This window comes from Dipodomys spectabilis, unplaced genomic scaffold, assembly GCF_019054845.1.
Source record: "Dipodomys spectabilis isolate Male_0828 unplaced genomic scaffold, ASM1905484v1 ptg000042l, whole genome shotgun sequence".
NCBI lineage: Eukaryota > Metazoa > Chordata > Mammalia > Rodentia > Heteromyidae > Dipodomys > Dipodomys spectabilis.
The window spans coordinates 11,401,844-11,546,022 of record NW_024870719.1 but is presented as its reverse complement, the minus strand read 5'-3'; positions in this window follow the sequence as shown (position 1 = coordinate 11,546,022).

Genomic DNA, 144,179 nt, shown 5'->3' with positions numbered 1-144,179 from the left:
GTATTTTCACAATAAAAAAAAATATAATTACAAAAAAAGAATAAAAATTAACATTATAAAAAAAAAACATGGGGACGATGGGCATCACTTTGACCAACTATTGGTTAAGCTCGAGTCTCATAAACTATTTTGGCCTGGCTGGAGTGGAATTGCTATCTCTGTCTCACTAGAAAGTATGATTATAAGCTTAAACCAATATAACCAATTAAGAACATAGTAATTTTCACATAGTATTTATGTGAAGAGGTTTTAGAAATTTTAGTTTTAAAATATCTGTAGACTAAACATGATGGTTCATGCTCTAGCTCCTCAGAAGTAGAGGATTTAAGGATCATGGTTTGAAACCAGGTACGACAGAAAAGTCTGTGAAACTCTGATCTCCAATGAACCAGCAATAAGCCAGAAGTGAAGTCATGGTTCAGTAGTATATCAGCCTTGAGCAATAAAAGCCAAGTGTAGAGCCTGAGGCTATGAGTTCAAGCCCCAGTACTAGCACTGAAAAAAAATAGCCTAATAAAATAACTTATTTCTTAACAGGTGACTCGTTTTAAAGGTTGGTTTCCCTTATTTGCAATAACTAGTATGTGTCTGAGACAAGCAGAAACGGTCAGATAAGTTGATGCTAGGCGAAATGAACCCCAAGAGAAGGACTCAAATGTTTTTTTCTTTCTTGCTATTGTTTCTAACATATTTATAAGATGATTTCTTTGTTGCTTTGTATGTCCTTCCCCCACAGTATAACCCCTATTTTCACTGTATTTGATGTAGGTATAATTTGTGGAGGGGAAGGTGGACCCATCGCAACAATGGGATGTACAAGACATTATGTCAAAAAACGAACTTTACAAGTTTGGCAAGGTGGGGGGGGGGGGGAGCGGTGGGAAGGGATGGGAAGGGGAAACAAAGAAGAAGGTAACAATGCTTGACAAGAAATATACTTATTACCTTGCCCATGCAATTGTAACCCCTCTGCATGGTATTTTCACAATTTTTAAAAAAAGAGAAAAAAAGATTAGTACAATGAGATAGGCTTTCCTATATTGTCCTAGCAAAGAGCTCCATTCGCTGGTAATGATTCAAGGAATTGGATAACTTCAGAGTGGAAGAAAGGTAATGGTATTTTCCATGTATTTGACTCAACATAGTTTTTCTTCCTACAGCCTTTTTGATAGATGTTTATTGGTTTCCAGTGATTCAAAGACATAAGCTCCTATTTGTAAGCACTAGCTCATTTTATGATCACATAGGTTCATCAACTTTCTTTGAGTTTAAAACCATCCTAGAATTCCAAGGCATAAAACAACAAACATTTAATTAGCTTGCAAGTCTTTAGGGCATCTGCAAGCTGGAAGGCCTTGCTCATGGTTTTTTAACAGCTACTGAAACTGCAAATTAGTTTGCTGATGTGAGATGGACATTCTCAAGTGTCAAGGGTCCCTGTTGTGCTGAACCAGCTAACTGCTCTGCTCCACATAGCCTTTCATTCTCCAAGAGGCAGGATTCAGCCTGTCCACACAGGAGTCACAGGGGCTTAGAGAAAGAGAATGTGCTGAGGCTCTGAGGGCTACGCTTTGGCATATTGTCATTTCTGCCATATTCTATTAGACAAAGCAAGCTTCTGTCTAGTTCAGGTTCAAGCAATGGAGAGAGACATTGTACCTATTTAAGATAGGCAAGTCCTCTCAAGGAAAAGGGTCATGGATAAAGAGAGGGAAATAGTGGAGACATTTCACAATTCACTAGAACACATCTTTCTAATAGCAACCTGAGCTTTTTGCCTCATAATTGCTTTTGGAGAAACTGAGACGCACAGTCTATGTTTTTTCTCCATGAACTTTAGTATGAGGTTAATGTTTTCACAGTATAAATATTTCCACCACTCCACCTGAACTTTTTTGCCATCTCTTGGACCATTCTCTGGAGTCTTTCTCTTCTGTTATGATTTTATTTGCAGAATTAAAACAAGCATTGTATAAGATGGAAACAAAGAGTAAAAAAAGCACTCAATGTCAGTGATGATAAGGACAGTCCCTTTCTAGTAGTATAGTGAAGTTAGGTTTTAGAGGAAGGCTATATACTATCAGCTCAATTCAATTTCAAACCCACTCATCAATTATATATCATTTATCAGAATTTGATGCTTGAACTAAATGCACAAATCAAAGAAAAACAGTGTCTGCCATAAGCAAGCTTGTAGGTAATAGAAAAGGTAGTTCAACAACCATCATTTCAAATGTGACAATGGTTAGTTTAACCATTCTTTTTTTATATATTTTTTTATTTTTGTTGTTTTATTTTTTTATTGTGAAAATACTGTACAGAGGGGTTACAATTACATGGGCAAGATAATGAGTACATTTCTTATCAAGCATTGTTGCCTCCTCCTTTGTTTCCCCTTCCCATCCCTCCTTTGTTTCCCCTTCCCATCCCTTCCCATCCTCCCCCTGCTCCCCGCCACCCAATCCTCCCCGCTCCCCCCCCCAGCACCAAAGATGTAAAGTTCATTTTCAACATAACGACTTGTACATCTCATTGTTGCAATGGGTCCACCTGTATCCCTATTTAAACGATTTGCTTTGTCCCCTTCCCCTCCACAAATTATACCGACATTATGGGAAAAATGAGAATCAAAAATAGAGATAATTTAAAATTATAATCAAAAATTGGTAATTGGGTTAAACTGTCCCAAATCACTAAGAAATGGAAATTTAATCAAATAATCTGCAGAGCTGATAAGTTTTTCCTGAGCATAATTGTAATCCCTTCAAAAACTAATGAATTATTAATATGAAAATTAGAAACAAATAGTATGAAATCTTTATTTCTCTTGTGAGTGGTATAGGTTGTACCCTATTTTACTTTTTAACTTTGTTTTGTATTGCACATTCACTTCAACAACGTTGTAATCGCATGGCTAATACCTGCCATAGGCTCAAAAACTTTATTCCCACTTTCTAATCTACCTTTTAGAAATTGTTTATTATTATCTTTATGTATTTGTACAAAAGAGTTGTCACTTAGCGTTTTATTTCATCCCAAAGTCTGCAATAAAGAATCCTACCAGACTTGGTAAACTATATTTTTCTCGAGGCTGTTATCTGGGAACTTCCTCTTACCCAATAAAATATTTATCTTCTCTCCAATCTACAAACTCTGTTCTTTCCAAGAAAACAACTGGTACTTTTCTAAGGAATACATGGCAAAAAAAAATGGTTGGCAAAGGCTAGCTATGCAAACTAATGTAGTGTACACACATTTTTCCAAGTGTATTTGGGAGATAATGTTCACAATGTATGCATGAATTGAAAGCACAAAATTCAGGGAAGAGCATCATGCCCAGTGAGGCAATGCACTGCTGGCTCAGGTTGTGAGAGACGTGTAGGGCATGACTCACAACTATATCTGCCTTTCAGTGTCTAACAGATATGAAATGTCAGGATTTCACCCCAAGTAGAAAAATATTTTCAATTCTCTTTTACACATGTTTCAAATAAGCTGATAGAAGTGACAGTCAAATATTTGAAATGTTCACAATTCTACTATGATAACACAATTCAAAGATTAGTATTATTTGACAGTAACAAAAAAAGTAACCAAAATTTAGAGCCCACAGGCATTACTGCATTCTTTATTCTGCATTAATCGTTTTGTTTACCATTAATTGTTTTAAATGGGATAGGTTCTCAGAAAATTACAATTCTCATTAAACAACAGGCCAAGTTAGCAAGTTCATTCATTATTGGCTCATCTTCATTCTGTGTACTTGGGCATATTTTACTCCAGTGAAAAGCTTATATAAACAGAAAAGTCACCCCTGTGATATGAACATAGAATCTATAATGAAATTTCTCCCCAATTAAAAGGCAATCCATCCAATTCTATGCCCAGGAGAAAAGATAAGCTATATGCAAACGTGATTACAAGATGGTATCCACATTAAGGCAATGTGAGGTATGCAACCACTTTAATTCTTATATCTTTCTGGAGCTTGCTAGTTTAACTCTAGGTAAATAGCAAAAAACATCTACATTGGTACTCTATATTTCTGAAAAAATAAATCTCTGTCAGGTAACGCCTACTGTAACATAAAATTGCTACAGGTATTTCAATGTTATGCATAAACTATACTATGGGAATTCTAATAATGTGTTAATATGTAACCTATGTACCCTAAGTTCATTTGATATAAATGAGCAATGATTTTTAGTGAATGTATAGCTGTACAACCATCAATATGATTCAATTACAGAAGTATCCACCGTCTTTAGTCTCTTTTGCACATTTGTGGTCATGTCTCATTTCTACACTTAACCTCAACAAAATCTAGTGTCTTCTCTGTCCTATACAGATTGTCCTCATCTAAATATATCAAGTAATATAATAACAATGAAGAGCCTTTGACATCTGGCTCTTCTCATTTTGCATATTATTTTTCAATTCTTTTATTTATTCATTTATTGTTTTGGGGTTTTTTTTGGGGGGTCCTGTCGTGGGGCCTTAACTCTGGGTCTGAGCACCGTCCCTCAGCTCTACAGCTCAAGGCTAGCGCTCTACCACTTGAGCCACAGCGTCACTTCTGGCTTTTTTCTTTTTGCTTATGTGGTGCTGAGGAATCAAACTTAGGGCCTCATGCATGCAAGGCAAGCGCTCTACCACTGAGCCACCTCCCAGCCCAGTTATTCATTTATTGTTATTGTGAAGGTCTGTACAAAGGGGTTACAGTTACATAAGTCAGATAGTAAGTACATTTCTTTTGAACAGTGTCATTCACCCCTTCCTTTTCTTTCTTCCAGTGTTTCTCTCCCCCCACAAGTTATAGAGTTCATTTTCAACATAGTGTCTAGTGAATATCACTGTTACATTTGCTCACACTTTGTCCCACCTTTTCTGTGCTCCTCCCTTAGGCTCCCCGAAACAGATAAATTTACATATATGACAAGAGGTGAAAACAAAAACAGAAACAAAGGAGAAAACCAAAAAACTAAAACAAAAAAGAAAGTAACCAAAAACCTCTTGTTTCCATTTCCTGGAGTTCATTTCAACAGCATTCAATAAGCATCATTTTATATGATCATATACACAAAGCTATTGAGCCTTCATGAACCTCTCCTAAGAGTATTCTTTACTCACTGTGTGAATGTCTAGTCATGTCTCAGTTCCTCATTCCCTCTTTTTCCTATGTGTATTTATAACCATTAGTTAAAAAAGAATAAGCATATAATCACATAAATGCCAGTAAATAAAATATGTTTCAAAGCAGAAAAATAAAAACAAAACAAAAAAACTTGACTGCCCTAGTATATTTCCTTTGTACTAGAAATCAGAAAATTGTTAGTTTAAAAGCGAGAATTGGGCTGGGAAGGTGGCTCAGTGGTAGAGTGCTTGCCTTGCATGCATGAGGCCCTGGGTTCAATTCCTCAGCAACATATAATAGCAGAAAAAGCCAGAAATGGCACTGTGGCTCAAGTGGTAGAGCACTAGCTTTGAGCTGAAGAGCTGAGGGACAGTGCCCAGGCCAAGTTCAGGCCCCACGACTGACCAAAAACAAACAAACAAAAAAACAGAGAGACTTTTACTTAAACATCATAAACCTTTCATGAGTAATTATGAATTGCATAGAGTCACCAGACTGATTTATATTTTCTTTTTCTATTAGCATGCATTTGTTATAGAAAAGGGGTTTTCATTGTGACATTTTCACATATTATACAATGTATTCCAATCAAATTCAACCTTCTATCGATTCTTCTTCTCTCTTCTTAAAACAACTTCAACATGATTTTGTTTTGTTTTGTTTTCCATTGCGGGGAATGGAATATAGCTGTTAACGCATCAGAGTCACTGGTGTGGTCGTACTCCCATACCTGGCAAACTAGTACAATTGAAAGGCTGAATAGTGGATTGAAGATTTCATTCATAGTCCTTACAAGAAATGTTGGAAATTAGACATTGTCTTTTCTGATGAATTAGATGTTGGAGTGGGAATGAGCAGCTGGACAATGTTTACTTCCCAGGTCTCCAAACTTGCGCATTGATGTTTTCAGAACTTAATATCCAAACAAGAGATAAATCCACCAGAAGAAAAACAAAGAAATACAAGTATATGGAATTTTGTGAAAATTCCTGTGGTATTTTTTTCTCTTAAACAACTATAACTCTCAAACACTGGAGGCACCATGGAGACACTTTGTCATAATATCTTACTTTTTATACTACTTAACAGTCGCTTTTTTCTAAGTCATGGACTAAAGATATCCTCAATATTTGGTAGCATGCCACAATATTCACTATCATATGTACATTTAGTTCCGGGTATTATTATGTCATGTTACTGATACTATGTCATTTAAAAGTGCCTATTAAACACAATCTCATTTGAAAATAAATTTTAAAAATGCTCAATGTTCACATTTAGAAATAGAAAATCAAGTGATATAAAACAATGAAAAATAAAATCATATTTCTACAAAAGATGTTGGAAATGGATACTTTAAGGCCAAGAGGAAGAATAGCAATCAGTGATAGTTGCTGGGGTTTAAACATAGGAAGGAGATGACGAGGTTTTAGATACTGTCAAACATCTCCCCAATAAACAGTGTATTAAATGTAACTAGACCAAGGGAACTGAGTTAGGTAAGTAAGACATGGCACAGAGCATGTCTGAGAATAGTAGGTAGGCTAAGGTAGGCCTGGGCACCGTCCTTCAGGCTCTTCAGCTCAAGGCTAGCACTCTACCACTTGAACCACAGTGCCATTTCCCGCTTTTTCTGCTTATGTGGTGCTGAGGATTCAAATCCAGAGCCTCATGCACTCAAGGCAAGGACTCTACCACTAAGCCACCTTCTCAGCCCGCAAAGGGAAATTTTTTTAAAGATAAAGGATTTTTTTTAAGAAAACTGAACAAAGGAGGAAAGGAAAGAAGAAAAAAAGCAAGTACTAAATAACACAAACACAACACGCATAACTTGATCAAAGGTAAAACCGTGATCAGTGATGTCTTTCAGTGTTGGCAGAAAGGTCATGAATGGGATTATGCGGAAAGAATAACAATGATAACATGTCAATATGCTATTCTAGTTTTGAGTCAACCATAGTCTTTTATATACCCTGAAATCTGCTTTGGAAATGCTCATGAGACTATCCTAAGGATGAATTTAAAGGTCTTTTGACCAGATTTTATGTCTCAGAAAGTTGTCATTTAGAATGACTAGTAATTTTTCTTTTAGATTAAAAGAGATTCTTTTCATAAATGTCTAATTTATTATTTAGGAAAGCACAGCAGTTTATGTTATGGATGCAAGAAAGAGTTTTCCCACTTCCCAGTCCCAGAATGGATTATCTTTAGTTTAACAACTACACAATTTAAACCAAGTGATTTTGCATTCATCTGCTTGCCTGGTGACAGTTCTAAGAATATCTGATGATATTTCTCCTAAGCCTGTGACATGATAGAGAGAAGAGTACTGATGGAGGAAAAGACTTTGAAATGTCATTTTGGATCAATGCACAGCATGATTCAAGGTTGTACAGATGGAGGAGTCTGAGAAGCTATTAAATATGTGTGCGTGTCAATATCTTGAAGTGCAATGTGACTCTAAACTGGTCACTCATTTTTTAAGCCAATTGATAGGTTTATCTTAGCTTTTCCCATGAGCTATTTTTATGTTGGCTGACAAGTAGGATTAATTACTATGCCTTCCATCAAATTTAATTTATTTGGTGTAAGCATCTTATCCTGAAGATTGACTGACATTTCCTACACACTGATATAATGAGTATACCCATCAGAACTATTTAAACTCATACAAACATAGAAAAACATTATAACCACACATGACAGATTTTGATACACAATTTTCTGTTAATATATTTATAATGGTTAATGTATTTATAAGCTCTTATATGATTCCAAATTTGTGAAATTTATCTCTTATGAAAATAGTATATTAATGTGTTTGTACATATTTTGTCTTTACAACTCCATTTGTATCTTTTCTGTAAGAAAGTTGAGGCACCGAGATCTCAATAATTAATATATGTTTATTATGAATATAGGGTTTTTTGCGTGAGAAAGTATCCTTCTGACGTTTAACAACTTTTGGTTCAATTCTACTTTAATATTAGGAAGTAGAATTGCTTTCTTATTGTTAATTTGCCTATTCCATCACTAGGTTGAGCATTTCTGAATCACTTTAAGTATATGAATGAGATACAAAATTGGACATTGCTTGAAGCCTTCCTAACCGGTGAATTTTTTCACTCGTTTTTATTGATATCATTTTCCCTAGAAGAAACAGTGTTAGGTTCTTATGAGAATCTGGTTAAAGCATTCTCAGTAACTGATCAATGGCGTTGCTTTGTGTGACTTTCTGTGTTGAAGGCACTCGTGCAGTATGTATTCTTTATTAATTAACACTGGACCACTAGTTTTGATTAAGAGAACTATAATTCACGCCAGATCAGGCTTTTCTAACACACATCCCCCCGCACCGCCCAGGCACAATTCTGCCTTCTAGAATTTAGAAACACTATGGACTAGTGACTTAGGGGGCATTTTATGCACAAAATCCCCAGCAAAAAATCACAAAAAACCCACAAATATATCACTAAATTGGTCATAAAGTACACTTGTGGAGCAGTATAGGAGCTGAAACCCCAAGGCAGAAATACTGACCTTGTTCAATGTCAACTGAGAATATGCAAACCAGATGCTTCAATGCTTTTAAATTGAAAAAATACATATTACCAATATTAATTGTTCAGTGTAGTTTCATTCTGACATTTCCATGCATGTATATGATTTATTTCAATCAAATTCTTCTCCTCTATTTTTTTTCTTATCTCCCTTCTCCTTTACTTAAAATTTTATTGGGTTTCATTATACTATTCTCATATGTACATAGAAAGTATTTCCATCATATTTACCCCTGACCCTTTGCCTTTTATTTTTACATGCTTTGTGTGGTGCACAACAAAAAACCATTCCAATCACTGAGAATGTTAACTTTTTAATTATAAATACACTTTAGCAGGGAGGCAAACTTGTAAGGTCAGAGTCCAGAAATAAGCAGGACTGATCGTGTTTTTCTAAGTTTCTTGGAAAAGCTATTTCATGTTGCTTTACTTTGATGTTATTGTTGAGAACTTTGATATCAGCCTTTTTCTCTTGCTCTAAAAATTGATCTTTTTTTGAGGGCTTGAGAATTCCTTTTCTTTCAAGTTAGACAATTTCCTAAGAATATTCTTCAGGTCTCATTGTTATTTTCCTGTGTGCTAATGTTCTCTTCAGTATGCAGGCCTACATTCTCTTTTATTTCTTGTATTATAATTTTAAAATATAATAGTGGATTCCCAAAGATGTAAAATACAGGTTGAGAGAGAAACTGAGTGTTAGAGCACTTGCTTCTTGTATATAGCACTTTGAGTTTAATCCCAGCGAAACACACACACATACACACACACACACACACACACACACACACACACACACACACCACATTTCAATAATATACTTGGTCATCACTGCACATTCTTTATTCCAACAATATTCTCTCTTATGAGAGAGTATGCTTATTTTTTATATTACCTTAGTGATTTTTAATTTTTTTAAAAAAAATCTTTCAATGGTTGTGTAAGAGTATTACACTTTAGCAGGTTCATTTTTGTGTGTACAGTCCACTTTGATCAGAGTTACTTCTTCCATCTTCCTCCCTTCTCCTCCCAACTTCCCCTTCTTTTCATGCCACATATATTTTATAGTTCCTTTCCCACATATGTGCATTGGATATTACAAGTATATTCATCCACTGTCACTGTCACGCTCCCTTTATTGCTACCTTCACTTAAAACATGTACTAGCTTCTGGTATTCATTTTGTAAAACTACCTTTTCATTGTTTGAAAGGTATTCCTCTACATACTATGATTTAGTCAACTTGATTGTGTATATATGCACATGCCCTGGTATGTGTTTACATGGGAAGTTATATCTTGGGCTTAAGCTTCTCATATGAGAGAAAATCATGTGCCCCTTATCATTCTGGGCCTAGCTAGTTTCACTCATAGAGCTTTATCTTATTTGAAGGGAAATGGATGAATCTGGAAAAAATACCATTCACTACTGATTTTTATTATTTTCCTTGTTTACTGTCTATCTTCGCTGTTCCTCATTGTTATCAAAATATACTATTCCTTTTAATTTTTAATTGTTTTTTCTTTATCATTTGGGATTTCTTTTATTCATTTCTTTCTTTAAGTAGGAAAAATATCATTTTTATCTGATTGACTCTTAAATTTCCCTCTCTTGCATCTACTACTAGTTTCCAAATGGAAATTTCCCCATTCTTTGTAGCCACTTTCTTCCTTCAAAAAAGTCTCTATGAGACAAGCACATGTTCTGTGCCATTTGCTGCCTCTGATCCCTGTGTGACTCAGCAAGAAGTTCCTATCGTAATTTTATACTAAGATTGCATTTCTCTCAATGGATGTGAGGTGATCTCATGCCTGCTTACCGTGTGCTTTTTCGTTTTTGTAAAAAGACTTTTTCCAGAACCCCTTACTACTCCACAAGTGTTTGCAATGGAAACTTGAGAGGTAACTTCTAGAAAGCGTTCTTTAATTTTCTTTGTTTTAATATGTACTTTTTTATTGGAAAGGTACTGTACTGAGGGGTTACAGTTACTTGTAATGGTAATGAATACATTTCCTATTGAGCATTGTTACCTCTTCCTTTGTTTTTCCCCTACCATCCCTTCCATCCCCACCCCTCCAACTCCTTCCTCCGAACTGCCCTGAAGTTGTAAAGTTCATTTTCAACATAGTGTCTTGTACATCTCATTGATACAATGAGTTAATCTGTTTCCAAGATTCAGCATTTTGTTGTTTCCCTTCCCCTCCCCAAATTAAAAATATGTATATACAAAATGCAGGGCACCTTAATCAAATACAGTGAAAACAGGGGTTATACCATGGGGGAAGAACATACAAAAGAAAAGAATCACAAAGTACATTATAAGCACATTAAAAGCAACAGCAACAAAGATAAAAACTCTTATTTCCCAATCATGGGGTTCCTTTCATTACCATTATATTATATGGTCATAGTACATACTTTGGCCTTTTCTGCTTCACCTAGACATATACTACTTATAGCAAGTAAGGAAAACCATGGACTTATGTTTCTTTGGACCTGGCTTACTTCACTTAACATAATTTGTTTCAAGTCATTCTCTTTCCTCAGAAATGGGGTAGGATCACTCTTCCTGATGGAGGCAAAGAATTTCATATATATATATATATATGCATATATATATATAGAGAGAGAGAGGGAGAGAGAGATCACATTTTCTTGATCCATTCATCTACTGAGAGGCATCTTAGTTGGCTCCATATCTTAGCTATGGAGAATAATGCTATTATAAACATAGTGGTGCTGGTAGCTTTAGGATGGCCTTGTTTGTGATTGTTTGGGTAAATCCCAAAAGTGGGATTGCTGGGTTATAGAGGACCTCTATGTGGAGTCTTTTGAGGAACCTCCATACTGCTTTCAAGAGTGGTGGAACAAGTTTACACTCCCACCAACAGTGCAGTAGTGTTCCCTTTTGGCCACATCTCATCCAACATCTGTTGTTATTAGATTTCTTGATTATAGCCATTCTAACTGGGGTGAGGTGTTTTGATTTGCATTTCTTTTATGACCAGAGAAGTTGAGCATTTCTCCATGTGTTTATTGGCCATTCTCATTTCCTCTTCAGAGAAGTCTCTCTTTAAGTCTTTAGCATACTCATTAATCGGGTGCTTGTTTCTTTGAGGATCTGTTGTTGGGCAATTTAATTTTTTGAGTTCTAAGTACATTTTAGGTATGAGACCCTTGTCCATTGTATGGCTAGTGAAGATCTTCTCCCAATCTGTTGGCTTTCTATTGATCTTGCTAGCTATGTTCTTTGCCATGAAGAAGCTCTACAGTTTCACGCAATCCCATTTGTCCAACATTTCTTTGATTTGTTGTGTTTCTGGGTCTTTGTTAAGAAATTTTCAGCCTGTGCCAAGGAGCCCTAGAGTTTCTCCTATTCCTTCCTGTAATGTTTTCAGGGTGTCTGCTTTGACTTTGAGATCTTTAATCCATTTTTAGTTGATTCTGGTACAGGGTGATATAGAAGGACCTAGCTTTAGTTTTCTATGAGTGTTTAACCAATTTTGCCACCACTATTTACTGAAGAACCAATTACTGGTTTTATTGATACTTTCCATGTTTTTTTTCACTCTAATTCATTTAATTCTGATTTAATTTTAATTATTTGTTTTTGTCTATTGGATTGGGGTTTAGCTTGTTGCTCTTTTTCAAGGAGCTTTAGGTGCCTTGTTAAATTGTTGGTTTCAGATCTCTCCAATTTGTTGATACAGGAACTCAGAGCTATAAACATGCCTCTCAGTACTGCCTTTGCAGTGTCCCAGAGGAGCTGGTGATTTGTGTGTTCATTTTTGTTAAATATCATGAACATTTGAATTTCCTTTAATCTCTTCCATGACCCACTGGTGGTTCAAAAATGTGTTATTCAGCCTCCATTAGTTATAGTATTTTCTATGGTGGCTTTTGGTGTTGAATTCTAATTTTATTCCCTTATGGTCTGAGAGAATGCAGGGCATAATTTCAATGTTTCTGAATTTGGACAAGTTTGCTTTGTGACCTAAAATGTGTCCTATTTTGTAGAATGTTCTGTGAGTTGCTGAGAAAAACATTTATTCTGATGCTGCTGGGTGAAATATTCTGTAGATGTCTAGTAAGTCTAGTTTGTCTATGCAGTTGTTGAGATCCAAGGTTTCTCTGTTGAATTTTTGCCAGGTTGATTTATCCAGTGGTAATAGTGGTATGGTAAAGTCCCTAGCAATTAATGTCTTTGTATCTATGTGAGATTTTAGGGAAAGTAGTGTTTCTTGGATAAATTTGGGTGCTCTATTATTTGGTAAGTAGATATTTAGAATTGTAATGTCCTCCTGAAGGTGAGATCCCTTAATTAGTGTGTAATGATCTTCTTTATCTCGTCTCACTAATTTTAATTTGATGTCTCTTTTATCTGATACTGGATTGCAACTCCCACCTGTTTATGGGGGCCATTTACTTGTAGATTTTATTCCAGCCTTTCACTTTCAGAATATGTTTGTTTTGGTGGGTAAGGTGTGTCTCTTGAAGGCAGTATACAGAAGGATCTTGCTTTTTGATCCAAACTAGACAATCTATGTTGCTTAATTGGAGAGTTAATTCCATTCATGTTGAGAGCTTGTTTAGACCCCAGCTTCTCCTCCATCATCTTTCTCCAGACTCAGCATTCTTTAATTTTCTACTGACAAAAATATAAAATCTATATTTTTCTGTGACTGCTATGCTGAAGCCATGGATTTTTATAATTGTTACTATAACAGTTATTTAAAAAATAAATTGAAATTTTTCTTATTCTGATAACTATCTAGTAATGCTTTGACATGATATCCACTCTTTATATTAACATATGATTCACCAATTGTTTTTTGCTTATACTTTCCTCCCTTCCTAGACTGAAGTACATGAGCCATACCATCATTCTGCACAGAACTCTTGTCATTCTCTTCCTTCAGTAAAACCACCATGTGAGTTGCTTCCCAATATTCCTGCAGCAAATTTCAAAAAACTTGCTGGCTTAAAATAACACAACTATACTTTTTTCTTTTACAATTGTATTTAGAAGTAAAACAGCAGTTGCACAATTCTAAAGTCAAGAAGCTGGAAGATCTGGTTCCTTTTGGAGATTTCAAAGGTGGAATCTTGCTTGGAATATAAATTTTAAAATCTGAATTATATTCACAGGCTTCCCTAGAATCCTAGTATATTCTCTATTGAATTCATTCACTGCTCTATAAACCCTTCAAAAGTTTCTAACCATTTTGATTATACACATGTGTATATGCCTCCCTTTGTGTTTTCAAATATGCCTACATTTTATGTCTGACTTTTCCATCTGAGAGAAAACACAAGCATTTAGTCTCTCTGAACCTGAGTTTTTCCAGGTTCACTCATTTTCTGACAACTTAATATTCATTTTTCTGATAGATTATAAATAATGTTTTACTGCTTGTGCCAAACACATTTTCTTGATCCATTCATTGGCTGGGTGGGAATTGAAAGGATGAAGGGAAGAAAAATGAAAAAAAGAAAAGTGGATAAATATAGCTATAATATTCAAAGTGTATACATGAAAATTGAATAGAAAACTTGGGAAGAGAGATGGAGGAGGCAGGGGGAACCAGATAGATTGATATGAGTATAATGATGGAAGGGGAGATTCTAAAAAAATTCATCTTACACAAAAATGGACATGTTAAACTGAACCCCCTTTATACAACTATTTGGAGAAGCCAATGTTTAAAAGTTTCTGACCAAATATTTTCTACTCGGAAGTGACGCTGTAGCTCAAGTGGTAGAGCGCTCGCCTTGAGCTGAAGAGCTGAGGGACAGCGCCCAGGCCCAGAGTTCAAGCCCCATGACCGACCAAAAACAAACAAACAAAACAAATGTTTTCTACTATTTTAACAATTTCCTAAGTAATTATTTTAGTGAAGAAAATAGCTGAGCACTTGTGGCTCATGCATGTAATCCTAGCTACTCAGGTTGAGATCTGAGGAAAATTTTTGCGACTCTTATCTCCAATTAACCAACAAAATCCATAAGTGGAGGTTCAAGTGGTAGAATGCTAGCTTTGAACAAAAAGCTCAGAGACAATGCTCATTCCTCAGTTCAAGTCTTAGGACTTACATAAAAAATAAAAATATAAAAGTCATCTTTTTGACATATTTTAAGGCTATTATGTACAATATCACCCAGAAAGAGTTGTGATGTATGATAATCCTATAGCTACTGAAATATGTTGAGATATTTTGAGCTTTATTGTCACTCATGCTTACTTCTTATACATACATGAATCAATAGTATGTTGACTGCCTCAAGACATACCCACCTATTCCACTGGAAGCCCCACTCTTCTTCCATTTAGTCCTATTGTCTTCCGGAGTCTCCATCCCCTGAACCCAACACAGTTTAACAGAAGAAATCTGTAAGCACATAATCCAATTCCTTCTTATTCCAATTTTATGAGTAGATCTAATTCATGAGTAGTGTACTTCCAACACCTAACATCATAACATTTGTGAAAAAATATTTCAACAAATGACTTTGGGGGAAATCAAATATTCTCATTATAACTATCTCCATTTTAAATTATGAATCAGCTTTCACTCCATTTGAATACATCCTCACCTGAATTTTTTTATTTATTTTTTTGGTCGGTCATGGGGACTGAACTGTAGGCCTGGGATCTGTCCCTCAGCTCTTCAGCTCAAAGCTAGCACCCTACCACTTGAGCCACAGTGCCACTTCTGGCTTTTTTCTGCTTATGTGGTGATGAGGAATTGAACCCAGGGCCTCATACATGCAAGACAAGCATTCTACCACTGAACCAACTTCACAGGCCCCTTAACTGAATTTTAAAGAGCAAGTATATTTTGTATATCTTTTTCATGTTTAAGGATGCCTGTAGTAATATCATGAAAGAAAATTTAGCTGGGTAAAATAACAAGAACATAGAAAGATGTTCCATTATATTCTGGTAGTTCGATTTGAATATATCCAAGATAAATTTAGCTCTTCTTACACTTGCTTTTAATATGAAGCCAATAAACCTATTGTTTATCACTATAACCCAACTTTTTGTGAGGAAACATAATTTGGGAGTCTCTTTTCATTGATTTTTCCTAGAGGAAGGTAAACATTTCCGTCTGAGTAGTCAGATCTTTTTCAGGTTATGACCATATTCTTCAATATAGGATTTCATCATTTTCTCTATTCAATTTTTTCTTCTCATGTTCAATACCTATATATGTATGTATATATACGCACATAAATATGATGGTTTTTCATTGTTATTGTTTAGTGTTTCTCTTTCCTTTCCATTGCAACTAAGAATATTTCTCAAGTTTTATGTCAGCAACAATGCTTTTCATACAATTCTTTCCTCAAGGTCATTACAGTAGATTTTCATTTTGCTGTTGCTTCACTTTTAGCTTTATCTAGCCCTTCCTTGGATCATCCATTTTTCCCATGAATTTTGTGATATTTGTATTTTTATATTTTCTATCTTAATTTCTTTCCAACATGTAGTTGTAATTAATGCTTTGTTGTATATACTAAACAACAACAAATTCTCTAAAATTTACTTAAATGTTGTTTATGAAAAAATGGAAAGGTGGCTTGACCAGGTGAGATCAAGCAAAAAGCTGACAAGTTATCAGGACAAGTTGATATGAATGACACAGGCAAACACACACAGAGCATAAGCCAGAAAAGTTCCATTTGGAGAATAAGCCCTTAACCAGTCCAAAGCTAGGGCTGGATTGGAGTGGTTAAAGGCTCAGTGAAATGCCTTGATCATTTCCTGTAAATAGCAGGTAATAAAGGCAAGAATGTAAATCCCTGTCTAGTTAGAAGGTAGATAGGTATGGACATTAGATGGGCATTAATGTGTATTAATTGGATGGGCACTAAATATTTTCTTTTATCTCCTGGCTCTGGTTTATTTTGAAAAGGCAACTCCACTTTGGATGTGATAACATCTCCTTTTACTATAAGACTACCTTTTGTCTGGGGGTCTAGGTGCTTGGTGCTTAAGGCCTAGGCACTGTCCTTGAGCACTTCTATTCAAGCAGTCTGAGCCACAGCACCATTTCCAGAATTTTACTGGTTCTTTAGAGATGAAAGTCTCTTGAAGCATGCTTCCAGCCTGCCTCTTTGCTGGTTAATTGAGAGATGAAGTCTCAGAGGACTTTCTCTGCCCAAGATGGCTTTGAACCCTGATCCACAGATCGGATAAGGTTTTGTCACAAAAACCCTTTTTATTTCCAATTAAAGCAACAAGGAGATCAAGTAGAAATATGGGGCAAAAATAAAAAAGAATGGAATTATATTTGACACAGAGTAATGAATTCTCCTTTTTTTTTGTCTCAGCAATACTGTGTTTTAGCTAAATTCTAACGTACACACTCATACACACACACATACATGCACAAATCCACACATGCACACACACTGCTATATGTATTCTCTTCTTCTTTTTCCTCTTTTGTCTTAAAGGAGTTACTTCTAATGGGAGTCAGTTTCATTTATATGTGTGTTTATCCAGAAATACGATGTATAGTAGGACTTCATCTTAGATCGTTATCCTTTGCAGTTTTTTCAATCTAATCCTTCTTTGGGATTTATTACCTTGTCCCATTGCCTTGTTCTCTAATATTTTGAACTGAATACATGAAACATATGACATACAAAATGATTTGTTCCCAGGACTCTGTATGTCCTATGTGAGTGATTTACTTCATGAGAATGTTACCTCTAAAAATCATTCTACTTTTGATAGCCCTTTCTACATAAAGTTCTGAATTCTGCATGCTACATACACTGTCTTTTAAAAACAGCACTACAAGTGACAAGGTGTAACAGAAATAGTGCTCAAGCCCAATAAAAGTACAGAAATACCAGTAAAATTATGATCATCCAGTAGGTACCACTTGAAAAAGACTCATCTTACACGTCATTGAATTGAGTGTGTCTTTGAAATTATACCTAAGTTCTCATAGCAATTTTCTTCATTTAGTTATTTGTCATTATGTAATTTTGTCTGTTCAGTGTCTTTTAAGCTTTAACTAGATTCATAAGGCATTTGTGTTATTCCAAATTTAGCAAGAAATGATTTTCAATTTCTCCTAGATACATCAGGGAGAATCTATATGATAAATAGGTAAGAATACAATGACCACATGTCAACCATGTGGAGGAAACCATGACTTAATATCATTTAACTTGCAGGAAAAAAAACTATGACTACCAATTATTGAACTAATCTACACACAGTAAGCACATAGCACAGTATTTTATTGATTAAGAACTTTTTATATTACACTCTACTTACTGTGCTGGGAAAATAAAACTATGCAAACAAACCAATTTTTTTCTTTACTGATTCTATAGTTTAGAGAGACATTAACCACATAATCACACTAATGTAAAATTAAGCAGTAGATTCTTTTAGTGAATGTTTCATAAAGCACCTACATACAAGATACGATATGCCAGGAAGAGTCTTTTGATCTGGAATCTGAAGATGAAATAGATATAATGCTCAAAATAAATATAAACATTGAGAACTGAACAAGCAAAGACCTTGAAAGCCCAAAGCAGGATTCTATGTGCTGACTTATGCAGACTTTATGTTTTATCATAACTTTTCAATGTGGTAAAGTCTTATTTTCTTTATCATTGTAGGTATTTAGTGAGAAGCTAAAAGTGATTGCTCCATGGTTTGGTGAATACATATTTTGAAATCATATTTAAGATTTTAATATCATTTCATATGATATAGCAACATTTAAAACCAGTTGGTTGTCAAAGATATATTGCCTATCCGTCTATTATCCTGAGTATTATTTTGTTATTTTGAACACAAGCAAATATAAGTCTAGAGGTTGTCAGGTAGTATGGTATTAATTCTCCTATTAATTTCTTTTGATAGTGGAAAATTAAATTCATATTAGTAACACTATTTTGTGGGCAAAGTGATTTAGTTACCTAGATATTAGGGAAAGATTTTCCCTAGGCCTTCATATAAACTTAAGTTAAAAACTATGTTTAATTCAACCAACCAAAAGTAAATGAATTTATAGTCTAATCTAAAAAGCTGGTCAACTTGATGGTATATAAATAAGTCCAGAGAAGTCCACATTTGTATTCAGTTGCATGGGAAACAGAGTGTTACACAGGCTTCATTCAGACTTGACTGTGAAAATACTGATTCATTTAACAACCAGAGTGACATTGCCCAAATGTAAATGAATCTTCATTGACTTTGTTATATTTTGAAATGGGCCTTGTTGGATTTCAGCAAAGCCTTAAAATAAGTGATAGTATTTAATGATTTAGAACCCCCAAAAGTATGTATCCTCAGCTATAATGTGACAATGGATGTTTGACTGCATATACTTAGGAGAAAAAGAGCAAAGTTCCACAAAATAATGCCTCATACATAAAGAATGTATTTGCTGTTGGTCACTGCTTTTGTTTTATAAGGCTTAAGAACTCACCTACATGTGTGTGTGTGTGTGTGTGTGTATCTGTTTGTGCTCCCTGTGTGTGTGTGATGTTGGATAATAATAATGACTCCACTATAATGACCACATTATTCATAATAACTAGCTTAGAAAATCACTCTAGAACACAATTAGTAGACAATGGCTGAAGAAAATGTGGTATATAAGCACATTGAAGTACCATTTGGTAATTTTAAAAAGTATAATTGTGCTACTTGCAATGATATGAAGGGAACTAGAGGACCTTCTGTTAAGTAAGAAAAACATCACAGGACCTTACTCAGAAATGAAACTTTAAGAGTAGTTGATTCCATACAAGTTATGGTTATTAGGAACAGGAGAGAATAGAAAGAAGGGCAGAGAGGGAGAGGTGGATGAGTGCCACACTATTATGAACAGAGAAATAAGTTTTAGTGTTCTACAGTACCTGAAGGTGGTTATAACTTATAATAACGTCAGTATATATCTCAAAATAATTGAAAAGAGGCAAGTAAATGTAATTATAAAAAGAAAATGATGTGTGAGGTGATGGGCATACTAATTACCCTGACTTAATTGATACCCAATAGGTGTATTAGTCAAAATACTTCATTTTATCTCATGAATGTGGATGAAATTGTATGTCTAACAAAAAATTTAAAATAACATTAGGAAGATAAATACTCCCCATCTTTGCCTGTATGTCAATTATGTGCTTTCTCAGGAACAATATGTTTTATCTGAAAACAATTTTGTTCTGACAAGTATTTGCTTCATATTTAACTTTATCTGTCATTGGACATTGAAGATAAGAATCTTGTGTTCAGACACATTGTTTTTCTTTTGTAGGCAATCTTTTCCCTTTGATTGCAGTACTTAGTTACCCTTATCTTTGGTGGTCTATAGGGTTACTATAATGTACACCTGTGTGTTTGTATATATCATATTAGTAGTATGCATTCGCACTACTTGTATGTACTTTCTTTGAAAGTTTTTTTTAATTACTAAGTCTCAGAGATCATGTTTTCCTTTAGCTTTGTTTCTACTAGTTCTTCCAATAGCATTCCTCATGCTTTCTATTTCCTACTCTCAAAATTTCTATCAGATTTACAGTGGGTTCTTCCTTTCAGTCCTCATGGTTCTCATCATCCACTTTCAGTATTTCCATTTCTTTAAGCTTCTGGTACTTTTATGCTCTAGGTATACATTTTGTCTAGTTGATCCAATGTCTGTGTGCATTGGCAAACTCATACTAAAAGAATTAACTAAGGTACCTTTCCATGGTGCTCCCTGACTTGTCCAAGCCTGATGTCAATATCTCTTGTGCAAAGCATTTCTTACCTGCATGCTTCAGCACACATGAAATTGTTTATAGGAAATGTCTCAATTTGTGCTTCCTAATCATGAGTTTACCTCACTTGTAAATATTCTAGTGTTAAATGAGTTGATTATTGTCTTCTTTTATTTTATTTTATTGGTTGCTCATGGGACTTGAACTCTAGGCCTAGGCACTGTTCCTGAGCTCTTCAGCTCAATATTTAATAACTTTGAGCACATTTATTTTAGTGTTCCTGAGGATTGAAATTATGCTTTCTTTGAGTAAATTCCTGGTTTCATGTTTCAACTATGGGTTTGACTTCAGAAGAGAACTATCAGTGGGAATTAAATTTGATTCAAAAGGCTATCTCTCCCAGATGTGGAATGTTTAATTTGATCAAATTTAGAAGTGTTTTTCTATCCTGCAATCAAGTTTTGTACCAATTCTCAGCTTAAATGTTGCTGAACAGTGGGTATATTAAAGACTACTTCAAACCTGCAAGAAGTTAGGTCTAGAATTGTGGATTAAGATTGTGTATTAGGAGAGTTCCGGGAAGATGGTGGAGGAGAAGCTGGAATCTAAACAAGCTCTCGCATAGAAAGCAGTTTTAGAGTTCCAGTGAACAGTCCTAAGCCAGAGAATCACACCAAGTGTGCCATCACAGGACAGAGAGTTAGGCCAGAGAGGGAAAATCCAGGCAACGAGACACATCTGAGCTCTTGCCAACAGCCTCCGCAGTGGCGGCAGCAGCCGCGGTGGCTGTGGCGGCCACGACAGCGGCCATACCTGAGCCACAGAGAGTCCAGGACGAAGGAGCCAGACACAGCAGGCAAGCGGATTCTACTCAACACCAGCAAGAACTGACAAGGAGCAGACATCTTCATCCTACAGTTCGCAGACCAAAGACGACCCAGGAACCAAGACTCGGCATGAGTAGAAGCCTGACGTCCTCACTCCTTCTCAGGGAGCAGAGGAGGGAAGGCCACCCCTCCCCCCCCAGTACTGGAGATCCCCATCTTGGATATCGACAAAGCTCAGCGGAGCTGCTAGCTCCAACTCAAGCTTTGGAATAAAATGAGTCATTTAGCAGGTCATAAGAACTTAAAGGTGGCGTGACCTGCCGGACTCAGATCAACCCAGGGAAAAGTCACCCAGCTCGGGCGCCAGCCCTAGGAGTGGCTTTCTTCACTGGGTAATCAGAGCCAGAGGCTGCCCCTCCCTCTAGCAGCCTCAACTATCAATTGAAATTCAGTAAACAGAAACCCTGAGAATGGCTCCAGGCTGGGCTCTGTGAGCTTTTCACCAACTAGCCCCCGGGAAAAACTACTGTTTGTTGAAAGGCCTCAACTCTACCCAGAACCTAGCCTCATCACTGCATCCTCCTCTTTGGTGATACTCAAAGCAGATCTGCCTCCCATTGAACTAGCCTGGGAGGAGGATAGCAAAATCCTGGGTAAAGCAGAGAATTTTTCTGCCTGTTCGAACAAACTGACTTAAGAAACCAACCAAGCCACAGGACAACAAGCAGACCAGAGACTCCAACAAGGGGCTGGTTACGAACACAAGGGAGATACAGGATTTTTCCCACCCCTCCCAAAAAAATCAAAGAACTTCTTTTTTCTTCTTCTTCTTCTTCTTCTTTTTTTTTTTTGGTACCTTATATAAAAAAATTTTTTTTTCTTTTCTAAAACTTTTTTTAATCTTTAATTTTTGCCTTTTTTGAAAAAAAATTGTTTTCCAGTAACTTTTTTTTCCTCATATAATTTTCATTTTAGGGATATGTGAGTGTGCATTTTCTTTCTTATTCTGTTTTCTTTCTCTTTTTTTTTCTTTTGTAATTATCTTTTTGTTTTTTTGTTTAGCTCTACTGAACGTCTGATCGTTTTTTCTTCCTTTCTTATCCTTTTCACCTTTTCTTCTCTTTCGTTCTTCTTTATGTGACTTAATTCTTGTCCTGCACATCCTCAGATAAACCTGCAGTTGACTATTAGACCCTATCCCCCATTGTGTACACACTTAATCCACAAATTTATTACTCAATTCAAAACCTCTAAGACTTAAATTCCTTAATAGCAGTACTACCTCTTTATACCTACGTAACATTTTAAGCATTTTTATTTTTTAGTTATTCACATCTCCTTTATATCCCCCCCCTTCTCTCAATATATTCACGTTCTTCTCTAAATAGATTGGTTTCGACTCAATATAATATTAATTTTTACTTTTCTATTTTTTCTGGTCTCTTTTTTCCCTTTCCTTTTCCTCTTTTTTTCTCTCCCTCTGCTTTCATCCTACCCAACCTATTTCCTGCTTTGAGATTAGGACTTAGTTAACTCTCCCTGTGCCTCCCCACATCAATCTATTCCTATTTCCCACATCTCTCCCTAACCCTAATAATTTCTGGTTTTCCAAATTCTTCTTTGCAATTCGTAGCCCATTAACATATAGTTGTTTGATGTTGAATAGATGTATCTGTTGAACTAGATTGTATCTGTAGACTATAGACTGTGCAAATTCAGACTTTGATTGATGCTTGCCTTAAGATAGTGTTCTAGCACAAAACTGGTGCTATCTTCATCTCAAATGGGCAGAGTAAGCCGGAAAAATGCAAAAAGAATGGCAAATCCGGGTATCTCAATTCCCAATCTTGATAATCAGGGGACCGAACAGATAATGAATAATCCAGAGGAGAGTTCCCAAATAGTTCTACAAACACTGCTGGAAAACATGATAAATGAAAAGATGGAAAACATACAAAGGACTCTGTATAAGCGTGATAGGGAGAGAGAGGAGGCAATCCAAAAGTTGATACAGGAATATCATAAGCGTGAGGAAGCTACTCAAAAAGTGATACAGGATTTGCGTGAGCAGCTTGAGAATACTCAAAGAGAAAGGCAGGAATGGCGTGAGCAGGCTGAGAACACTCAAAGAGAACTACAGGAATCCCATGAACGGGAGGAAGCTAATCAAAGAGTAATATAGGAATTGAGAGAGCAGGAAGAGAATACACAAAGATCACTAAAGGCATTCATGGAACCCATTAACAAAGAGCTGAAGGAAGTCAGGGAGACCACAAAAGGAATGCTGAATGGAACCCAACAGAAGGAATGGGAGTCCAAGGAAACCATAACCAAACAACTAAGTGATTTGAGAATAAACACTGAACACCAAATTAAGGAAGTAAAGAAATTCATACAAGATCTAAAACAAAGCTTCAACAAAGAATTGGAAGCCATCAAAGCTGACCAATTAGAAGGAAAAGAGATAAAAAAAATAAGTAGAAAGTCTTGACAGCAGGTTAGACCATGCAGAAGATCGAATCTCAGGGATTGAAGACAGCCTAGATATTATAGAAAAGAACATACAACCATCCAAGACAATCCCAAGAAATATGATAGATCTATCCAACACCTGGAAGACACCATCAGAAGGCCTAATCTAAGGATAATGGGTGTAGAGGAGCACCTAGAAACAGAAGTTAATGGTCTAGGAAATTTGTTCAACAGGATCCTAGCAGGGAACTTCCAAAACATGCAAAAAGATAGGCCTATTCAGATACAAGAAGCTTTTAGAACCCCAAATAGACCAGACCAGAATAGGACATCCCACCATCACATTATAATCCACACAGGATCAACTCAGACCAAGGAAAAGATCCTTAAAGCTGTCAAGGAGAAGAGATTAAAAAAAAATTGAAACAATACACCTCCACCAAACCAGCCCAACAAAAAATTCTTAAAGATGTTCTACACATAGAAAACTAACAAGACCACAATAAAGGCAAAGAAACAGCACCCAAATTGAGAATCCAAGAACCATAGGAAGAACCCAGTTTTCGCAACCCCCAAGAAGGTGGAAACATGGAAGGAACTCCCAAATACCTCTCAGTCCTATCTCTTAACATTAACGGACTTAACTCTCCAATTAAGCGACATAGACTGTCTAGTTGGATTAAAAAACAAGACCTTTCTATCTGCTGCCTGCAGGAGTCACATCTTGCCCGTAAAAACAAACACATTTTCAATGTGAAAGGCTGGAGCAAAATCTACCAAGCAAACAGCCCCCATAAACAGGCGGGAGTTGCAATCCTAATATCAGATAAAATAGACTTCAAATTAAAATTCGTGAGAAGAGATACAAAAGGTCGCTACATACTAATTAAAGGATCTCTCCTTCAGGAGGATATTACAATTCTAAATATCTATTCGCCAAAAAATGGAGCACACAAATTTATCAAAGAAACACTACTTTCCCTCAAATTCCATATAGATCCAAAGACATTAATTGTTGGGGATTTTAACACACCACTCTCCCCACTAGATAGATCAACCCGGCAAAAACTCAACAGAGAAATCGCACATCTAAACAGTTGCATAGATCAACTAGATTTAACAGATGTCTTCCGAACATTTCACCCAGCAGCATCAGAATACACGTTTTTCTCAGCAGCACATGGAACATTTTCTAAAATAGACCACATTTTAGGCCACAAAACAAACTTGTCTAAATTCAGAAACATTGAAGTTATACCTTGCATTCTCTCTGACCACAAGGGAATTAAATTAGAACTCAACACCAAAAGCCACCAAAGAAAGTCCGGTATCACATAGAAGCTGAACAACACACTGCTGAATCACGAGTGGGTCGTGGAAAAGATTAGAAAGGAAATTCAAATGTTCATGCTATTCAACAAAAATGATCACACAAATTACCAGCTCCTCTGGGACACAGCAAAGGCAGTACTCAGAGGCAAGTTTATAGCTCTGAGCTCCTACATCAACAAATTGGAGAGATCTGAAACCAACAATTTAATGACACATCTAAACCTCCTTGAAAAAGAGCAGCAAGATAAACCCCAATCCAGTACATGGAAAGAAATAATTAAAATTAAATCAGAATTAAATGAATTAGAATCCAAAAAAACTATAGAAAGAATCAAAAAAACAAAGAGTTGGTTCTTCAAAAAAATTAACAAAATTGACAGACCCTTAGCAAATCTTATTAGAAAAAGAAGAGAACACACCCAAATAAATAAACTCAGAGATGAGAATGGAAACATCACCACAGAAACAACCAAGATTCAGAACATTATAAGGGAATACTTCTCAAAACTTTATCCTAATAAGTTTGAGAACTTGACAGAAATGGATCTTTTCCTAGCAAATATTGACATGCCAAAACTAAACCAAGATGAGTTAAACCAGCTTAACAGGCCCATATCAACCATTAAAATAGAAACAGCAATAAGAGACCTCCCAGCTAAGAAAAGTCCAGGACCAGATGGTTTCACAGCGGAATTTTGCAAAGCCTTCAAAGCAGAGCTCACACCAATACTCCTCCAACTCTTCAATGAAATTGAAAGAGAAAGTTCACTACCGAGCACATTCTATGAAACCAGCATAACCCTCATCCCAAAACCAGGCAGGGACTCATCAAACAAAGAGAACTATAGACGCATTTCTTTGATGAACATTGATGCAAAACTTCTCAACAAAATTTTGGCCAGTCGACTTCAACAATTCATCCAAAAAATCATAAACCACAATCAAACAGGATTCATTTCAGGGATGCAAAGCTGTTTCAATATACACAAATCAATTAAGGAGCAAGAATAAGAACCACATGGTTATCTCAATAGACGCAGAAAAAGCATTCGACAAGATCCAACACCCCTTTATGATGAAGGTTTTGGAAAAATTAGGAATCCATGGAACATTCATCAATACAATAAAGGCTGTATATGACAAACCTACAGCCAGCACTATACTTAATGGTGAAAAACTAAAGCCATTTCCTCTTAACTCAGGAACAAAACAAGGATGTCCACTCTCTCCAATTCTCTTTAATCTAGTATTAGAATGCCTAGCTACAGCAATAAGACAAGATGCAGACATAAAGGGAATCCAAATAGGGAAAGAAGAAATAAAACTCTCTCTCTTTGCAGATGACATTATCTTGTATTTAAAGAATCCCATAGACTCAACTCCGAAAATACTCAAGCTGATTCAAAACTTTGACAAAGTAGCAGGGTATAAAATTAAACCCCCAAAATCAATGGCTTTTCTGTATGCCCACAATGAGAAAAGTGTGGCCGAAATTAGGAAAGCAACTGCATTTGTAATAGCCCCACAAAAAATAAAATACCTAGGAATTAACTTAACCAAAGAAGTGAAGGACCTCTATGAGGAAAACTTTAAAATCTTGAGAAAGGAAGTTAAAACAGAACTTAGAAAATGGCAAAACCTCCTATGCTTCTGGATTTGAACGATTAACATCGTGAAAATGGCAATACTTCTCAAGGCTATCTACAAATTCAACGCAATACCTATCAAAATTCCACCCTCATTCTTCAAGGAAATAGAAGAGGCAATCCATAAATTCATATGGAACCATAAAAGACCCCGAATAGCAAAAACACTCCTCAACGGAAAGAACACTGCTGGAGGAATATCAATAGCAAATTTCAAACTCTATTATAAAGCCATAGTAATCAAAACAGCTTGGTATTGGCATAAGAACAGACCTCAGGACCAATGGAATAGAATTGAAAATCCAGAAATGAACCCACAGACCTATAGCCATATAATCTTCGATAAGGAAGCTAAAACAATAGAATGGAAGACAGACAGCCTCTTTAGTAAACGGTGCTGGCAAAATTGGTTAACTACTCGTAGAAAACTAAACCTAGATCCTTATATATCACCCTGCACCAGAATCAACTACAAAGGGATCAAAGACCTCGAAGTCAAAGCAGACACTCGGAAAACATTGCAGGATGGAATAGGAGAAACCCTAGGTCTCCTTGGCTCCAGCGGAAATTTTCTTAATAGTGACCCGGAAACACAACAAATCAAAGAAAGGTTGTACAAATGGGATTGCATGAAGTTGCAGAGCTTCTGCATGGCAAAGGACATAGCTAGCAAGATCAATAGAAAGCCCACAGATTGGGAGAAGAGCTTCACTAGTCATATAACAGACAAGGGTCTCATATCTAAAATATACTTGGAACTCAAATAATTAAATCCCCCAACAACAAATCCTCAAAGAAACAACTGCCCAATAAATAAGTGGGCTAAAGACTTGAAGAGAAACTTCTCTGAAGAAGAAAGAAGGATGGCCAATAGACACATGAAGAAATGCTCAACATCCCTAGCCATAAAAGAAATGCAAATCAAAACAATATTGATATACCACCTCACCCCAGTTAGAATGGCTATAATCAAGAACTCTAACAACAACAGATGCTGGAGGGGATGTGGACAGAAGGGAACCTTACTTCATTGTTGGTGGGAGTGTAAACTTGTTCAACCACTTTGGAAAGCAGTATGGAGGTTCCTCAAAAGACTTCATATAGACCTCCCCTATGACCCAGCAATCCCACTTTTGGGCATTTACCCAAATGTTTACAAACAAGATCACACTAAAGCTACCAGCACAACTATGTTCATTGCAGCATTATTTACCATAGCTAAGATATGGAACCAACCCAGATACCCCTCAGTAGATGAATGGATCGAGAAAATGTGGTATATATACACAAGGGAATTCTATGCCTCCATCAGAAAGAATGACACTGCCCCATTTGTTAGGAAATGGAAAAACTTGGAAAAAATTATATTAAGTGAAGTAAGCCAGGCCCAAAGAAACATAGGTCCCATGATTTCCCTTATTTGCAATATCTAGTATATGTATGAGTCAAGCGGAAAAGGTCAGATAATGTGATGTTAGGAAAATAAACCCTTAGATATGTATTTTAATGCTTTTTTATTTCATGCATTTGTTTCTGAAGCATTTATAAGATTATCTCTTTGTTGCTTTGTATGTCCCTCCCCCACTGTATAACCCCTGCTTTCACTATATTTGATGTCAGTATAACTTGTGGAGGAGATGGGGAAAAACAAGTCATTTAAGGATACAGGTGGACCTGTTGCAACAATGAGAAGTACAAGGTTATGTCGAAAACGAGCTTTACAACATTGGTGGTGGGGTGGGGAGGATTGGGATTAGGGGGGAAGGGGGGAGGCTGGGAAGGGATGTGAAGTGTAAACAAAGGAGGAGGCTGCAATGCTTGATAAGAAATGTATGCATTATCCTGCCCATGTAATTGTAACCCCTCTGCACAGTATGTTCACAGAAAAATTAAATTAAATTAAAAAAAAAAACATTGTGTATTAGGAATGACTTTTACCCAGAAAAAAGGATCAGAAAAAAGGAAAAAGCAAAAAACTTCTCTTTTTGTTCCAACACCCACAATTTTATGTAGCCCAGAATTTTAACCAGGCTCCCTCAAAGAAGGTCTAATCCATACCTCACTGAAGACAAGTCCTCCTTTCCTTTATCTAACTTAATAAAATCTAGGTGTCAGGATGGTAGAGATTAGGAAGTGTCATTGCAATTCATCCTCTATAGGCCTATGAAATCAAATCTCTTTTTTAGTTTTGGCCCTATTTTGGTCCTTAGAAGCACAATTTCAACTATTCTCTTTATATGTTTTATTTTATCATATTTTATTTACTCTTCTGAAAGTTGAATAGCTTTTACATCCAAGATTATTAAACTTCCATGTTGTTTGATATTGAAAGCCAGTGCTTCTTTTTTACTTTTTAGAAGGAACATTTTTTTTTTCATACAACTGTATGTATGAAAACTTTTACAAAAGAAATTGACTATAGGAGTTATATTTGATGCAAGAGAAACAGCTATTATAAATAATTGCAATTAGATGCACCCTAATAGAGTGCTTTGAGGAGCCCTGGAAAATACAGGCTGTAAAAATGTTGCAGTAAATTTCTCAGGGGAAGGACAAACATGGCTCAAAACAAGAAAGTTAGTGAACATTTCGGTCTAAGATGAATGAATATATTCGAAGAAACACATGAAGTAGTTTGTGGCTTAAGCACATAATAAATCTGGATGAATAATTGGGCATAAAGCAGGAGAAGGTTGTGAGCACAAAGAGATTTCTTTTGTGTTGATGTGTTTAAGTGCAAGATTTCAATGACAGTGATGGCAGCAGTGTGTGGCATGAAATCTACAATATGACACTTATAAGAATGAAATGTAGATTAGGATGGAAGGGATTAGAGGTCATAGCAGGAAACCAAAGTATTAGGAATGAAAATTAGAGAGAAGTACATACTTAAGAAATTATTTAGAGAAAACATTTGTGACTGCATATGTGACCTAACACTGCTTGAAAGAAAAAAAATAGGGAATCGTCCTCAGTTGTCTACTTTGAGTACTAAATGCTTAATTTCTGAGGAAGATAGTGTAGTACACATATATTTAGTGAAAAATAACATATCTAGCTTTAGAAATGTAGATAAGAAATGTGCTAAAATAATGCATACATACAAATACACAGATTTTTTTTCACTCAAACCTAGAGGCTTGGGATTCTGTCGTTTAAATATAGAGATAGGTGTTCCATTTAGCTCCATTCTCTGCATAATTTGGCCTTCAAAACAGAATTAATTATTTTCCTAGTTCTCAGTATAAAAGTATTGAGAAGTTATTTAATCAGAAGTTCTGAGACAAAATCACCTTTCACAACCCAAAACCAGAGATTCTGACTTTACTAGACCAAGTGTGGCCCAGCAATGTTCACTTCAGCATCTTCCGCTCATTGTGCTGCTCTTCCTCCACTGAAAACACCAGAAACACATTGCCCTGAGTCTTTTTTATTTATTTTATTTTTTTATTTTTTATTTTTTGGCAGTTGTAGAGCTTGAACTCTGGGCTTCAGCACTATCCCTCAGCTCTTCAGCTCAAGGCAAGCTTTCTACCACTTGAGCCACAGCACCACTTCCGGTTTTTTAGTGGTTTATTGGAAATAAGAGTCTCATGGACTTTCCTGCCCTGGCTGGCTTTGAACCGTGATCCTGAGATCTCAGCATCCTGAGTAGCTAGGATTACAGGTGTGAGCCACTGGCGCCCGGCCCTTTTATATTTTTTAAGTAAGACCTATATCAACTCTTGGTATATACTTTGATTTCAAAGTCTAAATTATCTATATAGGTTGTTCGAGCAGAAAACACAAACAGAAATCATATCATAGGGTTGAACCAAACGTTGACTAAGAGATATAAACCAATGTGAATATTATACATCAAGTTTTATATAATGTACAAAAATCATCTAAACAATAAGTTCATTGAAATCACTAGTGCATTTTGACCTGTCAACCACTGGTTTTCTGTTCGGAGTCTGGTACAGAAGTATTTGTCATATGTACAGTGGTGAGAGAAAGAGAAAAAGGATGCTCTCTGAAAGAAGTGCCATATATATATATATATATACGTATATATGTATACACATATACACATATATATAGCCATGTCTGTCATATATATATACCCATGTCTGTCATTTTAACAAATGGTGCCCAAATAATGGGCCATTTGCAGGCAAAAATCATGAATCTGGAGATACCCTCATGTCTTCCACAAAAATAACTCAAACTGTGTAATGCAAGACTATAACATTTCTAGGAGAATTGCTAGATGACCTTGAGTTTGATGATGGTTTCTTGCCACATACACAACAGCAGAAAAATGAAAACATGTTGAGTTGGATTTCAGTAAAATTTAAAACTTTGTTCTTTGAAAGATAAATTAAAGAATTAAAAAACAGGCATAGAGAAAAGCTATCTGTTAGTGGACTGGCTTTCAAACTGTACAAAATGCCTCTTAAGACTCAATAATAAGTAAAAAAGGCTCAATCATAACAAAAAAAGCTCAGTTTTAAAAGTGGACAAAGAATATGAATACACTCTTCATCAAAAGATAAAAACAGTAAATAAGCATATAAATGTTTAACGGTATATGTCATTAGGAAATTAGAATTAAACTCAACAATTTTATACCACTCTATTCCTACCATAATAGCTAACACACAGAGAGAAATCTGACAAGAAAAAAGAATAACAAAAACATTTGTTCATTGTTAGTGGAAATGCAAAGTAGAAGAAAATTTTGTCATCTGCTACAGTTACATTTCCCATATGACCTTCCACTTTGAAAAAAATAATAGAACACCTGAATTTTCTTACAAAACCAAATATATTCTTGTCATATAATCCAACAATTATATTCCCTTTGGTCTTCCCAAACAAACTGAAACTTGCATCTTCACCACAACCTGAACACAGTTGTTTATAGCAGTTATTCATAATTGTGAAAACTTGGAAGCAATTAAGAAAGCATTCCACAGACAAATGGATATGGAAACTGTTAAAAAATCAAGATAATGGGCTATTATTCAGTGTTGAAAATAAAAATCAAGCCACAAAATGACATGGAGTAATCTTAACTATATATTGTCTTCTGAAAATGCTACCCACTCCATGATTCCAATTTTTGGCATTCTGTAAGAGGCAAAACCATGAAGACAGGTCAGTAGTTATCGAGATTAGAGGTCAGCACAATTAAATAAGAAAATAAAGGTGGATTTTTAGGGCAGTAAAATTATTATGTATGATACCATAATGATAGAAACAATCTACTACACATTTCCCAATGTCCATAAATACACAATACAAAGACAAATCTCTAATATAATCTATGTACCACTATTTAATAATAAATGTGTTGGGCTGGGAAGGTGGCTAAATGGTAGAGTGCTTGCCTTGCATGCATGCGGCCCTGGGTTTGATTCCTCAGCACCACATAGGCAGAAAAGGCTAGAAGTGGCATTATGGCTGAAGTAGTAGAGCTCTAGCCTTGAGCTGAAGAGCTGAGGGACAGCACCCAGGCCCTGAGTTCGGGCCCACAACCAACAAAAAGAAAAAAAAAACAAAGAAGTGTGCCAATTTTAGATCCTCAGCTGTAAACAAATGCACCACAGCAATGCAAAAATGTTAATAATGGAAAATAAATAGGGAACAGGAGGCTTAGGAGAGTAGATGGAGTCTTTGTACTTTCTATTACTTTTCTATAAAATGTAGAACTACACCCTCAAATAAGTATATTAATTTTGAAAATTGCTATGCATTTTAAAAATGGGAGAATTATACGCAACAGATGGTTCTAAAGCATTGGTTCTTTAAAGATTTTAATATTTTGTCCTTGTAACAAGTATCTGGGGTTGTGTTTTCCAAACAAAAAGTATGACAAGTAAATGAATTGGTAAAAAGCTAACATTGTAAAATCATTAACTAGAAAAGAAGATCACTGCATTATACATATGTTATATACTATAGGACAAACACACACACACACAAACATATACACACAGACTAACCACTCAACATATACATCATAATATCTCCCCAATCATTCTTTTGAACGTATTATCTCATCTAGCTTCACAATTGCCTGGGTCTCTTAAGAAACATCATAACTAAAAGTTACCTGTTTCTCTCATCTAAGTTCTGAAAATATTGAGCCAACACCAAAAGAAAAGGCATAAAAGGCTTAGCATTTCATTTTCATTCCAGATGAAATTTAAAGCTCAAGTCTACAGCTTAAGAAAAAAGCTAATGGGATTTCTGAACTCTTAGTGGATCCCCTGTAGAACAGTATCCCTAAACTGAGAAGGGCATCATCTTTTACAAGAGAGGAACCTTGCAGGAAAAGTGTAAATCACCACATCCTGTCAACTGCCTCATCACAAGTTCTCATCACAAGAGAGGCTGGACATAATAAGCTCATTGTAATATTCCTAAGATTACCAGGCATGTACATTATCCCAACCTCTCTGAAGCAGCACAAGAGACAGAGAGAAAGATTATAACTATTATATTAAGAAGAATCAATTCACATGGGGAGAGATCATCAGGAATGGAGAGTAGGCACTTTCTCTCAATAATTATGCTGTGAGATAGAATTATGCCCATGTATAAACTTTGAACACATGAATTTTGATGTTTTTTCACAAATCTGTGTATCCATGAAGATAGTCAGCATCCTTCATGTGTATTCATGGGAAAGTGATTTCAGTATTGCACATGCCTTACTACAGGGCCAATTTGGAATCCTATGCCTCCATCAGAAAGAATGACATTGCCCCACTTGCTAGGAAATGGAAAGACTTGGGAAAAAATATATTAAGTGAAGTAAGCCAGGCCCAAAGAAATAATAGGTCCCATGGTTTCCCTTATTTGCGATAACTAGTATATCTCTGGGATAAGCAGAAAAGGTCAAAAGCTATGTACATATGACCAGATAAGATGATAAGCAAAATCAACCCCCAGATAGGGACACAAGTGGTTTTTTTCTTTCTTGCTATTGTTCCTAACATATTTATAAGGTACCATATGATTTTTTTTTGTTTCTTTGTATGTTTTCACTGTATTTGATGTCAGTACCCTGCATCTTGTATATACACTTCTCTAACTTGGGGAGGGTAAGGGAAAAAACAAAATGCTTAAATGGTGATACAGGCTGACCGATTGTAACAATGAGATGAACACAACACTATGGTGAAAAAAGAACTTTAAAATTTATGCGATGGGCTGGGAAGTTGGCTCAGTGGTAGAGCACTTGCCTTGCATGCCTGAGGCCCTGGGTTTGATTCTTCAGCACCACATAAGCAAAAAGAAAAAAGCCAGAAGTGGCACTATGGCTCAAGTGGTAGAGCACTAGCCTTGAGCTGAAGAGCTGAGGGACAGTGCCCAGGCCCAGAGTTCAGACTCCATGACCGGACCAAAAACAAAACAAAACAAAACAATTTATGCGAGGCGGGGGAGTGGTTGTGGAGGCAGGATGGAAGGGTAGTAGGGGAAAAACAAAGAAGGAGGTAACAATGCTTGCTAGGAAATATACTCATTACCTTGCTCATGTAACTGTAACCCCTCTGTACAGTATTTTTACAATAAAAAACATTAAAAAAAAGAAGATACTCAAAAAGAAAAAAAGACAATAACAGACTGAATTTGGGTTTCATATTAAAGAATGATAGGATTAATTGTTAAAAAATTTCTCCCAAAGACATGAGGAGAGATGAAATATGAATCTATCTGGCTATCTCTTATCCACTGTATTATGTGTCGGCCTGCTGCTAGAGACTATGGGTTAGAATTCAGAGTTACAGTGAACCGTACATGAGGAGCTTAGTCTAGGTACAAGAAATCGTATTTTTGATTAATTACATGAAAAGCTATCTATAGGCTGGGGGGAAAAATGTAGCTTGGAAATTTCTTTCCCTTTGCCTTGGGATGGAAGTGCTCTGAAATACAGTTTGCTATTGCATATGTCAGAACCACGAGGCAGGAGCCCAGCCTTTCTTCAGTGCACCTTGGGGGCTGTAACTTGAAGGGATCTCAGGCTTTGTAACTAATGTCAGCCATGCTTCCTGAATCTTCCAAGAAAGAATGAAAGGATCTCTGCCGAAAGCACTCAACACCAGACACATGGAAAGTAGGAAGGAATCCAGTGAAGACCCTAGAGTAGGCTAGTAGAGTCCAGCTCCAATCCACCAACTGGGCGGCTACGGAGGAGGAGCTCTGACTCAGCAAACACCACCATTGCAACTGCCAGAAATCAACACCACTGGGTAAGAGCCCCAAAGTTGCAGCTGGAGCTAATGTAAGGTCCATGCCCCATGCCGGCAGCTCCATTGGGATCCTTACAGGCTCCCATCACCTCCCACCACCACCTCCATACATGGTCCCCAGGACACAGCCAACCCCTCGCCCCACTGGCCAACCACCCCCATTGACTGGGTGCTCTGCAGGGACATGCTCCCTCCATGCCACCACTGGTCGCTGACCCCAGACTCCCACCATCACCAAAGCATCGCTCTGCGGGCTCCACTCACCCTGCACAAGCCAGGCTTGCACCTTCACCACTGCTACTAGCGCAGTCCAGAGCTGCCCACCACAGCCACCCCACCCACCACCACTGCTGCAGCCCAGCACCACCACCGCCCATCACAGCCCGCCTTCCCAAGCTCCACTTGGTCCTCCCAGTGCCTTGACTCCCCACTCCCCAAGAGCAAGTCCCTTCAGCTGCTGCAGATGCCAACCCTCCCACCTGGTCCAGCCAACGCCCAGACTCTCCCACTGAGAACCCGCCAACACCATCCTGGGCGCCACAATACACGCTCTGTGGTCCAGGGCACCACCAGCTACAGATCTTGTGAGTAACCCATTTGGGTTTACTCTTTGGGGGTGGCAATTCTCTGGAGGGTCCCAAAGACCTCTGAACTAAGCCCCTGCCCAAAAGGGAGGGATTACATCAGTGCTCACAGATCAAAGTTCTGTTCTAAACCTTCTGTGGCTACCTTGGGAAGCCTGGGAACACAGCTCCATGCCTGTGATAGCAGACTACAAATCCCAATCCCCCTGACTGCCCTGCCATCAGACCTGAGAGTGGATTCTAGGTAGCAGTCACCTTCCCTTGTCAAAAGGCCATCTGGATCCAGCCAAGCTACAAGGAAAGCAGACTTGTAAGGGAAACAAGGTTTTATCAGGAATTTGCTTAGAGGAAAAACTCACTCTTCAGATTATTTTTTAGTTTTTTTTAATGTTTGATTATTGTTTGTATTTCTTTCTTTGTGTTATTTTTTAGTTGTGTTCTTAGGATCTGCTATTTTAACTAAATCTTCTTTTTTTCACTAATATTTAGTTCATTCATCCACTTTTCAATTTCCTAATTTTAACTTTTTTCCTCTCACTCTTTCCTCATCGCTTCTCTCCACATTATACTACTACTCTAGCAGAGCTAACCTGTTTAGTTCTATACACAAAGTAAGGACTTGTATGTGTATAAATATGATAACTGCAGGAACTATCTTAGATTAATCAACTTTCCAATACTCTTTCAATAAAACTTTTTCTAATATCAGCAGTTCTCCCTAATATACACATAAATAATTTCTTTTCTTATTTTTCTCTAGATTTCTAAGCTATTCCTTATATTATCTTTCTTCAAATTCTTTTCTACTTCTTACACAATGAAACTAGGTCTCTATTACCTTCCCACTATACATACCTATCCTCTAAGCTGTTCTTACCCCTCTACTATCATTATACTCAATTTTTCTTCTTAACTTAAACTTATATCTCTCCAATCCTAACCCTTCTCTTCTCCACTTTCTTCAGTCCATTGATCCCTAATGGTTTATATATGATACAACTTGTAGTTGGTTCCATTTTGACTGAGTACAAGGGGCCCATATTGTTAACAGTAAGGTGCAGACTACTTAACAGCCAAGCTCAGATTGTCTCACAACTATACATAATCTTCACACCAGAACCACAACATCCTTCTCCAAGCAAAGAAAAGGAGCGCTAAATAGGGAAACACTTACTCATAATTTTGAAACTGTAAGTTCTATACATCTACATGACACCAGGATGGCTCCTATTGTCGTATTGGAGTGGCTCTTGTCTCTAAATGGATATAATTAACCACAGAAACATGGCCAATCAACTAACCCCAACTCCATCTCCACATAAACAAGCTGTACAGCAGTCCCAGAATGAATTAGAGGATAATGCTCAAGCTATTTTAAAAGCATGGCTGGTAAATCTGCTGAAAGAAAAGTTGGAAACCCTGCACAGGGCTATAAGAGAACATGACAAGGCCAACCAGAAGCTAATAGATGACTTGATGGCCTCCACAAATAAAAAGATAAAGCAACTCCAACAGAGAGAGAAAGAGTCCAATGAAAAGATAGAAGCCTAGCTAAAGGACTGGAAAGACAAGTCTGAAAGCCAACTCCAGGAGGTAAGGCAATCTATTGAAGACTTAAAAGAAAACCTCAATGAAGACCAGGCTATCCTTAAGAAAGACCAGCAAGAAGAAAGGGAGATAAATTGCAAAGTAAAATGCCTTAAAAGCAGAATAGAAGAAGCAGAAGACAGAATCTCTGAGGCAGAAAATAGTTTAGACTCCATAGAGAAACAGCACACAGATATTCATAACAAAAACAAGAAGCATGACAGATCATTATAGGAGCTACAAGATACAATTAGAAAACCTAATTTGGGACTAATAGATATTGAGGAGGGCCTGGAGAGGGAAGCCAATGGATGAAGAAATATAGTCAGCAGAATCCTAGCAGAGAACTTCCCAAATATACAAAAGGACAGGCCCATCCAGATACAAGAAGCTTTTAGAACCCTCAGTAGACCAGACCAAAATATGGCACCACACCACCACATTATAATCTGGACAGGATCAATGGAAACTAAGGAAGTAATTCTTAAAGCCACCAAGAAGAGAGCAATCACCTATAAAGGTAAGCTAATCAGGATACCTCAGGCTTCTCCACAAAGACCATGAAAGCAAGGATAGTCTGGAAAGAGGTATGCCATGCCTTAAAGACAAATAACTACCAAGCAAGAATAATTTACCCAGCTAAGTTCTCATTCATAATGGAAGGACAAATAAAAACCTTCCACAGCAAGGAAAAATTAAAACACAATATTTCTACCAAGCCAGCCTTACCAAAAACCCTCAAATATGTTATACTCATAGAAAACCAACAAGAACAGGATTTTGGCTGTGAAACAACCAGCCAACAGGGAACTACGTAGTCACAGCAAGAACAACCAAGGTCCAGCCCAAATTTTTAAAAAAAAATGGATAAAAAGGAAAGCAGAGACAAACACCTCTTAGTCCTAACTCTTGATATTAATAGACTTAACTCTCCAATTAAGCAACATGGATAGTCTAGCTGAATCAAAAAGCAAGCTCCGTGTATATACTGCCTTCAAGAGACACACCTTGCCCACAAAAATAAACATATTCTGAAAGTGAAAGACTGGAATAAAATCTACCAAGCTAATGGCCCCCATAAACGGGTTGGAGTTGTAATTCTAATATCAGATAAAATAGACCTCAAATTAAAATCCACAAGAAGAGATAAAGAAGGTCATTACATACTAATTTAGGGATCTCTCCTTCAGGGATTTCTCTCACCAAATAATGAAACCCCCAAATTTATCCGAGAAACACAACTTTCCCTATAAGCTCACATAGACTCAAAACGTTCATTGTTGGGGATTTTAACACACCAATATCCCCACTAGATAAATCAACCCAGCAAAAACTCAAGAGAAACCTCATATCTAAACAACTGTGTTCAGGCCCACAACCGACCAAAAAAAAAAGAAAAAGAAAATTAGGAGCTCATAGCAGAATCCAGCAACTGGGAAAATACATCCAACACACCTGATCTCGACAAGAGCATCTGTTGGAGTAAACAGGAGCAGTCTAGGCTGCTCAGTGCCTCTAATGGTGGGACCTGCCAATGATCTACAGCAGACAGCTGAGAGTCCTACGTGGGTCAGACTAGCAGCTGGAGGCCTGCCTCTCCCCTAACAGAACTGAGACTAGGTACAGACTTTCTCAGCCAACCCAGAACCAGCAACCAAGCAAAGAAAGACATGTATTGACCAAAACTAAATTTCAGATTAGTCTCCAATAGCCCCTGAATCCCCATGTGAAAATCACAGAGAAAAATTACAAAGTTTATCAACACCCAAGACAGCATACCCCCAAAAGCAAGCAGCCACCCAGGGGAGAGACTCAGTAGAAGCAAAGCAGAAATGGAAGACAAAAGCTATATCCAAGAGATGCTGGAGGCAATGACTCAAGAATTAAAGTGAGAATTTGAGGTTGGTATAATTTGTGGAGGGGAAGGGAAAAAACAAATCGTTTAAATAGGGATAGAGGTGGATCCATTGCAACAATGAGATGTACAAGTCTTTATGTGGAAAAACGAACTTTACAACTTTGGTGAGGGGGGGAGGAGGATTGGGTGGAGGAGGATGGGGGAAACAAAGGAGGAGGCTGCAATGCTTGATAAGAAATATACTCATTATCTTGCCCATGTAATTGTAACCCCTCTGTACAGTATTTTCACAATAAAAAAAATTAAAATAGAATAAAATAATAAAAAAAGAAATTCAAAGAACACAGAAATGAAATATCAAAAGAGATGTGAGATTTCAAACAGGAGATGCACGCAAAAATAAAGTCAGTATACACCTCACTAAGAGCTGAGATTAGTACTCTGAGAATCAACATCAAATCTATAAATGAATCAATCTCATCTATGGAAACCACAATGGAAGCCATAGTTAACAGAGTGAACGAAATGCAATTTAGAGTGTCAGATACAGAAGACAAAATGCACCAACTGGACAAAGAAGTCACAGATATGGAAAAATAACTTAAATTATACCAAAGGGAAATCCAAGAACAAGCAGACAGTGCCAAGAAATTTAACCTTCATATAATCAGAATGGACGAAGGTGAGGAATATCAAAGCAAGGGAATGCAACACCTATTCAGCAAGATTATCAATGAAAATGTCCCACATCTTAAAAGAGAACATCTTACCTACATAACAGAAGCATATAAAGCACCTAACAAGAAGGATCCCAGGAGAAACACTTCTAGGCAAAATAAAGTAAAAATGATAGATATGAATAATAAAGAAGCAATCTTGCATGCAGCAAAACCAAAGGAGCTATAATACAAGAGGGAAAAAAATTAGAATCACTACAGATGTCTCCAAACAGACACTGAATGCAAGAAAGGCCTGGGAAAGTATGATCCGAGCCCTGAGAACCAATAACAGCCAGCCCAAACTGATATACCTATCAAAGCTAGCATTCACATTCGATGGAGAAACTAAAATTTTTAATAGTAAAGTAAAACTAAATGAATTCATAAACAATAAGACAGCACTACAAAGAATGTTAAGAAGGGGAACACAACCTGAAGAAAGCAGTCAGGAAATGTGATCTCATCAGACAAGTATTACTAGAAGTCTAATTTAATAAATACAGGAGGAAAGGAAAGAAGAAAAACTTAGGAAAACAGCAAATGACAGGAAACCCAATGCATGTCTATATAATAACCATAAATATTACAGACTCAACTCACCAATCAAAAGAAAAAGAACTGCAGATTGGATCAGAAAATAAGACCCATCCATCTGTTGCCTTCAGGAGACCCACCTCTCAGCCAAACATACAAACAAACTCAGAGTGAAGGGTCGGAGAAGGATCTATCAAGCAAATGTCCCCAGTAAGAAAGCGGGAGTAGCTATCCTGATATCTGACAAAATAAACTTTTCATTAAAATCAATACAAAAAGACAAGAAAGGACACTACATATTAATACAGGGAACAATCCAAAAGGAGTATATTACCATTATCAACTTATACTCCCCAAACACTGGAGCATCCAAATATGTTAAGCAAATACTCTCAAACCTACAGAATAAAATAGATCCAAATACAATAATACTAGGAGACTTTAATACACCACTCTCACCAAAGGACAGGTCTACCAACCAGAGGATTGGCAAAGAAGCTACCGAATTAAGTGAGGCCATATCACAAGCAGAACTAACTGACATCTACCGAATATTTCACCCTACAACATCACAGTACACGTTCTTCTCAGCAGCTCATGAAACCTTCTCCAAAATAGACCATATCATAGTTCATACAAGGAACTTAAGCAAATACAAGGGGATTGACATAATTCCTTGTACTCTATCTGACCGCAGTGGAATCAAGCTAGTTCTTAATAACAAACTATACAGTAGAAATTACTCAAATGTATGGAAATTGGACAGCACACTTCTAGCAACACCTGGGTAATAGAAGATATTAAAGAAGAAATTAAAAATTCGTACAATTCAATGAAAATGAAGACACATCACAAAGAAATCTGTGAGACACAGCAAACACAGTCCTAAGGGGCAAATTTATCACCCTTAGTGCCCACCTCAAGAAAATAGAGACAGACCAAGTAAATAATATCATGTTGCAATTAAAAATGCTAGAAAACCATGAAAAATGGAACATAAAGTTACTAGATGGAGCCAGATAACCAAATTAAGAGTGGAAATTAATAGAAAATATGAAAGTTGTAAATAAAATTAATGAAAAACAAAAAGCTTGTTTTTTGAAAAAATAAATAAAATTGATGGACTTTTGGCAAGATTAATTAAGAAAAGAAGAGAGGAAACCCAAATCAACAAGATTAGGGATGTCAAGGGAAAAATCACAACAAATACCTAAGAGATCCAAACAATTATAAAGAACTATTTTCAAAAGTTATACTCTAAAGAAAGAAAACCTAGCAGAAATGGATGCATTCTTAGAGAAATACAAGTTGGCCAAACTGAGCACAGAAGAAATAAACCAATTAAATAAGCCAATATCTTACAAGGAGATACAGGAAGCAATCAGAATTCTTCCAACAAAGAAAAGCCCAGAAAGAGATGAATTCACAATGGAAATCTATAAGACCTTTAAAGAAGAACTAATATTCATACTCAAGCTCTTCAGAGTAATAGAAAAGGAGGAAGCTATCCCAAACTCATTCTACGATGCCAGTATCACACTCATCGCCAAACAAGCAAAGACCCAACAAAAAGAGAACTACAGACTAATCTCCTTGATGAACACAGATGCAAAGATCCTTAACAAAATCCTAGATAAGAAAATCCAGAAACACATAAAAAAAATCATACACTACTACCAAGTAGGCTAGAGATGCAGGGATGGTTTCACATACTTACATCAATAAAAGTAATCCAAACACCAACAGATCTAGGGTCAAGAACCACATGATTATCTCCACAGATGCAGAGAAGGCTTTTGATAAGATACAACTTTCATTCATGTTAAATGCTCTGGAGAAAATAGGAATAGAAGGAACATTCCTTAAAACAATAAAAGCCATACATGACAGACTAATAGCCAATATTCTATTTATTGAGGAAAAACTACAACCAATTCTCCAAAAATCAGGAACAAAGCAAGGATGACCACTGTCTCCATTACTCTTCAATATAGTCCTGGAACCCTTAGCCAGAGCAATAAGGCAAGAAAAAGACATTAAAGGGAAGAAAGAAGTTAAATTATCCCTTTTCACAGATGACATGGACTATACCTTCATGACCCCAAAAACTCTACCCTAGACTCTTAGAACTTATAAACCACTTTGGCAAAGTAGCAGGATACAAAATCAACCCACAAAAATCAGTCACCTTCCTGTACACCAACAATGTACAAGCAGAAAGGAAAATAAAGGAAGCAATTCCATTCACAATAACTGCCCCTGCCCCTAATGCTTAGGAATTAACCTAACCAAAGATGTAAAAGAACTATTTAATGAAAACTATAAAAACCTAAAGAAAGAAATTACAGAGGACACCAGGAATTGGAAAGACCTTCCATGCTCTTGGATAGGCAGACAATATAGTGAAAATGGCTATACTGAAAAAATTAATATACACATTAATGAAATTCCTATTAAAATCCCAGTGACGTACATCACTGAAATACAGAAAACAGTCCAAAAATTCATATGGAACAACAAAAGACCTAGAATAACCAAAACAATTCTAGGCAAAAAAGACAACATGGGAGGGATCTCAATGCCAGACTTCAAACTCTACTATAGAGCCATAATAACAAAGACAGCATGGTACTGGCACAAAAGCAGACCCGAAGACAAATGGAATAGAATAGAAGATCCAGAAATAAAGCCACACACCTACAGTCAGCTGATATTTGACAACGGAGCCAAAGACTTACAGTGGAAGAAGCACAGCCTCTTCAACTACTGGTGCTGGGAAAACTGGGAGGCCACATGCAGAAAACTAAAAGTGGACCCCAGCCTATCACCATGCACTAACATTAGCTCAAAATGGATTAAAGACCTTAAAATCAAACCTGAATCTCTGAAACTACTGCAGGACAGAGTAGAAGAGACACTTGAATTTATAGACACAGGCAGGAACTTCCTGAACAGAGTCCCAGGGTCACAACAAATTGGCGAGGGACTCGACAAATGGGACTACCTTAAAATAAAAAGTTTCTGCAGCTAAAGTCATAGAAACCAATCTAGAAAGACAACCAATCAATGGAAAAAAATATTTTCCAGAAATATCTCAGACAAGGGGTTAATATCCAGTATATACAGGGAACTCAAGAAACGAATCCCTCCCATACCCAACAAACCAATTACTAAATAGGCAAGGGAACTAAAGAGAGACTTCTCAGAAGAAAAGAAAAATAGCAAAGAAAAACATGAGGAAATGTTCACCATCCCTGGTTGTAAAGGAAATGCAAATAAAGATAACCCTGAGATACCACCTTACCCTAGTCAGAATGGCCCACATCCTAAAGTCAGCCAACAACAACTGCTGGAGGAGATGTGGAGAAAAAGGAACTCTATTACACTGCTGGTGGGAATGTACACTTATACATCCACTTTGGAAAGCAGTCTGGAGAGTCCTCAGAAAGCTAAATATTGACCTCCCCTATGGCCCAGCCATACCACTCCTAGGCATCTATCCTGAACAACAGGAATCAGAATTCAAGGACATGTGCACCTCCATGTTTATTGCAGCACTGTTCACAATAGCTAGGATATGGAAACAAACCAGATGCCCCACCACAGATGAATGGATCAAAAAACTGTGGTATCTATACACAATGGAATATTATGCAGCCATTAGGAAGGACAAAATAATGGCATTGGTAGGGAAATGGATGGAACTAGAAGAAATCATGTTGAGTGAGGTAAGCCAAGAGCAAAGAGACAAACGGCACATGGTCTCCCTGATAAGTGGATGTTAAATCCAAAATATAAGGTAATATGACAAAGTTAACAAGACTTGAGAAACAAAGGACCTCCACTCATCTGATTGAATTACTACTAAATAACCCCATGCTGCTGATCACATATATGGTATATATGTGAGGTATATATATGGTATACATATGTCCTCCAGGAGGAGGACACAGAACCAGAGCAAAACAGGGAAAAACATACACCAGCAGGACCTATCACCTGCACTGGACATTGATCAAAATGAACTAAGCAACTCAACCGCAGTGATGGGAGGGAAGGAACGAGTGGGAAAGAGGGAACAGCTGACCCTGTGCAAAAGGAAAGAAATGTACATAGCACCCTATGTGGAAGAAATAACTGTATTGTCAAAGCTCATAGAATTCATAATTTTTTTGGGGGGGGGAGGGTCCGGTCGTGGGGCCTGAACTCTGGGCCTAGGCCTGTCCCTCAGCTCTCAGCTAGCTTCTCAAGGCTAGCTCTCTACCACTTGAGTCACAGCGCCACTTCCGGCTTTTTTCTTTTTGCTTATGTGGTGCTGAGGAATCGAACCAAGGGCCTCAGGCATGCAAGGCAAGCATGCTACTACTGAGCCACCTTCCTAGCCCAGAACTCACAAATTTTATAGACCATGATAAACAATTTGCCCCATGAAAGTTAGAATGTATTTGTGACTTTAACTAAACATTCACTATCCCACAATACTGTGAAATTTGTGAAATTATGTAATCAACCACAATAAAGAAATTGCAAAAAATAAAATAAAATATACTTAGAACTAAAAAAAAAAATTAACTCCCAGAACAACCTCAAAGAATTGACCATGTGATTAATAAGTCAGCTAAAGACTTAGAGAAACTTCTCTGAAGAGGAGATAAGAATGACCAACAGACACAGGGAGAAATGGTCAAATTCTCTGAGTATAAAAGAAATGCAAATCAAAGCAACATTGAGATACCACCTCACCCCAGTTAGAATGGCTACAATCAAGAAATCTAATAACAACAAATGCTGGAAAGGATGTGACCAAAAGAAACCATACTGAATTGTTGGTGCGAATGTAAATTTGTTCAACCTCTCTGGAAAGCAGTATGGAGGTTCCTCAAAAGACTCCACATAGAGCGCCCAGCAATCCCACTTTTGGGCATTTACACAAACGATCACAAACAAGGTCATACAAAAGCTACCAGAACAACTATATTTATCATAGCATTATTCTCCATAGTTAATATATGGAACCAACCCAGATGCCCTCAGTAGATGAGTGGATCAAGAAAAGGTGGTATATATATATACAACGGAATTCTATGTCTCCATCAGAAAGAATGATGCTGCCCCATTTGTTGGGAAATGGAAAGACTGGAAATAATTAGACTAAATGAAGTCAGTCATTTCCAAAGAAACATAGGTCTCATGTTTTCCCTTATTTGCAAGAACTACTATATGTCTAGGATAATCCTACCAGACAAGTAGAAAAGGTCAAAAGCTATGCACATATCACCATATAAGATGGTGGTATGCTGGGTGCCTGTGGCTCACACCTATAATTCTAGCTACTTAGGAAGCTGACATTGGAGGAACGCTGTTCAGAACCATCCAGGGCAGGAAATTTCGTGAGACTCTTATCTCCAATAAACCACTAGAAAACCAGAAGTGGTGTTGTGGCTCAAGCAGTAGAGTGCTTGCCTTGAACTGAAGAGTTGAGGGACAGCACCCAGGCCCAGAGTTCAAGCCCCAAAACCAAATATATGTAGATATAGATATATAGATATAGATATAGATATGGTGCTAAGTGAAATGAACTCTAAGGTAGAGACACAAGAGTTTTTAATCTTTGTTCCTGTTGGTTTTAATGTAATTATAATGTACTATGTTATTTCTCTTGTTTCTTTCATATGCTCTTCTCCTATGGTATAACCCCTGTTTTCACTATATTTGATTCCGGTACCCTCCATCTTGTATATACATTTTTCTAAGGGAAGAGAAGGGAAATAACAAAATGCTGAAACAAGGATCTAGGTTGACCCATTGTAACTATGAGATGTACAAGACAGGACATTAAAAGTGATATTTACAACTTTGAGGTGGGGGCAGGGAGGAGTTGGGGAGGCCGGAAAGGAAGGGATGGCTGGGGAAAAACACAGGAGGGGGTAACAATGCTCTAGAGGAAATGTACTCATTACCTTACTCATGTAACTGTAACCCCTCGGTACAGTATCTTTACAATAAAAATGGTTAACATAGGAAAAAAAAGTAGCCTGCACATATTATTTAGAGCACTTTGCAGCTTTTAACTGAAATGGCATTTACATTAGCATTGGAAAGCATCTAAAACGCATTAAGTTCAGGAAGCCCATTAATATTTGAGGAGGCACAACTATGTCTCTTGAGTATAGAGACAATGAAGTGGAAACGATTATGACTAGAATAATAGCTTGAAAGCATATGCCTGAACCCTTCAAACACTAGGCAGAGAACTTTTTAAAAATTCAGTTGTGTGTACTGAAGAGCCACAGAAAGACTTCAAGCTAAAAAGATGTATGATGTGTGCATCATTTAGTAAAGAAGATCTACTCTACAGCAGGATAAAACTGGAATAGGCAGAGAAAGAAAAAAGTGAGAGAAAATTGTGAAATCAGAGATTCTCCTCAGTCAATGAAAAGTGTGCTAAATATTCTCCATAACATGCAGGCCAATATACAACAAAACAATTAGTACACTGAGAGAAAGGGGCTGAGGCCATTTCATTCATCCTCTCAACAACTTCTGCCCATTGTCCTAATTCTTCTCTTTGGATTTATACAGAACTACCAAACCTTTCATCCTCGCAACTTGATTTGTTTCCCCTGAAAACAAGTATATTCTTTTGCCCCAGAGTAACACTATTAGTGGTTTTTACATTTCCTTATCTGTTTTTTGTTTGCTTATCCGTGACCCAATAGGATATCAATCATCCTTCTTATCATGGGCTTTATGGTAAGATCCACATGGTTCTATTCTCAGCTCTGTCCCTTTCTAGATGTGGAACAGTCTTTCTTGAAGTTTGTACTTGGAAATTAAGCCCTGTGATATTCTGCATGGGCTAGCAAAGAGAAAACTCTGGTTTCTGTGTTCCAAATCTGACAATACTATGACTCTAATTGAATAACGGTATTTGTTAACATTGGCCTCATGTCAACCTTTCTCTATGTGGATCTTATTCTAAAGCAGGGACTATTACCACTTACATCTCATGATGTGTTTCTCTTTAGGTTACAGTGGCCTTTCTTTTTCCTCTGACTACCTTTCTTTATCACAAGAGCAATCCATGATCTCAGAGGGCTAATGTACACTGTGCTACAATCAGTGATTCTGGAACTTGGCTGAATATATGAATAACTTCAAAAACTTTTAAAAATCCCCTATGCTTATAGGCTTTATACTATAAAAATAAAATAAAATCATATACATCTGAAGATGGATCCTGCACATTGGAGCTTTTGAAATTTCAGCTGGGTTATCATCATGAATACTCAGAGTCAATGTCTACTGTCATATGTGCTTTGTTCATGTGCTTCTGTTAAATCTAATTCCCTGTATTCTATACCTTGTAATTGATTTGAAGTTACAAAGGCAGGACCTAATGTGTCACAATTACATTTTATGACAGTGGATTTGGCCCATTATTTCAGCCTGGAAATGACCTTGATGGAACCTGATTCTGTCACCTGGCATATTTTTTTTATAAACCTCTAGTTTCATGGCATCTAAAAATGTCACAAGCTTTCCTCTGATATTTTCATCCAAATCTCAAAGCAAATCACTGAACAGGAAACAGCCTTCAAGCACATCAGCTTGACTTCCTCAGGCACTGGCATCCAAATACAGATTTACATAATTATGCTCGCCTGCAGTTCATTTTTTTTCCATTTTGTTCATAGGAAGGCCATTAATGACCTTTAAAAAAATAACTTGAAGTACAAATATATGATCTGTAGCACATTTCTGTGCTCTATCAACTAATAGTCTTTTCACAGAAATGAATTACTGAACCCCTGTCATGGCCTTTTCTTACTTTTTGAAAGGTGTACAATTAGGAATTAAAACAACCTAAGTGAGAAGTGGGAGGTGGTGATGTTGAAGGAATAGAAAGAAAAGCAGAAACATCATGCTCAGTGTTGTGGGAGTTTGAAATGTGACTGATTGTGTGAAGAAATGAAAGGGAAGAAAGACCCCCCAGTCCTAGAAGCCTCCATTGCTTACCAACTGATAAGTGGCGCTGACACTCAGTACGATGCTTTCAGGATCAGTTTGTGCAGTGTGCTGTGCTTGCCTCACCAGGAACACATGTAAAGGAAAACATCTAACACACAGTGGGAGGCAGTGACAGGTGCCACTCAGATCCCTTTCCAACAGCATGAAGTATGATCCCAACTGCTAGAGCACCAGCAGCACCAGTCCTTTGGAAACTTCATTACACCCCCAATGCCTGGCTTCCTTCAAAGTACACTATCTAATGGCTGGCTAATGAGCTCTGGGTCAATAATGCCTAATCCTCTCAGATTTTCTGTATTCCATCTTCCTAACTCCCTACAAGGTAGCCAAGACTTTCCATGAGACTGCATCACAAGTAGGCCATTTTCTTCCTGTGTCCTGTTTTATGTTCTTCTCATCCTTTCCACAGGTATTGATTATGAAAATACTAACAAACGTCCTTCATATGAATCTTCGCCTCAGGTCTTCCTCCCCGGAAAGGGGAGGACTCTATGTCAAGTAGAGTTTAGGGATGATTTGAAACTCACATAGTAAGATGTAACCACATTGTCTTTTCAAAATATGAAGGAAATTAAGGAGAATTACTTACAGGAAACCTCTCTGTTTGAAATCAGGACATAGGTTTACAAAGACCAAAGGTATCCTGTTCCCTACTCTCCTATTTTTTACCAAGGGGAACAATGACTAACTGCTAGACATTATAGTTACTTATCATAGCTTGGTGATGGTACCCAAAGAAATGTATTAGCCTTAGCTACAGTCCTTTACATGAGAGTTATTTGTCTTCCTCTTAAGTCATTGCCATAAAGACTCAAAATATTTTATTTTGTCATACCGTGTTATAGGGGTTACATAAAGTGGAATCCAAAGCCATCTCTAAGAACTGTGCATTCCCCTTTAAGTAGATGATAATATAATATGTTCTTTTTCTCTTGTTATTTTATCTTTTGTAACAAAGTCTCCTGCAAGTAAATATGCATGGAGCTATCATTAATCCCAAGCAAAAGTAATGGGAATTTGTATGCACCTTGAGAGGATGATTGAAAAAATGAGCACAAAGATGGCAGTGGACACACATCACAGAAGAGCTATGTGTGGGTGCTTGGGGAAAGTTTTACAATGATATGAGACTGGAGACAGGAACAAAGAAGGTTAGGGGTGGTCAGAAGTGGCTCTTGTTTAAAGAAGGCTACAATTCCCAACATTGAAGGATGTGTAAAAGTGGAAGAGGATGGCAGTTAAGTAATGTCAACCTGGGCGCCGATGGCTCACGCCTGTAATCCTAGCTACTCAGGAGGCTAAGATCTGAGGATTGCGGTTCAAAGCCAGCCTGGGCAGGAAAGTCCGAGAAACTCTTATCTCCAATAAAGCACCAGAAAACTGGAAGTGGTGCTGTAGCTCAAGTGGTAGAGTGCTCACCTTGAGCTGAAGAGCTGAGGGACAGCGCTCAGGCCCAGAGTCCAAGCCCCACAACTGACCAAATAATAATAATAATAATAATAAGACATGCCTGCATCCATGCTCACTCTCAGGTGGTGTTTTAGGAAGTGATAGGATTGGGTAGGATCCCAATTTATGACAGGGAAAGAAAAGAGGCAAAAACTTGGGAGAGGGAGAATGAATTCAGCTGTGTCCAGATGCAAGAGAAGCCTTAGCTGACCCTGCAGGAAGTAATGAAAATGAAATGAGCAAGTTGAGAGAAATGACCTTTAGGGCCTCATGTTCATTGGCCATTGAATTTGAGTGCCTGGAATGGGAGCTGTCTGACTAGTGACAGTTTTTCATAAAACAGTCTTTGTTGACATTTGAAGCAAAAAAAATCTTAAGATAGGAAGGAAGGAAGGTAGGAAGGAAGGAAGGAAGGAAGGAAGGAAGGAAGGAAGGAAGGAAGGAAGGAAGGAAGGAAGGAAGGAAGGAAGGAAGGAAGGAAGGAAGGAAGGAAGGAAGGAAACCGTAGATATTCTGTCTCTCTCCCTTTCTCTCTCTCTCTCTCTCTTACTTACTCTGCTCTCACTCATTCCTTCACTCCTGCACATATTACTAAGGCTGAGTGCCATGGTTTACAGGGTCATTCATGATCTGATACTCACCATCTCTATGACTTACTAACCTTTTTGTTATTTTAACCTTTAGGATGAATTCTCTTCTGGAGACCTTTCCACCTCTAGCCCCTTCTACCTTTCCTAGCATTGAAACTAACTCCACTTCCTCTGTATGACTGAGCAAATGTTACAACCTCAGAAGTCCATTGTATTCTAGATTGAAACACACCCACCCTGCTACTTCCTTTTCTCTGACCCTGGGTTTTTTTCTGTAGCAGTTATTATTTTAGTTACTATTTTCTAACTTTGTCATATATTTATCTAAACAGCTAAGAATGGAAATTTTTATGTTACAATGGAAAAGGCAAATATTTACCTTCAGCTGGGCCTTTTCCTAAATATAATACTGGATGTATCCCATATTGTGGCCTTCTAACAAACTTACATTTTTAAAAAGAGAATCATATTAAAGTCATATGTCAAAGATAAATTAGCAAAAGGAGAAATCAACTTACTCCCTAGTGAAGGAAGGAAATTATTTTGTCATCAAATCTAAATAGTTTCCATCTGTAATTACTGACTGCCTTATAGCAACTATAAATTAGCTATGCCTTTCTATTTTAATCTGAGAGCCAAAGTTGTCTTGACTTCATTTCATTATGCTCTATCATGGAAAGTAAAAACACTATTTTGTGCTAAAATTCATCTATTTTTCCCTTCACAAATTTATTGCTTGTCTCCCTTGTTGGAATGTGAATTTTTCTCATTTACCTCTAACCATGCTCACCTGGCATGAGGAAAGAGTCTAATGTAGAAGACATTCAGTATATGCATTGCCAAAATTTGTTGATTTTGATCTCTAGGAACTTTGAAAAATAATATTTATGATAAAGCCAGAAGTGAAAGCAAAAAATGTTTAAGGATAAGGAATGATCAAGCACTGAGATTCTGTAGCAAGATAATTTAGGCAAGCACTGAGATTCTGTAGCAAGATAATTTAGGCAAGCCAGCACTTTTCAAGCAGAGAATAGATTCTGTAATAAAACTGGAGATTGACAGAATGACATTGGTGGGTAGGAGACATCAGGGAGGGACTGTATTGTTCACGTCTTGATTATAGAAACCCAAGTTGACCTAGATTTGACAAAAAGAAATTAACCATTTGACTCATGTAATTCAATTGAAGACAGAAGTGTGCTGTGGGCATTAGAAAGCCAAAACAGTAAGCTGTTTGTCTTCTTTCTTCTGCTTTTTATTCATAAACAGTTTCATTATCTTCTACTATAAACTTTCTATTCATAAACATATTCATATTGTCTTTTACTACAAACTTTCTCCCTGCTAGGGGCTTCTACACTGATCTCCTCTGCTAGAGCTCAAGTATTTATTTCCCCCCAAAATTCATATTGAAATATACTGTCATTTGTCAATCATGACTTCAAATATCTCTTAAAAATTATACATCTACTATGCCTAAGCAAGCTAATGGCAGTACAATGTGTAATCTGTTCTATTGAGCCTTCAATTTTTAATATAAATTAGACTTACCACTAATTCTTGGGAACAAAATTTTCCAAAATACACATAGCGAAGGAAATATGGAGATGACTGAATAAAAACTTTTCCAGAACTACAGACTCCTACAACTCATCAAGATACATATATTTCTTTGATTTCCTTCAATACCCAAAGCTTCTGATCTCTGGTCAAGCAAACTATTATCATTTTCCTTGTTCCATCTTAATTGTTACTAATCAATATTCCCCAAAATTTCAAATTTTATGAAGAATGGAAAACTGTTTCACCTATCTCATCCCTCTAGTAAATCTCTGTGTTTCTATTTCCCAAATGTCTCTGTCTGTATAAAATAGTCTTTGAACAATTACAGTTAATTAAGATAATTTATCACCTAAAAGTTAAAGCTGCCTTATCTGCAAGCATCAGCTTGTTAGGCCAACAAAGAACAACTTTCAGGAAAATAGTCAGCCTTTGTCACCAGGTAGAGCACAAGTGCCCTAGAAAAAGATCTCTTCCTAATTCTTCCAGTTGGGAGGTGTGATGTTTTCAGACTCATTAGATGCAATTAGCTAATTGTGCTTCTCTAGCAGCTTAATTTGCAAGACAACACTACAGATTCAATAATTTACATGTTGGCAGTCTTCTTGCATGTGAATCGTGATACAAATTCTCATAAAAACACCAAGTATGTTAACTGCCAAAAGAGCTCTCTAGCCAAAGCCCCACAGAAATTAAATCTTCTTTAGTATGTGCCACACTATTCAGCAGCAGCAGTCACATAGACTAGATAGGTGTTAGTGTAGCTGTCCTCTATAAATAAGCAATCTGAATACATTGGAAATGTTTAGACTGACACTGAGAAAGAGTATCAGGAGGATGGGGGCGGGGTTGTAAAATGCTGGAGGACATTTCTGAAGGTACTAAATTACTTCTCAAACACAAAGCACACTGAAAATTGGAATGCTTCCTTATCATTATTATGACTATTGTTATTTGTAGATAAAAGAATGCATTAATTAGGAGGAAAAAATACTTACAGGAAATTCCAGAACTTTATAATCTTCCCTTTATAGAAGGCATCATTTTAAGTATATTCAAATATAACAACTCATTCATTTTGTTGATTAATGTGTTCAAGTCACCCCAAAATGGAAGGAGTGACACTGATCAAGAGGCATTGTACTCCTAAGCGGGCATGTTGAGTTGAAACCCATCTATACAACTGTTTAAAGATTTTTTTACAACACACATATATTATGTATGATTTTTATATGTATATAATTAGAACATCTGAAAGACAAAAAATAAGAAAAAGATGATAGATTGTTTTTCTTGAAATAAAGTAAGATATGAATCTAAATACTCATATGACAAAAAGAGAAAAGAAAATAACTCAATCTGATTAATTTCAAAATATATCCTAGTCAACTTACTAGACACTTCAAAAAAAGTTATATCAGATACATGGCAAAAAGGATTATACAGAGGGAAAATTATCAAGCATCAGATATCTACACACTAATATTTGATAATGAACAAAACTATAAGAAATTTATTTTTAGTTTTGGCATTGATACTGGGGCTTGAACTCAAGACTTCATGCTTTCGCTTGGCTTTTCTGCCTAAGGCTGATGCTCTACAACTTGAGCAACAGCTCCACTTGCAGCTATTTGATGGTTAATTGTTAATGTCTCAATGCATTTTTTTTCAGTCTGTTGTCAAATCAGAGTCCACAGATCTCAGTCTCCTGAGCAACTAGAATTACAGGCAGGCACCACCAGCACCAGCCCAAGAAATGACTATGTAAAGTAGGTGAGAGAAACTTAATAAAATAATTAATATCTAATTAATCTAAGAATCTGAATAGAATGAGCAATTTTCTAAGAAATGTAGCTCACAGTACCTGACCCAAAGTAATTCAAATATTAAGAGCCCCCAAAGTATAGTAAATATGTCTGTTTTCAAAGGAAAGTTGAGGTAATTAATTAATGATAGATCACATGCATGGAAAGTAATACTGAAGAGAGTTCTTCATGTAGAAAAAAAATGACTCCAGATGGCAAAACATTCATGCAGGAAAGCAGAAAGCACTGGAAAGAAAATTATGTAGGTCAGTAGAAATGAATATTAATAGTTTAAACAAAATATAATGATTCTAACATAAGTATTTGTTAAACAAAAGCATATGACAACACAGAAAATTAACCAACAAAAATTGGGTGAGCTATCTCTCTATGTCTCTGTCTCGCTCTCTCTCTGAGTATGTGTATATATATATATATATATATATATATATATATATATATATGTATATATATATATCCATATATAGGATGAGATCTATAGATTTTTCTCTCTATATATCTTTCTCTATATAGATCTCTCTATATATATTTGTGTATATATATTTATATAGATCTATATGTAATCTATAGATACCTATCTAAATAGAGATATGTATAGATATAGCTATATCTAGATATAGATAGATAGATAGATAGATAGATAGATAGATAGATAGATAGATAGATAGATAGGTATGCTGGTCCTGGTGCTTGAACTCAGGATCTGGTGCTCTCCCTGACCTTCTTTTTTTTAAGGATAGCTCTCTACCACCTAAGCTACAGCTCCACTTTTGGTTTTTTTGGTGGTTAACTAGAGATGAGTCTCAATGATTTTCCTGCCTGGGCTGGCTTTGAACCATGATCCTCAGATGTTAGTCTTCTGAGTAGCTAGAATTACAGGTATGAGTCATGAGCAACTGACTATAGAATGATATTTTATTAATTGTAATGCCATGAGGGGAAAATTAGTAAACAAACAAAACTCAGAAATCGAGAAGGGAGTATACTTAACCACAAGATGAAAGAAGCCTCTGTTACATTCCACATTTTTCACTCACACAGTTCAACTATGACTATCTCCAGACCAGATTTTTTAAACATTTTTTTTACAAATAAGCTCTTACTTTAAAAAAAAAAAAAGAGGTCTTGAGAAACCAGTATCATTTCAAAAAAGAACAAAAATAGAAAGCAACAGGTAACAATGTTCAGTCATTCTTGCATCATGTCACTCAGCTTTCCCAAAGCATCACAAGGCCACATAGGGTGTAATCATCACAAAAAGCCAGTCTTCCAGGTGCCCTAGCATTCCAAGATGCTTCCTTGGAGACCAACTCTTGTCTGATTTCATGGAAAATAAAGAGTTATACCATAGTAGACCACCTGGAGTATAGGTGGAAGCAAAATGGAGATGGAAGACGTAGTGACTAGTATATAAAATTGGTGGAGCCCCTGTGTTCTACTAGCTCCTGGGCTGCCAGATTTTAAGCAAAGCTCACTCAATGGCTCACCAGCAAAGCAGAGATGATTGCCTTCAGAAACACAGCGAAACGTGGAAATCCCTACATAACTAGTCTCCATGCCCAGCTCATTTTGGAAAAGTACAAGAGCTAACTTTTGTTGTTGTTTCAATTTTTAATGTGTTTGTTATCTTTAAATTGTTGCTCACAAAAGTTGCCATTGACTCAGGAGAAGAGCAAGGAGCAATCTGCAATCATAGATGTAAAGAATTTAGCAATAGTTAAACTATAAATGACAAAACAAGAACTCTACCCTCTTAGGGGCTGAGTCTACAGCCTTGTTCACAAAGAGTGGAATTTCTCAGCAAGAGAAAGCATTCTGTGAGTAGTCTGATGAGAAGCCATTATTATTATTATATTATATTTATTATCAGCTCCACATGATAATAAAAGCTGGACATTGGTCTTGCAAGAAAATAAAGCCCAGACATCCAACCCAGCCAATATTAGAGCAAAGGTAAAATCTCCACCAGTTTAAGAAACCTATAACAAGGTCTGCCTGAAGTTGTCCCCATCTAGATTTTCCAGGATCACAGGTCACACTAAATAATCAAGAGTTATAATGACAAATAACAGCCCTAACAACCAGAAGAAGGTCACATCTCCTCAAAAATACAAACACTGATGTAAAAGCACTATGATTATGAAGTCAGGGAATGATGACAATTCCAAAAGAAATGGTGAATTTCTAATAATAAACCCTAAAGAAATAGAGATCTACAAACTTTCTGACAAAAATGTAATTCTGAAAATTCAAATTAATCCTCTTAAGTGAAGTTGTTACATGAATGGCTAGGCACTATGGATTAAGCTTATGGGAGGCTGAGAATGGAAGATGGTAGTTCCAAGCAGAAGTTTCCAGGAACTCCATCTTGCCCAGTGCTGGGAGTTTCAAGGGTGTGTCATACCAGTGAATTAGGGAACATTGCAGTCTAGGCTGTCAGGAGAGTAAAGACCCCCATCTCAAAACCATGTAAGATGATATTAAGCGAAATGAACTCCAAGACATGGACACGAGAGATTTTTCTTTGTTGTTGCTGTTCTTAATGTACTATGTCATTTCTTGTTTCTTTCATATGTTCTTACCCCTATGGTATATCCCTTGTTGTCACTGTATTTGATTTTGGTACCCTTGGTACTGTATATAGCTTTATCTGAATTAGGGAAGGGAAGGGGAACAACAGAATGGTGAGACAAAGGACAAGGGAGAACCAATGCAACAGTGATATTAAAAACAAATATGTTGGAAATGATCTGTACAATTCAGGGGGGTGTTGGAAGAGGGGAGAGAAAGTAAGAGAAAATGAGAGAAGGGGTAACAAGTTTGACAAGAAATGTACTTATTACCTTACTTATGTAACTATAAAGCTTCTGTACATCACCTTGACCAAAAAAAAAAAAAATGACCAAGACCAAAATGACTGATAACCTTGACAGAACACCTGCCTAAGTAGGGCAATTGATGCCACAAATTTAACTTCTAGTACTATAAAAATTTTCATGTGCATAAAACAATGATTTTTTTTTGTCAGTTGTGGGGCTTGAACTCTGGGCCTGGGCGCTGTCCCTACACTCTTCAGCTCAAAGCTAGCACTCCGCCACTTGAGCTACAGCACCACTTCTGGTTTTCTGGTGGTTTATTGGAGATAGAGTCTCATGAACTTTCCTCCCTGGGCTGGCTTTGAACCGCAATCCTCAGATCTCAGCCTCCTGAGTAGCTAGGATTACAGGCGTAAGCCACCAGCGTCCAGCAACAATAATGTTTTGATATTTATTTGCTCAGTCATCTACAATAATGTATGCAAACAATTGGACCTGGGCAGTGGTACCTGGGAGGAAGACTGAAGTTCATAGCCACTCTGAGCAGACAAGTTTGGCAGGCTCTATTTTCAAAATAATCAAGAAAATGCTGTAGATGTGGTTCAAGTAATAGAGTTTGAGCTGAGCAAGCAGGACAAGATAACTCAAGGTCATGAGTTCAAATTCTGCTATTGGCCACTAATTAAGCAAGGAAATAAATAATCTTTTCAATACAGCTATTTATAATCTGAATGCTACAAAGTGAAAAATGTCTGTTTTCAGTTTGGTGTGATCTAGGATTTTTATATGCTGAGAGCACCAAAGTTTAATTCATCTCCAAGGTGCCAGAAACTAAATATTGCAGTATAATATTTAAGAAATCTTCTGAAAACTAAAAATCTCAATATTTAAGTTAAAACCTGACATCACTTCTTGTCATTTTGAAAGTAACCATAACCAAATCTCTGAATCAATTTTAGTTGTTGAATCCAACCCCTAAAAGTGGTACAGTGTTTAATTAGATCTTGTGTACACGGTTGCACATTTGCATTCATAAAGGCATTAGTCCATTAGGGTAAACTGACATAATACTGTGCAAAAATTGCTAAAAGGTGATGAGGAATAGTCATTTAAAAATTAATTTAAAACAATTTCCAAACTCACCAAGGGAAAACAAAAATCATTAAGCAATATTATTAATATTCACAACAGCTGTTACACAATCACACAGCAAGTCCCAGTGTTCAAACTTACTGCTTAGTATAGCATCTTATATTACTCTGTTATTCGGCAGTTCATCATAAAACCATGTACTGAAAATGACTTTGATTTAAATTTCTTATGTGTTTAATTTTGGGTAGAAGAGATGCTCAATATATATCATATATCATTACACTTAACCTCATTTCTATAAGCATTTTTTGAAATTACTTTTTCCCTATTCATTTGCCTTCTTTAGTCAAGCTTTCCAGTCAGAGAGAAACCACAAGACCATCACAATTATTGTATCTTTAGGTCATCTACACATTTATCTGTGATATTCACAATGTTCAGACATCGTCCACAATACTTTCAATTCTCAACACAGACTGAAATATTTGTATTAAGTTGTAGGGTTGAAAACATACATCTAAGTAAATGACTGGTTTAACTAGCTTTTCCAAGATCTGACAGAACAGAAACATTCTAGAATTTTATATCATAGATGCATGATCATATCAAATCCCCCATGTCTTATGCTCAAGTCCTTGATACTTGTCTTTCTTTTTAAAAAATTTTTATCGTAAAGATGATGTACAGAGGGGTTACAGTTACATGAGTAAGGTAATGAGTACATTTGTTGTCAAGCATTGTTACCTTCAAGAAAATGTGGCATGTGTGTATGTATGTGTGTGTGTGAGTGTAGGAATTCTATGCGTCCATCTGAAAGAATGACACCACCCATTTGTTAGAAACATAGAAATACTTGGAAAAAATTATATTAAGTGAAATATAGACCCCATGGTTTCCCTCATTTGCAATAATTAGCATATGTCTAGGATAATTTTATCAGATGAGCAGAAAAGCTCAAAAGCTATGTACATATGACCATATAAGATGATGCTAAGCGAAATGAACCCCAAGATATGGATACAAGATGTCTTACTTTGTTGTTGTTTTTAATGTACTATGTGATCTTTTTTATTTCCTTTGTTTGTTCTTCCCCCTATGATGTGTGTGTGTGTGTGTGTGTGTGTGTGTGTGTGTGTGTGTGTGTGTGTGTGTGTGTGTGCTTCCCCCTATGGTATATCCCCTATTGTCATTGTACTTGATTATGGTACCCTGTATCTTGTATATACATTTAACTAATGGGGGGGAAGGGAATAACAAAATGCTGAAACAAGGACACAGGATGACCCATTGCAACAATGATACTCACAAAACACTAAGTTGGAAATGAACTTTACAATTTGGGGTGAGGGGGAGAAGTGAGGGAAGGGATAGTGGGAGAACAACAAAGGAGGGGGTACTTGTCTTTCTGAGTCTGCCTTACTTTGTTTTATGTGAAAATAGTTTAGTTCCATCCATTTTCCTAAAAAATAATTGATTTTATATTTCTTTCTCTCCTTCTTTATTCTTTTGTGAGTTGTGGGGCTTGAACTCTGGGCCTGAACGCTTTCCCTCAGCTCTTCAGCTCAAGGTGAGCGCTCTACCACTTGAGCCATAGTGCCACTTCCAGTTTTCTGGTGGTTTATTGGAGATAAGAGTCTCACAGAGTTTCCTGTCCTGGCTGGCTTTGAACCATGATCCTCAGATCTCAGCCTTCTGAGTAACTAGGATTACAGGCGTGAGCCACCAGTGCCCAGCTGTTTTTATTTTCCTTTGTGATCAAATAATGCTCTCTTGTGAATACAGAACCAGATTTTCCTAATTAATTCATCTATTGACTGAAACTTAAGCTGAGGCTATGATTTTGTTATTGTGAAAACTTCCTCAACAAATATGTGTACGCAACTATGCCTAGCATATACTGACTTTGATTCTTTGGAGCATATCTTAAACTGTATCATATGGTACCTCTATTTTTAGGTTTTTTTTAATGAACCTCTATATTGATTTTCTAAGTGACTAGGCTACTTTGCATTTCTGCCAACAATGTTTAAATTAGGGTTTCTTTTGTGCTACCTCCTCACAAATGTGTTTTATTTTGCTCTTTGTGATAGCTATTTTGGTGGATAATAAGAAATTTCAACATACTTTTTATTTGTGATTGCTAAATATCTTGGTCTTTTATATAATTATTGACCATTAGTTGTTCCTTTGAGAACTGTTCGTTCAGTTTATTTGTATATTATTGATTAGATAATATGTTTTGATAGTTAAATGTTTGAGTTATTTATATGTTTTAGATATCAATTTTCTGTTAGAAGAATAACTGGCAAAAATTTCCTCCTGTTGTGTAAATTATTTCTTCACCCTGTTAATTGTTTCCTTTTCTCTGCAGAATTTGTTATAAGATACAATCCTATTTACTCATTTATGTTCCTGAACTATTGCCATCCTATTCAGGATGATGTTGTCTATCTGTACATTTCTTTTTCTATCTCTTTCTTCTAGTAAATTCTGTGTCAGAACTTAAAATTATTGATGCATGTTGAGTTGATATTTTCTTGGAAGAATAAAAGGCCCTAGTTTCAGCCTGGTACCTGTGAACATGCAAGTTTTCTTCTCCATGTCTTTTACATTTTAAAGCCAAAAGCAACAAGACAAAATTAAACCAAGTTTTTAAGCTTTTTAAACTGTTTTATTCAAGTATTTTAATGAGGGAAAAATATATTTTGTAAAATGGACACATAAACCTCATAAAGCTTTCTATATGTATAAATTATGTTTTTTCTTTTTTAATATATATTTTATTGTAAAAATACTGTACAGAGGGGTAACAGTCACATGAGCAAGGTAATGAGTCCATTTCCTCTATTATGTTTATGTGTACATGGATGCTCTTGATTTATACAGTATTACATTGTAGATAATATGATACTTGCATATTGCCAATGAAGAAGAAACTGAGAATGCAAAAATGTCAGAACAAGTGATGCTAATGATGGTTGCCACCAGCTTTACTATAGACTCGTGCATTTTTGCTACATGTCAAATATATTATAGGGCAGGATATTTGGATCTGGCCAAAACATAACTTGACACATCCCAATGAAAGAGCAAAATGTGAGGGATTTTGGTTCCACTATATTTGAGCTATTTTGGATTACTATAAAATAGGACTATCCATTGTCTTAATGGCATATCTATTCTTTAGTTGGGAGAAGCATGGAATTATATTTCTTTTAGCTTATTATTAGTAGAGCTGGCAAACTCAGTACTCAAATTCCTGAGTTATCAAATGCTGGTGCACATATAGACAATTGGAATTTTAACTTGAAAAATTACATTCCTTCTCATGGTATTTAGTATCCAGAGAAGTGCACAAATGGAAGAATATTTAAAAATTATAAATTCTGAAATTTTTCTTGCATCTACATACATTGAAAACAGAGATGGCAAAATCAATCTGAAAGAGAAAGGTCTTAAGATTAGAATGGCAATATAAGATTATCCGGTGATTGTTTTCACTGTATTTGATGTTGGCATAATTTGTGGAGGAGAAGAGAAAAAACAAATTTTTTAAATAGTGATACAGGTTGACCCATTGCACCAATGAGATGTACAAGATCTTATGTTGAAAATGAACTATACATCTTTGACATGGGGGGGGGGGCGGTGAAGGAGGGTAGGAAGAGGATGGGAAGGGATGGGAAGGGGAAACAAAGGAGGAGCCAACAATACTTGATAAGAAATGTACTCATTATCTTGCCCATGTAATTGTAACCCCTCTGTATGGTATATTCACAATAAAAAATAAAATAAGAAAGATTATCCAATCTCCAACAAAAATAAAAGATTTAGGGGCTGTCCAAAGGCAATGGGAAACTATGCCCCAAGTATCTTGATGAAGGTAGAAGGCAATGCATGCCTCTCAGTTATTTGGGCAGATAGGCTTTTAGTGTGGAGAATAATCCATCACCTGGCAGCAGCTATAGCACATATTACAGCACCATCTGGCAGTCATGCCCTCAACTCTGCAAGTACATGATCTGGATATCATCCGGTTTATTACCGTCTGGCAACTATGGCCTTGATCCTGATGTACAGACTCTAGTGTTGAGCAGTGGATGGTCCTTGAAACCATAGCAAGCTACTTTTGCAGTAAGCTTTCAATCTCATTCTGCACAGTGTGGTCACTCCTAATTGTAAGATGCACATGTTTATGATATTGTAATGTTGGCTACACAAGAAACCAAAGGTAGTAGATTTATTTTTAGCAATACAACCTTAATATCCTGAAGTTCCAATTATGTGAATTCATTCATTTATCTGTAGGCTTGTGAAATTTGTTTTGTTCTGTTTTGTTTTGTTATGGAGATTATTCCATTTCCTGTATGTAAGTCTTTCAGAAGTGATGGAAACTGGCATCTAGATAGATATGTCCAGTATAGATTGGTATGCCTCACACCCAGATAAAATGCATGATTATGTAGTTTGCAATTTGCATGCACCATTTTATAATTGTGGTTCCCAACAGAGCTTAAATTTAAATAAGAGCATCTATGAATATATTCTATCAGGTTGTTTCACATAATGAGCAAACCAGTGTATGTCCTGGACCTACTTTTTTTTTTTTTTTGCATTTCCTAAACTTTATTTTTTTTTTTATTTTTTAATAATTTTTTATTGTAAAAATACCATACAGAGGGGTTACACTTACATGGGCAAGGTAATGAGTACATTTCTTTTTTTTTTAATTTAATTTTATTTTTTTGTGGACCTACTTCAATGATGAAGATGATATATGATGTTCACTTCTTATTAGTGCCCATAGCTCCAGTGTTCCTTCTCACTCCAGAATGAGTTACATTCAGGGAATATGAACACTGTAGGTAGGTTGTTACCTAGACTTTGTGTCTTTAATCTGTTTACAGATAATTGTTTACTTTAACTTTCCTTAAGAGTTATAACACAAAAATGAAGTGAGTTTAGTTTTATTTACTAAATAAGTATATAAACTTGAAGTTTTTCACTAAAGCTAAATGGTTTAAAACAATAAAATAAATATAGGCATCATAATAAGAAGTGCCTATAAGTTCTAAACTAACTTAGAAAGTATAAAGTTAAAAAATATAAAAGGGATAAGGAAACATATTAAAATTAGAAAATAGATGTACCATGGGTGTAACTCTAAGCTAGAATACTTGCCTTGGGTGCATGAAGCCCAGGTTTCAAAACCAATGACAGCAAAACATAGATAAGGAGAGAGAGAGAGACAGAGCAGAGACAGCATGCAAGAAGGAGGGAAGAAAGGAGGAAAGACAGGAGGGAGGGAGGAAAGAAGAGAGAGGGAGGACAGAGGAAGGACGGAAAAAAGGGAAGGAAGAAAGGAAATAAGGAAGGAAGGAAGGAAGGAAGGAAGGAAGGAAGGAAGGAAGGAAGGAAGGAAGGAAGGAAGGAAGGAAGGAACAAAAATATAATGCAATAATGAAATTATAAGTCTGAAATAAAATGTAATTATGGCTTTATAGTATAAAGTGTGCTATTGTGATGCCTCCAGTGTTTTGTTTGTTTTGCTCAGGATTACTTTTGCTATTTTAGGACTTCTCTGCTTTGTGAATTTTAAGAATTCTTTTCCTATCTCTGTGATGAATGACATTAGGGTTTTAATGGGACTTCTATTAAATTTATAGATTGCTTTTGGCAATATGGACATTTTCACAATATTGACTCTACTAATCAAGAAACATCTTAACATCTTCAATTTCTTTCTTCATTGATTTATTGCTTTCATTATCATGGTCCTTCACTCCTTGGTTAGGCTTATTCCTTAGTATTGTTTTTGCAGATATTGTGAATAGAATTGTTTTCCTAATTTTCTTCTTATAATGTTCATTGTTGGTGTGAGAGCACTACTAATTTTAGTGTGTTCTGTTACATCGTCAAAAACCTTTCCAGGGACTGGGAAGTTGGCTCAGTGGTAAAGCGCTTGCCTTGCATGCCTGAGGCCCTGGGTTCGATTCTCAGCACCACATAAGCAAAAAGCCGGAAGTGGCGCTGTGGCTCAAGTAGTAGAGCGCTAGCCTTGAGCTGAAGAGCTGAGGGACAGTGCCCAAGCCCAGAGTTCAGGCCCCACGATGGGACCCAAAAAAAAAAAAAAAAAAAAAAAACCTTTCCAGGTCTAGAACTTTTCAGTTGGAAGGATCCTTCAAGTGTAGGATCATCCACAAATAGGAATAGCTATGATAACAAAAACAGCTTAGTACTTGTACAAATATATATATATATATATATATATATATATATAACCAATTAATAAATAACAGAACTCAATTAAACTCAAATAAAGTAGCTAAAGACATTTAGACCAGAAAGGATAAAAATCCAATATACTAGTATCAATCTCAAAAAAGGCAGAAAAGCTTTAAGTGGAATACAAATCATATTAACTATGAAAGCCAAAATAAAAAAATTAGAAACAAGCATAGAGAGGAAAACAATAAACCAAATTTAGTTTTGAAAAATCTAAAAACATTGGATAAGTCTTTGGAGGACACACCAAAAGGCATAAATCACTAAGAGAGAAAACAAGAGAAGTTGTAAAGCTAATGTGAAATGCTGTATAATTTTAGGCCTATAGCGTTAAAATATTGAGTGAAGTAAAGTGTAGTAAAGAAAATAGAAATTTTAAGTATTTAAATTTAAGTTAAATAAAAAAGAAAATATAATCAAGAAGATAGAAAATATCAAATTTTCAATAATGATTATAAATGAATCGAGAAATAGAAACACACCAATAAATAATACTGGTAATTAGAACATCTGGAAAGTCATAACGGTCATCATAGACAAAGTTTTGAAGAAAAATGAAAAATAAAGAAACTCCTAATCCATCTTATGAAGCCAACAGAATTCTGATGTGAATATAATGCAAAAACAAAACGTTCATTTAAAAATATAAAATCTTAGCCGGGCGCTGGTGGCTCACGCCTGTAATCCTAGCTACTCAGGAGGCTGAGATCTGAGGATCGCGGTTCAAAGCCAGCCCGGGCAGGAGAGACAGTGAGACTCCTATCTCCAATAAACCACCAGAAAACCAGAAGTGGTGCTGTAGCTCAAGTGGTAGAGCGCTTGCCTTGAGCTGAAGAGCTGAGGGACAGCACCCAGGCCAAGAGTTCAAGCCCCACGGCCGACAAAAAAAAAATAAAATAAAATCTTCATCTTGCTGAAGAAAATCAATGAGTAGGTATAACTTAAAGAAAACAGTTTTTCTTTTAAGAGTGTACAATGTTCAACACAGAATTACAAAGGGACTGAGCCTGCGAACTTGACCACATCAACAAAAATAAGAGACTATTGTTACAGTATCCCAAGCAGCTTCTAAGCACTTCATTCCTTTAATGACTGTAGCCATCCTTTATGGAGAGCACTATTCTAATTCTGTAACACATTGTTGTTTCCTCTCACTCAATAAATAGCACTGGGACATTATTTTTCATGTCCTTTCTCTAAACCACACTGCTTCCCAACACAGAGTTGAAAGTGATTGAGATTTAACCCAGCAGGGTAGTTTCTTAGTGTGGCCCAAAATTCACATTTGTGAACTGTGGTGAATGTTACTTAGTAAAAGGAAAGAAAGGAGGAGACAGGATGAAAGAATCTCTGAAAATCTCCAGGCAAAAGAATGTTTTTTGTAAATCAGCCCTAGATATTATGAAAGCAACAGAGGCCTTAATTTGCCTCAATTAGAATGAAAACCATGAGGTAAGTAAAAGCAGTTAGTTTGGGGATGGTGTTCCAGCACAATGCTGAACTGCTGTTTCCACTGAAAAATGTCTTGACTCTTCTTTTAAATTAGCACTCTGCAGAGAGCTGTTTGTCCTGGTTCTCGATGTGCAAATGCAGATGCACATTAATTAAATGTGACACTCTAATGGGTTACAATTCAACTTCCAGTCTCTCTGAAAATCAAGATATTTATAAAGTTTTGCCAAGTGCTTCCAAAGATTCCCCAGAGAAAGGCACAGTGGCATATAGATTGTTTCCATTATTAATACCAGTACTTTGGTTGTATATAGCCTTTGTTTCAAACTCCTGAAAGCTCTTACATATCATTTACTTGTGAGATATACACAGTATCTTTCTACAAACAATGTATTTCCTAATTTGTTAAACAGCATTTAGATTAGAAAGCTCCAGGTAACCCAAAACTAATGAGATTGACAACCCCCTCTCCCTTAATTAATCACGTTGATGGCATTGTGTAACATGAAGCAGGTGTCAAAGTTGTTACCACCAAACAGAAAATTTGTCAACATCCCAAAGCACCAACTCATGATCCCAAATATATTCCCACATAGATTTTTGCTTCTTGGTATGGTATGATATGGGTTGAGTTGAGTTAGGTTGGGTTTGTTCTGTAATATTTTGTCTTTTTCCCCCTAGGGAGAATTTACTATGATTGATTTGTTAGCTCCAATATTACATTTATAAATTAGTATCAAATTTAATAAACTAAATTAGTTTAGTTTAGTTTAAATATTAAACTAAAACATTCAATTAAGATACAAGTTAATCTTAAGAAATATTGACTTTCTGGAAGTAACTGCATTGTATATTATGTAAATTATAATTTCGAAAGTACTATTTTTTTGATAAATCTTTTCTGCTATAAATATTGCTTCTCCAGTCTTTTTGCTAAAAAATAAACACTATAAAAGCTGATTTCAAATTAATTTTGAAGCTATCACTATTGATTTATGAAAAACGTTTTAAAGCAGTATTTTAAGTATTTCACAGGAAAATTCAAGTATAAACTAGAAAATTACTTTTCCACCAATATTCTATTGGTAGAAATATTGAACAGCATAGATGAGAGATTAAGAAAAGTGTACCACTAAATGGGAATGGCAGGAAGATGTTTTGTACATTAAATATTTTGCTGCAATAAGGCTATGTAACAATCTCTACTGACTAAAACTCAGTGGCTAAAAATAGTACAAATTTTGTTAGTACCTCATTTATAGAAAAACAATATGCAAAAGATCCTTTAGAAGATTTACCAATAGATATGTATGAAAGACATTAAGAATCCCATACAGATATACTGAAAACAGTAAATCCTGACATATCGTGATACTATTTTCCATTCCCACGGTCACCTTTGACATCTGACAATCTTATAAAGCCCCAAACAGCCATACAAGGGAGTTAAGTAAAATCAGCACATATGTGTGAAATATGCTACCATAACATAACATAAATTTGTAGTGCTTAAAATTGTATAAGATTATGCATGGACTTAGCACAACACCTTATTTTCAAGGTGATGTTTTATCTGGCCTCTTCTCTGGCTAGCAAATGTTTAGATGCTTTTTCTAGAAATAACCCGTTCCTATCATCTAATCTTTATTACTAATACTTTAAATTCTCTCTTTGAAAAATAGAGCTATACTTATTAATTCATGTGTTAAATACAATTATTCAATATATCTTTCTTTAAAACTATGATGTATCATAGATAGCACTGGATATTTGACAAGTAAATTGGAAAACATGAAGTTTATTACCTACAGTGATTGTACTAAAAAAAAGTTAATTTAATATGAGATGCATTAACAACTGTGTTGAAGTACATAACCGGGTTGTCCAGTCTAGTTTGAAGGTTATGAAAGAATATGGATGCTAATGGGATCTTACCTCATAATTTCACACAAAACTGTAATTTTATAAATCAAAATAATCAAAGCAAAAATATTTTAACTTATGAAGCATATTATAGTTATCTGCAACTACCTAAAAGAAGATAATGAAATTTATGTAATATTAAGAGATAAAAGACTATATGCAGTATGCTGTTAGAAATATGCAGCTGATTGGATTTTCTGGTTAGCTGAGCCTTAAGAGATCTTGTAGTAACATCACAGTCGAATTTACATTTTGCTTTAGTATAATCACATATTTGGCTACCAAACCACTTACTACTCTCGTGGGCATAACATTTGTGAGACATGCATTCTAACCATCTTTTCACAATTGGAAAATAAAAACACAATGCAAGTATTTTACATATATTTTACATATAGGGATAATGTAACTTTCTTCAAGGTGCACTCAGGCTCACCACCAATTTTTCTGTTATCTTATGGCTGGCAGTGATTTATTCATAGGGAAGCTTTTACAATAGGGAATCCATTCTTATTACAACTTGTATTAGAGGATTCAGTTTCAGCTGTCAGTCCACCAGGGGAGGCTATTAAAAGTGAATTTGGTACAACAATATTCACAAACAATTTAGTTGCTGATGCCTTTAACATAGATTTTCATTAGCTGCTGATAGAGGTAGAGATGTGAAGTAACACTAACTGAGTACTGATCTAAATTATTATTACTTGTCCTTCAATTAAGAAAAAGAGTCTGCTGCTTTTCTCCATTAATATAGGATGTGTGCATTATTGCAAGAACTCTTCTCCAATAATGAGTGAGAAGGTGATAGATTCATTGGCTAGACACATTGGTGGAGCTACATTGTTACTGCATTTTGTTCCTCAGAGATCCCTCACCATGTTTAGTGAGGTTACATTTATTTTCTTCCTCTTTCATTTCTCCCATCCCCTTTTTTCTTTAAAAATATCCCACTGGAAGTAAAGAGTGGCATGACCCAAAATAAATGTATTTATTGCCTGACTTTTGAAATATTAAATCCTATATACAACACCTTAATAATAACATAAAATCCTACTGACTGTATACAAAGATATTATTGAATTGATTAGTGTTATTTCCCAAAAGGTTTGAAGTGAATTTCAACAAAGTGTATATAAACTATCTAATAAAAATAAAAAGAGTAGCCAGGTACCAGTCGCTCATGCCTGTAATACTAGCTACTCAGAAGGCTGAGATCTGAGAATAGTCTATGGTTTGAAGCCAGCCCCCCAACAGGGAAGTCTGTGAGACTCTTATGTCCAATTAACTGGGGCACTGTGGTTCAAAGTGGTAGAACACTCAAAGTGGTAAAGCTCACAGACAACACCAGGCCCTGAGTTCAAGCCCCACCACCGATGAAAGAAAGAAAGAAAGAAAGAAAGAAAGAAAGAAAGAAAGAAAGAAAGAGAGAAAGAAAGAAAGAGAGAAAGAGAGAAAGAAAGAAAGGGAGAAAGAAAGAGAGAAAGAAAGAAAGAGAGAAAGAAAGAAAGAGAAAGAAAGAAAGAAAGAAAGAGAAAGAAAGAGAGAGAGAGAGAGAGAAAGAAAGAGAGAAAGGAAAGAAAGAAAGAGAAAGAAAGAAAGAGAAAGAGAGAGAGAAAGAGAGGAAGGAAGGAAGGAAGGAAGGAGGGAAGAAAGGAAGGGAGAGAGAGAAAGAGAGAAAGAAAGAGAAGGAAAGAAAGACAGAAAGAATAAGAGAGAAAGAGACAAAGAAATAGAGAAAGGGAAGAGAGAAAGAAAGAAAGAAAGGAAAGAAAGGAAGAAAGAAAGAAAGAAAGGAAGGAAGGAAGGAAGGAAGAAAGGGAGGAGGGAAAGGAAGAAAGAAAGTAGAATACCTTAGTAAGGAAATAAGTAGTTAAGATGAGTGTGATCATGTAGGATAAACATGGAAATCTATCCAGTGTGTCAGTTCAGCCTTCAACAAAAAATTAAATTATTTAGCTGTAACATAAAAGGAAATAATTATGCCAAAGAAAGGAAATATTTATGATGAGACAGAAAATTATATTTAAAAATCTCTCACATACTAATTAATATGGAAATGAAACAATGGACAAAATACTGGAAAATAGCAGCGATATAAGTTATACACAATATAGCTATTTCATGGTTATATTCCTTTATAGGAAATTTACCATTAATTAAAATCATTATTTTTTTCTCTTTAGCCTAGGCTTACTTTATAAACAGTTAATATATTTGTGTAGAAGCACTCTTAATTTTGTTTCTATGGATATAGAGAGAATAATTTGAAAGTAATACATGCATAAAAAGATATTTTGTTATTGTACATGGTAAAATTAAAATGTTTCATTTCCTATTATAAGTCAGTGAATGATACTTAAAAGCAAGCTAATAAAATACAAGCTCTCATTCTATTATAAGGACAATTATATGATAAGTTCTGTCACAGAGTACTTAGGGATGGCTGTGTGCCTGGAAATAAATGCACTTGTAAGGCATAAAATAAGAAAATGATAAAAGAAATAAACCAAAACATTATTTGCAATTTTTATATTGACAGTGAATGCTAACTTTCTTTAACATTCTATGGGAAAAGATGTATTTAATTAATTACATGTTACTTACAACCTGTCTCCCTTTATGTAGGCCTCAATATAGGGTCAATAAAACAACAATTAAATCAAGACTTTTAATAGTAAATTATTTCTGAATATCAATTATGTGTTCAGCACTTTGCTCTATAAAATAGAGTAACATAAAAAATGACAAGGTGACAGCATACAGGCTCCATTTTTAAGGATATATTTAAGGAAAAATTTCACTGCTTGGAATTTTATTTCCTAATACCTAGTAGTCTTATAAATACATAAATGAGTCAGGGTTTAAAAGCTTGGGTTTTTAGCCAGGCATCCATAGCTTATGCTTTTATTTCTAGCTACTCAGGAGGCAAAGATCTGAAAATTGTGAAGCCAGCTGGGGCAAGAAAAGTCCTTGAGATTCTTATCACCAAAAAAAATTTCCCATAAGCCAGCAGTAGAGCTGTGAGTTAAATGGTAGTAGAGCATTAGCCTTGAACATAAAAGTTCAAGGACAGAGCTCTGGCAGTGAGTTCAAGCCCCAGGACTAGCGTGGGGGGAGGGGATGCGCCGAATGGTGGGGATGGGGATGGGAAGCTTGGGTTCTGAGCCGTGGATAAAAGCTTGAGACTGTAAAACGTGCATTCTGGTTCCAGACTTCGGATTTCATTGGCCCTCTGCTGCTTTCTTGTTGGTTACATTAGACAAGTTGCTTGTTTTCTCTGGCCTCGTTTCCTAGAAAGAGTAGCATGTACTTGGTAGTACTGTAGTTCTTACAGGGGCAACAATTAGTGTCTGGCATACAGGAGGTTTGCAATAAATGTTACCCTGTTTCTATGAGGAAGAGAGTCTTGAAAGAGATTGAACTGCATTTGGAAATCTGGATTCGGAGGAAGACGTCACCACAGTGACTGGGAAGGAAAGAGATTGAGGTTCTTGCTACTAACATTTGTGAAGAGAGGCTAAAACGCCTACCATATATGAAAGAGCATCACAAATGACAAATTACCCCCAAATGCCAGGAGCTTTGTAACTGAGAAATATTACCATAGATATGAAGGCTTAAACACAAATGGAAGATCATTAGATACAAATATATTTAAAGAAAAGACCACCTGACATTGTTTCATGATTATAATTGCATTTATGAGTTATAATTAGAATTGCATTCATGAAACACCTTAATTGCAGGAAAATGAACAAAGCATGCCTAGTAACTTAATTACCTGGTATTCAGAGAAAATTATAAAGTGATAGCTTGTTCAATAAAGCCTAATAAAATTAGAAATAAAACAGTAAAACTGGCAAATTATCCTTAGTCATAGTCAAAGTTATAACAAAATGTCTTAAGAAATAAATTAAAAGAAAATTATATTAAGTGAAATAAGCCAGGCCCAAAGAAACATAGGTCCCATGGTTTCCCTTTTTTGCAATAACTAGTATTTGTCTGAGACAAGCAGAAAAGCTCAGATAAGATGATGTTAAGTGAAATGGACCCCATGTTAAGGACACAAGTGTTTTTTCTTCCTTGCTATTGTTATTGTTTCTAACGTATTTATAAGGTACCATGTGAATCTTCTTTATTGTGAAAATACGATACAGAGGGGTTACAATTACATGGGCAAGATAATGAGTACATTCCTTATCAAGCATTATTGCCTCCTCCCTTGTTTCCCCTTCCCATCCCTTCCCATCTGTCCCCCCCCCCCCCACTTCCCAAACTTGTAAAGTTCGTCTTTGACATAACGCCTTGTACATCTCATGGTTGCAATGGGTCCACCTGTGATTTTTTTCTGCTGCTTTGTATGTCCCTCCTCCATGGTATGTCCCCTGTTTTCACTGTATTTGATGTTGATATAATTTGGGGAGGGGAGGGGAAAAAACAAAATATCTAAATAGGGATACAGATTGACCCATTGCAAAAATGAGGTGTACAAGACACTATGTTGAAAAACAAACTTTACAATTTAGGCAGGAAGGGCGGGTTATAGTTGAGGAAGTGGGAGTGATGTGATGGTAGGGGATAAACAAAGGAGGAGGCAACAAAACTGGATAAGAAATGTACTCATTACCTTGCTCATGTAACTGTAACCCCCCTGTACAGTATTTTCACAATAAAAACTTGTTTTAAAAAAGAAATAGATTAAAAGAAGATCCTTTAACATTTTTCAAAATTGTTTAGCTGGTACAAGAGCAATGATTAACAGCCATTTTGATACAGGCATTTTGATAGTCAGCTACTCAAATTGTTTTCTTGTACCACTTTAGTGAGCTTGCATCACATATGGGAGCTTACACCACAAATACCTGCGACATGGCATAGTGTGTCACTGGATTATAAAAGAAAAAACAAAACAAAACAGGCTGGGCACTGTTGGCGCATACCTGTAGTCCTAACTACTCAGGAGGCTAAATTATCAATCCAAGTAAGCAAGACCCAAAGAAACATAGGTTGCATAGTTTCCCTACTTTTTGATATCTAGAATGTGCCTATAACTCTACAAATAAACACACTGGATGGTAAAAGACAAAAAATAATACTTGATCATGAAAAATTATACAGGCCCCTAGACATTCACAAAGTGAAATCAAAGGGGAATAGTCTTAGGAGAGGATCACAAAGGATCACTAGCTATATGCATATGATCATATAAAATGATATTAATCTAAATGATCTCAGAAATTGAGACAAGAGGTTTTTTCCCACTTTCTTGCTGTTTTTGTTTTCTCTATTTTTGTCTTGTTGGTAAGTTGATCTTTTGTGAGGAGGGTTGGGGGAAGGGTAGAATTGGTGGAACAAAGGCTAACCAAATGCACTAGTGATACTCACTAGACACTATGTTTAAAACAACTATACAATTGTGGAGGGGGTTCAGGAGGGAAAATCTAGAGGGAAATAGGGAAAAAATGTCATTGTTCAAAAAGAAATGTGCTCATTACCTGACTTATGTAACTGTAACCCCTCTGTACATCACCTTTACAATAACAATAAAAAAAGAAGTGTTGGTTATTTCTTAACGTAAGAGTAAACTCAAATCACAATGGGAAAATAATAATAAACAAATAATAAAGTTCTTTTTATGAAATGAAGTACATAAATTAATTTGATGAGCAACAAAATATTTTGAAAGACTAATCTCATAAATATTCTTAGATAGTCATGGAAAGTAGAAAATATTTTCCTTAAAAAATACAAATTTTTTATTTGGTCAAATGTCTTTTAATTACATTTGGTTTACTTTTCTCTTACCAAATTAACTATTACTTCTCCAGTTACTGAGACTTCCCAGGCCATTTGGTGGTTGTTTTTTACTTAAAAAACAAGAAAAAAATGTATTTTTTAATTCTCCAAATAGGACAATAAGTGTAAATTAGAGAAAACAGCTATCATTATGAACCTTCTAAGATGTGATATGTACGCTGTTCTTCAAGGAAAGATTTTTTTTTGGGGGGGGTCCAGTTGTGGGGCCTGAACTCTGGGCCTGGGCACTGTCCCTCAGCTCTTCAGCTCAAGGCTAGTGCTCTACTACTTGAGCCACATCGCCACTTCCAGCTTTTTACTTTTTGCTTATGTGGTGCTGAGGAATCGAACCCAGGGCCTCAGGCATGCAACACAAGCGCTCTACCACTGAGCCACCTTCTCAGCCCCAAGGAAAGATTTTTAAAAATATATTTTCAATTCTTTTTTTCTGTTATTTTATTTTATTTTATTTTTAATTGTGAGAATACCATACAGAGGAGTTACAATTACATGGGCAAGATAACTAGTACATTTCTTATCAAGCATTGTTGCCTCCTCTTTTGTTTCCCCTTCCCATCCTCCCCCCTCCCTCCACCCGATCCTGCCCCCACCCCCCCACCAAAGTTGTAAAGTTCGTTTTCGACATAAGGACTTGTATTTCTCATTGTTGCAATGGGTCCACCTGTATCCCTATTTAAACGATTTGTTTTTTCCCTTCCCCTCCACAAATTATACCAACATCATATACAGTGAAAGCAGGGGTTATACTGTGGGGGAGGGACATACAAAGCAACGAAGAAATAATCTTATAAATATTTTAGAAACGATTGCATGAAAAGAAAAACAAAAACAAAAAAACCCATTTGAATACTTACCTTGGGGTTCATTCCCTTAACCTCAACTTATCTGAACTTTGCTGCTTGACTCAGACATATACTAGTTATTACAAATAAGGGAAACCATGGGACCTATGTTTCTTTGGGCCTTCGCTTACTTCATTTAATATAATTTTTCCAAGCCTTTCCCTTTCCTAACAAATGGGGCAATGTCATTCTTTCTGATGGAGGAATAGAATTCCATTGTGTTTTATACCACGTTTTCTTTATCCATTCATCTACTGAGGGGCATCTGGGTTGGTTCCATATCTTAGCTATAGTAAATAAATAATGCTGCAACTAACATAGCGTGCTAGTAGTTTAGTGTGGTCTTGTTTATGAACATTTGGGTAAATGCTCAAAAGTGGGACTGCTGGGTCATAGGACAACTCTATGTGGAGTCTTTTGAGGAACCTCCATACTGCCTTCCAAAGTGGTTGAACAAGTTTACACTCTCACTAATAATGCAGTAAGGTTCCCTTCTGGCCACATCCCCTCCAGCATCTGTTGTTATTAGAGTTCTTGATTTTAGCCATTCTAACTGGGGTGAGGTGGTATCTCAATGTTGCTTTGATTTGCATTTCTTTTATGGCTAGAGAGGTTGAGCATTTCTTCATGTGTTTATTGGCCATCTTTCTTTCCTCTTCAGAGAAGTTTCTCTTTAAGTCTTAAGCCCACTTATTTATTGGGCACTTGTTTCTTCGAGATTTGTTGTTGGGGGATTTAATTTTTTGAGTTCCAGGTATATTTTAGATATGAGACTATTGTCTGTTGTATGACTAGTGAAGATCTTCTCCCAATCCGTGGGCTTTCTATTGATCTTGCTAGCTATGTCCTTCTTCGAAAAAATTAACAAAATTGACAGACCCTTAGCAAATCTTATTAGAAAAAGAAGAGAACACACCCAAATAAATAAACTCAGAGATGAGAATGGAAACATCACCACAGAAACAACCAAGATTCAGAACATTATAAGGGAATACTTCTCAAAACTTTATGCTAGGAAGTGGCGCTGTAGCTCAAGTGGTAGTGTGCTCGCCTTGAGCTGAAGAGCTGAGGGACAGTGCCCAGGCCCAGAGTTCAAACCCCACGACCGACCAAAAAAAAAAAAAACAAAACTTTATGCTAATAAGTTTGAGAACTTGGCAGAAATGGACCTTTTCCTAGCAAATATCTTGCCCATAAAAACAACCACATTTTCAATGTTAAAGGCTGGAACAAAATCTACCAAGCAAACGGCCCCCATAAACAGGCGGGAGTTGCAATCCTAATACCAGATAAAAGAGACTTCAAATTAAAATTCGTGAGAAGAGATAAAGAAGGTCGATACATACTAATTAAAGGATCTCTCCTTCAGGAGGATATTACAATTCTAAATATCTATTCGCCAAACAATGGAGCGCCCAAATTTATCAAAGAAACACTACTTTCCCTCAAAATCCCATATAGATCCAAAGACATTAATTGTTGGGGATTTTAACACACCACTCTCCCCACTAGATAGATCAACCAGGCAAAAACTCAACAGAGAAACCGCAGATCTAAACAGCTGCATAGAGCAACTAGACTTAACAGACATCTACCGAACATTTCACCCAGCAGCATCAGAATACACGTTTTTCTCAGCAGCACATGGAACGTTTTCTAAAATAGACCACATTTTAGGCCACAAAGCAAACGTGTCTAAATTCAGAAACATTGAAGTTATACCTTGCATTCTCTCTGACCACAAGGGAATAAATTTAGAACTCAACACCAAAAGCCACCAAAGAAAGTCCGGTATCACATGGAGGCTGAACAACACACTGCTGAATCATGAGTGGGTCAGGGAAGAGATTAGAAAGGAAATTCAAATGTTCATGCTATTCAACAAAAATGAACACACAAATTACCAGCTCCTCTGGGACACAGCAAAGGCAGTACTCAGAGGCAAGTTTATAGCTCTGAGCTCCTACATCAACAAATTGGAGAGATCTGAAACTAACAATTTAATGACACATCTAAACCTCCTTGAAAAAGAGCAGCAAGATAAACCCCAATCCAGTAGATGGAAAGAAATAATTAAAATTAAATCAGAATTAAATGAATTAGAATCCAAAAAAACTATAGAAAGAATCAAAAAAACAAACAGTTGGTTCTTCGAAAAATTTAACAAAATTGACAGACCCTTAGCAAATCTTATCAGAAAAAGAAGAGAACACACCCAAATTAATAAACACAGAGATGAGAATGTAAACATCACCACAGAAACAACCAAGATTCAGAATATTATAAGGGAATACTTCTAAAAACTTTATGCTAATAAGTTTGAGAACTTGACAGAAATGGACCTCTTCCTAGCAAATATTGACATGCCAAAACTAAACCAAGATGAGTTAAACTATCTTAACAGGCCCATATCAAGCATTGAAATAGAAACAGCAATAAGAGACCTCCCAGCTAAGAAAAGTCCAGGACCAGATGGTTTTGCAACGGAATTTTACAAGGCCTTCAAAGCAGAGCTCACACCAATACGCCTCCAACTCTTCAATGAAATTGAAAGAGAAAGCTCACTACCGAACACATTCTATGAAGCCATCATAACCCTCATCCCAAAACCAGGCAGGGACTCATCAAAGAAAGAGAACTATAGACCCATTTCTTTGATGAATATTGATGCAAAACTTCTCAACAAAATTTTGGCCAATCGACTTCAACAATTCATGCAAAAAATCATCCACCACGATCAAACAGGATTCATTTCAGGGATGCAAAGCTGGTTCAATATACGCAAATCAATTAATATTATTCATCACATCAACAGGAGCAAGAATAAGAATCACATGGTTATCTCAATAGATGCAGAAAAAGCATTCGACAAGATCCAACACCCCTTTATGATGAAGGTTTTGGAAAAAATAGGAATCCATGGAACATTCCTCAATACAATAAAGGCTGTATATGACAAACCTACAGCCAGCATTATATTCAATGGTGAAAAACTAAAGCCATTTCCTCTTAACTCAGGAACAAGGCAAGGATGCCCACTCTCTCCACTTCTCTTCAATCTTGTATTAGAAAGCCTAGCTACAGCAATAAGACAAGATGCAGACATAAAGGGGATCCAAATAGGGAAAGAAGAAATAAAACTCTCCCTCTTTGCAGATGACATGATCTTGTATTTAAAGAATCCCATAGACTCCACTCCCAAATTACTCAAGTTGATTCAAAACTTTGGCAAAGTAGCAGGTTATATAATTAACCCCCAAAAATCAATGGCTTTTCTGTATGCCAACAATGAGAAAAGTGTGGCTGAAATTAGGAAAGCAACTCCATTTGTAATAGCCCCACAAAAAATAAAATATCTAGGAATTAACTTAACTAAAGAAGTGAAGGACCTCTATGATGAAAACTTTAAAATCTTGAAAAAGGAAATCAACACAGAACTTAGAAAATGGCAAAACCTCCCATGCTCCTGGATTGGAAAGATCAACATCGTGAAAATGGCAATACATCCCAAGGCTATCTATAAATTCAACGCAATACCTATCAAAATTCCACCCTCATTCTTCAAGGAAATAGAAGAGGCAATCCAAAAATTCATATGGAACAATAAAACGCTCCTCAACAGAAAGAGCACTGCTGGAGGAATATCAATACCAAATTTCAAACTCTACTATAAAGCCATAGTAATCAAAACAGCTTGGTATTGGCATAAGAACAGACCTCAGGACCAATGGAATAGAATTGAAAATTCAGAAATGAACCCACAGACCTATAGCCATATAATCTTCGATAAGGAAGCTAAAACAATACAATGGAAGAAAGACAGCCTCTTCAGTAAATGGTGCTGGCAAAATTGGTTAACTACATGTAGAAAGCTAAAGCTAGATCCTTATATATCACCCTGCACCAGAGTCAACTCCAAATGGATCAAAGACCTTGAACTCAAAGCAGACACTCTGAAAACATTACAGGATGGAATAGGAGAAACCCTAGGTCTCCTTGGCTCAGTCCGAAATTTTCTGAATAGAGACCCGGAAACACAACAAATCAAAGAAAGGTTGGACAAATGGAATTGCATAAAGTTGCAGAGCTTCTGCAGGGCAAATGACATAGCTAGCAAGATCAATAGAAAGCCCACGGATTGGGAGAAGATCTTTACTAGCCATACAACGGACAAGGGTCTCATATCTAATATATACTTGGAACTCAAAAAATTAAACCCCCCAACAACAAATCCTCAAAGAAACAACTGCCCAATAAATAAGTGGGCGAAAGACTTAAAGAGAAACTTCTCTGAAGAAGAAAGGAGGATGGCCAATAGACACATGAGGAAATGTTCAACATCCCTATCCATAAAAGAAATGCAAATCAAAACAACATTGAGATATCACCTCACTCCAGTTAGAACGGCAAAAATCAAGAACTCTTACAACAACAGATGCTGGAGGGGATGTGGACAGAAAGGAACCTTACTTCATTGTTGGTGGGAATGTAAACTTGTTCAACCACTTTGGAAAGCAGTATGGAGGTTCCTCAAAAGAGTTCACATAGAACTCCCCTATGGCCCAGCAATCCCACTTTTGGGCTTTTACCCAAATGTTTACAAACAAGACCACACTAAAGCTACCAGCACAACTATGTTTATTGCAGCATTATTTACCATAGCTAAGATATGGAACCAACCCAGATGCCCCTCAGTAGATGAATGGATCAAGAAAATGTGGTATATATACACAATGGAATTCTATGCCTCCATCAGAAAGAATGACATTTCCCCATTTGTTAGGAAATAGAAAGGCTTGGAAAAAATTATATTAAGTGAAGTAAGCCAGGCCCAAAGAGACATAGGTCCCATGGTTTCCCTTCTTTGCAATATCTATTATATGTATGAGTCAAGCGGAAAAGGTCAGATAATGTGATGTTAGGAAAATGAATCCTTGAATATGTATTTTAATGTTTTTTTCTTTCATGCATGTGTTTCTAACACATTTATAAGATTATTTCTTTGTTGCTTTGTATGTCCCTCCCCCACAGTGTAACCCCCGCTTTTACTATATTTGATGTCAGTATAACTTGTGGAGGAGATGGGGACAAACAAGTCGTTTAAGGATTCAGGTGGACCTGTTGCAACAATGAGAAGTACAAAATATCATGTCAAACACGAGCTTTACAATGTCGGTGTGGGGGGGTGAGGGGGGAAAGTTTGGGTGGGGGGGGAAGGGGGAGGCTGGGAAGGGAGGTGTAGGGTAAACAAAGGAGGAGGCTGCAATGCTTGATAAAAAATGTATGCATTATCCTGCCCATGTAATTGTAACCCCTCTGTACAGTATGTTCTCAAATAAAATAAAATTAAATTAAAAAAAAAAAAGTTAAGCCAGGCACCTGTTGCTCACACCTATAAACCTAGCTACTCAGGAGGCTGAAATCTGAGGACTGAAGTTCAAAACCTGTCTGGGCAGAAACCACCTTGATAGTCTTATTTCCAATTAACCACCATAAAACCAGAAGTGGTGCTGTGGCTCAAATTGGTAGAGTGTTAGCCTTGAAGTGATGAGCTCAGGAACAGTGTCCAGGCCCAGAGTTCCAGCCCCATGACAGACAAAAAAAAAAAAAAGAGCCATGTGTTAGTGGCTCGCCTGAGGATCACAGTTCAAAACACCTCAGGCAGGAAAACACATGAGACTCTTATCTCTAATTAACTATTAAAATGATGAGAAATGGCACTGTGGCCCAAAGTGGTAGAGTGTTAGCATTGAGCACAAAAATCAGGAACTGGGGCTGGGAAGGTGGCTCAGTGGTAGAGCGCTTGCCTTGCATTCATGAGGCCCTGGATTCAATCCCTCAGCACTACATAAGCAGAAAGAAAAAAGCTGGAAGTGGCACTGTGGCTCAAGTTGTAGAGCACTAGCCTTGAGCTGAAGAGCTGAGGGACAGTGTTCAGGCCCCACGACTGGACCCAAAAAAGAAAAAAAAAAGCTCAGGAACTGTAAACCGTCCCTGAGTTCAAGTCCCAAGACTGGCACCAAAAGACAAAATATATATATTTATGGACTATTTCACAATTGAAGCACATTATTTTTGTCTCTGACCACAGAGAGCTTTCATTATTATAACAGGAACAAAAGCCTTCTTGAAAATAATACTGTACTATGGAATATGATGGATAAATTTATAATATTGTTTACATGATGCCATGAGGGTTATGCTTCAAAAGTTAGTGGCTAATATACTGTTCCTCCCCTGTCTCAAGTTGGAACCACCTCTTTCTGTTCATATTGACTCATTAAAGCACTCTTGCCCATTAACTGATTCAAGGTCAGTGGTAATTTATTTATCTTTGTCCCTAAGTAGCTAAATATTATTAATCATAATAATTATCATTCCCCTTTTAATAATCATCATTCTTCCTTTTAATAATCACATAGAATTAAAAATGTTAAAACAGATTTTTGCAAGTTTATACACATACACACACACACACTCACACCTTGAGTTAAATGTCAGTACTAGTGATCATTCCATGAATGCTTTACAAAAGAAGATGAAAGTAAAATGAAAAAGTCTTTAGAAATAATTTGTTCCCAAAGAAATTATTATGGTACCATTATCTTCTATTTCCTATTTTGCTAATTGAGTGTTTGGAGAAGGTTTTTATGGTAGTTGAAGATTTTCCCTGTTAACAATATCAATTTTCCGCAGGAAATTTTTAATGTTAGTAGTTTCTGCTCCTGCTTAGTCATTCTACCTCTTTTTTGGCTATAGTTCATGGGAATTCTATTCTGATCTCTTTTATATTAAGTATCACATGTGAAGAAAATACTGTATCATTTTTGCCATTCAAATCTATGTAGGACAGATACATGAATGTTTATTATATATACTGCTTGGTCAATTGAAGAATGCAAGGAATGAGCAGAGATATTTGCATATCAAACATGTAGAGAGACTACTTGGGGACCCAAACTGGAGCTGGAATGCCAAACTATAATGAGTTATTTTATTACCCTTGGACAAAAGGCCAATTTACTCTGTCTTGCAGGACTTGCCTAACACAGATTAAGTGATGTATTATTGGAGATATAGTCAGTCTCCCAGATTATCCAGAAAAAAATAAGCCCTTACAGGAAAAAGAGGTCCCATTATATAGGCCAAAAATGCAGATTAAAAAGGAATTTGCAATGTGGAGAGGGGTAAGGACTTAATCTGGGAGGTGTAAAGAAAAAGGTCCTCTCTGAGATGAAGGAGTGCCTACACACATAGCGGCATGACTGCGATCTTACTGGAGTCCACAGGAGAATGCCTCCGAGTTGGGTCTTGCCTTCCAGTGCCTTGCCATCTTAACAATGAAAAAGAAACATTTAAACCCTAGATGGGTTCCATAGTTTCTAATTATCTCCAAGTCTTCAGTAAAAGTGAACAGGCTGCCATCCTTTGGTGTTGATAGTATGGAATAAGGTAGTGAAAGAAGGCCTGTGTCAAGTTTACTTCTTCCCCCAAGGCCTATGTCTTGTACTTAGGGGACCAATTGGAATCATAGTGCTCAGCACGGAAGAGGAGTTGGGCCTCTGCTAAGCAATTAAGCTTAGCAGAAATATGTTTGAAGCAAACTTTTTTTCTAGGAGTTAGAATTGGAGAGCTCTTGAATACCTAAACTTCAAACTCACCGAAATTTCACATCATAGTCTCTAGGACAATTGTTCATTTTCTTTCCATAGCAAAGAAAGGCCTTTGTGAGGTTATAGGAAATTAATTTCTGGTTATTAAACTAATGAAATACCTTCTAAAGATGGTACAATGTTGGGTAGAAACAATGATGTCACGTATGAAGGGGAGGTAGGGACACTATGCTTGTAATTTTTTTTACAATTGCTTCCTTGCAGAGGACTGAAAGTGATCAAGAAGTCGGGTTCTTAACTCAGATAAAATCTGTCATTAACTAGTTGTGTGAGTTGATGCTAATGGCTTTCCAAAACTAGCTTGGAAATCATAATAATGTTATGAGAAATAAATGATATAAAATATACAAAGTTCTTAAATGCTTGGGTCAAATTTTCAGTGCTATCTAATGTCATTATCTCATTTTAATCTTTACTTTGTTATATGTATATGCCATTTGCCATTGTATATGCCATTTCATAATGAGAAATTAATTTACACTGGTCATAAAGAAGGGGCTGTAGATTCTGTAAAAGTTGCTTATTTGGATTTGTGGTGTATGGTATTCAAAACTGTCCAGACAAGATGTAAATTACTAGCAAAACAAATGTCCTTATCTTTTGGCAATAATTATACAATACTTTTTCACCTGAGAAAACTTGAGACATATACATCCAAGCCATTTTTAGAAAAGTTACAGTTAGAACATGAACATGAAAGTTAAGTAAATGGCATAGATGGATCTTGAAGACAGGGAGATTGCCAAGATTTTGTGAACAAGAGACAAATGAGATGTCTCATTCCAGTAGGAGGATGATAAAGAAGCACAACATAATGGGGGCCAAGATGAGAGAATTTGGGGAGAGGAAAGACAATCTGTGTCAAATGTTCCACTGACAGCAAGGAGAACTGATAGAGGTATTCTGTGAATTTGGCAGAAGGCCAAGTTGAAAAATGTTTCCTTATAAAAGAAAAACAGCAACTTGTATAAATGTCCACGTTAGGCTATTTTTCAGGAACTTTGAAAACAAAGAAATAGTATAAGAGAGATCCAAAGCCAGATGAATATGGAACTGAGTTTTACTGAACTACCACAACATCCCAAAATAATACATCTTGGCAACTATCCAGATAGAAGTAAGGAGCAAGCATATGCATGCCAAATCTTATTCAGTATGGGCATATAGCATGGTCTGTACGCATACTAATGCTGATGTGTTATGGCTGGAGGAACAATATTCCTAAGATCATCATCTTTTTTTGCATTTTTAATCACTCTCTTCTTTTTATTGCTATTGTAGAGTTGATATACAGAAGGTTATACTTGCATGAATCAGGTAATGAGTAATGAGTACAATTCTTTTTGAACCATGTCTCTCCTTCTGTTACTCTCTCCCAGTTTTCCCCTTCCCATCCCTGCCCATAAGATACACAGTTCATTCCTGTTCCACCTTTTCTGTGCTTTCCCTTACCCTCCCAAATACAAACAAACTTACAAGGGAAATGGAAAAGAAAACAAAGACAGCAACAATGGCATCTAAAAAACGTATCTTATTTCCTTTCCTTGGGGTTCATTTCATAGAATATTGTTTTGTATGATCATCTGCACATAGCTATTGAGCCTTTGTCCACCACTCCTATGCATATCCTCAGTATGTGAATAACTAGATTCCTATATAATTTATCATGTCCTAAAGAATGTGTGTGTATTCATTTATTTAATTATTCATTGTGTTTGCTTGTCGATTCATAGAAAGACAGTCTCTTCAAGAAACAGTGCTGGCAAAGTTGGTTATCTACATGCAGAAAACTGAAGCTAGATACTCATATATCACCTTGTACCAGAATCAGATCTACATGGATCAAAGACCTCAATGTAAGGCCAGATACTGTGAAAATATTACAAGAAGTGGTAGGGGAAACTCTAGGCCTTCTAGCATGGGACAGAATTACCTACATAAAGATCCAGAATCACAACAAATCAAAGAAAGATTAGGTAAATGGGATTGTATCAAACTGAAGAGCTTCTACATAGCAAAGTACATAGCTAACAAGATAAATAGACCACAGAATAAGAGCAAGTCTTCACTATGCCTCAGACATGGGTCTTATATCTAAAATATACTTAGAGCTAAAAAAATTAAACCCTTAGAAAATAAACCCTCAAAACCTTAACAACCCAGTCAATTAATGCCTAAATTTTAGAGAGACTTCTCATAGGAAGAAAAAGAATGGCCAATAAACATATGAAGAAGTGTTGAACATCTCTGGCCATAAATGAAATGAAATCAAAACGATATTGAGATTTTCGCTCTCTCCATTTAGAATGCCCAATAACAAATCCTGGCAGGGATGTGGCCAAAAAGGAACTCCATTACACTGTTGATAGGAATGCGAAGTCATTCAACCACTCTGGAAAGCAGAGCGGAGTTTCCTTAAAAGACTAAACATAGAGGGGCTGGGAAGGTAGCTCAGTGGTACAGTGCTTGCCTCACATGCATGAGGCCCTGGGTTCAATTCCTCAGCACCACCTAAACAAACAAAAAATCTGGAAGTGGTGCTGTGGCTCAAGTGGCAGAGTGCTAGCCTTGAGCTGAAGAGCTGAGGGACAGTGCCCAGGCCCAGAGTTCAGGCTCATGACTGGACCCCCACCCCCCAAAAAAGACTAAACATAGGGCTTCCCTATGACCCCGCAATTCCACTCCTGGACATTTATCATTCAATGGACCTCAAATCACGGCACACTGAAGGCACCAGCACATTGTAGCATTTTTTTTACCATAGCCAAGATACGGAATCACCCTAGATGTTCCTCAGTGAACAAATGGATCAAGAAAATGTGGTACATATACCCAATGGAATTCTACTCATCCATCAGAAAAAAAAAATATTGTACCATTTACAAGGATATGGAATGACTTGGTTTTCCTCATCTGTGGTAATTACGATGTGCCTATAAATCATCATCTTCTTTACCACTATCATCCCACATATTTGGTATATTGTTGATGTGTTGATGGTACTAAGGTCTGAACTCAGAGCCCCCTTAGGAAGGTGCTCTACCACTTGAGCACCCTAACCCTTTTAGTTTTGACTCTGTGTGTGTGTGTGTGTGTGTGTGTGTGTGTGTGTGAGAGAGAGAGAGAGAGAGAGAGAGAGAAACAAGTCCTTGGGCACTGTCCTGAGATTTTTTTTTGTTCAAGGCTAGTGCTCTACCACTTGAACCACACATCCACAGTCGGCTATTTTTTAGGTGGTTAATTGGAGATGAGTTTCATGGACTTGACTACCCAGTTTGGTTTTGAACCATGATCCTCAGATCTCAGCCTCCTGAGTAGCTAGGATCCTGAGCAGCAAGGACCCTGGCTAGTTTGCGCTATATTTTTTAGATATTTTCTTTGCACCATGCTTGCCTACAACAGCCATCATCTTGATCTCTGCCTTCCAAGTGGCTGGTATTACAGGGATCACTAGGCATCAGCTCACAGAATCAAACTCTCCATTTTAATATCTTCAGTTTAAAAGATGCAAACTGAGAGAGGTTCAGTAATTTACCCAAGGAAAATAGGTAGTGAAAGTCAAATTCTCCATTGGATCTAGGTTTTCTGATCATAGACTAATGATCCTTCAAATAAATCATACGTTATTTAATTTTATTTTAATATTTATTGCTGGTACTAGGGCCTGAACTCAAGGACTTGACTTGTTCTCTCTCTCTTTTTCTTTTTTTACCAGCAATGGCTCATGGTGCTCTACCACATGAGACGCGTCTCTACTTCTGCTTTATGACTGGTTGACTGGAGATAAGTCACAAATTTAGTGGAATTATCTACTTAGGCTGTCTCTGAACAGAGATTCTGAGGTCTCAGCCTCCTGAGTAGATAGAATTATAGGCATGAGCCTATAACATTAGTGTGGCTAATATTTTGTTTTTGATTGGCAAGTGTGTGCATATGGTAGTGTTTTGATAGCTATATTATATAGTTTTAATAAGTTATATTGTTTCTAAATTCTAGCTGTTTTGAAATATATGGAATTGTTTATATTTTAGAAGCTCAATGGTAAAGTAATACAGCACTAGAAGTTGGTACTCCTATCTACTTGTAATTGTTTCCTGTTATCTATTGACAAAGCCTTTCATGTACTTTTGAAAAGACCAAAAGTTTAGCCTTTAAAAAAAGGGTAGGTCATTTTACTGAAGAACTAAGCCTTTTTATTAACTTTGAAGTATTTGTTCTAGTAATTCTACTTTTCTGTACATGTAAGAACATTTATATTGGGCTGGGAAGGTGACTCAGTGGTAGAGCGCTTGCCTTGCATGCCTGAGGCCCTGGGTTCGATTCCTCAGCACCACATAAGCAAAAAGAAAAAAGCCGGAAGTGGTGCTGTGGCTCAAGTGGTAGAGCGCTCGCCTTGAGCTGAAGAGCTGAGGAACAGCGCCCAGGCCCAGAGTTCAGGCCCCACGACCAGACAAAAAAAAAAAAAAAAAAGAACATTTATATTTTATATTTATATTTTAATTAACAATTATGACATTTTATATGATAAAATATTGATTGCTTTTAAACAATATTTTTAGTTGTGAAAATAGAAATGAAGTAGTCAAAATTGATTCTCCTTTTCATAGCAAAGCATGTATTAAATAATTTTGACTTAGCACCCTCTTCCTTGAAAGATTTCTGGGAGTTCTAGGCTGATAGCTGTCCTCTAACTTTCATAAGAGTAAATGCAAGAGTTCCTCTGGAGTAATAGCCCAAAGGTAAACATACAAAGTGGGGAAACCAACACAAAATGTATAACTAGGCATGTGGCCTGAATTTTGTAGCTTGTTTCATAGTCTACCATTACTAGCCAAGTCTCCCACTTTAAGAACAAACAATGTGACAGTCTAGTAAATGTATCAGTGTTTTTCACACCTCTACTTTCCTGAGGTCGCCTCCCAGATTAAGAATTGCTAATGTTTCCCTTCAAAGGACCTTTATGTTTAGTCTAAACCCTTATGTTTAGTCTTAAGAGTGTTATTGAATATAAAACTCTGCCCTTAAAAAAGTCCAAACATCTTTCTTCATGATCTTTTTTACTTTTTAAAAAAATGTCCAACCTCCCTAGCCATAAAAGAAATGCAAATCAAAACAACATTGAGATTCCACCTCACCCCAGTTAGAATGGCTATAATCAAGAACTATAACAACAACAGATGCTGGAGGGGATGTGGGCAGAAGGGAATCTTACTACATTGTTGGTGGGAGTGTAAACTTGTTCAACCACTTTGGAAAGTAGTATGGAAGTTCCTCAAAAGACTCCACATAGAGCTCCCCTATGACCCAGCAACCCCACTTTTGGGCATTTACCCAAATGATCACAAAAAAGGCCATACTAAAGCTACCAGCACAACTATGTTTATTGCAGCATTATTTACCATAGCTAAGATATGGAATCAACCCAGATGCCCCTCAGTAGATGAATGGATCAAGAAAATGTGGTATATATACACAATGGAATTCTATGCCTCCATCAGAAAGAATGGCACTGCCCCATTTGTTAGGAAATGGAAAGACTTGGAAAAAATAATATTAAGTGAAGTAAGCCAGGCCCAAAGAAACATAGGTCCCATGGTTTCCTTTGTTTGCAATAACTAGTATATGTCTGAGGCAAGCAGAAATGGTCAGATAAGTTGATGTTAGGCAAAATGAACCCCAAAATAAGGACTCAAATGGTTTTTCTTTCTTGCTATTGTGTCTAACATATTTATAAGATTTCTTTGTTGCTTTGTATGTCCCTTCCCCACTGTATAACCCCTGTTTTCACTGTTTGATGTTGGTATAATTTGTGGAGGGGAAGGGAAAAAAAAACAAATTGTTAAATATGGATACAGGTGGACCCATCGCAACAATGAGATGTACAAGACATTATGTCCAAAAACTAACTTTACAACTTTGGTGCGGGGAGGGAGGGTGGGGAGGGGGCAGGAGGGGTGGAGATGGGAAAGGATGGGAAGGGGAAACAAAGGAGGAGGCAACAATGCTTGATAAGAAATGCACTCATTACCTTGCTCATGTAATTGTAACCCCTCTGTACAGTATTTTCACAATTTAAAAAAAAGAAAAGAATATCCACAATAAAAAAATGTCCAATTTCATTCACACTTACCTTCTCATGCCAGCCATGCTATAACTATAGACGTGTTCTTTCTATTCTTTCCAATCTTACCCCTGACACAAAATTTCTTACACAAACAAATTACCCTCTCTCACACAATCTATCATTTTGTGTAACCCCTCCTCGCTCTTAACATTCATGTTAAAACTAACCTTCCGTAGTTTTCTAAAACCCCAAGCACAGTCTACAACATTTCTATTTGTACACAATGTGATTTTTTTTCTCATAGGGCTAAACACAAATGCAAGTAGCTATTTCTATTGTTACTGCTGGTGTCAGCCTCACTGACAACCCTTCTTTTCTGTTCTCCACATATGCCAGGTTTCAGGACATGGAACATGATCTTCCACGTTACTAGGAATGTCTTTTTTCAGATATCAACTGCTCCCTTCTCTTCTGTGCTCCCATGTGACACCATGAAGACTTGCCCTGTTCAAACTCCAGACACACCCTTCCCATTTCCACTACAAACCATTCATTTTATTCTTTCATTTTCTACATAGTAGCAACTAGACGTCTAAACTATTATATGTGTAAATGTATTTACATAAACTTTTCACTGACCTTCTTCAACAACTAGAATAGAAGCTCATCAGAACTGAGACTTCTTTGTTCACTATTTTCCTGACACCTATAACAATGCTTTGTATGGAGAACATTGTACACAGTAAAGATGTGAAGCACATGATAAAAGTAATCAGATCTTCTCTTTTATGCCCCTGGTTTGATTGTGTACACAAAATCAACATTAAAAGATACAGTAGATGTGAATGTAAATTTATATTCTATATTCATGCTGAATTCCATTCATCAATGCATCTAAAATGCTAGTCTAAATTGGAAATTTTATTTTCAGCATTATTTTTCAAATCAATGGACTACTATTGAGAAATTCATTATACTTTATAAGCTGGAGGTCCATTGAATCCCATCAGTAAAAACAACACCAAAAATATCTGAAGTTAAACAAAAATTATGCAAATTATCTGAAAGTAAGTTAACTCAGATGAATGTGCTAGGAGAAATAAATTACCAGATAAGTGCCTGAAATCCATGTGCAGCAATTAAAGTTTTGTAATCATTAGGAGAATGCTAGTTTTACAAAAATATAATCTTACAGTCTAGATTAAAGTAATCATATAAAACAATTCTTTTAGTGTCTTTCCTCTGAAGTGACTAAATATTCTCAATTTTTATTAGTCCACGGGGAAAATGGAATGGCTTTAGAAATTACATAGAGTTTTTGTTTTGTTTTGTTTTGTTTTTTGCTGCTCCTGAGGCTTTAACGCTGGACCTGGAAACGGTTCCTGAGTTTATTTTGCTTAAGGCTAGCACTCTACTACTTGAACCACAGCACTCCTTTTGGCTTCTTCTGAGTAGTTTATTGGAGACAAGAGGTTTTTTTCATTTTATTTTTGTGTTTTGTTTGCTTGGTTTTTTTTCAGAATGGTTCCCTTTTTGTCACTGTTTTTGTTTTCTGTACTTTTTGTCTTGTATGTAAGTGTCTGATTTGGGGAGGGGAAGAGGAGGCACAGAAATTGTGGGACAAAGGGGGAACTAATTGAGCAGTGATACTCACTAGATACTGTGTTGAAAATGAACTACACAACTTGTAGGGAGAGGGAGTTAGAGAGGAAAAAACTTGGAGAAAATGAAAGAAATGACACTGTTCCAAAGGCAAAGTACTCATTACCTGAATTATGTAACTGGAAACCCTCTGATATCACCTTTACAATAGCAATTTTCATGTGTTTTTTATGTAAAAATAGTGCACAGAGGGGTTACAGTTACATGAGTAAGGTAATGAGTACATTTCCTATTGAGCACTGTTACCCCTCCCCTCCCCCACAAGGTTGTAATGTTCGTTTTCAACATAATGTCTTGTACATCTCATTGTTACAATGGGTCATCCTGTATCCTTATTTCAGCCTTTTGTTATTTCCCTTCCCCTCCCCAAATTAGAAAAATGCACATACAAGATGCAAGACACTGGAATCAAATACAGTGACAACAGGGGTTGTACCATGGGGGAAGAACATGCAAAGAAACAAAAAAATTCACATAGTACATTATAAGTACATTAAAAAGACCAGCAACAAAGTTAAAACCTCTTATGTCACTATCTTGGTGTTCATTTAGCTTAGCATCAGGTTATCTGGTCATATGTACATAGCTTTTGACCTTTTATACTTGTCTTAGACATGTAATATTTATTGCAGATAAGGGAAGCCATGGGACCTATGTTTCTTTGAGACAGGCTTAGTTCACTTATAATATTTTTCAAGTCTTTCTATTTCCTAACAAATGGGGCTATGTCATTCTTTCTGATGGAGGCATATATATATATATATATATAGAGAGAGAGAGAGAGAGAGAGAGATACCACATTTTCTTGATTCATTCATCTACTGAGGGGCATCTGGATTGGTTCCATATCTTAGCGATGGTGAATAATGCTGCAATAAATATAGTTGTGCTGGTAGCTTTAGTATGGCCTTGTGTGTGATCGTTAAGGTAAATGCCTAAAAGTGGGATTGCTGAGTCATAGGGGAGCTCTGTGCGTAGAAATGTAAGTTGTGCTTATGAAAAAATACTATGTGATATAAAATAATGGTAATCAAGAAACACATTGTAATAGACAACAGAGATATAACACTGAGACTTAGCATAGAAGCACAAGATGTGATTTTTAAAGCCCCCAAAAGTTTTATGTAAAGAAAATACAAGATCAAAAGGAATAAACAAGATTTAAGATATAGTTTGTATAATAAAATTTAAATATGGTAACAATTTACCATTTAGATTTTTATAAATTAAATATTTGTTTTAAAAGTGACATTTCTGGAAATGTTCAATCATTTTCCTCAACTAAATTTTGTTGGACCCAGTAATAAGATGTAACATTCTGTTATTTTTATTCATGACACTTATGAAGATGGACATCAACCAATGAAGGAATTACTAATCCCAGAAAAGAATTAAGTTTTATCTGAGTAGCCAGTACATGGGTCCAACTCAAAGCAATATACAATTTAGAGAGGACAATAAAATTATATTTTGTCTGCATTATACACAGAAGCACAATTTTATTATGCTTTCAATTGCCTTTACACATCATTACCCTGTGGGCTAGAACACTAGACCATGAATTTGAAAGCAATGTATGAGATTTTGCCATACAACTCCCACTAAAAAAAGTCCTTGCTTTGTGCAATCAAACTACAGGGTTCACAGACTCGGGAAATGGAAATGTTTCATTAGGTCATCCTGCCCATTATTTTGAAAAATTATTACACAATATATGGCCTATATTCCCAAATGGTTTACCCAGTTAGACTTTTAACAACTCTACCATTATAACTTTCTCTGCTGACTTCTGAAAACCATTTTATAATGCCCTAAGGATTTTTTATAGCTTACGTGTATATTTTCCATGAAGAACTTAAAATAAGGGGTGAAGTACCAAATGTTCTTGTATTTCCATTTACACTGAATCTCTCCACTGATTTATTCAATGTATTTTCTTCTTTCTGTAAGTCTCACAAGTTCTGCTTTCAATTTAGACCAAAAGCAAAATGGATTAATAACATGAGGAGGTATTTAATATTTCTATTTTAATTATCAATGTATAATATAGTAAATACTTCAACCATTGCAAAAATTAATACAATTACAATGTTGTTTTCTAAATTAAAAATCCACTTGACTTTAAAAAGAAATATATTTAAATAGGTCCTGAAACAAAGACGAATAGAAATGTAAGTACTGAAAATGAAGTTATAAGTTTAGTATGCTTTGACACTAGAATAAAAAAAATTGACACCAGGGAAATTTTTGTTCTAATTTCTCTACACAGTATCACTTAAAAGTAATAAGGCCAAATTTTATTTATACCACTGATCTTTCAGTATTGCAATATCAATTGCAGTGAGGTACATGAAAAACCAGTTAGTACTCTTATTTCAGGCAGATTCACAAATGATTTTGAGATTAGGATTATGGCAAACTCCAAAATGTTAGAAAATAGCAATGAATGACAGGGCATAATAATTCTAAAGTGTATGGTAATTGTATATATTAATTTCTGTATTACTTTATGTAATATTTTATATTATTTCCTTATTGATGTATTGCAAATATGGCTATCATTCTGAATTTCTGTGAAAGGCTTATATTAAAATATTTTAAATGGTATAGAAATAAAATGATTCTATTAAATTTAATGTTTTTCAAGTCTTTAATCCATCAGTGATATCTCAGTAAATTCAAAAATCTCAAAATAGTATAAAAGACAAATATGGACCACAGTTTAAATCAGATAAAATCAGAAAAAAATATTAAGAGTCAAAACCCAAGCATGCATAAAATTACATATGACTTGACTCTTAATAAGGATTGTTAAAATGTAGGGAGAAAACTTATGAAAAGAATCAGTTACATTATAACTACATTAAAAACAACAGCAACATAGATAAACATCATCTTATATGGTCATATTTACATAGCTTTTGACCTTTTCAGTTTGTCCTAGACATATACTACTTACTGCAAATAAGATATCTAGATATAGGTATATATGTATGTATGTATATACATATATATGTTTATATAAATATATACATGCACACATAAATGAATATATGCTCTCCTCTATACTAAATATTTCATTAATAGTTACAGAAGTCGTTATAGTCTTTGTTAATATAATAAAATATCTAGATACTGTATACTTAGCATCCAATTATTTCATACTGTACATACTTCAGAATTATCCTATCTTTCAAGAATCTACTTATGTTCTTAGAACATGGGCCATAGTATTGTATATATAGTACTTGCTGCATCCTACCTGTGTATTAACTAACAACACACAGCTAGGTACGTTCCTCAGATTATGAGATTTCTCAGTTAACACTATACCTGAGAAGAGGACCAAAACTAAGTGAATTCTGATTTCATCAAAAAGATATGGTACAACAATGGATTGTTTTGGTAAATTAGCATGCTATAATGATGATGATGATGATGATGATGATGATGATGAAATAAGAATCAACTTGATATCTTCTCTAAAAGAAGAACATTATACCAGATTCTATCATAAAACATATTAAGTGAAGTAAGCCAGGCCCAAAGAAACATAGGTCCCATGGTTTCCCATAGTTATTGCGATAACTAGCATAAGTCTAGGACAAGCAGAAGGGTCAAAAGCTAAATACATATGACCATATAAAATGACATTAAGTGAAATGAACCCCAAGATAGGAACACAATTGGTTTTTTATTTCTTGCTATTATTTTTAATGTATTTATAAAGTACTATGTGATTTTTTTGTTTCTTTGGTATGTTCTTCCCCCACAATATAACCCCTGCTTTCACTGTATTTGATGTTGGTGCCCTGCATCTTGTATATACATTTTTCTAATTTGGGGAGGGGAAGGGAAATAACAAAATGCTGAAACAAGGATACAGGGTGACCCATTGTAACAATGAGATGTATAAGACACTATGTTGAAAACAAACTTTGCAACTTGTCACGGGGGAAGGAGTTGGGGAGGTGGAAAGGTAAGGGATGGTAGGGAATAAACAAAGGAGGTGGTAACAATGCTGGACAGGAAATATACTCATTACCTTACTCATGTAACTCTAACCCTTCTGTACACTATTTTGCCAATAAAAAAAAACATTTAAAAAAGAAAAACTAGGAAGAAAATAAAAAACATCTACAAGTCTATTAAATATAGTATTAATCCCAATTACATTAATGAAAAGAGATTTAAAGAAAATGGCAGGTTATATAAGAGTTCACAATTTGTAAGTGGTAGAACAATGTTTTAAAGACAGGTATATTTGATACCAATGTCAAAATTCTTCCCATGACAAAAACAGCACTAACCTGTTTTACATTCCTCTCTCTCCCTCTGCCTCTCTTTCTTTTCTTTCTTTTTCTTTCCTGTAATTCTGAGGTTTCAATCCAGGACCTTATGCTTTCTAAGCAGGTGCTCACTTTAACCATAGTGATCATCCATGTTGCTTTTGTTCTCTTTCAAATAGTATCTTGTATTTTTTGCTTATAGCTAGCTAGCTTCAGGTAGTGATCCTCCTATAGTGCCTTCTTCTTAGATGGGATTACAGGCACACACCACCATGCTTAGCTTGTTGGTTGGGATGGGTTTTTGTTGTCTTTTGGCCTACGCTAACCTTTAAACCATTATCTTCTTGATCTCATTCTTGTGAGTACCTGAGATGATAGCTACTCAGGCCTACAGATTTGTTTTCTATCATAAATAAGCATCATAGAACATAATAGCACATTTCCTGCTCAAGTCAGTCATTTATATACCATTCAAAAAATATCTTCTAAGCTCCTCATAAAAATAATGTAGTATTTCATAGATTACAAATGAAACAAATTTATCAAAAGAGCTAAAGCAGTTGTCTTGTTTGAATGTTATCCTGTATTATCAACCCATTAATATTTTACTTCTGGTTAAAAAAATCTTAGTCCTCAATCTATTTTGTCAATTAGCCCTAACTAGATGGTTAAGCCAGGAAGAGATGTTCCAAGGCAATTTCTCCATTGCTTCCAAGGTATACCACTGGAGCCATGCTGCCCACCTTTCTTTCCTTTAGTTGTTAAAGCAAAATAGTATTATTCCCATTAGTATTATTCCTATTATTAATAGGAATTAATAACTAATAATAATCATCTTAATGCCATTTGTAGTAGTAATAATCTCTGGTCACAGGAGAGAAAGATAGGAATTGTTCCCAATAACCAGGTTGTGGATCCCAAAATAGTAAGTACACTAAGCACTTTCCCTGAAATTTCTGAAATTTTCCTATTCTTCCACCCAAAGATAACTTAATTATACAGTTCTTGAAATAAATGTCATGACAGAAACTGCTTTTGAAGACTATTTGCAATCGATGGTCTTACTATATTTATTTAACACCAAATAAAACTAGGATACCACTGTATAACATTCATGGTTGCTAAGAAAAGCTTTCTCCCCAAAGATACACTGGTTGTACAATGTATTCACAATAATTTCTAAACAGTAATGTGTCTTTTTGAATAGCAGAAAGTAAGTGTACATGCCAAAGGTTACCATATTAGCTTTTTTCTGTATGTTACTACTTCATAGAAGCACTAACAAGTTCTTTATAAATTCCATTTATGAAACATAATTGTTTCAAGAATTGATAGCCAAGCTATTCATCAAGTCATTAATGTTGTAATGTTTCTTTGTAAATGTGTGAAATCTTGTCTTTTAATTTAAATACAGTTAATATTGAACTCATATTGTTCAATGCACTAGAAAATAGCTGGTCATCTAGCAGATATCTTATGTGACAATTTCCCAAACATTCTCATCAGGAACCATTCTCATCTATGTAATAGGGGCTTTGGGAAAATCACTTGAAAAAAAGACGTCACTATTTTCTGACATGAATGGCTTTTTGATTCCCTAACATTGAATAGCCTTTTGTGGGTTTTGAATACTGCCATTTAAGACAATGCTTGTAATTACACATAACCATCAGAAGAAAAAAGAACATAAAACCAGATGATGAAAATAGAATGTCAGAGCATTAATCTGTCAACATATTTATGCTCTTACGATTATTCACATTAGGACATTACACGTAAAAATCAAAGTAAAGTTCAGTGAGAACCCTGAAGTCTTTACCTTTGTGCCAAAGCCTTTCAGAAACAACAGAAAATGTATTGCTGGGTCTTAGAATCATTTTGCAAAATGTAAAACTTCTAATGCTTTAATATTTTTACCTTTACAAGGAAAACCTTTCCACCAAGAAGCCAGTTTCTCCTATTCTGTCCTGAGGTCGCATGCTTCTCCCAATTACTGAAATTCTAATAATATCCAGCAAATTTATCCCAAGGCAACACATTTTTCTCCAAGGATTTCTCTCTTAGAAAATGTTAGCAGAGGATGGGAAGGGAAAACAAAGGAGGAGGTTACAATGCTTGATAAGAAATGTACTCACTATCTTGCCCATGTAATTGTAACCCCTCTGTACAGTATTTTCACAATAAAAAAATAAGAATAAAAATAAAGAAAATGTTAGCAGATGTGGACAAAGAGGATTAAAATTTGTGAATGTGTGTGTGTGTGTGTGTGTGTGTGTGTGTGTTATCTTTAAGTAGTTGTACAAGGGGTTTCAATTCAACAGGTCAGTTTATTAGTACATTGCATCTTGATCAATGCCACTTTTCCATCATTCTCCCCTATCTTTTTGAACTCCACCCATGAACTCAATTTTCCTGTTTCCTTTTTCACATAGTACAATGAATAACATGATTACATTTGCCCAATCTTCCTCTCTCTATTCATGTGCCTTCTCTCCCCTTTGACAAAACATGTTTCAGCCTTCTTGTAATCATTTTGTTAAACTGTAAATTAGTTATTCAAAGGAGATTAAACCACTAGAATCTTCCCTTAAATATCCCATGTTCTTGTCTATTTGTTTGTGCATTTAAGTTTATGATACTCCATATACTTTCATATATGCTTATAATTTAGATCTAACTTCCACATATAGGATAAAATATGTGCCATTTGTCTTGCTGGGCCTGAGTTATTTCATTTAACATAATTTTGCTAGGTTTATCCATTTCCCTGCAAAGGAAATATTGTTCTTTCTGATAGATGGGTAAAATTGCAGAAAGCATGTTAAGGATGTTCTAAAATATATCTCAACCCATATGCACACGTACACACACACACACACACACACACACACACACACACACACACACACACACACACACACACACACACACCCCACATGAAGCTGGGATGAATCAAAGTATCATGGGGAATAAGCAAGAAGTAAAGGGGAAACACATCACTAGGTAAGATTAATCATTTTTCCTCTTTCATTCTATCTGGGCCTCCAATCTGGGGGACAGTGCAACCCACATTCAAGATAAGTCTTCTTCCACTTATTTAACCCTCTCTGTCAACATCCTCACAGACATACCCAGTGGCAGAATTTACTAATATAAGTATCTCTCAGTCCAATAATGATTTACCCATCACCATGTTAATAAATATTATAAAAGATACGTATGATGAATCAAGAGATCCTAATTTATCTCAAGGCTCAAGAAGACCTTGCTGATGGGGCTGGGAAGATGCTCAGTGGTAGAGCACTTGCCTTGCATGCCTGAGGCCCTGGGTTCGATTCCTCAGCACCACATAAGCAAAAAGAAAAAAGCCGGAAGTGGCGCTGTGGCTCAAGTGGTAGAGCGCTAGCCTTGAGCTGAAGAGCTGAGAGACAGCGCCCAGGCCCAGAGTTCAGGCCCCATGACCGGACCCCAAAAAGAAAAAAAAAAAAAAAAGAAGAAGACCTTGCTGACAAAAAACTTACAATATTAGTAAGAACACACTTGGATGATGGAATTATGCTCAACATAGTAGGGGAAAGACAGAACTACCTAAACTGACATGGAAGAAACCCAGCGTGACTGGAACAAATGAGGAAGAGCAGAGGAATTAAAGCTACTGCTGACTGAAATAGAATCCTACTTGTAATGATGTTACAGGATTCAACTCAAGACAATAAACTCATGTCTGATGAATGTACATGATACAAAAGCAAATACCACAGAAACTCTTAGATGGTATTACAGTAGTCTACACACAAAGTATGAGTGGATTTGGTTAGGGTGATAGCAATGAATTTAGAGATTAGACAGATTAGAAAGACATGTATGAGATATGTTGACAAGATTAAATAATAGTGAGCAGTTAGACTAATAAATGACCAAGTATAGTTTCAAGATTCAAGTCTTGAGAAAATAAGTGTTTAATCTTTATAACTACATCTTCATCATATCCATCATACATATATATCCATAATCATGCTGTTTTTGAGTGGCATGCCTTCAATATAAGGATATAGAAAAGTAAAATCATAAATATCACTCAAAAAACCCAAAAACAAACAAACAAACAATAAATAAATATCACTCAAATAATAAAAGCATGTTTTATAGCTACATACACACTGAAGACTAAATATATTAAATCTGAAGACCTAGAAAGTTACCTTTTCAGATAACCAGAAATATGAGAAACTGTAGTATTTAGAGAGTATGATCTGTAGAAAGTAATCAGATAACATTAGAGCACAGGGATATTTCAGAACCAGTCTCATTGATTTATAACTACCTCTAGAAACCCAATTAACAATCATCCTCATTCTCTGTATTTTGTGGATTTTCTTTCTTCCAAACATTCTGAAGGCTGATGTAATCAATTAGAGCTAGAATTCTTTAAAATAGGAATGCTCAAACCCTTTGTAAGAGTCATTGGGGAAGCTTTTTAAGGTCTAAATACTAATGTTTAGACCTTATTTCCAGGTAGTTTGACTGCTTTATATCAGGTTTTTGTGTTTGTTTTTTTTTTACAAAAACCAATCACGTGAGTTTAATGTGATGAGTCCTCTTGTTGTGTATATTAAAAAATAACAGCCCCAACTTCCTTCTGGCTCTGCTCTTCTTCTGTAGAGGCCATTGTCCACTGCCAAGGCCTGCAGGTCATTTGAGGCAGATTGTCCAAGCACAACTATAAACTCCTAAATTTTTACTCCAAATTCATTTTGAAATCTGATATTTTGCTGCTTAACCATGAATTGCATCCTTCCCCTTGTAGTTAAAGAAAAAATTAGAGAAAAGCAAGAAGTACTGGATTGAGGTCTGGGAGAAGGATACTACTTGATTCAACAGGTCATAACCTTTAACAGCACTGATTGGTTAATACCCTAATAACCAAGTAAGGTGCTGAATTGAGTTTGGGAATATAAAACTAAACAAGATGTACCTAGCCTAGAAATAATAATTGAATATGTTGACTTCAAATAAATACATTTTAGACTTGCGAGAATAATGTTAACTGGGGCAGGGAAGGTAGCTCAGCGGTAGAGTGCATGCCTTGCAAGCGTGAGCCTGGGTTCGATTCCTCAGCACCATATAAGCAGAAAAAGCCGGAAGTGGTGCTGTGGCTCCAGTGGTAGAGCGCTAGCCTTGAGCTGAAGAGCTGAGGGACAGCGCCCAGGCCCAGACTGGCAAAAAAAAATTTAAAAAAATAATAATAATGTCAACCATGAAGCAAATTAAAATAATATGATTAGTCTATCCACTTACAAAAGCTATTGTCCTAACATTTCACTATTTGCTTGTTTTTCATATAATTTATAGTGCTAGATTATAAGTGCTAAATTATATCTAGATATAAGTTAAAAGTTAACATTATGTGCTTAAGTAGTAAAAGAAATAACTTGAGGGGCTACGAAGGTGGCTCAGTGGTAGAGCGCTTGCTTTGCATTCATGAAGCCCTGGGTTCGATTCCTCAGCACCACATAAGCAGAAAAAAAAAGCCGGAAGTGGCTCTGTGGCTCAAATGGTAGAGTGCTAGCCTTGAGCTGAAGAGCTGAGGGACAGCTACCAGGCCCAGAGTTCAGGCCCACGACCCCTTCCCCCCGCCAAAAAAAAAAAAAGAACTTGAAAAGTTAATAGTAAAAAAGGCAACTCCAAAATAATTTATTTCAGACCTTCTTAAAATAATGATGAAACTGCCAATTTGATCTCAGGAAATTCAGAATTTACTTCTGAAAATTTATGTAAGTAACTATGACTACCAAATAATCAAAAGCTTTGTCTTAGTAAACTTTATTTCTGAGCACTGTACCAGTACATGAAAGAAGTGCCGGCACAACTCAACAGGTTGTTACAGTACTGAGTGTGAATCGCCATGAATCTCTGGATCCATCTGTTTCCCTGAGGCCTAAAGAGAATCCCCAGGGAATTACATTAAAAGCATTACAACTATTGATGAGGTGCTTCCTTTAAAATTTTAAGACATGACTAAAGATTTTTAAATAGGATTCAGCCTGAAACAACAAATTATCATTTCAAATTTATATTGTTGCTATTAGAAATAATACAACTTTAGCCACATTTTCACTTGTGGTTTTGAAAAGAAAGCAGTAATGACTTTCAAAGTATCCTGAAATTTTTCTAGTTAAGCATTAAATGTTATGTGTTTTCCACAAGAATATGAAACTTGTCATAATGCAAAAGCAAAATAATTGGTTAAGGGCGATGAAGAAGATTGAAGTGTTTTTCACACACACATATATGCATACATACATATATAGATATATACACACATGTAAGATAGGTCAAACTTGTTCGAAAGACACTTTATTTCTATGTAATCACATGAAACCTTGTACTATTCCTGCAGGCTAATAAAAATGTGCTAAAAGGAAGCAAAGACATATTGATGCTGCATAAAACAATTGCTGCGGGGACTGGGAAGGTGGCTCAGTGGTAGAGCGCTTGCCTTGCATGCTCAAGGCCCTGGGTTCTATTCCTCAGCACCACATAAGCAAAAAGAAAAAAGCCGGAAGCAGCACTGTGGCTCAAGTGGTAGAGCACTAGCCTTGAGCTCAAGAGCTGAGGGACAGCGCCTAGGCCCAGAGTTCAAGCCCCACAACCAGACCCAAAATAAATAAATAAAATAAAACAATTGCTGCATTGTAATAAAAATAATTCAATGAACATACATGCTTATAATAATAACAGCTCACATAATCATGGATTAATTAAACCCTTGTAATTGTACAAATACCTCAGTTGAAATTTCTTTCTACAGAAATACACATGGGGAAATGTTTCACATCTGTATATTTGACACCAACACCAACTTGAAAAAAGTCGCAAACTGTATGCATGTTATATATAATATAACATGTAATATGAAATCACAACAGAACAAAGCTGGATTCAAATCTCTCTCTCTCTCTCTCTCTCTCTCTCTCTCTCTCTCTCTGTGTATGTGTGTCTGAGCATTTGGCAAGAACTCTTGACATGAGATCTATCCTCTTAATGAGTTTTTAAGTGCAGAATACAGCATCATTAATTACAGAAACATTCTCCAGAGCTTTCTCATTATGCAGAACTGAAAGTGTGTACCTATTAAACAACTACACAAACCTGCCAGTTCTAAAATTATTATCAGAAATATAATATCTAAATAGGCAATATTCCACTATGCTTTTGTTCTTATTTTGCTTTGAATTTTTATTAGTATATATTGAATATAAAGCTGTATTTTGATATTCCCTATACTTCCTGAGAGAATATCTTTCCACCACTTGCATTATAGCATGGAAGACTGTTTTAAGAAATGTGGTGATACCATTAGTATGTCATCTTTAGGAAACTGAGTTCAGAGGACCAATCAAGGAAGTTACTGGAACTTGTCTTTTTTCATAGTACTAGATCGCCTCTTCTAATAAAAAAAAGGGCAATAATGTTGAATGAGAAATGTACCTTACTCATGTAAATATAACCCCCATGTACAGCATCTTTACAATAAAATTAAATGTAAAAAAGTAAATGCTTTTATCTAGAGTGGTCATTCTGCATATGATTTTATAAATAAGATTTTCTTAAAGCCTTGCCAAATATGCCAGTTCTATGAAGGACACTATAGTTTCTTAAGAGATGAGGAAAATCTCTCAATGTTTATGAAAAATTATAATGTTGAGTTACAGTTTTATTTTAAAACAATAAGTGTAGCTTTCCACACATCAAAAATGCTTAAGACAAACTTTTGCTTAGCTATTGCCTTACAAGTCCATGAATGGTTATATTTGGAAGGGAAACACAATATCACCCTAAAACCTTAATCCTGAGCCAGGCCTTCCCAGGACATCTTAAGAAAAGACTAGAGTATTTGAATGGTGAAAGGTATTCTAACATTATTTCATGTCACTTTCAAATGTAGAACAAACTGTTTCTATAATAACATTGAACCACAAAGGGAAAAGTTGCTTAATCAGTCTTCCCAAAAGACTTTAGCCTTTAGGCAAATTTGCATATTATAATCTAAAATCTATCCTTTCCTTGTACCTTCATAAGTGTCATATGTACTTGAATATCGCTACAGAGTTGGAATTTAGCTTTACTGTCACCTCACTCCAGAAGATTTATATTCTTCACTTTTCATACATATAGCAAACTGAACCATGGTAATGTTTTTTAAGGGAACTTGATCTCTCCACTTCTAGACCTAAAAGTGGCTGCCAGTCATCAGTTCAAAAAATAAATAATTCCAGACATCAGTGCTCATATTGTAATCCTAGCTACTCAGGAGGATGAGATCTGAGAGTCATGGGTTCAAAGCTGGCCTGAGCAGGGAAGTTCTTAAGACTCTGATCTCCAATTGTCAGAGTAAATGGCCACACTTAGGAGAGTATAAATCAAATAGACCTAGAATCATATTCAGGCATTTCTCAGTTATCTGGGATTTGGCTCCTTTGCTGGTGATTATCTCCTGTACCTGTTTCCTAAATCCAATCTGTTTCTAGACAAATCACCAATTGCAATTTTATGCAGTAACAAAACATGATGACTACATTAAACAAAGAATGCATCTCTCAAGACACATGACAAGATTTGCTGCTGCTCTTGTTTGAAGGATGACTCTGAATGCTGCATTTTAAAGGAATCTGATAAAAAAAAACTAATAGATTATGACAATATGGATAATTCTCCAGTGTTATTAAAAAAAACCTTTTTCCTACTAAATTTAAGTCTCAAATTTATGTGTTTCAAAAAACTATTTCCTTCCTTCTCTCACTATTGCCCAACATATGGGCATACTCACCAACATATGCCATAGGTTGTCTATTTAGACATAGCTGAGCCTTAGAGTTGGTCAGATGATTTTTTTTCTAGGTCCAACTTTAGAAAAGGCCAAGAGATTTCTGATGAGACATTTCTTAAGGGGAAAAAGTATTACTCTAAATGGGTTCTGACATTTCTTCTTATGAAAGTCTAATAATAAAACTACCATATTCTAATGACCTTAAAAAGGCAATTGACAATTTTATGTCGAGGGCAACACAGGCTTTAAATTTTAGCTCTGCTTTGTTTTCTCTCTTCCATAGGCATTTTTAGCTAGCTTGGATTTCTGTGCATTGGGGTGGGAGATAAAATCTTCCAAACAGATTAATGCTGGGTTTTTTTCTTTTTTGTATTCCTGGTGCATGCTAGGCAAGTGTTCAACCATGTGAGCAACCATCATCCCTGTTTGGTTGTTTGTTTTAGAGAAGATCTTGCTAACTTTGCCTTGGCTGGTCTTGAATTGACAATCAGCTGGGATTACAGGAATGCATCACCACTGCTGCTTGTCATTTTAAAACGTTTTTAATATAAATATCATTGTAAATGTGATGTACAGAGGGATTACAGTTACATAAGTCAGGAAATGAGTACATTTCTTTTTGAACAGTGTAATGCCCTTCCTCATTTTCTCCCAGTGTTTCCCTCCCCTCTCCCTCACTAAGTTATATAGTTCATTTCCAATATGGTGTCTACTGAGTGTTACTGCTGAATTGTCTCACCATCTCTGTGTTTCCCCTTCATCTCCCCAAATCAGATAAACTATATACAAGACAGGGGGTAGAGAGATCAAAAACAGTGACAAAAAGGAATAAAATGAAGGCCAAAAAATAACTGCAAACAGTACAATTTAAAACCTCTTGTTTCCCTTTCTTGGAGTTCATTTTAATTAATATCATTTTATATAATCATGTGCCCCTTGCTCTTGAAGCTCTGGGATCCTCTCCTTAGAATATCCTCCTTTGATCTCACTGTGTGAATGTCTAGAATCCTGTTTAATTTATCATGTCCAATTGTATTTTTTTTTGTCTTTTACTATCCAGTACCTTTACTGGTAGATTTATAGGCACCTACTTGTTCCAACAAATGAAGAATACAATGCAGCCTATGTTTCTTTGGGTCTGGCTTACTTTACTTAAAATAATTTTACAGAGTGTTTCCATGTCCTTGTAAATGGGACAATGTCATCCTTTCTGATGGAAGCATAGAATTCCATTAGGTATATATACCACGTTTTTGATCCATTCATCTTTTGAGGGCGGAAGCCCACAGGCTTTACATGTACCTTCAGTGCAAATATAAGACCACTTTAAAGGCTTTTAAAAGTCTAATTACCGAAGTACTGCATTCGGGAGAAACATCCAATTTTAAGTTAAAAACTATCTTGATTTTTTAAACCTACAATAATCTATTAATTATAGCTTTTATGAGCTGATTTCCCCTAATTTATTATTTTAAAAGTAAATTAACTAGCTGGGCACTGGTGGCTCATGCTTTTAATCCTAGCTATTCAGGAGATTCAGATCTAAGGAATGCGGTTTGAAGCCAATATGGGCAAGAAAGTCCATGAATCTCTTATCTCCAATTAAAACCAAAATGGATGGAAGTGGAGTAGTGGCTCAAGTGGTAAAGTGCAACCTTGAACAAAAAAGCTCAGAGATAGCACCCAGGTCCTGAGTTCAAGTCCCAAGACTGGAACCAAGAAAAGGAAATGAACTGGTATTTCTTCATAAAATTTTCCTATTTGGTTAAAGTTTAAACATCATCTCTTTTAATGTGTGAGGACTAGAGTGGCAGAGGAGACATTTCAGTTTTATTACAACTATATTTGTAGTATTTCTGACCACAGTCTTCTAGAAAAAATAAAATAATTGATGAACCATATTCCAATTAGTTAAAGATTTTGTGCAAAACATATCTTCTGAGGTACTTACTTAAATATGAAGTAATAATGTGTATTCACTAATGATTAAGACTACCAAGTAAAGCAAGCAACCAGTCTACTTTTACTCATAAAAAAAATCTTAGAAATACTTTTTCACTTTAACATTTAGAAATGATTCTATAATTTAGAAATGGTTTCTAGTGTAACTTGAAGGATGACTTTTTTGCTCTCCAATTTAAAAATTCCAGTTTTAAATATCTGTATATTTAATAATAATAATAATAAAGAAAATTCCAGTTTTCAGTAAATTCTGTTCACTTAGCCCATTAGTTGGCAAACATGAAATCATCTTGTCAAATCCATTTTCTTGACCACTATTTACTTTCTTTTCCATATCTGTTACATGTCATTGTGTAAATTAAGTACCTGTATTTACATAGGCTTTATCGATATTCTCAAATGAAGAATATATAAATTAGCTTTAATGGTATACTCCAACATGCTGTTTTATCTGACTCCAGATTCTATTTATTACCAGCCACTCTACAATCTGAATTACTAAACCATTTACAATGCAGACAGCATGAGGTCAGGTTTCACAGAGATTTCTTGAAATGCATGAACATCATGACACATTTATTAATAACCATACTGCCTGAAATACAAAATACCATTTTTGCAATATGCTCTTTGTACTGTGAACAAGTAAAGGGATTTTTAAAAGTCAGGTAGTATAAACAGCATGCCCACTGAAGTAAGAACAGGTTCTTACGTACACAAAAATTTGACAAGTATGAATAGCATCACCATTTGGTAATCCCTGCTTTTCCATTTTATACGTTCTGGAGAAAGACTGAAAAATATGTTTGCAAGATTTTACAACCTTTCTTTTCCTCTCATTTTTTTCTCACAGTGAGAGTTTTCACATAAGATGGAAAGAAACATTTCTAATAAATAATATGCTGGTATGGGGAGCACAATGTATTCAGAATGAAATTATGTTATTGAAATGAATTCCAGGAAATGGAAACATGGGTGTTTTGTTATTATCAATTGTTATTATTGTTGTTGGTATTATTTGTTTTTGCTTTTTTGGAGGTGGCAACATGGGATGCACAGAAAGGGAGGGAAGGAGGATAAACAAATGCAATCATACTATTCAGTATGCACTATGTGGAAATGAACTATGCAACTTCTGGGCAGGGATAGAAGGGAGAAACGCAGGGGAAAGAGAAGGAATGGATGGTGTTGTCCAAAAGTATTGCACTCATGATCTCATTTATGAAATGGCAACTCCTCTGTATAGCAACTTAATGATAACAATAAAATTCTATTTTAAAAAGAATTTCATAGCCAGGCACTGGTGGCTCATACATATAATCCTAGCTACTCAGGAGGCTGAGATCTGAGGGTAGTGGTTCAAAGCTAGCCCAGGCAGGAAAGTCTGTGAGGCTCATCTCCAATTTACCACCAGAAAACTGGAAGTGGTGCTGTGGGTCAAGTGGTAGTGCACTCTCCTTGAGTTGAAGAGCACAGGGGCGGTGCCATGCCCAGAGTTCAAACCCCATGGCTCAATGAGAAAAGTGACTGCCCAACAATTGTGAAACTCTGTGAGTCATGTTTATTTTACCAAAGAACCAAGTCTTTGTTTCACCGACCCTTTGTATTTTTTGTTTTCATTTTATTATTTTTAGTTCAGATGTTTATTCTAGCATTCCTTCTAATACTTCTGAGTCTGGCAGGTTATTGTTTTCCTAAGACATTTAGATGATTTAAGAAATCTCTAGTTTTCTAGTAGATAGATACCTTCCCTTTTAGAATGGCTTTCACAGTTTCCCACATGTTCTTCTATGTTCTGTTTTCACTTTTATTCCCTCTCACACTTCAGGTTTCTGTCCTGAAGAACTCTTCACTCAAAAGATTGTGTTCAACTTCTATATGTTTCTCTAGCTATTTTTCTTCAGGTTAATTCATCATCATCTTTAAACTCAAGAAGTTATTCCATTTTTCTTGCTTTCAGACTTCATGTTCTAAATTATATTCTATTTTAGTTAGAGTTGCATGAATCCCTGAGAAGAGAATGTATATTCTACAACTTTGGCTTGAATATTCTGTATATTTCTGTTAAAGTCTATTTGAGCTATAGTGGCTTCAGTTGATAAGAGTGGGCTCATTGATCTGAACAGTAGTTCATGAAACTGGTAGCAGTGAGGCTTATTTCGATTCAGCAATAGAGTCTTCCCATTGTCGGTATGGAATAACTTTTTCTCTATTGGTTTGAAATCTTTGTTTGATATAAGTGGAGCTGTAATTTCTTGATTTCAGGCTCCATTTGCTTGGAATATCTTTTGCATCCATTCACTTTCGTTCTGCTTTTGTTTTTGCTAGTGTTGTATGTTTCTTGAAGGCACTAAACACCTGGATCCTATTTTTTAAATACACAGAAAAAGCCAATGGTAAAATTAAATAGCTCTTCATGATAAAAAAAAACCCTAAAGAAATTATAAGTAGAAGAGCCCTAACTCAATATAATGAAACACTACATACAGAGTGTGAGTCCCTGAATTCAAGTACATATATAGGCTCAAATTCCCAGCTACTCAGGAGGCTGAGATGATAAGATCAAAGTTCTGAGCCAGCCAGGGCAGGAAAGTCTTTGAGGCTTTTATCTCCAATTAACCATCAAAAGGCTGGAAATTAGAGTTGTATCTCCAGTAGTAGATCACTAGCCTTGAACAGAAAAAAGCTCAGGGACAGCACCCATCCTGTCAAAAGAAAGAAAAGAATAGGATAGAAAAGTAAAGAAAGGAAGGAAAACTTGAGTTCATCTTACCTAACTCAAAAAGGTTACCATCAATGAAACTAAAAATTTACACACACACACACACACACACACACACACACAAAATGGAGTATGATTCAGTCATTATGAATAACAAAATAGTGTTGTTTGTAGAAACATATATGGAAGTGGAGATCATTATGTTAAGTGAATAAGCCAGACGCAGAAAAACAAGTATCACACATTTGCATGTTTCCTCTAATATATGGAATCTAAAAACAAAAACAAAAATGAAAGAAAAGAGGAAGCTAAAGAGGAAATATTGGGAAATAGGAATGGGACCAATGGGGAGAATAATAAGTGCAGGACTAATAACGAGGACTAATAAGTATGTATAATCATGATACCAAATATGATCAAATAAGCTATTTGCTTATGCAAAAATATAATAATGAATCCCATTACATTGTACAATTATCATACACTGGAAAACTACTTCTTAATATAATTTATGATAATTTAAGAAATCTGTCCTCCAGAAACCTTATTGAAAAGAGAACTTTTACTCCTTGAAGTACACACAGGTGTCTTACTAATTTGGATGTAGAAAAGGTTTCCAGGAAAAACCAACAACAACAAAAAAATGTCAAATGGCAGTACGATTTTCTAGAGGATTCCACTAGAAATAGTTGACTAGCACTAAGGTCCGACTGCAACTACATTATACAAATAATTTGGTTTGTTCTTAATGACTACATTTATATGAAAGTCTAGATTTTGGTATTTATTCCAAGGAAAACCCTGAACAGGGAGTATTTTGTGTGTTTCTGTGGTGATTACATATGCTGTCACAACTAACGGCAGAGCTAATTAAACGCATCCTGTGGCTCTACTGGAAAAGAACGATGGAAGCTTCTACTTGAATTCTATCAGAGTTTTCCCCAGGCTTCCTTTCCTTCTGCTGACTTTATGCTGTATCTTCCAATGTAATAAATCATAACTGTGAGTACCTTTCAACCTCCTCATGAATCATTGAAGTTAGAGGTCATCTTCAGGACTCTCCAACACAGCATCACTAATCACTAGAGAAATGCAAATTCAATTTAGGTAAGATTTATATTTCCCATACTATCAGATTTGTGTTAGATTTCCCATTTTACCCATACTCTTGACATTTTAAACAGCTTGCCTGCAATTGCTACAAAAGGAGAATTGGAGCTAGAATTCAAGTATGAGTCTTTGACTAACCACTTTACCACCGTTAATCATCATGTCTTATAGCCATCTACAATTTCAAAAAGTTTTATTTACCTTATTTAATCCTGCCTTCAATGCAGTTCTTCAACAAATAATTTATAAGATACAAGGCATTTTTTGCTAGAAAATGAAGACCAACACTAAAACATTCATAATATGTACTCCAAATGTATTTTTGACCTCCTTTCTGAGGAATAAGTAAAAAATATAGTCCATATTCTTTAAAAGCAAGGTAATATTTTCCAAAATTTTTAATTTTCCTTTAATTACCAAGCAAAAGTTTCTTATAACTATTGTTTCATAATTGATTCATTTTCTTCCAAAAAACTTCAAGGTTCACTCTATTCAGCAAACATCGATTTATACATGGTTTAATTGTCTATGCAATGTGTTGTATCATTTATTCTTGTTGTATCTGTTTAAGTTCTTACTGTTTTGCCTACCACATCTAGCTTTCATTATGAGGGAGTTCAATGCTGAGTTTGTCGGTCATTCATAAAATCAGTTGAAGTGAATTTATTTCAGGTTACTCTCCTAATTCACATTTTTGCACTTGACATGCTTTTGCAGAGGCCATCAAAGTCATATTTTCATTTGGTGTTAATTAAAAATAGATAAAATCTGAAATCTAACAGTATGAGATTCTTCACATCTTATTGATGTACAATTTAATCTTGCTATTTATGAACATACAATTTACTAAAAGCAATCATATGGCATATTTTGAAATTTGCTTGTGTGTAGATGAAGGAAAGCTGGACAAATACTTGATTAACCTTTGTGTAAGAAGCTATTGAAGATATAAGAAAATAGGAGCTTTAGATTTACAAGAGTGTCAACACCATCGTCAGTGCTTAATCTCTCCAAGTGCCATTCTTCTTAGCTGCACAAGAATTGGAAGTTGATATTGCCTGGCTGTTTAAAGAACTTAGTGAGAGGACATAAGTGTGCACAGCAAGCAATTGATGTAGAGAGGTAACAGAGAGCTCTAACTGTTATTTAAATTACCCTAAAAGACTGACATTTCATTGTAATTATCTTGCTGCTTAGTTTAGTCTTTTTTAGAATAGCTTAAGTACTCCAAAAAGAATCTCTGTACCCATGCAGCATGTATTTTGCAAGTATGTGTCATAGAAGATGTGTACACAAGAAGTGTCCTATTATCAGTGCCCTTCATAATCTTACAACCCTGAATTCAATTCACCTTACTTATCATTTACTAAAAATAATCAGGAAAAGTATTTAATTTCTCAAGCATAAATATCACCATTTTCAAAGTATGAATAATAATCTCCCAACTTCACAGATCTGTGGGAAGACTATTTCAAAACACAAATTCAAAGAGCTAACCAATTGTCTGACAACATCCAGTTAATAAATGGATTCTTGCAGCAGGCTTAGGATTGTGTATATGAGAACAGGCCAAAAACAAATTCCTATTGTGAGATTACTAAAATAATAGTGTGGACTACCAAGGATCTTGAAAATCCCTTCTGTGATTATCTTTGCAAAATAGACAAAATTGTTTTTTAAAAGCCTAGAGATGAAACCTTGCATTTCAATACACTCAGATGCCTGTACTGACCATCAATTTCCAGCTACATCATCTTATAATTAATAGGTGTAGTAATCTGCGACTCTATGTCCAGGGGATACAAAGCTCTTGATTTAAATTAGAATTTGTAACGTTTACTATGGATCCCTAGTTGTGGTTCAAGTTATTGGATTCTTATTATTGATTACTTGCTGATTATCTCTAAGCAATATGCTAAAACCTGAAAAGGTTAGATTTAAGATGAAAGTATTTCACTGTAAGTCTTGCTCTAGCATCATTCCTGAGCTTCAGGTTCAATGCTTATTTAAGATTGTCTATCTTGCCTATCTCACAAGAAAAATTCAGTCATGTGATAGGGGCAGTACAGGAGTCTAAGGACCCAACACAAAGAAACACTAGCTACTGAATCAAGCCAGTGAGGGCAGCTCAGGCATTAGTTTTATTATAAATCTAATATGACCTCTCCTAAAATAACTCTATTCACTAAAATATCCTAATTTAAAAGTAGGTTGCCAGTAGGTTAACCCAGATGCCCCTCCATACATGAAGGAATCAAAAATGTGCTGGATATATAGATATATCTAGATCTATATATCTACATATCTATATATCTATAGATAGATATATATAGTATGTACATATATATAGGAATTCTATGCCCCCATCAGAAAGAACAACATTGCCCCATTTGTTAGGAAATGGAAAGACTTGGAAAAAATTATATTAAGTGAAGTAAGCCAGGCCCAAAGAAACATAGGTCCCATGGTTTCCCTTCTTTGCAATAACTAGTATATGTCTAGGACAAGCAGAAAAGGTCAAAAGCTATGTACATATGACAAGATAAGATGATGTTAAGGGAAATGAACCCCAAGACAGGGACACAAGTGTTTTTTTTTTGCTTGCTATTGTTTTTAAATATACTTACAATGTACTATGTGATTCTTTTGTTTCTTTTGTATGTTCTTCCCCCATGGTATAACTCCTGTTTTCACTGCATCTGATTCCGGTATCCTGCATCTTGTATATACATTTTTATAATTTGTGGAGGGGATGGGATATAACAAAATGCTTAAATAAGGATACAGATCGACCCATTGTAACAGTGGGATGTACCAGTCACTACGTTGAAAATGAATTTTACAATATTGTTGGGGGGGGGAGGTGCGGAGGGAGGAATTGGAGAGGTAGGGAGGGAAGGGATGGTAGGAGAAAAAAAAGGAGGAGGTAACAATGCTTGACAGGAAAATATACTCATTACCCTACTCATGTAACTGTAAGCCCTCTGTACAGCACTTTTACAATAAAAATATTCATGAAAAGAAAAAAGTAGGTTGTTCTTTGTGTATGTGCACATGTGTGTGTACATGTGTGACTGTATGTGTGCACAAACAAGCATAAACACATTTTTATCTAAAAAGATATTTGATGTTGATTACATAGGTCCTTAATTTGTACTTGGATACATCTATCTGTTTTCTGTGTTCCTTTGATTAATAACTATCTTTCATTACTCCTTCCCTTCCTAAAGTACATTTCACATGACAGTGCTTTTCAAAGTATATTGCCCTAGGACTTTATGAATGAAAGAAGCAGTCTATGTTGGTGTTCGATTACTATAGAATTTTTTTTGCTTCTGAGTTAATCTCTATGTGTGGAATAGTCCGTTTTTACTTGGATTTTCAAGCGAAAGTGTAAAAAGTTTTGCAATTTTCATGCTTTTTTGACAAATTTAATTTAAAATGTAACTTTTATTTAATTCAACTTTAACTTTTATTTAATTATTATATAAGTAGTACATATTCACTGTTGAGAAAAGAGTAGACATTGAAGAAAAATTTTAAAAAATCACTTAAAACATTATTACTCTATTTTTTATTATGTGCATATAGTACCACACTCTAACCAACTGAGCTACCCATCAGGATGCCTCCCATACTTTTAAATGAAATTATGGTATTGCAAGTAGTATCTGGAATTAATTCCAGATGTCTTTAATGGCTGCAGAGTGTTCCGCTGTATTTTAACTTTGTATTAGTTAGCAAAGAACTTTTTTTGTCTGTCATGGGGCTTGAACTCAGGGCCTAGGCACTGTCCCTGAGCTCCTTTGCACAAGGCTAATACTCTGCCACTTTGAGCCATAGCTCTACTTCTGGGGGGGTTTTTTTGTTTTTTTTTTTTGTTTTTTTGGGGGGGTCCAGTCATGGGGCCTGAACTCTGGGCCTGGGCGCTTTCCCTCAGCTCTTCAGCTCAAGGCTAGTGCTCTACCTCTTGAGCCACAGCGCCATTTCCGGCTTTTTTCTTTTTGCTTATGTGGTGCTGAGGAATCGAACCCAGGGCCCCATGCATGCAAGGCAAGCACTCTACCATTGAGCCATCTTCCCAGGCCTCTACTTCTGGTTTTTGAGTGGTTAATTGGAAATAGTCTCACAGACTTTTCTGATGAGACTGGCTTTAAACCATGATCCTCAGATTTCAGCCTCCTGAGTAGCTAGGATTACAAACATGAGTCTCTGGCGCCTGGCTACGAATTTTTTATATATTAATAGTGATGATTTTTACTATCTACGTGTTACACATGTATGACTTGTTATGCATGTTTATTATAATTTTTATTACATAGAGGATTTACAATCATGATATTTCTGTAAGTTCTCACAACAGTAAGACAGTATAAATATAAAAATACTTATATTGAGAAATACAAGCTTCTATTTTTTGAGGTATTCAGGACCTCAAACATAAAGGCAGTTGTTCCACGACTTGAACAATGAATATCATCAGACATTTTGGCTTTATTCTGTTAGCTCCTTCCATTTTTGCTCAGGTCAGACCTCAGTCCATGATCCTTCTAACCTGTGTCCTCTTTCTTCAGAGTTAAAATCACAGGCATGCTCCACCTCTAGCTTACTAGTTGAGATGGAGAGGTCCCTGCCTAGACTGACCTCAAACTGCCATGTTCCTGATCTCTGTTTCCCAAGTGGCTGGGATTACAGACATGAACGACCATAACCATTCTCCACCCTCCAAGTCTCCTTGTGTCTTAAAGTCAAAAGTGTTGTTCATTCTCAAGTCCAGTAAGTGTATGGTTAGGATCCTTCTTTTAATTCTCCACTTTCTACACTTCCCCATCAAGATATTTAAAAAGCTACACTACCAGCATCTTTTTACTCTTCTACATCCACTCTCTAGCCATAAGCTCCTAGAGGCTGTGAGCAGTCTTATTTATTAGCATAAGAGAAAATTTTACTAAGTGAATCAATTAGTTCTCCCACTGCTTCTCTCGTAGACATTCATAATTTGTATTTAAGCTTGTTGATAAAATTGCACTTCCCAGTTCTATTGATATAAATATTTAAATTTTAATATATATATATTTATTATAAAAATACTGTACAGAGGGGCTACAGTTACATGAGCTACAAGGTAATGAGTCCATTTCTTATCGAGTATTGTTACTCCCTCCTTTTAATTTTAAAAAACAGTTCTATGTTCTTTAAAATACACCTCATGAGTTATAATACTCATGTTAATTATGTAACTAAAATGACTACTTGTTCTTTCTTTAGAGACCAATTGAATCTATTTTGTGTTTACTAGATCACTATTTTATTTCATTAACTAGTGATAGGTAGAGAATAATGGTTGAGAATGGTGAATAAATCAATTGTAGTGGTTATAACCACTGAGATCTAGACAGGAAGAAATTGATTTAAAACACTTTATGATTTTATCCACATGCAATAGGAAACACCAGAACTGAAATCCTATAAAATATTTCTAGTTAAGTTCCTGTACTCAATTATCATACTGAAATAGCTCCATTTGTTTATAATAGTTAAACTTCAACATAACTTTATAATAAAGTCTTTTACCTCGATCTGCTAAGGGAATACTGTTATTTTAGTATGGCTTCATTGTATGCATGAAAATACATTGCAAGTTTTAAAACAATGCTGGACAGGAGAATAATAAAAACAGATGGAAGACAGTTTCAGTTGGCTGACCTTCCAGCTCATAGGCTTGAATAAGGCTGCATCTACTTATGCTAAATAACTATTGGTACCTGTGAGCACCTGTTCAGTCTACCTAATGAATTCAACCATTGCCTCTGGGTTCTTGAGAACAACAGGCACTTTGTGATGGGTGGCAGATGTGAGGATGCTGATGCATCCATAGAAGCCATTCTAGTAAATCCTCAAGGGTAAAAATCCATAACCTTGAAGATCAACTATAAAGATGACAAACTCTTGATTAAATTCTTTGCCTACTATAACACTTTCACAGAACAGAGAAAAATTCCACATTCTTCAGTCTTTTGTCACAGTGACAACAGTATCAAATTGGATTTATTCACAATCATTACTAATAGTTGCAAGATTACATTTATATTAAATTCATTTTAGTAAACGGAACCAATTGCTTTATTTAACAAATAATACAGCTACTCTAAATCTTAGTTGTAGCTCCACATTGCAACAATTAGATACATGCACTTATACCAGCTCTTTTACTTTTAGTTTTCTCGACTATAACATGGAGTATGTAATCATTGAACTGAAAAAGATTGCTATTGTGTTTAGACAAGGCCTTCAACAGGACATGGGAGTCTTAGCTACAGCAAAATCATTCTTTTGAATTTAAATGTGGTGTGTTTACACTAGAGATCTAAAATAATTTTATGTATAGTTTCTTATTAATCTCCAAGGTAGTCTAAAAGCACCCAAAACTGGAAAAAGTGAGATCAGTGATCCATTAATTGTAGGCCCATTGACAGATTTGTCTATGCAATGCAGAATTTCCTCCTACTTATTGGTGTAACTTGGTCACATTTTGGCCTTCCTTTAGAAGACAAACTGACTATAGATAGTCACCAAATTGACTACATTCACTGACTTAGTTCTTGTTCATTCAACTCTTGTTGATTACATCATCTGGAAAAACTATTTATTATATTCAATTCAATGGGAACCTAACTTTTTCTGCTATACAGATCGATGAGTACTTGAAATTACCATAAATAATTTTTGAGAGAACTGATTTCTAAAATAATCTATTCTCCCACTAAGACTGAGACCTTCTGAGGCCCCTTCAGATACTGAAATTTATCCATAAAATGATATAACCAAAGAATAGAACGTTTCGTATAATTGAAAGGCTCCAACTACAAAATTACTAAATACAGGGTATCATACAAAAAAGTCATCGTACAAAAAATCCATGAGTGAATTAAATACAGAAAAGAATGAAAGAACTATAATTCTTTTTTAATTTTATTGTATTGTAAAGATGCTGTACAGAGGGGTTACAGTTACATGAGTAAGGCCATGAGTACATTTCTTGCTGTTCTCCCACTATCCTGTCCCTCTCCCATTTCCCTCACTCCTCCTACCATCCCCCCCTGAAGTTGTAAAGTCCATTCCCAATATACTGTCTTGTGGGTATCATTGTTGAAATGGGTCATCCTGTGTCCTTGTTTCAGTATTTTGCTATTCCTCTTCCCCTCCCCAAATGAGGTATATACAAGATACAGGGTACCAAAATCAAGTACAGTGACAACAAGGGATATACCATAGGGGGAAGAACATACAAAGGAAACAAAAAAAAAAATATATAGTACATTAAAAACAACAAAAACAAAGAAAAACCTCTTGTGTCCATATCTTGGGGTTCATTTCGCTTAGCATCATCTTATATGGTCATATGTACATTGACCTTTTCTGCTCATCTGATAAAATTATCCTAGACATATACTAACTATTGCAAGTGAGGGAAACCATGGGACTTATATTTCTTTGGGTCTGGCTTACTTCACTTAATATGATTTTTTCCAAGTCTTTCCATTTCCTAACAAATGGGGCAGTGTCATTCTTTCTGATGGAAGCATAGAATTCCATTGCATATACGTACCACATTTTTTCTTGATCTATTCATCTACTGAGGAGCATCTTGGGCTGGTTCCATATCTTAGCTATGGTGAATAATGCTGTGATTAACATAGTTGTGCTGGTAGCTTTAGTATGGCCTTGTTTGTGATCATGTGGGTAAATACCCAGAAACAACTATAATTCTCAAAATCATCTTGGAAATGTCTGTGTTTAAACGTAATTATTTATATTTTATTGATCTTAGTAATTGTAAAGTAACTACGGCTTGGTAGTAATATAATTGTTATCATATTATATGAAAGAAACATTTCAAATGAAAAGACAAAGGTAGACATTTTTAATTTTTTGCAATGTACCTACATGCTTAAAAGAAGAAAATTGAAGAAATTGAAATATCTGGGAAAACTGAAAAAAAAAAAAAGAATTGAGAAAGTTTAGAGAAAACATATACCTACTAAATAGCTGCAAATGTAAATCTTTAGTAAATGCTTCTCTTCAAAGTTTTGTGAAGTTTGATGGTTGTGAAATAATAATAATAACTACAGCAACAACAAATACTTAGTATTTGCTAAAATGGTATAAAAGAAGAAAGAATATTGTTCCCTGTGAGAAACAGTGAGTTTCGGTGAGTGGGACAACTTTATCGTAGTTGATACCCACAAAGTGCTGGGGATGATAAACCAGATTTCTACCTGACTTTAACCTTCCTGAGTGAAGAAATCATTTCTTCCACTAATATCATGCTCTAAGCTTGCAAAGAAAGTGATGTTACCCCCTTGAAAGAAAGATTAAACCAGTCAAACACATACAAGTGTGTGTGTGTATACAAACAAAAATGTCTACTTAGCTGTGGTTTTTTGGATATAGAAGAAAATATCATCCTGTTTACTATTTTTAGAATTTTACATATTTTTTTCAAAAAATTAGAATGTCAACATGGCACTATACTGATTTTAAAGCCAAAATATATGAAAAGGATAATCATATTCAAAGAAATACCAACCACACAATGAATCTCAAATAAATAAATCACATTTTTGTATCAGAGTAGAAGAGAAGAGCAAATCTAATTTGAAATAAATACTATACACACATGTACACATATAACTAATTCTGGGTGAAGTTTTCAAAATTAAATCTAAAAGTAGCTATGTCTATCAGCATATCGCAAAATCCATCATTTCTTAGAATTAAAAACATTACCACCTTATCTACACCTAATCATGCACTGCCAATTTGGTCAATGTATACAATCTCAATTAAGTGGATAGTTGTGAAAAACTATAGTTCCTTTTGCTTAGGTTTATCAGTTCCATTTACCTTAAACTGATGATACTATCTCTGAGGAGCCAAACAAATTCAGGAGGCATTCACTTCTCAAGCTCTAAAAGATATCCTATTTGTTTTTTCCCTTCTGCTCCCCAAATTATACCAACATCAAATACGGTGAAAAGAGGGGTTATACCGTGGGGGTGGCACATACTAAGCAGCAAAATTCACGTGGTACCTTATAAATACGTTAGAATCGATAGCAAGAAAGAAAAAAACCACTGTGTCCTTATCTTGAGGTTCATTTCCCTTAACATCATCTTATCTGACCTTTTCTGCTTGTCTCAGATATATACTAGTTATTACAAATAAGGGAAACCATAGGATCTATGTTTCCAACAATGAGATGTACAAAACACTCTGTCGAAAAACGAACTTTACAATTTAGGAGGGGTAGCGGGGGAGGGAATGTAGTTGTAGAGATGGGAGGGAAAGGATGGGAGGGGAAACAAAGGAGGAGGCAGCAATGCTTGATAAGAAATGTACTCATTACCTTGCCCATGTAATTGTAACCACTCTGTACAGTATTTTCCCAATAAAAAACATTAAAAAATAAAAATAAAAGATATTGTATATCCTGAAATGCAAAAAAAAAAAAAAACTTGGAAGGAGAAGTTGGGAGGTCATATATAGATTTTTAATGTATCCATAGTTTCTACTTGAAACTAGGAATCTCTCTGCATATATCCAACTGTGATGTTCTCTCTAATTTAAAGTTCTAAAAGAAGATTACATAATTGGATAAGTTATAACCTACAAGAATTTCTCTTTTATTGTCTTCTCTCAGCCAAATCCTTTTATATGAGGATTCTATTAGCTGGCTTTGGCCAGTTCAATTACCACATTTTGTCTGCCATTTTCTTCTCAGGCACTTAATGTCTGTTTTGTAGCAGATGAAAGACATTTAATGCAAATCCTCCTTGAAAGTGACCCCAAATAAGTTCAAATAGTCATAAATTAATTACAGGTAATCTTCCATTTCTCCCTGTTTGTATCCTTTTGTCTGGTTGCCCTATTACCCCTTTTCCTCTGAAGTTTCAAATTTAAGAGGAAAGATAATGCCACCTTTAAGTATAATTAGAATGGACAACTGAATGGAATAGAGAGAAGCATTCTCAATCATTTATTGTCCTAGGGGCTCACTCTGGGAAATATGAATAATGAATATGGTCAACAGAACAAAGAACAAGAATAAAAGCAAACCAAAAATTGGTGAATTAATTGGCCTGCTGGAGACAAATAGAAGGTGCACCTAGCCAAACATCACTCAGCTAGTGTAATCTGCCTCCTTACTGTGACAGTCATCACAAGTTTTGGTAGGTATATAGAGCTTTATGTTCCAGTGAGCAAGGTCTTAGAAACTAAACTTACCGATAGGAATAAGGCTGATGTGAAAATATCCTTCGTAGATTATGTTTATTTATTCAAATTATTTCACACTGCTATTACCTAACAGGTTCAGTTGCCAGCACTCTGGTAATGAATATATAGCAAATAAGAATTACTGTATATCTTGAGAAGCATGTTTCATTATTTTTCTTCCTATCAGGGAGACAATATGGTAAAGAAGTTACAATTCAAGAGCAAATTCATTAGACTTAACCCTCACCTCTGTCATTTACTTGCTCTGTAATCCTGCAAAAAAATTATTTGTTCTCTCTTCCTGAGCTTTCTGCTCAAAGTGTGGTTATTGGGAATTAGGTATTAGAATTTTGTCAGAAATAATTGATTGAATATAGAGAAAGTTCTTAAACAATATACAGTCCTGGGAAATTACCTCATATCATGATAAATATAAAATATGCCAAAGCAGGGTAACCTTGTCTACTGTGTCCTAGTTGATATTGGAAGGTGGCAACAAATTTTTACTGGGTAAACTTGGGTTTAAAAACAAAATCTATCCAGAATATAAAGGCATGTACAGACAATGAAATAGTAATAATCATCAGTGGTTGACAAAGCTCCACAAAACACATTCAGAAACAGGGCAGATCATATTATCCCTCCTAATGGATCGTGATCAGGGAACACAGGCAGAAGGCCTTTCCCTTGTAACTGTAAGGTCAAGTCATCTCTTTCTCCAACACTTCCACCTACAATAGTGAAAGTAATATGAAAAAACAAGTATAGGGGCTGGGAAGGTGGCTCAGTGGTAGAGTGCTTGCCTTGCATTCCTGAGGCCCTGGGTTCGATTCCTCAGCACCACATAGGCAAAGAAAAAAGAAAAAAGAAAAAACAAGTATAAAATTCTGTACATTTCACACACAAAAACGTTTAAAAAACCACAATAAAAGTGTTTCAACCACAGAAGCGAAGGTCCTTTTAGACATAGATTTCTGTAATGTTATCCCAAGCCCAGCTAATAGTTAAATAGTGGTTTCCTAGTCAACTAAATTAGTTATAAAAAATAAAAAAGCTCCATTTTCTTTCCTGGTACTAGTACTGATTTTAAAATGTCACATGTTTGTACTTCTTTGCTTCAAAAGACAAATGTATTGGCATACGTGAAAATTGGTTCTACTCGTATTATCAAAGACCCAATATGTTCACACTTACATACTCATTTCACTTTTCTTTTAGTTCAAAATTATAAAAGTCATAAGAAAAAAAATGGCAAATCTTCTAATGAAGTGAGCCTATTTTGAGTGGAGTCTTGTTTTGCTTGGGAGGGGGGATTTGAGGCAGGGATTGATTTTAGATCTAATTGTAGATTTCTTTTCCATGCATATAAAGAGTAACAGGGATAACAAAACATTTTTTTCTAGAAAATAAGTCACAAAGCAATCCCAGAAGAGATTAGTGGAGTTTCCTAGGAAGATAATTTACACCCAATTTGTAAGCAGTGGGAACCCAAGGACCAAGAGGGAACGTTGGATTTGCACTAAACATCTTCTATTTCTCAGAAGTTTGTAAAACACACACACTATCACACACACACACATGCACAAGCCTTTTTTAAACTTCCATTACTGAATATTCTTTTTTTGTACATTTTATATTGTAAGAATGCTGTACAGAGTGGTTACAGTTACATGAGCTAGGTAATGAGTACATTTCCTATTGAGCATTGTTGCCTTCTCTTTTGTTTTTCCCCTACCATCCCTTCCCTCCCACCTCCACAACTACCCCCAGTTGTAAAATTCGCTTTCAACATGGTGTTTTGTACATCTCATTGTTACAATGGGTCTACCTGTATCCTTATTTAAGCATTTTGTTTTTTCCCTTCCCCTCTCCGAATTAGAGAAACGTCTATACAAGATTCAAGGGCACAGTATTTTCACAATAAAAGAAAAAAAAGAAATGTTAAAGCAAAAAAAAAATATTCAAAGGCACTGACATCAAATACAGTGAAAATAGGGGTTATACCAAGAAACAAAGAAACAAAAAAATCACATGGCACATTATAAATACTTTAGAAACAATAGCTAGAAAAAAAAAAAGATATTCTCAATGAATCTTTTCCCAGGAAAAATAGAAAACATCTATATGATCTCTAATTAATCATACTTAACCCAAAGCCAAAATATAAAGAATTTCCATAGGAACAAGTAAAGAAAAGTTTACTCCACTACTTCAATGTGACTCTGATATCAAAATATTTCCAACAACATCTTGAATATTCATAAAATGCTCTTAAACTTAACTAAAGTAAATAAAAAAATCAATGCAGTTTTGCGTTGGTAATCACCTTCCTTAAAAAGTGATTCAATGTTTTTCTCCCCAAGTCCATGTGATAAGGATCTTGGTCTCAGGATTTTGGTATTGGGAAGTGATAACTCATTTAAAATATGAGGCAAAAAAATAAAATAAAACGTGAGGCAGAAAAGTCACTGGAAGTGTATGGCAGTTCTCCTGAGATTCCCATGAGAGAGATTTTATAACAGAGCAAGTCTGGCTTAATCCAACTGTTTCTGCTTCTTATCTTGAGATGTGACTATTTGCTCTGTCTGTGTCTTTCAGCCAAAGAAGAGTCTCTACCGAGAGCATGCATCATCCGGTAACAATTATGGAGTTACAGACACAACTAGCATAGAAGACTACTGTGATCAGTGAGACAAAATTGAAAGAACAAGAATTCAGAGAACAGATTCACAATTTAGAAGACCGTCTGAAAAAGTATGAAAAGAATGTATATGCAACGACTGTAGGGACACCATACAAAGGTAGCAACTTGTACCACACAGACGTCTCGCTCTTGGGAGAACCTACAGAGTTTGAGTATTTGCGAAAAGTGCTTTTTGAGTAGATGATGGGTCATGAAACTAAGACCATAGCAAAAGTCATCACCACCGTCCTGAGATTTCCCAACGACCAGACTCAGAAAATCTTGGAAAGAGAAGGTGCTCGGCTAGTGTTTGCCTGCAGTGGTATCTTCTGAGTAAGCCACTGGCCTGTGCTTAGCTAGCACATGTTGTGGCTCCTGGATCTGGGTCTTGAAGGAACATGGAGTGATGCTGCCGGCCACTGTCCTGGTCTGCCCTGGTCAGAGTCCTGTGGTCAGGAGGGAGGCCCTGCTCATAGCTGAGCAGGGACAGCCCACCTGCCAACAGACAGGCCCAGAGGGGCTGCTTCCAGATCCCCACACCCACCCCTGCCCCCAGTGGAGAAATGGTGATTGGGGATTTTTCTTTTCCTTCAGTTTTCTCTTGGGAAGAGTTTTATATTTAAAATAGTTTGAATAACCTCACCTACTCTCTTAACAATGTTCCTTCCCCATTCTTTTTGACCCTACTCTCCCTTTTAAAGAAAGGCTTGCCTTTCTTATTTACTTTAGGGTGTTTTTTCCCCCTTTTAAAAATTTGTGTAATATGTTTTGAGGTAAAACAGTATTTTTTCAGATAAATTAGAGTTTTATTATTACCCAGATGTTTTTTGAATATTTGCTAAAGATTAATTCTTTAAGCTATCACACGGAAGTCCCAAATAGCGGTACCTCATTGTACTGAGCTTTTGTACTTAACTTTTTCAGAAGAAAGAATACTATTGTAAATTGTAAATAGCCAATAAATAACTATTGCATGAAAATCTATGTTGGCAATGTCATCTGGGAAAAAGAGATAAATAAAGTTTATTTCCTGAAAAATAAAAAAGAGCGTGCATGAGCATGCCTTTGAACTTTGAACCTCCAGAACCATGAGCTAAAGTGGTATCCGATTAAAAGTAATAAAAGGCTGAATAATAGAGTAAGTTTTCCTCCTTAAACATGCAAAATATGTGTCCTAAAGTAGTCTATAACACATAAAGCTTAATTAGGCCTCATATTTATATTGCAGAATAGGTTCATCTTAACTCAATAACTCATATACATTTAATAGAAATAATTTAATATATGCAATTCATGATTCTAAAGATAAAGACAAAGATAGTGTTTGTGAATGCATGAGTTAAGAGACTGACTTTCTCAGTCTTTACCTAAGACAAAGAGAAACAGAACTGAAACAAACAAACAAAAACAGAGCTGAGTTTTAGAGAAAGTTTATTAGGCTGTTCTGACAAAATACATTTCAGGTTTGCTGATTGATTCGTTGATTGATTGATTGATACCAGTCTTGGGTCTTGAACTCAGGGTCCTTGAGCTTTTCTTTGCTAAGGGCTAGTGTTCTACCATTTCTGGCTTTTGATGGTTATTTGGAGGTAAGAGTTTCAGACATTGCTGCTCCTGCTGGCTTAGAACCATGATCCTCAGATCTCAGCCTCTTAATTTGCTAGGATTATAGGTATGAGCTACTGGCTCTTGTCTCTGAAGCACATTGTTATACTCTTCTCAAGAGATTACTGCAGAATTCAGAAGCCATTGGGACGTTTAAGAACAGAGTCTTCCTGGGCCTGCTAACCATAAAGCCACTATAAATTGAGCAAATCCTAGATCTCTGGACTCTTCATTTGTAAGGTCTTATCTGATCTATATGCTCACTGTTCTAGGTGTCTCTTTTAATGTGCCCAAGTACAATACTATTTGGAATAAAATTACAAATGAGACTTCTACCACTAAACCACCCATGTACATTTCTTGCATATAAGATTATCTGATTTGGGGAGGGGAAGAAGAAGCACAGAAGACAAAGGGACAAAGGATAAACCGATTCAACAGTGAAACCTACTAGACATTATGTTGGAAATGAACTATACACCTTGTGGGAGAGGATAACAAGGAGGGAGAAAACTGGAAGAGAATAAAGAAGGGGAGGACACTGCTCAAAAGGAAATGATGTACTCATTGCCTGACTTATGTAATTGTAACCTCTCTGTTTTTGAAATTTTGTACTTCATTCCTTGTTTCATGGCTTCTCTTGAGTATGTATTTCTATAGAGTTTTTAAGAAAATCATGAAAAAGATAAGGAACAAAAATCTTGGTTAATGGCATGAGTCAATAGAAATGTTTGCAGAGGCAAAAGGATAGGAATTAATACAATGCTTACTTGCTTTTGTGATAAATAAAGCTTCTACTTTACAAATCTCTAATCTTTACCTTGTTTGTAACTTCAGTCTTTTTATTCATTCTTGACTCACTAGACTGTTTTACTGGCTATGAACTCATGAATCATCAACAAAACCTGAAGCCATTTTTCATGGATGGTACTTTTCTTAGAAAAGAATTACTTGAAAACTATACAGAAGCAAAAGGAAAAGAACTAGATTCAGTGATCTTCATGAAAAGTAAAGTTCTAAATAATTAAGTTAATGTTTTTATAAGTTTTTTATTGTGAAAATACTGTACAGAGGGGTTACAGTTACATGAGCAAAGTAATGAGTACATTTTTTATCAAGCCTTGTTGCCTCCTCCTTTGTTTTTCCCCTACCATTCTTTCCCTCCCACCTCTACAACTACACCCTCCTCCCCCTGCCTAAATTCTGAAGTTTGTTTTTCAACATAGCATCTTGTACGTCTAATTGTTACAGTGGGTCAACATGTATCCCTATTTAAACATTTTGCTCTTTCCCTTCCCCTCCCCAAATTATACAGACATCAAATACAGTGAAAAATGGGTTATACCGTGGGGAAGGAACATACAAAGCAACCAAAAAAAATCACATGGTACCTTATAAATATGTTAGAAACAATAGCAAGAAAGAAAAAACCATTTGTGTCCCTATCTTGGGGTTCATTTCACTTAATGGTTTTCCTTATTTGCAATAACTAGTATATGCCTGAGACAAGTAAAAAAGGTCAAAAGCTATGTACATATGGCCAGATAAGATGATGTTGAACGAAATAAGTTAACATTTTTTACCTACTCATATTGTTCTACCATAAACTACATTCCTTCAATGTGTATTTGAATATTTTTAGCTCTCATATGTACGAAAATCATGTTATAAGAACTATTCAGGTTGTTCTCGGAGTATCAAAGTACAAACTTGTAAAGGTTTTATATGTGACTGAGCAAAATTGCCAGGTAGCCAGAAACCAGAACTAATATAAATGGACTCTTTTTTCTTTTACTTTGATGTGGAATACAAGACACCATTTCATACCTTTATACCTTTCACTGTTTAATAGAGAATTCAGATAAAAGACTGCACTAACAAGATTCCATTGCAAAATTAAAACACACTTTTGTTAATACAAACTTGTGGCAGAAACCAAGAAAATTATTAAAATGATTAACCTTAATCATATTTATACCTATGACTGGCTATATAAAAAGCAGAGATCTCAAATAAGTAGCCTAATTTTGTGCCTTAATAGAGACACAGAAACACAATAAATCAAAGAATGGTTGGACAAATGGGATTGCATGAAACTGCAGATCTTCTGCATGGCAAAGGACATAGCTATTAAGATCAATAGAAAGCTCAAGGATTGGAAGATCTTCACTAGCTATAAAACAGACAAGATACATCTAAAATATACTTAGAACTCAAAAATTTAACCCTCTGGCAACAAATCCTGTAAGAAACAACTGCCCCATCAACAAGTGGGCTAAGGATTTAAAGAGATATTTCAATAGATTCAGAAAAAGCATTTGACAAGATCCATCACCCCTTTATGATGAAGGCTCTTGAAAAACTAACAATCCATAAGAGCTGTGTATAACAAACCTACAGCCAGCATTGTACCTAATGGCAAAAAACTAAAGCCATTTCCTCTAAACTCAGGAATGAGCCAAGGATGTCCACTCTCTCCACTTCTCTTCAAATTAGTATTAGAATTCCTAGCAATAAGGCAAGATGCAAACATAAAGGGGATCCAAATAGGGAAAGCTGAAGTAAAACTCTCCCTCTTTGCATATGATGTGATCTGGTATTTAAAGAATCCCATTGACTCCACATCCAAATTACTCAAACTGATTCAAACTTTGGCAAAGTAGCAGGGTATAAAATTAACCCTCAAAAATCAATGGTTCTTTTGGAATAGCCCCACAAATATAAAATACCTAGGAATAAAGTTAACTATAGGGAAGGACCTTTATAATGAAAACTTTAAAAGCCTGAAAAAGAATATTAAAGCAGAACTTAAAAAGTGGAAAAACCCTCTCAAGCTCCTGGATTAGGAGGAATAACATCGTGAAATGGCAATACTTCCAAGGGCTATCTACAAATTCAATGCGACACCTATCAATATACCAACCTTATTCTTCAATGAAATAGAAGAAGCAACCCACATGGAATGATAAAAGACCCCAAATAGCAAAAACAATCCTTAGCAGAAAGAACAGTGCTGGAGGAATTTCAAAACCAAATTTCAAACTCTACTCCAAAGCCAAAGTAATCAAAACAGCTTGGTACCGGCACAAGAACAGACCTGAGGACCAATGGAATAGAACTGAAAACCCAGAAATGAACCCACAGAACTATAGCCAACTAATCTTTTATAAGGGAGCTAAAAAAAATAGAATGGAAGAAAGTCAGCCTCTTGAGTAAACGGTGCTGCCAAAATTGGTTAATCACCTGTAGAAAACTAAAGCTAGATCCTTATATATCACCCTGCACCAGAATCAACTCCAAATGGATCAAAGACCTTGGGGTCAAGGTAGACACCCTCAAAACATTACAGGAAAGAATAGGAAAAACTCTAGGACTCCTTGGCACAAGCCAAATTTTTCTTAATAGAGACCCAAAAACACAACAAATCAAAGAAAGGTTGGACAAATACGATTACATGAAACTGCAAAGTTTCTGCATAGCAAAGGATGTAGCTAGCAAGATCAATAGAAAGCTCATGGATTGGGAAAAGATCTTCACTAGCCATACAGTGGACAAAGGTCTCATATCTAAAATATACATAGAACTCAAAACATTAAATTGTCCAACAAGAAATGGTTTCCTTTATTTGCAATAACTAGTATATGTTTGAATCAAGCAGAAAAGGTCAGATACATTTTTTTGTTTTTCTGTTTTTTCAGATACGTTTATGTTAGGGGAATGAACCCCAAGATAAGTATTCAAATTTTTTTTGTTTTTTTTTCCTTTCGTGCAATTGTTTCTATCATATTTATAAGATGATTTCTATCTTGCTTTGTATGTCCCTCCCCCACAGTATGACCTATATTTTCACTGTTTTTGATGTTGGTATAATTTGTGAAGGGGAAGGGAAAAAAACAAATCATTTAACTCGGGATACATGTGGACCCATTGCAACAATGAGATGTACAAGTCCTTATATCCAAAAACGAACTTAACAACTTTGGTGGGGGGTGGGGGGAGGATCGGGTGGGAGGAGGGGAGGAGATGGGAAGGGATGGGAGGGGGAAACAATGAGGAGGCAACAATGCTTGATAAGAAATGTATGCGTTATCTTGCCCATGTAATTGTAACTCCTCTGTATGGTATTCTCACAATAAACAAAAAAAAAATCCTCAAAAAAACAACTGACATATTAATAAGTGGGCTAAAGGCTTAAAGAGAAACTTCTCTGAAGAGGAAATAAAAATGGCCAACAGACACATGAAGAAATGCTCAGTGTCTCTAGCCATAAAAGAAATGCAAATCAAAACAAAATTGAGATTCCACCTCACCCCAGTTAGAATGGCTATAATTGAGAAATCTAATAACAACAGATGCTGGAGGAGTTGTGGACAAAGGGAACCCTAATAAACTTGTTCAACTACTTTGGAAATCATTATGTAGGTTCCTCAAAAGACTCTATCCACATAAAGCTCCCCTATGATGCAGCAATCACACTTTGGGGCATTTACCCAAATGATCACAAACAAGGGCATACGAAAGTTAACAGCACAACTATGTTTATTGCAACTTTAAATACCATAGCTAACATATAGAACCAACCTAGATGTCCCTCAGTAGATGAATGGATCAAGAAAATGTGGTGTGTGTGTGTGTGTGTGTATATATATATATACACAATGGAATTCTACGCCTCCATCAGAAAGAATGACATCGCCCCATTTGTTAGGAAATGGAAAGACTTGGAAAAAATTATATTAAGTCAAGTAAGCCAGGCCCAAAGAAACCTAGGTCCCATGGTTTCTCTTATTTGCAATAACTAGTATATGTCTGGGACAAGTAGAAAAGGTCAGATAAAATGATGTTAAGTGAAATGACCCCAAGATAAGGACACAAGTGTTTTTTTCTTCCTTGCTATTGTTTCTAGTATTTATAATGTACCACATGATTTTTTTTGTTGCTTTGTATGTCCCTCCTCAATGGTACAACCCCTGTTTTCACTGTATTTGATGTTGGTATAATTTGAGGAAGGGAAGGAAAAAAAAATGTCTAAATAGGAATACAGATGTACCCATTGTTGCAACAATAAGATGTACAAGACATTATGTTGAAAACTGAACTTTACAATTTAGGTGGGGATGGAGGTGGGAGGGGGTGGTGGGAGTGTGTAGCTGAAGAGGTAGGAGGGAAGGGATGGTAGGGTAAAAACAAAGGAGGAGGCAACAATGCTGGATAATAAATGCCCTCATTACCTTGCCCATGTAACTCTAACCCCTCTGTACACTATTTTCACAATGAAAACCTTAATTAAAAAAAAAAAAGAAATCTAGTAACAACAGATTCTGGAGGGGATGTGGCCAAAGGGAACCCCACTGAATTGTTGGTAGGAGTGTAAATTCATTCAACCACTTTGGAAAGCTTTATGGAGGTTCTTCAAAAGACTCCTCAATGACCCAGCAATCCCACTTTTTAGCATTTACCCAAGTGATCACAAACAAGGTCATACTAAAGCTACCAGCACAACCACGTTTATTGGAACTTCATATACCATAGCTAATATATGGAACCAACCTAGATGTCCCTCAGTAGATGAATGAACCAAGAAAGTGTAGTATATTTTTAAAATATACTACACACACACACACACAGTGGAATTCTATGCTTCCATCAGGAAGAATGGCATCGCCCCATTTGTTAGGAAATGGTAAAACTTGGAAAAAATTATATTAAGTGAAGTAAGCCAGGCCCAAAGAAACATAGGTCCCATTGTTACCCTCATAATTTGTATATGGCTAGGACAAGCAGAAAAGGTCAAAAGCTATGTACATATGACCATATAAGATGATGTTAAGAGAAATCAACCCCAAGATAGTGACACATATATTTTTTGATTTCTTGCTATTGATTTTTAACATATTTATAATGTACTCTGTGATTTTTTGTTTCTTTTGTATGTTCTTCCCCCATGGTAAAACCCTGTTTTCACTGAATTTTATTCAGGTGCCCTGCATTTTATATATATATTTCTCTAATTTGGGGAGGGGAAGGGAAATAAAATACCAAAATAGGAATACAGGTTGACCCTTTGTAACAATGAGATGTACAATATAGTATGTTGAAAATGAACTTTACAACTTCAGGAAGGTAAGGGGGTGGGAAAGGAGTTGTTGGGGAGGTAGGGACAAAAGGGATGGTAGGGGGAAAGTAAAGGAGGGTGTAGCAATGCTTGATAGGAAATGGACTCATTACCTCACTCAGGTAACTGTAACCACTCTGTACAGTATTTTTACAATAGAAAACAGATATTTAAAAAAGACTTGAAGAGAGACTTCTCTGAAGAGAAATAAGAATGGTTAATAGACACATGAAGAAATGCTCAACTTCTCTAGCCATAAAAGAAATGCAAATCAAAACAACATTGAGATTCCACCTTACCCCAGTTAAAATGGCTACAATCAAGAAATCTAATAGCAACAGATGCTGGAGGGGATGTGGCCAAAAGGGAACCCTACTGCATTGTTGGTGGGAGTGTAAACTTGTCCAACCACTTTGGAAAGCAGGATGGAGTTTCCTCAAAAGAGTACACATAGAACTCCCCTATGACTCAGCAATCCCACTTTTGAGCACTTACTCCAATGATCACAAGCAAGGCCATATTATAGCTACCAGCACAACTATGTATTATTTACCATAGCTAAGATATGGAACCAACCCAGATGTCCCTCAGTAGATGAATGGATCAAGAAAATGTGATATATATATATGCAATGGAATTCCATGCTTCCATCAGAAAGAACAACACTGCCCCATTTGTTAGGAAATGGAAAGACTTGGAAAAAATCATATTAAGTGAAGTGACTCAGTCCCAAAGAAATTTAGGTCTCATAGTTTCCCTTATTTGCAATAATTAGTATACACATAGGATAATCTTATCAGATGAGCTGAAAAACTCAAAAGCCATGCACATATTATAAGATGATGCTAAGTGAAATGAACCCCACGATATGGACACAAGACACAAGAGTTCTGTATTTACTGTTATTATTTTAAATGTACCATGTGATTTTATTTTGTTGTTGTTGTTTTTTCCATTCTATGTTCTTTCCCCTATGGCATAGGCATATCCCCTTCCTAGAAAAAAATGAGAATTAGGCAAACTCCAAATTGGAAAATGGAAATAAATAAAGATTAGAGCAGAAAAAGACTAAGAAATCTAAAAGAATAATTAAGAAAACAAAGTTGTGGGTTTTTTGTTTTGTTTTGTCAGTCATAGGGCTTGAACTCTGGGCCTGGGCACTGTCCCTCAGCTCTTCAGCTCAAGGCGAGCGCTCTACCACTTGAGCCACAGCACCACTTCCAGTTTTCTGGTATTTTATTGGAGATAAGAATTTCACTGACTGTCCTGCCCAGGCTGGCTTTGAACCACGGTCCTCAGATAGCCTCCTGTATAGCGAGGATTACAGGCATGAGCCACTTGCACCCGGCTGTAAAGTTCATTTTTTAACATAGTGTCTTGTACATATCATTGTTACAATGGGTCAACCTGTATCCCTATTTAAGTAATTTGTTTTTTCCCTTTCCCTCCACAAATTATACCAACATCAAATACAGTGAAAACAGGGGTTATACCGTGGGGAGGAACATACAAAGCAACAAAAAATCACGTGGTACCTTATAAATATGTTAGAAACAAAAGCAAGCAAGAAAAAAACACGTGTGTCCCTATTTTGGAGTTCATTTCACTTACCATCATCTTATCTGGTCATATGTACATAGTTTTTGAGCTATTCTACTTGTCCCAGACATATACTAGTTATTGCAAATAAGGGGAACCATGGACCTATGTTTCTTTGGGCCTGTCTTCACTTAATATAATTTTTTCCAAGTCTTTCCATTTCCTAACAAACAGGGCGATGTTTTTGCCTTTCTAAGGTATTACACTATTTGAGTTATCCCTTGAAACTACTATATTTCAATTAATTCATTTGTATACACTTGCATGCCACCCAATGTATTTATTTATGCACTTAATAAGTTAACTCTAATGTACTCATTACCTTATGTAACTATAATAAAATAAACTTTAAAAAATAAATAAACTTAAAAAAATAATTCTTTGAAAAAAAATTCATTCTAGCTTCTACATATGAGAGAAACCTAGCAACCTTTGTCTCTCTGGCCTGACTTATTTCACTTAGCATAATTTTTTCATTTCTTTACAAATAACAAAATATCATTCTTTCTCATAGATAAGTAAAATTTTGTACATATACCACATATTCTTTATCCATTTGTCCATTGAGTGGCATTCCAGCTGATTCCATACCTTGACCATGGTGAATAGTGCTACAATCAACATGATTGTGCTGGTGGCTTTACTGTGCCCTGGTTTGTAATCTTTTCAATAAATGTCCAGAAGTGGACATTTATTGCTACATCATAGTGTAGTTCTATGTTTGTTTGTTTCTATTTCTTTCTTTCTTTCTTTCTTTCTTCCTTTCTTTCCTTTTCTTTTTTTCTATTTTTTTGAGAAACCTCCATAGTGCTTTCCAGAGTAGTTAAAGAAGTTCACATTTCCACATGCAATGTATTAGAGCTCCTTTTTGGCCACATTCCTGCCAGCATCTGTTATTGTTAGTTTTCTTTTTTATTATTATTAATAAGCTTTTTATTGTGAAAATACTGTACAGAGGGGTTACAATTACATGAGCAAGGTAATGAGTACATTTCTTATCAAGTATTGTTGCCTCCTTTGTTTCCCCTTACCATCCCTGCCCTCCCAACTCCCCCCCCCCCAGTTGTAAAGTTTGTTTTTCGACATAACGTCTTCTACATCTCATTGTTGCTTCTTGATAATGGCCATTCGAATTGGGGTGAGGTGGAATCTCCATGTTGTTTTGATTTGCATCTCCTTTATGATCAGAGATGTTAAGCATTTCTTCCTATGGCTATTGGCCATATTTACTTCTTTTTCTGGTGCATACTTGGCAAAATTCTTCTCCCACCCTGTAGCCTATCTTCTTAGCTTACTGGCTCTGTCCTTTGCCATGCAGAACCTAACTTTAGTTTGATGCAATCCCATTTATCAAGTGTTTCTTTGATTTGCTTGGAAAGTTTCTTTGATTTACTTATGAAAGTTTCAACAGCAAGTGCCAAATTTTCCTAATGTTTCCCTTACTGCTTCCAGAAATACTTTCCTGGTTTCAGGCTTTTCACTGAGGTCTTTGGTTCATTTTGAAGTGATGCTGATGCAAGGTGATAGATAAGGATGCAGTTTCAGTTTTCTATGTGTGGATAACCAGTTTTCTCCCAGTACAATTTGTTGAAGGAGCTGACTTTCTTCCAGCCTATGTTTTTGGTTCCTCTATTGAATATTGGATGACTATATGTTTGTGGGTTTATTTCTGTGTCTTCTTTTCCGTAAGTACTCAGGCCTATTTTTGTGCTTGTACTACTTTTTCTCCTAAGGATTGCTTTTGTGATTCATGGACTTCTGTGGCTCCATGTGAATTTTGGGATTGTTTTCTCTATCTTTTTGAAGAATAATGCTGGGATTCTGATGACTATCTCATTGAATTTGTAGGTTGCTTTGGGCAGTACTTCCATTTTTACAGTATTAATTCTGCCAGTCCAAGAGCATGGAAGACCTTATGTCTTCTTCAGTTTTCTTCTTCAAATTGTTATAGTTTTCACTCAACAAGGCCTTCACATTCTTACTTAAGATTTTAGATTATTGCAAATGGAGGTACTTTTCTTAGTCTCAATCTTCACATTGTTATCATACAGAAAAGCTACTGACTTTTGCGGGGTTAATTTTATACCCTGATACAGGTTTACCAAGTTTTCAATCCATTCTAGTAGCCTGGGGAAGGGGTCTATAGGGTCTTTGAAATGTAAGATCATATCATCCAGGAAAGGGGATAGTTTTACTTCTTTCCCTACTTAGATCCACTTTATATCTTTCTCTTGACTTATCGTTCATTAGGAATTCCAGTACTATATTGAAGAGAAGTAAAGAGAAATCTTGCAGTGTTTCTGATTTTAAAGGAAATGGTTTTAGCCTTTTACTATTAAGTATAATATTAGATGTAGGTTTGTCATAAACAACTTTCATTATATTGAGGAATGCTCCATGCATTTCTAGTTTTCCAGAGTTTTCATCATAAAAGGATCTTGTCAAAAGATAACAAAAATGTGGGAAAAATTTAGCAGTTCCTTATTATTTTATATTTTCCTGAAGTTTCTATCATGTCTACATTGAAAACAACAATGATTAAAAGAAGATAGATTTTATGTATGTTAAAAAGTGTGGTAAACTATTTTATAATTTGTTAAACTGTATAAAATAATTCATTTAGCTAATGTCAACTATATGAATATTAAATTTAAATATTTCTTCAGGTTTTACCACTATGTAAAAGCTATGTAATGTGTAATAGTTTATATATAAGTTAAGCTATTACAATTTCAATATTAAAATATCAATAGTATTGTATGATAAAAATATATATACTTGGTTTAGAGTGGAATTCACTCTTCTCTCTTTTTTATTGCTTTTTTTTATTGAATTAGGGGTTTATTATCTTATAATCATAGGAACAGTAATAAGAAAATGTTATATCTATATACTGAGTTTTTAAAATTAGAGGTTAACATTTTTCCACTGCAAATAAGTTAATATAAACCTGACTATCTTATAATTTTGAAGATATGCTTTAAAACAACTCCTGGGGATTTTTTTAACATTAAGTGCTAATGCCATTCCCACTCAGTACTCCATAGAGTATGCAACCTCCAACCTCCACACAGGCTCAGGACTCAGTTCATTTTCTATACATGCTCACAGAGTTTCAAATTAGTCCAAAAGGGATCCCTATCTCAAGACATGGGTCCCAGCCAATGACCGCTGTGATAGAAATATCTGAAATAGAAATAGAACAGAGTGAGGAACAGCATTACTGAGGTCCACAAATTGATGTCAGTACCCAAAACAGAATTAATGTGAATTTGTGACTTTCTTTGCTTTTCAGTTTCATTTTCTTTCATTTCCTCTTTGTGCTCAGTACTTGAAAGAAAAACTCTGAACCAAAAAAAAAAAAAAAAAATTAGAAACGTCATCAGAATCAATGCCCTTACCAATAGGTTCTTTTCCCTTTGTTTCCTATTACCTGTTTTCTTTTTACTAGTATATAATCATTGTGCAAAAAATAGTGGATGTCATGACAATTGTATAATACAGTTAAATTATATTCATTCCTATTACTAAATTCTTCACCTTTCCCGCCTTCTCCTGGTCCTGTTCTTCTACTTCCCAAATAATTCTTCTTCTGCATTCATGTTTTTTTAAGATTCCATATGAAAACATATGATATTGCACAGACAGGCTTATTTTGTTTAACATGTTAATCTACAATCCCGTCTACTCTTTTTGAAAATTAAATGATTTCATTCTTCTTAATGGCTGAGTAATTCTCTCTATATATACACATACATACATATATAGATACACAAATATATGTATGTGTTTATGTGTGTGTAGATATCACAGTTTCTTCTTGCATTCACCAGCTAATTCTTTTTTTTTAATTGTGAAAATACTGTACAGAGGGGTTACAATTATATGGACAAGGTAATGAATGCATTTCTTATCAAGCATTGTTGCCTCCTCCTTTGTTTACCCTTATCAGCCCTTCCCATCTTCCCCCACCCCCGCCCTGGGCACCCCCCCACCACCAAAATTGTAAAGTTCGTTTTTCAACATAACATCTTGTACATCTCATCAGTCCCTTATTTGCAATAACTAGTACATGTCTGAGACAAGCAGAAATGGTCAGATAAGTTGATGTTAAATGAAATGAACCCCAAGGTAAGGACTCAAATGTTTTTTCTTTCTTGCTATTGTTTCACCAGCTAATTCTGTGCCATTACTATCATGCATAGTGCCACAACAAAACTGAATGTGCAGATATCTTAATTTTGAATGACATATGACACAATATTGTTTAATAATGCCACAGACTTCAGTGGATTTTATTCAAAGGCCTAAACAGATATTTCCTCTCCAAGGGAAAAATAAAGTACAATAAGATCACAGACATGTTAGCATAATGAATGTTTCAATAAATATTGGCTGTATAATGTAATATAATATTATCCAGTACTCCAGCAAACAGACTAATGAAAAATAGAACGTAAACTTTTATATTTATCTGACCCTAGATTTCATGACAAAGCCATTGAATATCATGTTTACATGTACTCTATCTTTGAAGGAGTTGCCACTGCTACTCTAACAGTTATTGAGCTTTTCAAATTTCTGGCTGTTCTTTCAAGTGAAAATAGTTCTGATCTGAACTGAATAAATATGTTTTTGTAATCACAATGTAACTAACTCACAATCTTCCAAAATGTAGAAATTTTGTCTGACAAAAAACCATATATTTTTATTGTTTATAGCTTTCTCTTGTATCTTTTCAAAAATGTGAAATTAACCCCACAGTACAGAAAGATACATCCTTCACATGTTTTCATACTTCTAAAGCAATTGAACACAAAACATCAGAACTATTATCCTAAAAATTACTTTACAAAGTAAGTTTTAAATATTTTAAAAGAGGCAGAATATCTCAGCAACTGTGTGCTTTTTCCTGGCAGTGATCTGAGGAATAATTTTTTTAATGGGAGAATACCATGAAATGTTCACATTTTATCTCTGTTCTTTCGCATCATCTAATCTTATAAATATGATACAATTATTATTATTATGAATAGGTCTATGGCTAATACAACAATCTGGTCTTTCCCAACTTTAAGAACTCTAAATTAATCAAGGCAGTGTTGCTATTGTGAAGCTTCTTTACTGCCTAAATATAAATCACTGCCCATTGAAAAGAATGAAGACATAACTGCTGTTCCTAGAACGGTCCATTTCTAAGAACTTGGAGGGCATAGCATATTCTAGCTTTGTTTATGGGAGGAATGGAAAAATATTCATACACATAGAGGGGTAAATTTGGGGGCCTCCTCTCCATGATTTTATGTGTTTAGACAAACCAGGTCCATAGTCATAATTTTCAACACGTATCTTCCCTTCCTATTTATATGCCTTTAATTTTTTCCCTCTAATTTCTCTGTGTAAACTTCGAACAGTCTGTTGAATAACTGTGGTAAAAAGTACCACCCTTATAGAGTTCCAAAGTTAGAGAAAACACTTCCCAGTTTAAATTTTTCAAATTCAATATGCTGTTGGCTGTAGGCTTGTCATATATAGCTTTTATTATGTAAGGGTACATTTCTTCTATACTTCATTCATTGAGTGCTTTCATCATGAAATGAAACTGAATTTTAGTGATATTTTTATATCTATTCAGATTATCATACGGTCTTTATTCTATTGATGTGATTATTACATTTATTTTTTTAATTTAATTTAATTTTATTTTATTTGTGAACATACTGTACAGAGGGGTTACAATTACATGGGCAGGATAATGCATACATTTCTTACCAAGCATTGAAGCCTCCTCCTTTGTTTACCATTCACATCCCTTCCCAGCCTCCTCCCTTCCCCCCATCCTCGCCGCCCCCCAGCCCACGCAACGACGTTGTAAAGCTCATTTTCTACATGACAACTTGTACTTCTAATTGTTGCAACAGGTCCACCTGTATCCTTAAACGACTTGTTTTTCCCCATCTCCTCCACACGTTATACTGACATCAAATAGAGTGAAAGCAGGGGTTATACTGTGGGGGAGAGACATACAAAGCAACAAAGAAATAATCTTATAAATGCGTTAGAAACACATCCATGAAAGAAAAAAACATTAAAATGCATATCTAAGGGTTCATTTCCCTAACATCACATTATCTAAACTTTTCCGCATGACTCATACATATAAGAGATATTTCAAAGAAGGGAAACCATGGGACCTATGTCTCTTTGGGCCTGGCTTACTTCACTTAATATAATATTTTCCAAGCCTTTCCATTTCCTAACAAATGGGGAAATGTCATTCTTTCTGATGGAGGCATATAATTCCATTGTGTATATATACCACATTTTCTTGATCCATTCATCTACTGAGGGGCATCTGGGTTGGTTCCATATCTTAGCTATGGTAAATAATGCTGCAATAAACATAGTTGTGCTGGTAGCTTTAGTGTGGTCTGGTTTGGAAACATTTGGGTAAATGCCCAAGAGTGGGATTGCTGGGTCATAGGGGAGCTCTATGTGAAGTCTTTTGAGGAACCTCCACACTGCTTTCCAAAGTGGTTGAACAAGTTTACATTCCCACCAACAATGAAGTAAGGTTCCTTTCTGTCCACATCCCCTCCAGCATCTGTTGTTGTTAGAGTTCTTGATTATAGCCATTCTAACTGGGGTTTTGATTTGCATTTCTTTTATGGCCAGGGAGGTTGAGCATTTCTTCATGTGTCTATTGGCCATCCTTCTTTCTTCTTCAGAGAAGTTTCTCTTTAAGTCTTTAGCCCACTTATTTATTGAGCAGTTGTTTCTTTGAGGATTTGTTGTTGGGGGATTTAATTTTTTGAGTTCCAAGTATATTTTAGATATGAGACCCTTGTCTGTTGTATGGCTAGTGAAGATCTTCTCCCAATCTTTGGGCTTTCTATTGATCTTGCTAGCTATGTCCTTTGCCATGCAGAAGTTCTGCAACTTTATGCAATCCCATTTGTCCAAACACTCTTTGATTTGTTGTGTTTCCGGGTCTCTATTCAGAAAATTTCGGCCTGAGCCAAGGAGACCTAGGGTTTCTCCTATTCCATCCTGTAATGTTTTCAGAGTGTCTGCTTTGACTTCGAGGTCTTTGATCCATTTGGAGTTGATTCTGGTGCAGGGTGATATATAAGGATCTAGCTTTAGTTTTCTACAAGTAGTTAACCAATTTTGCAGCACCATTTACTGAAGAGTCTGTCTTTCTTCCAATCTATTGTTTTAGCTCCCTTATCGAAGATTAGATGACTATAGGTCTGTAGGTTCATTTCTGGGTTTTCAATTCTATTCCATTGGTCCTGAGGTCTGTTCTTATGCCAATACCAAGCTATTTTGATTAATATGACTTTATAGTAGAGTTTGAAATTTGGTATTGATATTCCTCCAGCAGTGTTCTTTCCGTTGAGGAGCGTTTTTGCTATTCTGGGTCTTTTATTGTTCCATATGAATTTTTGGATTGCCTCTTCTATTTCCTTGAGGAATGAGGTTGGAATTTTGATAGGTATCGCGTTGAATTTGTAGATAGCCTTGGGAAGTATTGCCATTATCACGATATTAATCTTTCCAATCCAGGAGCATGGGAGGTTTTGCCATTGTCTAAGTTCTGTTTTGATTTGCTTTTTCAAGATTTGAAAGTTTTCATCATAGAGGTCCTTCACTTCTTTAGTTAAGTTAATTCCAAGGTGTTTTATTTTTTGTGGGGCTATTACAAATGGAGTTGCTTTCCTAATTTCAGCCACACTTTTCTCATTGTTGGCATACAGAAAAGCCATTGATTTTGGGGGATTAATTTTATACCGTGCTACTTTGCCAAAGTTTTGAATCAGCTTGAGTAATTTGGGAGTGGAGTCTATGGGATTCTTTAAATACAAGATCATATCGTCTGCAAAGAGGGAGAGTTTTATTTCTTGTTTCCCAATTTGGATCCCCTTTATGTCTGCATCTTGTCTTATTGCTGTAGCTAGGCATTCTAATACTAGATTGAAGAGAAGTGGAGAGAGTGGACATCCTTGTCTTGTTCCTGAGTTAAGAGGAAATGGCTTTAGGTTTTCACCATTAAGTATAATGCTGGCTGTAGGTTTGTCATATACAGCCTTTATTGTACTGAGGAATGTTCCATGGATTCTTAATTTTTCCAAAACCTTCATCATAAAGGGGTGTTGTATCTTGTTGAATACTTTTTCTGCATCTATTGAGATAACCATGTGGTTCTTATTCTTGCTCCTGTTGATGTGATGAATAATATTAATTGATAGCATATATTGAACCATCTTTGCATCCCTGAAATGAATCCTGTTTGATCGTGGTGTATGATTTTTTGGATGAATTGTTGAAGTCGATTGGCCAAAATTTTGTTGAGAAGTTTTGCATCAATGTTCATCAAAGAAATGGGTCTATAGTTCTCTTTCTTTGATGAGTCCCTGCCTGGTTTTGGGATGAGGGTTATGATGGCTTCATAGAATGTGTTCGGTAGTGAACTTTCTCTTTCAATTTCATTGAAGAGTTGGAGGAGTGTTGGTGTGAGCTCTGCTTTGAAGGCCTTGTAAAATTCTGCTGTAAAACCATCTGGTCCTGGACTTTTCTTAGCTGGGAGGTCTCTCATTGCTGTTTCTATTTCAATGCTTGATATTGGCCTGTTAACATGGTTTAACTCATCTTGGTTTAGTTTTGGCATGTCAATATTTGCTAGGAAAAGATCCATTTCTGTCAAGTTCTCAAACTTATTAGCATAAAGTTTTGAGAAGTATTCCCTTATAATGTTCTGAATCTTGGTTGTTTCCGTGGTGATGTTTCTATTCTCATCTCTGAGTTTATTAATTTGGGTGTGTTCTCTTCTTTTTCTGATAAGATTTGCTAAGGGTCTGTCAATTTTGTTAAGTTTTTTGAAGAACCAACTCTTTGTTTTGTTGATTCTTTCTATAGTTTTTTTGGATTCTATTTCATTTAATTCTGATTTAATTTTAATTATTTCTTTCCACCTACTGGATTGGGGTTTATCTTGCTACTCTTTTTCAAGGAGGTTCAGATGTCTCATTAAATTGTTGGTTTCAGATCTTCAATTTGTTGATGTAGGAGCTCAGAGCTATAAACATGCCTCTGAGTACTGCCTTGCTGTGTCCCAGAGGAGCTGGTAATTTGTGTGCTCATTTTTGTTGAATAGCATGAACATTTGAAATTTCCTTTCTAATCTCTTCCATGACCCACTCGTGATTCAGCAGTGTGTTGTTCAGCCTCCATGTGATACCGGACTTTCTTTGGTGGCTTTTGGTGTTGAGTTCTAATTTTATTCCCTTGTGGTCAGAGAGAATGCAAGGTATAACTTCAATGTTTCTGAATTTAGACAAGTTTGCTTTGTGGCCTAAAATGTGGTCTATTTTAGAAAATGTTCCATGTGCTGCAGAGCAAAACGTGTATTCTGATGATGCTGGGTAAAATATTCGGTAGATGTCTGTTAAGTCTAGTTGATCTATACAGCTGTTTAGATCTGTGGTTTCTCTGTTTAGTTTTTGCCGAGTTAATCTATCTCGTGGGAAGAGTGGTGTGTTAAAAATCCTCAACAATTAATGTCTTTGGATCTATATGGGATTTGAGGGAAAGTAGTGTTTCTTGGATAAATTTGGGTGCTCCATTGTTTGGCGAGTAGATATTTAGAATTGAAATATCCTCCTGAAGGAGAGATCACTTAATTAGTGTGTAGCGATCTTCTTTATCTCTTCTCACCAATTTTAATTTGAAGGCTATTTTATCTGATATTAGGATTACAACCCCCGCCTGTTTATGGGGGCCATTTGCTTGGTAGATTTTGTTCCAGCCTTTAACATTGAATATGTATTTGTTTTTACGGGCAAGATGTGACTCCTGAAGGCAGCAGATAGAAGGGTCTTGTTTTTTAATCCAACTAGACAGTCTATGTCGCTTAATTGGAGAGTTCAGTCCGTTAACATTAAGAGATAGGACTGAGAGGTGTTTGGGAGTTCCTGCCATGTTATCCACCTTCTTGAGGATTGTGAAAACTGGGTTCTTCCTATGGTTCTTGGATTCTCAGTTTGGGTGCTGTTTCTTGGCCCTTATTGTGGTCTTGTTGGTTTTCTATGTGTAGGGCATCTTTAAGAATCTTTTGTAGGGCTGTTTTGGTGGAGATGTATTGTTTCAATTTTTCTTTGCTATGGAAGGTTTTTATTTGGCCTTCAGTTATGAAGGAGAGTTTAGCTGGGTACAGTATTCTTGGTTGATAGTTGTTTGTTTTTAGGGCATGGCATACATCATTCCAGGCTCTTCTTGCTTTGATTGTCTCTGCTGAGAAATCTGAGGTGATTCTAATTGGTTTCCCTTTAGAGGTGATTACCCTTTTCTCCTTGACAGCTTTAAGGATCTTTTCCTTGGTCTGAGTTGATCCTGTGTGGATTATAATGTGGCGGTGGGATGTCCTATTCTGGTCTGGTCTATTTGGGGTTCTAAAAGCTTCTTGTATCTGAATAGGCCTATATTTTTGTATGTTTGGGAAGTTTTCTGCTAGGATCCTGTTAAACAAATTTCCTAGACTTTAACTTCTGTTTCTAAGTGCTCCTCTACACCCATTATCCTTAGATTACGCCTTCTGATGGTGTCTTCCAAGTGTTGGATAGATCTATCATATTTCTTGGACTTGACTTGGATGTTTTTTTTTTTCCCATATTTTTTATTGTGAAAATACTGTACAGAGGGGTTACAATTACATGAGCAAGATAATGAGTACATTTCTTTTTTTTTTTTTTTTTTTTTTAAATTTTATTTTATTTTATTTGGGAACATACTGTACAGAGGGGTTACAATTACATGGGCAGGATAATGCATACATTTCTTACCAAGCATTGCAGCCTCCTCCTTTGTTTACCCTTCACCTCCCTTCCCAGCCTCCCCCCCTCCCTCCCACCCAATCATACCCCCCCTCCCCCCCCCACACCGACATTGTAAAGCTGGTTTTGACATGACATTTTGTACTTCTCATTGTTGCAACAGGTCCACCTGAATCCTTAAATGACTTGTTTGTCCCCATCTCCTCCACATGTTATACTGACATCAAATATAGTGAAAGCGGGGGTTACACTGTGGGGGAGGGACATACAAAGCAACAAAGAAATAATCTTATAAATGCGTTAGAAACACATGCATGAAAGAAACAAAAACATTAAAATACATATTTGAGGTTTCGTTTTCCTAACATCACATTATCTGACTTTTTCCGCTTGACTCATACCTATACTAGATATTGCAAATAAGGGAAACCATGGGACCTATGTTTCTTTGGGCCTGGCTTACTTCACTTAATATAATTTTTTCCAAGCCTTTCCATTTCCTAACAAATGGGGAAATGTCATTCTTTCTGATGGAGGCATAGAATTCCATTGTGTATATATACCATATCTTCTTGATCCATTCATCTACTGAGGGGCATCTGGGTTGGTTCCATGTCTTAGCTATGGTAAATAATGCTGCAATAAACATAGTTGTGCTGGTAGCTTTAGTGTGGCCTTGTTTGTGATCATTTGGGTAAATGCCCAAAAGTGGGATTGCTGGGTCATTGGGGAGCTCTATGTGGAGTCTTTTGAGGAACCTCCATACTGCTTTCCAAAGTGGTTGAACAAGTTTACATTCCCACCAACAATGAAGTAGGTTCCTTTCTGTCCACATCCCCTCCAGCATCTGTTGTTGTAAGAGTTCTTGATTTTTGCCTTTCTAACTGGAGTGAGGTGATATCTCAATGTTGTTTTGATTTGCATTTCTTTTATGGCTAGGGATGTTGAACATTTCTTCATGTGTCTATTGGCCATCCTTCTTTCTTCTTCAGAGAAGCTTCTCTTTAAGTCTTTCGCCCACTTACTTATTGGGCAGTTGTTTCTTTGAGGATTTGTTGTTGGGTGGTTTAATTTTTTGAGTTCCAAGTATATTTTAGATATGAGACCCTTGTCTGTTGTATGGCTAGTAAAGATCTTCTCCCAGTCCGTGGGCTTTCTATTGATCTTGCTAGCTATGTCATTTGCCCTGCAGAAGCTCTGCAACCTTATACAATCCCATTTGTCCAGCCTTTCTTTGATTTGTTGTGTTTCCGGGTCTCTATTCAGAAAATTTCGGCCTGAGCCAAGGAGACCCAGGGTTTCTCCTATTCCATCCTGTAATGTTTTCAGAGTGTCTGCTTTGAGTTCAAGGTCTTTGATCCATTTGGAGTTGATTCTGGTGCAGGGTGATATATAAGGATCTAGCTTTAGTTTTCTACATGTAGTTAACCAGTTTTGCCAGCACCATTTACTGAAGAGGCTGTCTGTCTTCCATTCTATGACTTGGATGTTTGTATGTTCTTTCTCTATAATATCTAGGCTGTCTTCAATCCCTGAGATTCGATCTCCTGCATGGTCTAACCTGCTGTCAATACTTTCTACTTTGTTTTTTATTTCTTTTCCTTCTAATTGGTCAGCTTTGATGGCTTCAAATTCTTTGTTGAAACTCTGTTTTAGATCTTGTATGAATTTCTTTACTTCCTTAATTTGGTGTTCAGTGTTCATTCTCAAATCACTTAGTTGATTGGTTATGGTTTCTTTGGACTCCCATTCCTTCTATTGGATTCCATTCAGCATTCCCTTTGTGGTCTCCCTGACTTCCTCCAGCTCTTTGTTAATGGATTCCATGAATGCCTTTAGTGATCTTTGTGTATTCTCTTCCTGCTCTCTCAATTCCTGTATTACTCTTTGATTAGCTTCCTCCCGTTCGTGGGATTCCTGTAGTTCTCTTTGAGTGTTCTCAGCCTGTTCACGCCATTCCTGCCTTTCTCTTTGAGTATTCTCAAGCTGCTCACGCAAATCCTGTATCACTTTTTGAGTAGCTTCCTCACACTTATGATATTCCTGTATAAACTTTTGGATTGCCTCCTCTCTCTCCCTATCACGCTCATACAGAGTCCTTTGTATGTTTTCTATCTTTTCATTTATCATGTTTGCCAGTAGTGTTTGTAGAGCTATTTGGGAACTCTCCTCTGGATTATTCATTATCGGTTCTGACCCCTGATTATCAAGATTGGGAATTGAGATACCTGGATTTGCCATTTTTCTTACGTTTTTCCAGCTTACTCTGCCCATTTGAGATGAAAATAGCACCAGTTTTGTGCTAGAACACTATCTTAAGGCAACCATCAACCAAAGTCTGAATTTGTACAGTCAATAGTCGACAGATACAATCTAGTTCAACAGATACATCTATTCAATATCAAACAACTATATGTTAATGGGCTTCAAGCCACAGAGAAGAATTTGGAAAACCAGAAATTATTAGGGTTAGGGAGAGATGTGGGTAAAAAACTAGGAATAGATTCGTGTGGGGAGGCACAGGGAGAGTTAACTAAATTCTAATCTCAATGCAGGAAATAGGTTGGGTAGGATGAAAGTAGAGAGAGAGAAAAAAAGAAGAAAGGGAAAGGGAAAAGAAAAGAGCCCAGAAAAAATAGAAAAGTAAAAATTAATAGTATTATGGAGAACGAAAACAATCTATTTAGAGAAGAACGTGAAAAATTGAGAGAAGGGGAGGGACATAGATGAGATGTGAAAAAATTAAAAATAAAAATGCTTAAAATATTATATAGGTATAAAAAGATAGTACTGCTATTAAGGAATTTAAGTCTCAGAGGTTTTGAATTGAGTAATAA